Source organism: Podarcis erhardii (assembly GCF_964252035.2).
Source record: "Podarcis erhardii genome assembly, chromosome: 4".
NCBI lineage: Eukaryota > Metazoa > Chordata > Lepidosauria > Squamata > Lacertidae > Podarcis > Podarcis erhardii.
In genome coordinates, this window is record NC_138508.1 from 82,818,280 (window position 1) to 82,962,458 (window position 144,179).

The 144,179-nt window shown below is 42.3% G+C and overlaps 2 protein-coding genes and 1 pseudogene across 4 annotated transcripts in view; 2 read left to right on the forward strand and 1 right to left on the reverse strand.

Moving 5' to 3' along the window:
- The window catches only part of ARGLU1 (arginine and glutamate rich 1), a 9,428-nt gene extending 7,374 nt beyond the window's left edge, over positions 1-2,054 (forward strand). Inside the window, exons 3-4 of the mRNA XM_081859024.1 lie at positions 222-305; positions 1,252-2,054. Coding sequence (XP_081715150.1) covers positions 222-305; positions 1,252-1,416 — 249 coding nt within the window. The 3' untranslated portion in view covers positions 1,417-2,054. The remainder of the gene's footprint in view (positions 1-221; positions 306-1,251) is intronic.
- A 7,841-nt stretch (positions 2,055-9,895) lies between these two features.
- Positions 9,896-68,363, forward strand: EFNB2 (ephrin B2). Of its 2 annotated transcripts, XM_081858289.1 has the most exons (5): positions 9,897-10,665; positions 40,315-40,598; positions 61,402-61,494; positions 62,266-62,379; positions 64,550-68,363. In XM_081858289.1, exons 1-5 carry the CDS (start codon positions 10,538-10,540, stop codon positions 64,930-64,932), a joined length of 1,002 nt encoding a protein of 333 aa, XP_081714415.1. In that variant the 5' UTR covers positions 9,897-10,537; the 3' UTR covers positions 64,933-68,363. The 2 variants fall into 2 exon arrangements, with proteins under 2 accessions (XP_081714416.1, XP_081714415.1); XM_081858290.1 differs by lacking the exon at positions 62,266-62,379 and having other exon boundaries at positions 9,896-10,665.
- Positions 68,364-142,736: 74,373 nt separating this feature from the next.
- Positions 142,737-143,212, reverse strand: LOC309340413 (small ribosomal subunit protein uS19 pseudogene; annotated as a pseudogene). Its single transcript has one exon. The product of its transcript is annotated as a small ribosomal subunit protein uS19 pseudogene (transcript).
- Between the last annotated feature and the right edge of the window lie 967 nt (positions 143,213-144,179).

Sequence of the window (144,179 nt, forward strand, 5' to 3'; positions counted from 1 at the left end):
GGGTTTAGTTGATTGCTGTTTGGACTGGGAGGGATGATTTAAATTTAGAGCTAGAGACCAAGTTTAGTGGCTGCACAGTTTGCTGTTTGAAAGACAAAAGACGGTGGCTATAAAAGCTGCCCCTTTAAGACAGTTCACAGAAGAAATTCCTAGGAAGACTAGTGCAGATGGGTGAGTGAGTATTTTACTTTTCTAACATCTTAACCTGTCCTCCCCTTTAGGAGGAAGAGCGTGCAAAGCGTGAGGAGTTAGAACGAATACTAGAAGAGAATAATCGAAAAATTGCAGAAGCACAAGCTAAATTGGTAAGTAGAAGTAAAGTTTTGGTGTGCAGTAAAATAGCGTACAACCTGGCAATGCTAAGAACACTTCAGCCAATTTAAATAATTGGATTTGAGAACATTTAACTCTGCTGAATTGTAGCTAAAGGCCAATGATCTCTCCTTCCTAGTTCCCTGAAAATTGATTCCAAAAGGTTGGGGGACGTTCCTAAACATCTTTGCGAAGGGTGAAAGAGAGACAGAGATCATCATGACCCCAACAAGAATTAAAATACGCTCTGGTGCTGTTCTGCTAATGCTTGCATAAGTGCTAGTGGATGAGTTTGCACAGGGTTAAAATAGCTGTGTTCTGTAGCAGTTTTCATGCCTGTGCAAAAGTTTTTACCAGTGGAAGAAATAATTCAGTTTCACTTGTTTTTGTATAATAATCTCATGCAATGAGTGGAACAGGTCTTTTCACATGCAGCAACTGCAGCTGCTGCATCAAACCCATATTTCAGATTTCTGAGATCTTGCCTATTCTTGTTGAAGCTAATGGTAAAACCTTGGTCTCCAGCTATATATAACCACAAGAGAATTTAAAGGGGGGTGGACACTTACTGATTTTACTTTGCAGTGCCTTTAGTGCACTTTTGGAGCATGCTGTCTTGTGAAAGTGTTTTCACCTTTTTTTAAAAGAAAGAAAATAGCTTGTGATAGGTAAGGGTCATGGAAATGACTTGCTTTGTTTCCTTAGAATAATGAGAGTATAGAGAGGTATATAAAGGTAGGCTCAATAACTGGAGGGCAATGAAAATGTATGCTCAGCCATTTTGTTTGTAGAATGCTAAATAATTTAATGGTGTAGGATTTGGCTGTTTTTGGCAAATGTTTTCCGCGGTATAGGATTGGTGCAGTATAGGATTGTTGGAGCAGCAAATAGCGTGTGAGGATTGCAGAATATCTAAATTCTACTGTTTTCATGTTATAGGCTGAAGAACAATTGAAAATTGTTGAAGAACAAAGAAAAATTCATGAGGAGAGGATGAAACTAGAACAAGAGAGGCAACGTCAGCAAAAGGAAGAGCAAAAAATGATCCTAGGCAAGGGAAAGTCTAGGCCGAAACTGTCATTCTCACTAAAGAGTCAGGATTAAATTTCAGCTCTGAACTCTAATGGAAAATGAAACAAAACTTTGTATAGTAGCTTCATGTTGAAGTGTTTTTTTATTTTATTTTCTTTCGTGATTTTTTCTTTTCTTTTTGGACATCTGAAAAGTTAGCTTGTTCTAATAGGGGCTGTGCTCTACATCTCTCTTATTTTAATGTCTATTGAGTTAAATCCTTATCAGATCATTGTCTTCTTAAAGAATAAATCTGTTTTGATTCTATGATAAAATGACTTGATGCAGGTCAGGTCATTTTATGAATTATGGTATGGTCTGATAAGGTTTTTACTGACCCACTGATCTCAGAGTTATACTCTGATGTTAATTTTTAATGCTGGTTTGCTGACTTCTTAAAAAAAAGTTTGGCAAAAGTATTGGTAAATTCCCACAGTGTACTGGATCCTCAGTGGTTTGTTATATCGGTGTCTTATGATACTATCCCACTATTGTGCTTGATGTTCCTGATACAGGTAAGGAAAAAGTTGGTCAGTGTTGGCTGGAGATGTGTAAAGGGAGTTCAGTATTGTCTCTGCTAGAATTGTTTTTATTCCAGTGGTAAAATTCAACCAGCATTCCCAATTGTGTAAATAAACCAATTTGCCGAATAAAGTGAAGTCTTAAATTCATACGTTTTAAGTAAATTTTTTTAGTGCATGTATATTTTATGTTAATGAACAGAAACTTGTTTTCCCATAACCAAAAGCACACTAGTATTAAGGTCACTAATATTTTTCATGCTCTCTATGCTAAGCTTGCACATACAATTTGAAACTATCACAGCTGTGCGGTTTAGTGGCTATCGCTGGCTTAGAGGTAGTTTTTGTTTTGACGAGATCCTCATTTCATCTGCTGCATCTTTCTTTGTCCAGCATTCAAAGAGTTAATGAGGCTTCTGTGTGCCTAGTGGAATTGTTTACTTTTGAAACTTCCCTCAGTTTCAAAAGCAGTTTGCCATCCAGCATTACAGGGTTATACTTGGGAACAAGTCAAAATACCCTTGTGTTCATGAAACTAATTTTTCCTAATGTTTGCATTCTTCCCCTTTATCTTCATCCCACCCCAGCATAATGGACAGATAAAAAGTGCCACATGCATATTTTTTAAAAAATTCTTGTGGCTACTGAAAGTATTTGCTGGCATGTCCACCAGCCATTAATAATTATGGTTTGTGATATTAGACTGGTGTAACAGTCTATGTATGCCATTTGAAGCACTTATTTTTTTTGGCATAGGAAGTTTTGCAATTGGATCACTATAATAATTTTGTAAAGGCTTTTTGTGTTATTGTAATGGTAAACACAAATGAAGGTTAACATGCTAGTCCTTTTCTTCAGGCACGGAGTGTTTGGATCCTGCACGTTTTTGTCAGTCCCAAAATATTTTTGGCACCAAGATAGACGGATTAGTTTTCAAACATAACTGTTCTAGTGGAATCCCCCCCACCCCGGTTGTCATGTACAATGTTTCTACTAAAACTGCAGTATCCATAGTTTGTTCATAACGTTCTTACTTGAATAGTTGAATCAAAAAGGAACAAAAGAGTGATGGTGCCTTTTTTAGTTTTGCAAGCAATGTAACATCTTTTGCGTCAGGTATGTGACCCAGATCTGGAAGAGTCTCATGTTCTGTTTGCCCAGATTACAGGATGAAAAGATGATGATGAAATACACAACAGCTGAACAGTCAATATCTTTGAGAATGTTTTTAATAAATTAATACCGCTGTAATCATTGTGCTGTTCTTACTTCTACCTGCGTTTATCTAAAACCTAGCAAAATACCCAAGGAAACCCAAGTTCTTTCAAGTCTCAGTAGTTTGCTTTAAACTATATGGTAACGAAACTGATGCGATTGCTAAAAGCAAATGTATTAGGAAAAACTCAGTGCCATCCAATATAGTTATTTTTTTTATTTTAAAAAATGCATGGACTTAAAACATCCCAAGTCCTCAATGCATTTGATATATTTTACTAGTATTTGTTTTTTATGTACAAGATACCAAAAAGAAGGTGGGAAACCACTTGTTTAAGCTGTGAAATAGAAAGGATATCTGAAGTGTCCTGGCATCGCCTAATAATACTGAATGCATATAACCAGAATACATATTTATGTAATATGAACACCTATGGTTGCAAGTGGTCTTTACGTCTGGGCCTATTATAAAGATATAGCTCTAAATTTACTCTACATTTTTAATGAGACTTGTATTTCAGTTGCCTAATAAAATCATGCTTTCCCCCCATATAATATGGTAAGTTTGATCAAGTGACTGATAGGCATTCCTTCCACAACAAAGTGTCTTGCAGCACCTTTAAAGACTAACCAATTTGTTCCGGCATTTACTGTAATAAATTTCTTCGTCTTTATGATGCTACAATGCTGCTGTTTTCACTTTCCTTATGTTGAGAACTCTAGAGCAAAAGTTGATTTTAAAGACAAAATCCTGCCTTTTTTGTTTTTGTTTTTTTAACAACAACAGTAGTTTGAGGCTGCTGTGGTTTGCAGAGTTGGAGATGGTTAGGGTCTGGTCCTATTCGAACTCCCTGCAGATCCGGTGCAACATGATGTGTGCTCTACAGATAAATTCTAAGGAAGCTTTCTTCTTTTAATATTAAAACATAGTTATTTTGCTCATTGTTATGTTAGGATCCAATAACGCATACCTTTCTAATGCTGCTCAGTGTGTGACAGCATGTTTTTTTTTCTTTTTGGCACACTGTACTGTATCTTGGAAGCCATTCTGACAGCTGACCTGTCCATTTCAGTTTAAACTGGCAAGGTGGATTACCCCTCCCCATATTCATTAGCAAACCCCCTTTCCTGTTCCCTTTTTACTCCACTTCCTGCATGGCCAATTAAAAGAGAAAGGCCGAGAAACTTGCTGACAACTGCCAATTTTTCTTTCTCATAAATGTATCCAAAGAACCAGGCGATCATATATTGTAGAAGTACTGTAACTTCTTAGGGAAGAACACAGTTGCTGCCTTCTGCTTCACTGTGTCTTGCTGGAAGAAAAATGACCAGCCTGTGATGCATTTGGGTTCCACTGGCTTGAGGAAGGCAGAACTGGAAGGAAATCATGGTTTTGGCAAGTTCATGAGAAATGAGGAATCGTCGAGTCAAGTGTGACCTGAAGTGGTGTTTGGAATAAACAGCACGCTTTAAAAAAAGTCCTTTTCTGACTTTCCTAAAGATGCTGGGGTGCAGAGTCTTGCACCCCAGAACTGAAGACAATAGGCTGGATTTTTATTTTTAGTTAGGGCTGTATCAAACCAATGGAAACCCTTTGTACCTATGGAACCTACCTTGTTTGGAAAGAACTGATCTCCCCGCAGTTTCTCCCCTGAGTCTCTTAGTATCAAAAGTAGAGACTTCCTTACACCTGAGTCATTGGAAAAAGCCAGTGGCGGGGAGCAGCAGTGCCTGGAAGCTGGATCCTGAGAGGGAGTTAACTTTGCAAGTACCGTACATCCCTAATGCTTTCAGGGTCCCTCAGTCCCAACAAATGAGCTTAGGTAAGGGCTGCAGGCGAGAGGCTTTAATGGACAGCGAGCAGGCGCAGCTTGCGTAGACTGTTCCCGGATGGCGACCAGCTTTTCCAAAACCTAGTAGAAAAGTGGAGATCACTAAAGAAGAAAGCATTTTCTCTCCCCCTCGAACCACCCCCTTGATCTTACAATTGGGAAGTTTCTGTGTGTTGTTGTGTTTTTACTTTTTTGTTGTCATCGTGAGCCTCCCAGAGTGGCTGGGGCAACCCAGTCAGATGGACACGGCATACAAATAATAAAATTATTTATTTATTTTATTATTTATTTATTTATTTATTTATTTATTTATTTACGATTTAAATGTGGCAGACCCAAATCCTCTTACAATTACCCTGTAAGGCCCAGCTTCCCGGGAATTCATTCGCGGTTTTCAAAGAATAAATCCCCTATTTCTTTATTTTTAACCAAGAATAAATAAAATTTAACTAAAGGCCGCCATGCCATGCCTAAAGAGCGCACATTCGCCCTGCAAGAACTTCCGTCCAGTTTGGCGGGACTCGCGTCCGAGTTGAAGCAGGCAAATGAGAAAATCCATTTAGGGAGCAATTTCGGGAAAGCAAAAGCCACCGCCTGCCTCCGTCGGAGCTGAGCGAGACTTTCCGGCTTGCTCTCCCTCCTGGCTCCGCGCGGTCTGCCGGGCCTTAGGGGGCCCGATCCCCTCGCTGGGCGCAGGAGAAACGATGGTTTGGGGTGGGCAGCCCAACGCGGGACAATCATCCGGGGAGCGAAGCTGCGCTGCCTGCCCAGCCAGAACCAGATTGTTCCCCTGCGTTGCTGTTGAGTTTTAGTCCCGGGAAGAGAGACATAAGTAAACGGGCTGTGCAGATCGCAGCTAAAATCTCCTTTTTCTCGGGAGGGGGCGGGTGGCCTCCAGTAACACTCCTTTGAAACAATAAATCGAGGCAAAACCATATTTAGCCTCCCGTTTTCTTTCCTAAAGGGCTGGCCAATGTTTTTGAGGCTGTTTGTGTCGTTCGATTAAGCAACAGGATTTTTATTTTACTTTTGCGGGGAAGGGGTGGTGGAGAAGCTCTGGAAGAACTGCTGTCCCGCTTGAAGGAGAAAAAAAAAACCTCTTCTGTTTCCTGGGAAAGTGGATTCAGATCTGTCCGGAGATAGTCAATCCACCCTGCTCCCCCCAAAAAATATTATTAAGGGGATATGCGTGCAATCCCGAACGAGCAACCCGAAGTTTGTGGTTCTGAGCTCGCTCGCAACGGTGGCGCAACCCGCTTTCCATGGAAAGGAGGATTTGGGTTCGGGGTGTTGTAAGTCGCTTGATGGAAAGCCTGCCGGTCCCTTGGGCTGGATTTCCCACGGGGCTGCAGTCCGGATCCTCCGCAAACCGTTTCCACGGTCGCGGGTCGGAGGAGGGACTTGTATCCCAAAGCAGAAGTTGACCAGAAGGGCGACTTTTTCGCTCGCCACTTTGCGCACCAGCCTCGGGCGCGCAGAAGCAGCTGCCCAACTTTTCGCCAGGAGCAGCGCTTGCTTGGGAACCGCGCCGGCGAAGTGGCCACTGAACTTTGGTGGAAGCCTCTTCAAGGTTGAAGAGAGCCAGATCAGACCGGTTTCTTGAAAGAAATACTTTTATTTATTTATTTTTTAAAAAGTTTTAAAACAAGCCCGCAGTTCCCCACCTACTTACCTGGACGTAAATCCCAGTAAACACAATGGGGCTTCCTGCTGAGGAGTAGACACACACATATATGATTGAATTGTCGAGAGTATTTACACGTGTAACCTTCAGAGCTTCCCTGAATCACTACAGAGTTTGCTTTTAAAATGGGAATCGGATTGTTCGCCTGTAAGAAAATGTTGCTTGTTTTTCTTAACCTTTTTTTTAAAAAAAGAAAAGAAAAAGAAAAACGGTATTCCGCTCTCAGACATGGCTATTTACAGCTGCCCTTTCTTGCCAAATCTCTTTTGTGACGTCCCGTATTTTTAGCTCCTTGGGGCTATTTTTAGGCTTTCCAGATGTGCTTCTTTCTTCGAAAGGGGACCCCCCTCCTTCTTTGACAAGGTTAACCCTGATTCCGGAGCCTGGAAGAGGAAAAGGGACACGAGGCACCCTCCCTGCCCCCCAAGCCCGAGGCTGGCACTAATTTTGGACAGGCTTTTCCTCGCCGGGCTAGCCTGTTTTTCAGCCTATTTTCGTCCCACCGGACGCTCAGCATCACGGAGGATGCAATCAGAAGCCGTTTCCATATATATTGTATATGGAAACGGCTTCTCTCTCTCGTGTGTGTGTGTGTGTGTGTGTGTGTGTGTGTGTCCCAAAACACACATGCACACCTTCCTTACTTTAACAGCAACTCAACCGGCGCGTTTCTAAACAAACAACCCCCGTATCTCCAAAGTTCACCTAACTTTATCTTGGGTCCTTGCAAAAAGCCGTTGACGGGCTTCCTGGCTCTTGTGAAAGAACAACCTTATCTATGCAAAAGTATCTTTACCTTTGCAAAAGTTTGGACAGAGAATCCCTCCAAGTGAGCAAACGGTGTGCAAATGACGCCTTTTCGGGTCCCCCTCCCCACCTTTCACCTTCGGATATCTGAGTCACCTTTCCAACGATTGTCTCCTGGGTGAGAATCCGGATTTCCTCCTTCTCCTCCCCCCTCCTCCTCCTCTCTGGACGGCGTCGGGGCTCCCCCGACAAAGGACACCGAATTCACAGTTGGCTCAGCCCCGCTTGGCACTTTTGCGAGAGAGAAACCGACTGGGAGGGAGGCGAGAGACCCCGGCGCGCCTCGGACGCGCGTCTGTCGTGCAATTGGCGAAGGCAAGCTCGGGACAGAGTGCTAATTCGGACCAAACGGTGCCAGGAAAGCAGAGTCGCACGTCTTTGGGAAAGGGGAGTTTCACCCACGGCTTTGGGAAAGGGCAGTTTGGCTTCTTCCAAAAGGAACCAAGACCTTCTCCAACTCTTTAACATAAATAATAATCCAAAAAAACTCATATACACCCCCCACCGAGAATTGTCTTAAAAAGAAAAAGGGGTTTCTTCATCCTGAAATATTAAGATATTTGGGTTGTTTTAATCAAATGAGAAGAAACGGATGAGTTTGAAAGCGGGGGGGTGGGCGGGCAGGAGAGAGGAATATGCACGGATTTAAGATAACTTTTCTACTGTCTTGGTTTTTGATGTTCCAAACTTGGGAGAAAGTTTCCAGCTTCTAAATTCTGACAGAGCAGTTTGTGGCCTCGCTCGCTGCATCTCTCCAAATGTTTATAAGAGAGCAATCCAAAAATGATCGGATCGTGCCAGATTAGAGACCGCATCTCCTTCGAAACATTGTAGGGAAATTGCTTGATTGTTCTATCCATTGCAATTCGTATCATTCCATGTAATGTCGGGTTGCTAACTGCCCCGCTACGGAAAGTTCTAATCCGGATCATATGGGAAAGTGGGATTTTTCCCTGGCGCGCTCCTCTGTTTTGGCCAGCATCCCGCGATGCAGAGGTGATCGAAAGCAGGACATTTCACCAACAAATCCCCAAACCTCACCTTTTAATTAAAAAAAAAAAAATCAAGATGAAGCGCGCGCGCGCGTGTGAATGGAAAGGCTCCCCATTCAAGTGGAGCGCAAAACTGCGCTCAGGATCGCGCCGTCTAAGCGCCCGAGCGTGGCTGCGATCGGCTGCGGTTACCGTCGCGGCCGCTAGTGGGCGCTGTGGCTCCACGGAATGGTGCAGGGAGGCCGGTTCCGCTTAGCAGCCGCGCAGACCTGGCGGCGGCCGGGTTGGCGGAGCCGGGGAACCTGCCGCGCTGCCGGGTCGGGCCTCCCTCTCCGCAGGCTGCTGCCCCGCTTTCCCTCTGGTGGGAATGAGGGGCTTCCATTTTTCAGCCGGGCTCCACTCTTTCCAAGCCGCGCCACCCAAAGACGCCCCCCTTCCTGAGCGCCCTCAGACCCCCGGGGGCCGTGTGGGGTTTTGGGGGGGGGAGGTGATATGCGGGTGGATGAGCCAGCACCGAAGGGAGAAGGGGGAAGCCCCGTTTGCAGCCTCCCGAGGTGGCAACAAGGCGCCCCTCAGCAGAAGGAGCCCCCGCATTTCCATTAGGAACCAGCGGCGCTCAGGTGTCTCCGAGTTGCGGCGGGGTCGCCCGCTCGCCTCAGAAGTGTCTGTCACGACCTCCTCTAATGCGTGTGAGGGGTTGTGGCGCGCGCTGCGGCTCCTGAGGGGAGTGAAGTCTTCGAGCTTCTCAAGCCAGTAGTCCTCAAGGGACTTTCGCGAGGGTTATATGGCGCGGTGGAATTGCGCGGCCGCTCAGCCCGGCGAGCGCGGCGCTCCAGCTGCCTGAGGAGCGCCGGTCCGTCGGTCCCTCAAAGTTTGGGAGCCCAAAGAAGCCGCCCTCCGCTCCCCGCTTCCCCAACGCCTTTAAAACAAAGGTTTTTATTTAATTTCAAAAGTAACAAAAATCTAAGTGCGCTTTTATTTTCAACATAAAAATACTCGGCTGGGAAAGAGCGTTTGCGACCTATAACGATCCCCACCCTATGAGGTGACTGACTGGAGCTACTGGATTACCTGTCGCCGCCCTTCCCTCCCTCCCTCCCTCCCGCCACCCTCTCCCCCCCCCCCGCCCGCGCGCAGGTCCCGCCCCTTTCGGAATGCGGGGCCTGAGCCTGGGCGCGAGGTTGGCGTAAGTGACAGCGGCGTCGCCCAACCAGCGCCGCCGTTGCCGGGGAAGGGGGGTGGCTGCGTTTATAGAGAGGAGCGAGGACGCGGCGCTCGGAGCCTCACTCTCGCCTCTGGAGCCAACGAGGAGTCCGCGGCGGGGAAGTCCGGCAGCCCGCGGCGAGGAGCGCTTGTAGCCGCGCGGGGAGAAGGAGGAGGAGGAGGAGGAAGCGGACCACAGCGCGGGGACGAGGGGAAGTTGAGGGGGGAAAGGAAAGAGGAAAAAAAGGGCTGCTGCTGCTGCTGCTGCGGCGAGCGAGAGAGCGAGAGCGCGCCTTCCTCGGTGCGCCTTCGCCAGCATTCAGCGCGTCGCCTCGCCTGGTCGTCGTCGTCTTCGGCGCGGGCGCTGGGAGCCCGCCGGAGCCTTCTGGCTTGCCTCGGAGGCCGGGAGGAAGGCTGCCTATTTTTGCGGGTTGGTTTTGCCCTCGTCCCGGGCCAAGGAGAGGATGAAGCCCCGTGGATGCGCCGGGCGGGACCTGCTGCGTCTCCTTCTCCAGGTGGATTTATAGAGGCGGCCAAGGACGCGCCCACGGGGGACTTGGGCGTTCCGGCGCCTTTCTCCCGCGCTCTTGCCGGCCTTCGCTCCGGTCCTTGGGGCGGCGGCGGCGGCGGCGGGCGTCTCTCCGCTTCCAGTTGAGGATTGCGGCTCCTCCTCCTTCTCCATGCCGGTGCCCGGGCGCCCGACGCACTGAGCCGGCAGGGCGAGCTCCTTCCCTGCCCGGGATCTGGTTGCGGCTCCTTCTTCTTGGCGGAGGAATTGTGGACGCCGCCTTCGCTTGCCTGGTGGTCGTCGCCGTCCTCGTCGCCGTCTTCCTCCGCGGAGTTGGCGAGCCTTTGGGACAGGACCCGGCGGCGGCGGCGGCGGCGGCAGCGCCCCCGACCATGGTAGCGCGCCGGGGGGGATCCCCGTTCGGGAGGTGCTGCTGGGGGATCTGGGTGCTTTTGTGCCGGACGGTGCTGGCCAGCTCGCTGGTGCTCGAGCCCATCTACTGGAACTCCTCCAACTCCAAGTAAGTGCGCGGGGAGCCCGGATCTCTCCCCGGACCGGGGGGCGGCGCGCAAGGACAGGCAGGTGGGTGGGCACGGCTGGCATCCCTCGCGCGCCCAAGGCCCTTTCGCCAGGCCGCGGGATCTGGTCTGGGTGCGCTTGGGGATCGGTTCTGCTCTCGGAGCAAATGGAGGAAAAGTCTTGGCCCTTCTAGGTGGCCCGATCCTGCATCTTCTACAGGGCACACAGTGCGGAGCTCTGGGCTCTGGTACCCGTGCGTGCGTAAAGGAGGAAGGGTCAGCTATTTTTGCTACGTGCGCGCGCGCACATCACCGATCCTAAACGCACCGGATTCATCCGATCCAAAAGCGAAGGTTGGAGCCTGAGCCTGCCCTCTGGGTCCTACGCTCGGGTTTTTCGTGTGAATGAATGGAGCGCAGTGGAAGACACTTGTGTGTTTATTCTGCCGCTGGTTTTGCGGGAAGGAAAGCCAACAAGAAAACAACCCTGTTGGACCCGGTTGTGCGGCGCCCAGGAAGCTGGCAGAAGTTTAGACAGTTTTGACAATGGGTCTACTTGAGGGCAGTGCTGCAGTGGTGTGGAGTGAGGAGCCAGCATGAGAAAGTAGGGAAGGGTGCCAGAATAAACCAGCTGTTCCCTCTCCACTGCTACATAAACTCCCAGTTAGCTTGACCATTAGGTGAAGTGAAGTCTCTTAGATCCTTGGGAACAGGGCTGATGAGTCATGATGAGCCCAGCTTTTTCACTTCTGGCCTTCCATTACTAAACCATGCAGAACAAAGATTATGGAGGTGGCCCCAGCAGGGTCAGAGCATGTCTCTACGCATAACTGTTGGAGTGGATTGAGATAGTTTCTCCAGAAAACCATTGATGCATGAAGGCAAAAGGTGGGAGTTTGAGAGGAGTTTCCACCTTGATTCCAGTGGATTTAAGATTGTATCTCTATGTGCCACCTATCAAAACCTCTGGGTAAAAAGACTAGGAGAAGGCATGGCCTGTTTGTAGTTCAGGAGCATGTGAATCCATGAAATGCGTGCAGCGGTGGACGGCAAATAGTGAACTTTAGGTATACTTGGAATAAAGTGAGGCTTCTGGGAAGAGAGATTTCTCTTGCCTTGGAAGATGTTTTACTATAGATAAAACTGACTATTCAAACTTTGAGAAGCCTATTTAGGGTCAGGTTTCTTCGTTAGTGTGTGTGTGAGAGAGAAAGATGTACAAGTGAAAGTCTGGCCGGTGTCCTCATCGGGAGAATTAATTTTCGAGAAGACGTGATAACGGTGCCTTGTTTAATGATGTCTTAGGAAGTAGTTTATTCAAAATGAGCAGAGCACAACATGCCTATAAAACCTGAGCAAGCTTGCTGGATGTGAACAGAAGACAGGCTCTCCTATAAAACACGGTCAAACGGCTGTTAAAATACCTTTAAATGAGCAACGCATTGAGGAAATGGTCCAGTTCACAAGTGTGAAATAGCTCTTCAGTTGGGCGCCTGTGTGTGTTGCTTGCAGGCTCCGTGTGAAATGACTGCAAGTTTGGATTTAGACCTAGAAAGCCAAAGGAGTTTATTCGGGAAATCACATTCTGACTCCATTTTTCTTCTGCTCTCTTTTAGTTTTCCCTTCCTGTCCTTTTCCAAGGAAAGGAAGATTTACGAGCAGGCTTCTGGACCTTGATAACATGCAGGGTTTTGGTTTTTTTTTTAATGTGGAAAACCAAAGAGGGGCCATTTGTTTTCATTATAATGCAGGAGCCTTGGTCCATCTTTAGCGGGATCTCGTGCGTGTTCAGCCCAGCGGCGCTTTCTTCCCTTCCCTAGGCAGACATACAAAGAAATTGCTTCTCTCTCTCTCTCCCTCTGCCTCTCTCTGTCTGTGTGTGCAGAAAAACTGTCCTTACTTGCAGTTGACACTATGGATTTGAGCTTGTTGTTCCAGTTCTCTCTCAAACCTGGAAAATGTCAGATAGGACATTTGTGTTTAATCAAGGAAGGTGCCTGTTCTTAAGGGGGAAATGCATTTCTTGAAATTATTGTATGTGAGTGTGTGTGTATTTGTTGGGAGTGGGAAAACCCACATAGTTGATAGCATTAAGTTTAGCCTTAGAGGAGAATGGCATATTCTCCCGCATGCTGCTGCAGTCGAGTGATCGCTTTATTCCTACAGAGGTCACTCTTCCAATATATATTGGTATTCTGCTGTGCTGTGGTCATTATTCTTCTGGCTGCTTCCAGGCCTAACCTGCCTTCAGGGCGCACCCCCCCTTTTTACAGAAAGCTTTCCTTTTCAGTCTCAAATGGCCTGAGTCCCTATTTACAGTGCGTGGCCTCGCCCTCAAAGCAGTAACTCTATCTAACATCTTCCCCTTGTTGCGTAAACTCATAAAAGGTCGAACGTTTATCAAGACTACAGTTGAATTACTTGTGCTTTTATTCCCAACTTAAAATACAGCACTTGTTTGTCCGCTGATGTGATTTTAAATTTTGTTTACCCAAATAGATTAGTCTTACTCAGTGCACTGGCAGAAGCATGCTAGAAGCGACCTGAGGTTTGTGCTCTCTTGCTCTCTCTCTCTTTAAAAATGGCTGTGGCCTGTGATTTTTATAGGCCTTGCGGAGGCCTGCACTTAAGGAAAATTTTCAAATGCAGTACTTTATTCGTATTGCTCTAAGTGGTGGCAGGATCTTCACTTTTCGGAGAGCGTATTTCAGTTTAGAATTCATCACTGTTGTCTGCCTGAAGAAGAATAGATAATGTTTCCTTATTAAATCAGAAATAAAATGCAGTTGTCTTCCGGAGAGCTTCCCTCTCACCTCAGTAACTTCTCAGGAGAATATGGGGACCAATTCCAAAGATAACTGCCCCGGAATGAAGTGTTTAATTCATTTAATGAAGTTAAATACGAACCGTTTACGATTCATATATCTGTTATACAGGGAAGCAATAAAAGAAAGAATTTTAGCCAGGCTCATAGTGGATATGTGATAAGACTGTAGAAGAAAGTAATCCAAATTCCTTCATGGCCTCCTAAACTGCGATGGCTCTGCGAGTTGCTTTAGTGACCAGAATTTTTAGCAGGTGGTGTGGAAGGGATGACAAGAAGACACCCAGATTGTATTTTCAATAGTATTCTGCTGTAACCTAATAGCTCCTTCATTTAAATATTCCATGTTTTTGTGAGTGAAGGATACATTGCCTATATTGCTTTGCCTAAAAGGTGTGAGCATATAGGTAGGCGGAAAGGAATATTTTTTCTTGGATGCTACTTTTGTTGTTGTAAGGCTTCAGACAATGAGAAACCCAGGTTCTAGGAAAGCATAGCAAAATAGACTTTTAGGTCACTACAGGGACATTTCTCAACATAGGATATTTCCCTTCTTCCACTCTCATTTCCTCAGTGGAGCTAACATGACCACAACTGCCCAACTTAATAGTACAAACCACAAACTGCAGTTTATTCAGTACCTTTTAGTTTGAAGTGGATGGAGCTTTCCTTATCAATAACATTGGCTAAATTGATGTTGCCTTACCCCTTAAATGGAGTAGTTCTGTCAGCTAATCATTTTTCTTTATCCACCAACCCTGGGACTATTTTCCTTAGCAAGATGTAATTTGACCAAGGGAAGGCAAACAAATAGCTAAATAATATCTCTGATAACCTATTACACGTAAAAATCCGCCACAGTTAGCCTGAGTAAACACTAACCTGTCAAGGGCTGATAAAACGGCCTACAATTGATGGCCCAATTTAAGCCATCTTTTCAGTGGCAAAAACCAGCCTGCTTCTCATTGTTTGTTTGTGAAATTCTTATTTTTTTTTTTTTGTAGGCAAACAAATGCACATTCACTGCCGACTGAATAGCCCCTTGAACTGTGCTCTGCAATTTGTGTTTGGGTTAATCTTGTCGGTTTTAATATAGAGAAGTAGGGGGCGGGGAGGGGACAAAGTGCCAAGGATAGAATGAATTGTTAGTGCTTCCACATCCCCATTCCTTGCATTTTGTCAGGATGATAAACTGTAAGTAATGGACAGTCTTGCTTCACAAGAAAACTCGGCCTACTGGAGCATAAAGAGCTTGCTGAAATGCTATCTTGCAATGCGTTTGGAAGCACTCCTACTTGACAAGGATTTATTTGGGAATCCTGGAGCTTTGCTTCTTAATCCTAACCATTATAGAGTTACATTGGAGAAACGCAATATATTATATATGAAGATGCTTGGAGCTGACTTGCACACTGGATTATGTATCAAATGGTTGGGTACTTCCTTCTGAGCTAGCAAATCTGAAAATGGAACACTTGCAAGCCTTTTCTTTGATAGGGCAGGCAAGTAGCATACCCCAAAACCTTTCAGGTATTTTTGCATTAACTAGGCTGCCAAAGCTCATAAAAATTTGCCTGGCAGTGGCCTAGTACTTCCAGCGCTGAGCGAGCCAAGGCTGTTCCTTTTAACAGCTATTTCTTGTGTGCTTTGTACCAGTCAAGCTGAACTTACCAAACCAAAACATTTTGTTTTTTCAGATTTCATCTAAAACATAGGGTTGGATCCCAGACATGTCATGCGTAGGGTAGACCCACTGAAATCAATGGCCGTGAAGTTAGCCATGCCTTGAAAGGATCTATTCTTAACATGGCTATCTCTGTATCCAAGCCACGATTTAGCCACATACTGCTCAAAGGCAAAGTCCCAGGCAGCACAAAACTTATTTTATTTACTATGCTTGTAATCTCGTGTCTTTCCTCCAAGGAGCTCCTTCCAACTCTATAATTCTCACTCTAAGCTCAAGTCAGTGTGCATGGTTCTCACCCACCATCTTATCTTCACAACAACCCTGTGAGGTTAGGCTGAGAGGTCTGGGACAGGCAAAGATCACCACTGAGCTTTGCAGCTGAGTGGGGATTTTAACATGGGTCTCCCAGGTGCTGTTCTGAGAACACTAACCACTACGCTGCTACGCTACACTGGATTTAGGTATGTTTAATCAATTCAGTGTGGTTTACTCCCAGGTAAAATGTCTATAGGATGGCAGCCTTCAAATGCTGTACGCTCCTTGCAAGGTTTGCAAGACGTTAACATCTTACATTTGGTGACTCTCTTAAACCTCTGCATGAAACTTAGAAAATTTCTTGACTCGTTTTTCTACGGTCAGTTAGAACACAAGATTGGTCGCAATCAAAATTGCTGTAATTACAGCAATCATCTCAAAGCCTCTTATCTGTATGCCTTCTAAAGTAAAGTTCTTACCTGGGAGTAAGTCCAATTAAACTCAGTGCGCCTACTTTTGCTTAGACAGGCCTAGAATCACATTACCAGTTCAGTAAAGGTAAATTGCTATCATATAAACTTGAAAGTGAAGTCCTAATAGGAAAGGGCGCTCCCCACCCTTTGTCCTATTTTAAGGGCCACAGAACAACTTACTGCTCAGGAAACATTTCTTGAATAGGAAATTGGTAGAAAGTTTACCTCAGGATAAGTCTCTGTGAGAAGTTTCACCTTTAGGAAGTCTGTTAAAGATGCTACAATTATGTGGGTTTTTGTGGTAGATGGGTACAGATCTAGTCTTAAACAAGCTTGACTACTTACAACTTTACTGATGCAAGCAAAAGACATGATATTCTGGGGAAAAAGAGTGTTCAGAACTCCATTTCCCCCCCAATTCATTTATGGCCTTTATATAAACTTGCCATTAGCATGATGTTAGGAAGGCTTGAGTGGTTAAACATTTTGATTAAAGCACGGGAACTTAATAACTTTAAATGCCGGGAACTTAATAACTTTAAAATGTTTTCATATTTTCAAGTTATAGATCCCCCCCCCAATTTGTATCTGGCAAATGTAAAGTAGACTGCAGGGGGGGGGGACGGTGTGATGGCCCAAGACAGTGTAAGAACTGCTTGGAAAGAGAATTCCCGTGGCTCCATTGTTTCTCTGCAAAGCTGGTGCACACAAAGACATAACGCTATTCATCCCTTCACCCATGATGGAAAATGTAAACCGTTGACACGGTTCCTCTTGTTTAACTTGTTTAATTCTCATTTTAAATTCAGTAGTATAGCGGCCGTGTGAACTCTGGAGATTTCTTTGGTAATCCATTTTGTAGTTCCGAATCAAAAACAAAGTGAAAAGGTCTGACACAATTTGCTTTTATTTTTAGGCAAATCAACCCTGCTCCTAGTTAATAAGGGGATTACAACCCAGACTAGGCCTTTACAGATGTAATGTAAATCAAGGGCAGGGTATAAAGAAAGTGATCCCCTTTGATTGAAGTATGGTAAAAAGGCATAGAGAAACTAGCAGCGGTAATCTGATTGTATGGCAATAAAACCACCATTTTCTGTCTTTCAGATAAAAATAATGTGGTAAATCCATGCAGCTCATAAGATGTAAAGGCAGATAAAGGGGGATGCCATGGCAACATATAGATTAGCTTGATGTTAGAAATGACACGTCTATGAAAGGAGAAACTAAGGGTCTTGCTTCAGGGCTGCAAGGTATTATGTGAGAATTGCAGAAAAAAACTTGGGGGCTGGGATTAGGAAGTATGAAAGGCCTACTTGTAGCCTGGCTGGTTGAAGCAGTAAAGAAAAGCTGCTCAGTTCTTGCTCATTGGTAGCGTATAATATGGTAAAGGTAGATTTCATTTACTACCTTTTTTTTATTGCTCGAGATTTGGGGTGATTAAAATTTCGGATCACTGCAATTGTTCTGGCGTAGAAGTTTTTCCTTTTTAACTCCTGGCCCAGCGGCGACGGTCATTCTGTGGGATTAGCTGCACTTGGGAGTTTGTTTCCTTAATCTATTTGGGATATTCAGCCAGGGACATGCTGGCAAGGAACAGAGAGCAGAGGGGATAGGTGGCGTTGAGGTTATCTGAAAAGAAAAGAGAGGAGGCTTTTGATTCTAGCCATCTTTCAGACAGGGCCCTTGCAGCTCGCACACCACAGGAGAAGCTAAAATAAACATTCCACATTGTCCTTTCCCCTTGGCCAGATGATCCTTCTGGAGATTTTTTTTTTTAAAAAAATTGTTTCTTATTTCACAACCCCTGAGAATAGAAAAGAAGTGGAGAAATCCTTCTTTACATTTTTCCAGACACCCCAAATAAACTTGAAGCGCTTAATCCAGGTGGCATTTATTTCTGAAGGGCTGAAGCCTGAAGCTCGAATTCCACGGTGGACCTACTTCACTTTAGAAACAGTTGGATCAAACTCTGTTGCATTAATTTCAATGGAATTAGGCCAGCATAAAGGAAGTTTACCCCTGCTGACTGCCATATATCCTTAGGGCTTGTAGTAGCTGTAAAAGTAAGAAAAGAAATGGTTCGCTGCTGCACGCATTCTTCAGTACATCTGCTTTTAACTGCCCTTTATAAAATAACTTAAGACTCCTGTCTTGCTAGAGCCCTCACAGTTAGTAAAAAGAAGCCAAAAGCTAGTCAACTATTATTACATAATGAGCCACCATATTACAGACGAGAAGCTCCTTCTTTTATCACTTGTCTGTGTGATAGAAAAAGCCAAATAAATTGTAAGGCTACACATAGAAAGACAAAGGCAATTGGTGTAAAGTAGATCATGGAGTAAGTCTGGCAAAAACCCACATGTCAGCACTTCCTTGCTAGCTGTAATATGTTGTTTTTGTGGGTTACTGTGCTTTAGAGTTTTGGCATATTGAGAGAAAGCCAACTGATTTCACCCCCCAAAAAACTTGCAGCATTTTCCTTTCCTTTTGCAGAACCTCTTTGAAACATTCTTTTGACCCATAACCTTTTTTCCAAACCCAAAATTGACATGCTGCTCAAAGTTAATATGGTTTAATAAATGCACTGCTGAGGGTTGAGTGTATTCGTGTAATGTCTAAAGTCTCATGCACGGCGATGTTCTCCAGTGTCCCAGCTTAACCTTCAGAAATCTATAGCAAAAGATCCATTTCTGCTGTGGATACTATGCAAAGCTCAGGGGCAATGCCCTCTACTTTACAGGCTGGTCACATCCAAGCACCTTGCATTCTGCATTTGACAATGATTGCTAATGGGCTATTCAACTAAAGTATTTGCTTGTTCACAGGGAACAGGGCATGATAAATGTCCAGCAAGCTTGCGGCCTCCTTCAGCTTTTCAAATGCAGACTGGTGCATATTTATGGAAGGCAAATCACAAAAGAAGCAGCTGAATTACTCTGGCCTTACCCTTTCTGTTGGAACAAGGGTTAAAGTGATTAAAGAAATAATGCAAGAACCAATGTCGTTTGTTTGCTAACCATTATCCAACATTTAGCTTCCGAACCTACCTGTCATGTCACATTTCAGAAACATCACAGATAAAACTGTGCACATTTAATACTGCATAGGAGAAGAGGAAATTGTTTATGAAGTGCTTCCTGTGCAGTAGCCGTCAAGCAGGCTTCTTTATGTCATCCCCTCTTGAAAGCAAGTGTGGATGCAAATCTTAACATTGTACTTACCTGTATACACGTCTTCAAGTGCAGTACATGAAATTTTGCAGCTGGGAGATAGTGCTTTCTGTTGCAAAGCATATTCACAACACACAAAGGAAGCCATTAGCGCTTGATCTGTTGCTGTAACTAATTTTTCTCTTAAAAGCAGCAAATTTTTGTGGCACTAGTTTGTCCATTCCCTTCTTTTAAAACAAACAAACCCATAAATTGAGACTGTTTTACATTAAGGGCCCACGGAATAACTTCTGCACGCTGGACATGCCATCATTTTAATGATACCGAATTATGTTACCATTGCATTCCTCTGAGGTCAGTAGAAATCTGGGTCTAACTCAGTTTTGGAGACAGTATATTGTAGCAGTCAATTTACCTTTTGCTTTGCAATCCAAATGTTTTGTCCGTTTCAGAAGGAATGGTTTGACTCCAAATATAGAAAATATAAGTGTTGACACATGTGTGTTGTGCGAAAGGCCACAATTCAGGCCTTTTGGATTACGGTTTTCCCCCCTGTAGTACATACCCCTCTGAACTATTGAGTCCCCAAGAGTCATACAGCAGTCTAATAAATGCATTTCCATACTTGCGTTGAAATTAATGTGAAGCTTGGATCCAAGTGACTCTGGTTATGATGCTGCTGAAAGATTAAGGGTCTGCAGCATGTGATGGGTGATGCGATGAAGCATTGCTATGCTTAAATGTACCCTCCAGCCCATCCACCTTGGATCTTCACTGCATCAGATGTTTAGACCCAGATTGCACAGGTTGCTTTCGTCCAATCTCTGAGAGCACTTTGGGTTATCCAATCCATTAAAACAAACATTATCATTAACATATTGTTACATCATTTTTCAAAAGACACGCGCAATTAAGTCCTCAAGTCAGCTCCTATTAGAATAATTGGAAATACATTAGGAGTTGGGTTAAAAACAGAAAAGAAAAGAAAAGCTGGATCAGCTCCTAAAAAGTTTACAGTATTTAAGGAGTTGAAATTCAGTTTCCTGCTGATTCGCAGCTGTTGCAATTTAGTTATAACATAGCCAATATGTAGTACAAAGTAGCCAGTTTAACTAAAAAAAGAACTTGAGTGGATTTGATAAATGGTGCAGTATCCGTGTCCTGTATAGCGTGTCTACACTAAGATTACAGCAGAGGAAACATTGTGAACATTGCTGCAGATTCTCCCTTTGCTTGCTTTCCGTAAAAGTGCAACACAACACCTGGACATCTTTGATCTGTATCTAGTGGTAACAGTTAGAAGGTAGCAGGGTGAGTGGAGCAGTGAAAGTTTGTTTTTATTTCTAGTCAATTGTACCTGTGTGGTTGCCTCATTTTGGTGGACCTTTACAGAGTAACGTGTAAACAAAACATACACGTAGCAGACGACTTAATGTTTATATTCTTATTCTTATTCTTATTATTTTATTTATACCCCGCCCATCTGGCTGGGCTTCCCCAGCCACTCTGGGAGGCTTCCAACAAAATATTAAAATACAGTAATGCATCAAACATTAAAAGCTTCCCTAAACAGGGTTGCCTTCAGATGTCTTCTAAAAGTCTGGTAGTTTTTCTCTTTGACATCTGGTGGGAGGGCGTTCTACAGGGTGGGTGCCACTACCGAGAAGGCCCTCTGCCTGGTTCCCTGTAACTTGGCTTTAACCTGGAAGCAGCAAAATGCCATATTTTAAAGGCTGATGGGTTTATTTCTCCTCATTGTGCCCAAAGAATTTAAACAACACTTGCGAAACTGCAGAGCTATTAAAAGGAATAGACAAGAATAAACCCCAGGGTCACATTCTCTAGGATATTCCAGCTATCAGTGTCAGGTTTGTGCTGCATTATTAATCCTTGGTTAATAAATCGCATCGGACTGATGACCCTTCTTCTGAAGCTGTGGGGAAAAGCTACAGATAACAGCCAGCTTGATTTCTATTAAAAACTTGTGTGTGCCCTTTTAGAATTAGAGATGCTTTGGAACACACCATTCTATACTGGATATAGAAACTCCTGCCAGTTGTGTGAGCGAAACATCCAGGGGTGTCCAGAACGTTTTGTATTCAGCAAAATCCAATGCCTTGAAATGAGACTTGAGTCTATCCTGGTAGTTGTCTACAGTACTCCAATAACAAATTGGGATGTACATATTTTTATTTTTATATAGCATTATTGGTGGGGTTAGCCAACGTGGTGCCCATGAGGCCTTCAACTGGCACCTGCATAGTGTCTTAGCACCGCCTCAACTAATGAAAAGTGTACAGTTAAAAGTGGAAATTGGAAGAGTGAAGTTCTCTTCCATGTTTTTCTAGGCACATTTGCATCATACCAGATCAAGCTTTAACCCAGATCTCATGGGAAAGTAAAGCATTTGTACATGCAGTTTCTCTTTTTCTTTCTGTTGTTGTTGGTGGGGTGATCTGGAGGTATAAAGGTAAAGGGTAAAGGGACCCCTGACCATTAGGTCCAGTCGTGGCTGACTCTGGGGTTGCAACGCTCATCTTGCTTTATTGGCCGAGGGCATACAGCTTCCAGGTCATGTGGCCAGCATGACTAAGCCGCTCCTGGCGAACCAGAGGAGCGCACGGAAACGCCGTTTACCTTCCCACCGGAGCAGTACCTATTTATCTACTTGCACTTTGACGTGCTTTCGAACTGCTAGGTTGGCAGGAGCTTGAGACCAAGCAACGGGAGCTCACCCCATCGCGGGGATTAGAACCACCGACCTTCTGATCGGCAAGTCCTAGGCTCTGCGGTTTAAGCCACAGCGCCACCCGCATCCGATCTGGAGGTATACAGTGAGAGAATTTAACAGAGGGGGTGTTGCCCACAGCACTCAAATCAAATTTTGCAAGGAATGCTTATACTGTATATTTAAAAGATTTATATATTTAAAACATCTTTACCCCCCTTTTGCCACTGCTTGAGGCAGCTTGAATGGAGAACTGATGTTACTGGGCAGCCTGTGTATAACTAAAATAAACAGCATTGTGAAATGTTGCAACATAAGCAAGAAAAGTCAGTTCCCTACCTGCGGTGCTTCCCATCTAAATTTGACACAGGGCTGGAGGGGAGGAATATTTTTTAGCCAGGCAGGCCAGACTGTTGTCTTCCCAACCCTTCATGGCCAAGTTTGACAAGTGGGAGGAGCTGTCCACCTGTCAAATCACCCAACATCGCAATAACATCAGGCAGCAGTTTTTGCCCACAGGGGTCCTCATAAGCTTGTTCAAAGCACAGGGCAAGGTTGCACTTTGAGAGAAACTTCTGAAGGCTTCGTCAGAAGCCTCTCTCAAAGCACAACTCAAATTGATTAATTTTTTTATGTATATATTTCAACAACCCCAAAGTTTGAGAGTGAGGAGCATAGATGTAAAGGTGGAGTGTCATGGTTAAGTTGGCTGTTCTGCTGAAGAGCGCTTAAATTCTTTATGCACATTGTCTCTAGAAAATGACATTGCAAGGAAACTCTCAGAGGATGAAACTGTAGGTGAGCAGCTTGCTAGAAAAAACCAGAAAAAAGAGTATTTTTTTCCAAACGTGTTATATGAGATAATTCAGTAGAGCAAGTTTAATCAAAATTGGAGATGTAGTAGTTACATTTTTTTAAAATGTGGTGATCTGTTGTGGAACAATCCCAGTGAACCATGGTTACCCAGACCTTAATGCTGATTGCGAAGGGGCCCCCATAAGAATTCAGGGCCCCCAAAATGTACCGCCGCAGAAGTTAGGTAGGAGTGACTTAGCAAAATGGCATAATGGGCCAAATGGAGAGACTTGGTGGGCTGAAAGTTCCCCTAGCCCTGGTATGGGGGAATGCATTGGGGGCTGGGAGAATACTATTGAGGCAATGGATGTGCACAAGTGCAGTGAATATGTACATGCGCATGGACGTTTCCTTTGGTGCAGAATTCCATGCTGACCGAAATGTTTTGTGCATGCTAGCTTTGATGAGTCTTAACCATGCTGGGGCGAAGGCAGAAACCACGAAGAGCCCCCTCCCCATTTCCTATTGTGCAGAGTGATTCTCTTCACCACAAGCCCACTGCTCTTACCAGAGGTCTCAGAGGCAGGAGAAAGGTCTCCTCTCACTTCTGTAAATTCCAACATGGTGAAATGCCCTTTGGTTTCAAGTTACTTCATTTCACAGACAGCTCTTGGGAGAAGGGTTGTTTTGTGTGTGTGGATCCTTCATGGCACTGGAAGCGACTGAGTTTGTGAACCCTAGGATGAGTTGTCTCCATTTCTCGATTACCCAGCCATGCGCCATTTTGCCAGTGGGAGTTCTTGCTGCTTTAGCAGGACAGTCGTTCTGCAGAGCGCCAGCTCACAATGCCAGCATTATGTCACCAGCTGTGATGTGCTGCTGCAGGAGCTATTGGGCCTCACCCTGAACACACATTTGGCATGGAAAAGGGCAAGCAAACAAATCGACTTCGTTTTGCAACAAGCTAGCACAGTTCACTCCCGAACATCAAAACCTTCATTAAAGCTTACTTGCTTTGGCAAGTGGGGTTCAAGGAGTCTGGGCAGTCCTGTACTTAAATCTGCACATTGCTTTACTGCTGGCTCTCATTGAGTGAGGTATCTTCACTACAGGTCTACTTTGGCTGGTGCTTACCATCTGTTTAACTGGTGCCCAAGCAGGGTTGATTTGTATGCCTCAGTGGGCAAAATTGCCATTTGGCATTAGCATCACCTTGACTCCTGTGAGGGGCTCTGCCGTCCTTTTGCGTCTTCTGTCCACACTCCAGTTGTTTTCTTCACATTTAATTAATTTTCAGTTTTATTTCAGGAGCAGTCTGGTTTAGTCATTCTACAGAGCTTAACCTTTATCTCTCTCTCCCCCTTTTTTCTTTTCTCAAGGTAATTCTAGATTTTATTAGTGAGCTGAGCAGGGAAAATCATGTTGGCAAGGCTTGGCAAGGCAGCCAAGCTGTGTGAGAGAAGGGTTTTTGTTTTTGTTCTAGCAGCACAATCCTATGCACCATCTACCTGGAAGTTAGTTCCATTGAGTTCACACCATGAGCAGTTCATTGCAAGCAGCAACAGTCGCCTGATTGTTGACATTTGTCAAGTGCATGGGCAAAAACATGTCACCTGGTCATAGCTGTCAACTTTTCCCTTTTCTTGCGAGGAATCCTATTCGGAATAAGGGAATTTCCCTTAAAAAGGGGAAACGTCGACAGCTATGCGCCTGGTGCCATTATTATTATTATTATTATTATTATTATTATTATTATTATTATTTAAATCTGTATACAGTTGTATCTCAGCTCCCGAATGATCAAAAACCGGAAGTGAGTGTTCCGGTTTTTGAACATTCTTTCAGAAGCCGAACGTCTGGTGGGGCTTCTGCGGCTTCCAATTTGGAAGTTGAACGGACTTCCGGAACGGATTCTGTTTGACTTCTGAGTTATGACTGTACAGCCCTTCCTCTGAGGATCACTGGGCGGTTCACAATACACAATATAAGCATGTCCCATTCTGCCCCCCAAAGGGCCTGCATATCATTTGGACCCACTTAAAATGGTTGCCATTTTAAAAATATAAAAATATAAAATGAGAACACCCCCTTCCCACAAACACGTTTAAAAGGCCATAGAATGTTAATCAGCCAAAGGCCTGGGTATAGAGAAACATCATTGTGATCTGAGGAGATTGAAATGTGGGTGACCCCCATGGGCGTAGCCAATTAAAGCAATAGAAATACTTAACTAACTGACCAATCAATTGTCCCCCTAGCAAAAGTTCTGCCCCTCCATAAGATTCTGGCTACACCCATGGGTGACCCCACCTGCATTTCAAATTTAGCCCACAGAGACTGGGTGAGTGGGTGGAATAGGTTAGGCCTACTGACCAAATTCTGTTCCTTACACTGGCACACACCATAGGCTTTTATCACCCAGATGCAAAGCACCACACACCTGCGTCCATATGCACAACTCCCGTGCCTGAGTCACTGCCTAATTTGCCTCACGCCCTTGGGAGAGATGGTTCCAGATAAACACTTGGCATGACAGGCGGAGTCAAAAATAGGCTCAGCAGAAGGTTTTTCCGGTGGACCCAATTCTGTTCTCCCTCACTCACACACATGAATTGTGACACAAAGCCATGTTTTCATTAGCCCTGGCCTGTGTGCAATAATGAACTGACTTTGTCCTTTTTGAGCCACCATAATTGAGCATCACAAGGATTCCATATTGGACAAGTCTTCAGCGAGAGTATACATACTCCGATGGCCTCAAATGCTTTTGTCATTCATTTTTGGCTTCTAGCAGTCTATGGTGTTAAATATATTCTGGGTGCATCTGTGGGCATGTTCTTGGTGTTTTTAGATGCACACTTCGGCTGTTTTAAAAAAACAGTGGTACCTTGGTTTAAAAACAGTCCGGTTAAGAACGATTTGGTTTACAAACTCCGCAAAACCCGAAACAGTGTCTTGGTTTGAGAACTTTACCTTGGTCTAAGAACAGAATCTGAATGGTGGAAGGTCACCAGCGGTGGGAGGCCTCATCAGGGAAAGTGCACCTTGGTTTGAGAACAGTTTTGGTTTAAGAATGGACTTCTGGAACGGATTAAGTTCCTAAACCGAGGTACCACTGTACACCTAAAAATGTTTAAAATGGTTTCTTGTCAAAGTACTTGGGAAGCCGCACACGAAAAAGCAAATGGAGGTTTGTGTTTTTCCTGTGTGAAGCACCAATTTTGGGTCCCAGTGAACTATGCAGCCCAAACTGTGATGTGCTTGCTTGTATATTAGGTGTGTGCTGGTGCCTAACACAGCACCACGGGGTACAAGGTGAATTGTGGTGCTGGTGTGTTCCATGGTTGTACAGATGGTGGGCTATAATAAACACCATGTTCTTTATTTATTTTCGCTTTTACAGACCTTTTTGTTCCATCTTGCAATCCTTCTCACATTTTTTTCTGCCAAAGTTGTAGTAAATTCCCTGACTAGGAAACGGGATTAGATCAAGATTGCACATGAAGGGTTTAGATTTGGTTTTCTTTTGGCTCTTTCCTAACAAATCTTCCCTACAGTGTTTTTTGGTGGGTGTGTTTTTTTAAAGTTGACGATGGATAAACAGTTTGAATGGGAATACTTTGACACAAAGGTATTTGGGAACTCTCCATGTAAATTCTAAAATTTACGTGAAATGGATTTGAGGTTGATTCATTCACTTTATATATGCACATTCTCAATTACCTCAGGAGGTCTGCATGATGAGTACCCTTCTTCGGGTAAAAAGAAGCTTGATTTCTGTACTGGCTGAACCCTGCAATTTTAATTTTTTTGAGGCTTGTGACAGTGTGTATCTTTTGGGCCTAGCATTCACAAGTGTGGTATTACGAGGAGACTGCAATAATCAGTTTGCATAGGGGCAGGGGAAAGCACCGTATTTTTCACTCTATAAGATGCACCAGACCACAAGACGCACCTAGTTTTTTGGGGAGGAAAACAATAAAAAAAAAAAATTCTGAATCTCAGAAGCCAGAACAGCAAGAGGGATCACTGCGCAGTGAAAGCAGCAATCCCTCTTGCTGTTGTGGCTTCTGTGATAGCTGCGCAGCCTGCATTCGCTCCATAAGACGCACACACATTTCCCCTTACTTTTTAGGAGGGAAAAGGTGAGTCTTGTAGAGGAAAAAATACAGTAAGTTTTGGTATGAATTGGCCACAACTGCTGACACTGCCATTGTTAGAAATGACTGGTGCTACACATCCCAGCTTGAAAACAAGTGTGCTTAAGGAAGCTTGTGGTTTCTTCAACTAGGCAAAAACCACACGCTCTCTTTCTCTCAAGGAACAGCAAAACCAGTATCTCTTCTGACACATAGTCAGTGCTTGAACATTCCAGCCAAAGGACAAGGGAGTCCCCACCCTCTTTTGTTCTTGCTGTGTGACTCAGAACAAGACTGCACAGGTGCTGACAAATTGTAATTAAGAGGAAGGAGTCTCAAAACTTTTAAGGGTTGCCTCCTTACACTCTTACGTCTTGAAAAGGGGATTTCTGAATAAGGGACGCTGAGCTTCTGCTAGACTGCCACGGTCTTGTTGCATTGTCTCTACCAGCTTGGGCTTGTGATTTATGGCGCCCTTTAAAAAGAGCACTCTGGCAGATACCAGCTGGTCTCTCTGCAAGCTTGGAAAGAGCTGAGATTCAGAACTTTTGAAAAGAGGTGCTTGCTAGGCTCACTCTCCACTCTCTCTTCTTACACACTTAAATCTTTACATCTTCGCAAGGAAAGGGCGTTTCCTGCTTCCCAGATTGCAGAGCTCCCACAAGAATTCTCTTGAGTCAAGATATATATATATATCTTTGCAGCAAGCTATGGTGCAGAGTATTTTTATTTTATTTTAGGTATACTGTTTTGGCAAATTTGCTGCCGTTTTTTAGACAGAATAGCCATAAAATGATCTGTGCAGTATATTTTGAATAGTGTGCATGCGAAAACACATGCTGCGCTTTGAAGCAGCATCAAGCTCTTCCTGTATGTTGTGGCTACAAAACAGATTGTCAGTCTTTATATCGAAAGGGAGTCTGCTTTCATTGCAGTGCAGGTTCGGTTGCACAGTGCTGTAGGCAGTGAAATTTAATATTATTGTGACTTCTTTAGTAATTTTAGGATGACAGAAGGAAATGGATTAAAGTTTAAATATAAAGACACACATGGCTTTTGTCAAATGGAATCTGAGGTTACTTACGGAGGGAGTGCCTTCTTTCCCACTGTCAGTATGAATTAGTAGTTTTCAATAATCAGCCGCTAGGCGGTAGATTCAGTGTCTTGTCGTAGAAAAAAAGGAGGTTTACAGAGGCATGGCCAGACATACAGACCTGACAGTGAAGTTACAGTTCAGAGCTGTTGAACTGGTTTGGTGCTGTGGGCTTCAGAATTTGGGTTTCTCATTCATTGTGCACTTGCATAAAAATATTTTTTTGTTTGTTTGCCACTATATAAAGACCTGGCTGGGGGGGGGGGAGAGAAATAGCTATCTGCATTTAATACTCTACCCTTCAGACTCTGCAAATGCAGCCTTGTGGCCTCCCAGCACATTGCCTCCTTGCTATGCCTTTCTTTCCGTAACTATAACAAACCAGCCTCTACTGTTTTGCCTTGGAAATGTCCGAAAGTCGGTTTGCCTGAAATAACAGGAAAGACCCCCAAGTGTGGATGTGCCTATACAAAGGCAGGTGATTTCTGTTTAACCCCCTAGTCACTGACTTGTTCTGTAGCTGCTTGAAATGAATTGACTCACCATCCCTACGGTTTGCATCTTTGGCAATTACTATAATGCTTCAAAACACAGCGTTTGACAGCCTATTCCTGTGTGAACCTACAGCACTGTTGCCCTCTTGTTATCTTGCTGGTATTTAGAACAGTGCATTCATGCTCAAACCTGTTCTAATGTTACAAGTGCAAAAGGGGGCAGTAAAGTGCTATCCAGAAAATGCTATCTTTTTGAAGAGTGGGGATCTGCTTTTTTTTATTGCAGATACTCATTTTACTCTCAATTTGTTATCTCAGTTATTCATTGGTTAGTTATTTTAGGGGACACTTTTCTGCATTTAGTGGTTTTTAAGTGTAGTGGATGTGTGTTTGCAAAAGACTTACCAATTTTAACAATAAATGCACTGGTGGGGAATGGTACTTCAGCTCCTGTCTGAAGTTGCTTTGCCCTTTTATTTCCCCCGCTCTTATTGCAAACGGCCAGAACTCTTCCGTACATACACATGTCTGACAAAGTGCTTTTGCAAAGAGCTTCAATCAGTTAACAGTTTCACTTATGTGTGCTGTACTTCCAGCACTGTATTCCTATGGAAACTGTGTCCCCCCCTCCACAAAAGAGGGAAAGAACGTTGAGAGTTGGGGCTAATATGAGATGTGGAGAAGTAAAATGTGGAGTGGGGTCAAGGAGTCAAGTGTTGGGCTCTTGGCCAAAGGTGCGTGCATGATTCATCAAGAAGTGGTAGGAATGAGCATCTAATTGCCCTCCATTTACCAATTACTTTTCCCATCTGCTCATTCTGTGGGGCCATTTCATCTCTATAAGGATATGACCATGATTTTACTAAAGGTGTACAGTGGTACCTCGGGTTACATACGCTTCAGGTTACAGACTCTGCTAACCCAGAAATAGTACAGTGGTGCCCCGCAAGACGAACGCCTCGCAAGACGAAAAACCCGCTAGACGAAAGGGTTTTCCGTTTTGGAGGCGCTTCGCAAAACGAATTTCCCTATTGGCTTGCTTCACAAGACGAAATGTCTTGCGAGTTTTTCCGACTTTTTTCCCTCCCCCCCCTTTTCTAAGCTGCTAAGCTGCTTATCTGCTTATCCGCTAAGCTGATAAGCCGCTAAAAGCCGCTAAGCCGCTAATAGCGCTAAGCCGCTAAGCCGTCAATGGGCTTGCTTTGCAAGACGAAAAAACCGCTAGACGAAGAGAATCGCGGAATGGATTCTTTTCATCTTGCGAGGCACCACTGTACCTCGGGTTAAGAACTTTGCTTCAGGATGAGAATAGAAATCGTGCGGTGCGGCAGCAGCGGGAGGCCCCATTAGCTAAAGTGGTGCTTCAGGTTAAGAACAGACCTCCGGAATGAATTAAGTACTTAACCCGAGGTACCACTGTACTATGTATGTATATGTATACATATCTGTGCATGTAAGGGGGGGAAAGTATACTGTATGCATATGTAGGTATGATTCCCTATTCCCACTTGCAGAGCAGGCAAATACAATATTATAGTGTGATGTTCAGCAGTGAATTCTGGGGAATGCAGCTTCCTCCTGGTGGTTTTCTGATGGTGGCATGAGTCCACTGCAGCTGACAAGATTCATGTGGCTAAAAAAAAAGTTACCAGAGTGATAATGCAATTCTAAAATAGAATATTCATCATATCCATAAAGCATTTTTTTTCATTTAGTAGACAAAAAAAAAGGGGGGGGGGGGAAAGACACTGCTGCGCATTAGCTGGTTCTTTGTGGGAGCTGAAATTGATTTAGCAAATGGAACAAAGCTCTCTAGTGCGACAAGTACTTACAGCATTCCAGTAATTGCTCAGCAGAATATTGCAAAAATAATAAATAATAAAATGAAAATAGTTGTGATGTTACTATGTAAGGAGGTCACTTGTAAAAGTACCATTTATAACTCATCATTTTCAGCTAAAACAGGCTGTCCCTGCCCCCCCAAATAAACAATGAATGAACTGCATACCTCCCAATTCACATTCTTTTAAATCTTAGATACCCAACATAAAACAGTCTTGGCTATATGAGAGAAGTGCAGATGGGACAAGATTCTGTATATAGTTAGTCATTTGGGAAAAGCTCTCAGCAAATGATACTGTTGCAGGGGAAGATCATTAAGTGTGCTGCATTGCTGCCAGTCTCTAGGGTCAAATTCATGTGTTAAAAGTATTGCATGAAGATTTGGCCTCTCCTCATGTTTTTACAATAAAGTGGTACCTCAGGTTAAGTACTTAATTCGTTCCGGAGGTCCGTACTTAACCTGAAATTGTTCTTAACCTGAAGCTCCACTTTAGCTAATGGGGCCTCCTGCTGCTGCCGCGCCGCCGGAGCCTGCTTTCTGTTCTTATCCTGAAGCAAAGTTCTTAACCTGAAGCACTATTTCTGTGTTAGCGGAGTCTGTAACCTGAAGCGCATGTAACCCGAGGCACCACTGTAAATACATTGTCCTGCAATGTGCATTTAAAGAAATGTATTTCCTTTCTTACATTTAGCAAGCAAACAAGAGGCAGTTTACTAAACACTCTCTATCAGTTGTAACCTCTTGGATAAACTATTAGGCCCAGTTCATTTCAGTGTCTTGATGGTGGAAGACTCTACATACTGTCAGTTCGGTTGTCAATATCCGCCTAGCAAAATGGGCTTATGAAGACCCTTCAGTGCAAAGTACTGCTGCACAGAACTGTTGTGGGAGGGCTAGGAGAGTGACATGGTAATACTTTTCACATATGATGATCAAAGTATCCTCGAGCTCTGCTGGCCTCGCTTGTATACCCACGCGAATGTGTTAATGTGGGATCAAGAAGGCATCTTGAAATAGGATGTGCATTTGTAGCCAGTGTAAAGACTGCTCTGTATTCTCAAGTGAAAACACACTTCTAGTCCCGTGTGTGAAAATACTCTCAGAGTGAAGTAGGCTGGTGATTGAGGTTTGGCGGTACAGTGGTGCCTCGCAAGACGAAAAGAATCCGTTCCGCGAGTCTCTTCGTCTAGCGGTTTTTTGTCTTGCGAAGCAAGCCCATTGACGGCTTAGTGGATTAGCGCTATTAGCGGCTTAGCGGCTAAGCGGATAAGCCGCTTAGTGGCTTAGAAGGAAAGAAGGAAAGGAAAAAGAAGGGGAAGGAAAAAAAACCCACAGGAACTCGCAAGACATTTTCGTCTTGCGAAGCAAGCCCATAGGAAATTCGTTTTGCGAAGCACCTCCAAAACGGAAAACTCTTTCGTCTAGCAAGTTTTCCGTCTTGTGAGGCATTCGTCTTGCGGGGCACCACTGTAGTTTTGTAGCTGATTCAGGCTGCACCTGGCTTTTTGTGGGGGGTGCCACACACAGTGCGGCAATAATGCAACAAAACAACAACACCACAAACTGGCTTATAAGTATAAAACCAAATTTACTAGAATAATAACTAGAATAGAGATAGACTTGTAACCGTTCAAGCAACAAACATACTAAGGTGCCATGTGCACAACAAAGCCTGGAGATACTGTAAACATGGAGTGGATAAATGTACAAGTTACATGTGCAATAAACGTTTATTCTAGTTATTCTAGTAAATTTGGTTTTATATTTATAAGCCAGTTTGTGGTGGTGGTGTTTTGTTGCATTATTATTACTGTCACCACATTTGATGCTTTGTGTATATACTGTGTGTGGCAAATGGATCCCACATGGACTTCCTATTTCATACATTATGTCATCTGTGTGACCGAGGTGCCCGGTGTTCTTCCACCAGATGAAACTCCCAAGCAATGGATTCCCACATTAAATAATTTCTGGCAAACAGGTTTTTCAGGTTTTCAAACATTTTCTTACACTAAATACCTCTTCCCCTGAAGAACAGCTTTTGCACATTTGAAATGCATTTGGAATCATGGACTGAATATATTTTGTATACACGCATAGGAGCCTGTTCTCCTCTTTTCATATTCTAAGCATCACTGCATTTCATTTATAATGAGCGAGCATCTTATGTTTGAAATGTCACCATTCAGACTCACATTTGGGGAGTAAAAAACAACAACAAGGAGGCTTTTCTTTTTTTTGAAAAAGGAATGAAAACAACTTGACATCTGTTTCTGAAGCTTGGTATTTCATGTTCAAATCGCTCGCCCCAGTGCTTCGGTATAGAAGCTGGCTACGCGTTGGCAAAGGGTGCCATCAGTCTGTACCTCTTGGCTGCTGGAATGGTTCCTAGCAGCCATATGCAGCTCCATATTTTCTGTTGCAGGAGCCACGAGAAGGGCAAATAAGGCAGACAAAGGGAGATTAAAACCAATTTTGTTCATCAGCTCCATCTGGTTCTGTACGCCAGCCCTAAAACTAATATGTTCTCTGTCTCCCCTTATCTTGCATCTATGTACACGTGATTAACAGCGCACCATTTGCTTGTTTGTGCCCTGTTCTTGTTTGAATGTAAATCTGTGGTGAGAATGAAACGGCTGGAGGTTTTGCATTAGAGCTCTATAGGTTTTGCATTTGGATTTGGTGCTTTGCATCACATACCTTTGCTCTGGAAGATAACCCAACAGCTGCAGACATAATGAACCTACCGTTACTGTGCAGCTTTCAGCTGAACTCTTTAGAGGACGTGGCTTTGCCATCATTGGTTTGGGGAGACTTTTGCTCTTGTGTATTAGTTACAGTTCTGTTTGAACCAAAGTTTTTAAAGTTACCGTATTTTTTCCTCTATAAGACTCACTTTTTCCCTCCTAAAAAGTAAGGGGAAATGTGTGTGCGTCTTATGGAGCGAGTGCAGGCTGCGCAGCTATCCCAGAAGCCAGAACAGCAAGAGGGATTGCTGCTTTCACTGCGCAGCGATCCCTCTTGCTGTTTCGCCTTCTGAGATTCAGAATATTTTTTTTCTTGTTTTCCTCCTCCAAAAACTAGGTGGGTCTTGTGGTCTGGTGCGTCTTATAGAGCGAAAAATACGGTAGCTAAAGCACTACTACCTTCACCTTTTTCAAAGTGTCATCAGGGAATCTGACTGGATTGTGGATATATAAAATCTCTAAAGACTGTATGTCCCACACAGATGGTGGCACAAGTACACCAGCAGCCTCTGCTTCATGAATGCAAAACGTCACAGAATACTTAACGTCACAGTCCATAAATCAATTAAGCCTTGCTTTAAGGTGAATCAGAAGTTGTGGTCATTCCAGTTAAGATAGTAAAATCATTTAAAATATTTACTGATGGCTTATTGTAAAACGCTTACACTCTGCCTTTCCAAAACAGCTCAAGGCTACCTGAAAAGCAAGAGAGAGGAAAGGAATACTAAAAATAAGTGAATGAATGGGACAAATCAATTAAAAATACAATACATTTGAGGTCTTGTGGGAGTTAAACTCGGAAAGATACATCCATAAGACCCATTGTAAAAGCCTGTCAACAAAAAAGAATCACTAAAATCACTAACAGCCAAGCCTTTCTACCTTCACAGAGTACCTAAACTTTCTGCCCTGTTAAATTGGAGTTTACATAGCTTTCTTATTTCTAAGCTTCCTCATAAATATCTGGACAGCCTCTTTTTGCCTCTATAATCCTGTGCCTTGTAAATTAATATGTAGTTTTTGAAGTGAAATGGCTGCAGAGCAAGTGACTTAAGGAAACAATAAACACCCACACATTTTTCTTCATGTATCTTTTAAAGAATACATTTACAATATATTTATTGACTATCAGGCTGTGTTCTTTTTGAATGACTTTTTGGATGACTCCGCCATTCCAGCGGCAATTGTAAGCCCTCTTACCTGAGAGCAAGCCCCTTTTAACTTGGTGGGACTTAATTCCAAGGAAGCATACACAGGATTGCACAGACAGATTGTTTTGGGGGCGAAGATGCAAAAATAAAATAAAACGGTGATCTCTGCAACCTTTTAACAGTTTTTAGGCTAGCGGAGATCCATTTCTAGCTCACAAACCCACAATTAAGAGTCTCTGAACCATCGTCACCATCTTCTTGCATGCACCTTTTTATGTGCATGCTAAGGCACAGTCCAAGTTTCCCTGTTTTCCAGGCACAGTCCCGGATTTACAGAAGCCGTCTTGGTTTCTGATTTGATGCAGCAATGTCCCGCTTTTCCTTAGGACATACCGTATTTTTCGCTCTATAGGACACACCCGACCATAGGATGCACCTAGTTTTAGAGGGGGAGAACAAGAAAAAAAAACTCTCCCTCTCTGTGCAGCGCCCCTTCAGCGAAGTGGCAGGAGAAATGGAGCCCTTTCCATTTCTCCTCCTGCTTTGCTGAAGGGGCGCTGCGCAGAGAGGGAAAGCTGCGCAGTGCCTCTCCAGTGAAGTGAAGCCAGGAGAGCAAGAGGGATCGGTGCGCACTGATCCCTCTCGCTCTCCTGGCTTAAGCGAAAGCAACGCGAAGCCTCTGGAGCGTGGCGGGAGCTCCCACTGCACTCTGGAGGCTTCAGGCGGCTATCCCTGAAGCCAGGAGAGTCTTGCTCTCCAGGCTTCAGCAAAAGCAACGCAAAGCCTCAGGAGCGCAGCGGGAACAGTCCCGCTGCGCTTCGGAGGCTTTGCGTTGCTTTCGCTGAAGCCATGGAGCCTGCATTCGCTCCATAAGACACACACACATTTCCCCATAATTTTTGGAGGGGAAAAAGTGTGTCTTATAGAGCAAAAAATACGGTACTTGCTTTCATCAGATAAATGTTGGAGGGTATCCTAAGGCAGTCTTTCCTAACTTGGTGCCATCCATATATTGTAGGCCACAACTCCCATCGGCGAGCATGGGAGGGTCAGGGAAGGCTGGGGCAAGTTGTTGGTAGGCATATTTAATCAAGTGCAAGATAACAGGAACCTCTGGTTTAATTATTAAGGTTTCATAATGGAGCAAGCACAAATGTTTGTTTGTTTGTGTATATGAGGGAGAAAGATTGCTCTGCGTTTTAATGCTAGCTGTTGGATAGGGCCATTCATTAGGAAGCCATTCCTTTCAGTCTTCAGAGACATTTTCTATTAAGGAAGATCTCTGCAGCAATATGGCTGACAGGAAAGATTTAGGAAGAGGGAAAGGAGGCTTTCAGCTGTAGGTATTAGGGGGATATTGTATCCATAGCTCTAAAGAGCAGCTTCCTGGCATTAATTGGAACACATGCATCCAGGCATGGGGGTGGGGGAGAAAGATTGCAGTGGCCTTGGTTGCTTACGAGAGCGTGTCTTCATTTTGAATCAATATTACAAGCAATTATTTTAATTTTGAAACGTTTATTTTGTTTAAGGCACCACATTAAAATGAAGCCGGTTGCTTGACTGATGAGTAGCCAACTCGATAAGGAATCTGAAATATTTCAGATAACCATTTGATACCAGACAGTGCACACTTTAATGGTTTACGTAGACCTGCCCTAGTTTTAAGGGAAGGCAAAGCTTTTCTTTCCTTTTTTTTTTTAACGAGAGGAATGAGGGAAGGAGGGAAGGAGATGAGTTGGAAGCCTTCTAAAAGATCAGCAAGCAGAGGGAGGTATTGTGGACAAAAGGAGGTCAGATGTGTATCCATTGCCTGGAAGCTGAAGCAACTGTTGGTTCACTGCCTTTCCATATGGTAGGCTAGGAAGGGGCCAGCCAATGCCTCTGTTGCAGTTGAAATTGCTCTTTGTAACATTTAATTATCTAGCACATTTATCACATACCTTCCTTAAATCATGCAGCTCATGAATGGCTTCCCAGGCAGTCTCCCATCCAGGCACTCACCAGACCCAGACCTGCTTAGCTTCAGCAGCAGCATCTGCCCTAGACAGTGCCTGTGATATCACTGAAAAGCAACATAAACCCCACCTACACCATTATGAGGGTTACGTCGCATTGGAGAAACGTAACTTTAACAAGCTTTCTAGGGTGATTGCTTCCATGAGCAAGGCTAACATCATGGAATTGTAGAGGTGTAAGGGACTGCGAGGGTCCTCTAGCCCAAACCCCTGCAATGCAAGGAATCTCAACTAAACCACCCAACTTCTGCTTTAAAGCTTCTTTGAAGGAGAGTCCACTGTCTCTCCTGGGAGTCCGTTCCACTGTCCAACAGCTCTTGCTGTCAGGAAGTTCTTTCTGATGTTTAGGTGGAATCTCCTTTCTCATAACTTGAATCCATTGGTTCGGGTCCTAGCCTCCAGTGCAGAAGAAAAGAAGCTTGCTCCATCCTCCATGTGAATATGGTTATCATGTCTCCCCTTTACCAGGTTAAACATACCCAATTCCCTCAACTGTTCCTCATAAGACTTGGTTTCCAGGCCTTTGATCATCTTGGTCACCATGCTCTGCACACGTTCCAGCTTGTCAACATCCTTCTGGTGCCTAGAACTGGACACTAGACTCCAGGTGTGGTTTGATCAAGGCAGAATAGAGTGGGACTATTACTTCCCTTGACCTGGATACTATGCTTCTGTTTTTGTTTTTGTTTTGCTTCTTTTTTTTGCCTCTGCTGCATCGCACTGTTGACTCATTCTAAACTTGTGGTGTACTAAGACCTGAGAGCAAGCCCCTTACCTGAGAGCAAGCCCCTTTTAACTTGGTGGGACTTAATTCCAAGGAAGCATACACAGGATTGCACAGACAGATTGTTTTGGGGGCGAAGATGCAAAAATAAAATAAAACGGTGATCTCTGCAACCTTTTAACAGTTTTTAGGCTAGCGGAGATCCATTTCTAGCTCACAAACCCACAATTAAGAGTCTCTGAACCATCGTCACCATCTTCTTGCATGCACCTTTTTATGTGCATGCTAAGGCACAGTCCAAGTTTCCCTGTTTTCCAGGCACAGTCCCGGATTTACAGAAGCCGTCTTGGTTTCTGATTTGATGCAGCAATGTCCCGCTTTTCCTTAGGACATACCGTATTTTTCGCTCTATAGGACACACCCGACCATAGGATGCACCTAGTTTTAGAGGGGGAGAACAAGAAAAAAAAACTCTCCCTCTCTGTGCAGCGCCCCTTCAGCGAAGTGGCAGGAGAAATGGAGCCCTTTCCATTTCTCCTCCTGCTTTGCTGAAGGGGCGCTGCGCAGAGAGGGAAAGCTGCGCAGTGCCTCTCCAGTGAAGTGAAGCCAGGAGAGCAAGAGGGATCGGTGCGCACTGATCCCTCTCGCTCTCCTGGCTTAAGCGAAAGCAACGCGAAGCCTCTGGAGCGTGGCGGGAGCTCCCACTGCACTCTGGAGGCTTCAGGCGGCTATCCCTGAAGCCAGGAGAGTCTTGCTCTCCAGGCTTCAGCAAAAGCAACGCAAAGCCTCAGGAGCGCAGCGGGAACAGTCCCGCTGCGCTTCGGAGGCTTTGCGTTGCTTTCGCTGAAGCCATGGAGCCTGCATTCGCTCCATAAGACACACACACATTTCCCCATAATTTTTGGAGGGGAAAAAGTGTGTCTTATAGAGCAAAAAATACGGTACTTGCTTTCATCAGATAAATGTTGGAGGGTATCCTAAGGCAGTCTTTCCTAACTTGGTGCCATCCATATATTGTAGGCCACAACTCCCATCGGCGAGCATGGGAGGGTCAGGGAAGGCTGGGGCAAGTTGTTGGTAGGCATATTTAATCAAGTGCAAGATAACAGGAACCTCTGGTTTAATTATTAAGGTTTCATAATGGAGCAAGCACAAATGTTTGTTTGTTTGTGTATATGAGGGAGAAAGATTGCTCTGCGTTTTAATGCTAGCTGTTGGATAGGGCCATTCATTAGGAAGCCATTCCTTTCAGTCTTCAGAGACATTTTCTATTAAGGAAGATCTCTGCAGCAATATGGCTGACAGGAAAGATTTAGGAAGAGGGAAAGGAGGCTTTCAGCTGTAGGTATTAGGGGGATATTGTATCCATAGCTCTAAAGAGCAGCTTCCTGGCATTAATTGGAACACATGCATCCAGGCATGGGGGTGGGGGAGAAAGATTGCAGTGGCCTTGGTTGCTTACGAGAGCGTGTCTTCATTTTGAATCAATATTACAAGCAATTATTTTAATTTTGAAACGTTTATTTTGTTTAAGGCACCACATTAAAATGAAGCCGGTTGCTTGACTGATGAGTAGCCAACTCGATAAGGAATCTGAAATATTTCAGATAACCATTTGATACCAGACAGTGCACACTTTAATGGTTTACGTAGACCTGCCCTAGTTTTAAGGGAAGGCAAAGCTTTTCTTTCCTTTTTTTTTTTAACGAGAGGAATGAGGGAAGGAGGGAAGGAGATGAGTTGGAAGCCTTCTAAAAGATCAGCAAGCAGAGGGAGGTATTGTGGACAAAAGGAGGTCAGATGTGTATCCATTGCCTGGAAGCTGAAGCAACTGTTGGTTCACTGCCTTTCCATATGGTAGGCTAGGAAGGGGCCAGCCAATGCCTCTGTTGCAGTTGAAATTGCTCTTTGTAACATTTAATTATCTAGCACATTTATCACATACCTTCCTTAAATCATGCAGCTCATGAATGGCTTCCCAGGCAGTCTCCCATCCAGGCACTCACCAGACCCAGACCTGCTTAGCTTCAGCAGCAGCATCTGCCCTAGACAGTGCCTGTGATATCACTGAAAAGCAACATAAACCCCACCTACACCATTATGAGGGTTACGTCGCATTGGAGAAACGTAACTTTAACAAGCTTTCTAGGGTGATTGCTTCCATGAGCAAGGCTAACATCATGGAATTGTAGAGGTGTAAGGGACTGCGAGGGTCCTCTAGCCCAAACCCCTGCAATGCAAGGAATCTCAACTAAACCACCCAACTTCTGCTTTAAAGCTTCTTTGAAGGAGAGTCCACTGTCTCTCCTGGGAGTCCGTTCCACTGTCCAACAGCTCTTGCTGTCAGGAAGTTCTTTCTGATGTTTAGGTGGAATCTCCTTTCTCATAACTTGAATCCATTGGTTCGGGTCCTAGCCTCCAGTGCAGAAGAAAAGAAGCTTGCTCCATCCTCCATGTGAATATGGTTATCATGTCTCCCCTTTACCAGGTTAAACATACCCAATTCCCTCAACTGTTCCTCATAAGACTTGGTTTCCAGGCCTTTGATCATCTTGGTCACCATGCTCTGCACACGTTCCAGCTTGTCAACATCCTTCTGGTGCCTAGAACTGGACACTAGACTCCAGGTGTGGTTTGATCAAGGCAGAATAGAGTGGGACTATTACTTCCCTTGACCTGGATACTATGCTTCTGTTTTTGTTTTTGTTTTGCTTCTTTTTTTTGCCTCTGCTGCATCGCACTGTTGACTCATTCTAAACTTGTGGTGTACTAAGACCCCAGATCCTTTTTACTTGTACTACTGGCAATCCAGGTAACAGGATGCTTAATATCCGCCAACTGAAGTTTCCCGCTTCAAAGAACATTTCCTTCTCATTTCAAAGGATGTTTGCTTTTTACCTCTTTTATACCCATCACTGTGTAGTCTGGTTCCAGTGGACTCCCACTGCTGGTCTTGAAGCCATACGCACATAATGTTAGCCACAATCCATATCTACCCTGTGGTTTCTTCAGAAATGCTACTGTTTGATGCGTTTCCCCTCAATGGACTTCCTTCCTAGTTGAAAACATAAGGAGCATTCACTTTGCAGCTAAGCTGAGGTGTGCACATTTGGGACAGCCGTTGTGCGTGCACAGATGACAAGAGCAGATGACAGCGTCATGAGCAGGAGTTCAAGGGGGGGGGTGTTGCAGGGCAGGGCCAACTAATCAGGAAATGTACACTGGGTGAAGACATTCGTAGTGTGCACAGCAATGTGCAAATGCGACTTGAAATGCAGCAGGGGGGAATTTAAGCCGCTAAGGAGTGCGCAGCCTTAAAAAGTGGGGTTTGTGTGCGAAATAGAGGTCTTGTGGCCTGTAGCTCCTGTCCCATTCATTTCCTTTAGCAACTTAGGTGTGGGTTTTTCCCCAAGTTTTCAAGCTGTATTTTGTTCCCTTTGCTGCCTCCTTTTCAAAATATGTTTCCAAGTGTCTTGACATTTTCTCTTTCCCCCCGATTCTTTTTAGATTCCATCCTGGACAAGGACTGGTACTATACCCAAAGATCGGAGACAAACTGGATATTATATGCCCGAAGGTGGACTCTAAAACTAGTGGCCAGTATGAATACTATAAGGTCTATATGGTTGATAAAGACCAAGCAGATAGTTGCACTATTAAAAAGGACAACACACCTCTGCTCAACTGTGCCAAGCCTGATCAAGATGTTAAGTTTACCATCAAGTTTCAAGAATTCAGCCCTAACCTCTGGGGACTGGAATTTCAGAGAAACAAAGATTATTACATCATATGTAAGTGAACAATGACTTTTGTTTCCTTTTCCTTCTGTCTTGCTGCTTCTTAATTTATTCATTGTATTCAATCAAGTAAGAAGCTTAAAGGATTTATATTGTTTTCTTTAAAGTATTTTCATGGCAGCTTATTATTAACCAACTCCCTGCTGCTTTAGAGCTTTTTTTATTTATTAATGAAAAGGTTCCAGGTTTTCATAGATGTGAGCTGTGTAATTGTGGTAGCAACGCTCATAATGCAATTTATGGAAAACATGGGCATCTTAATCTGGTTCCAACCAATGTATAGAGGGGTAAGGCACCGCCAGAAACAGCAGTTCTGCATTTACCCAAAGCCTTGAGTACACATTATGTATGTATGTTATTATTTTTTAATGTTACAGTATCACCCTCTGAAATATGGTATGTCAATCACTGTGCATTGAATGGTGAACAGCAATAATTAAGTATAATATATTACAGTTTTGTAAATCCTAATTTTAAGCAAATAGAAGAAGGGGGAAGTAGGAGAAATAGCTCAAGATGTGAAGTAATCTTTCTGGGTAGGAAAAAAAATAAGAAATTCCTAAAACATCACCTTGGTAGATAATTCACAAATTGATCATTTACATCAAAAAGTGGGTTTGGTTTCTATTTGCATAATCCTAAGTGTTCCGTCTCTAAAGCTTCAGAGAAACTGGAGACTTACAGCCTTCTTTTTCTTTATGCATGCCTTGCCTTTCAGGATAAGTCCTATCAAGCTGGCTTACCTTTTCTTTTTAAAAAAGCAAATATTCATTTAAGATGCAGTTGGAAATAGCTAAAAATTGAAATGTACACTTACTTGAAGGTTAATTCATTGAAATCAGTAGGACATTACCAGACAGGTGGGCACTGAATTACAGCACCAATGTGCTCTCATTTCCCCACTCTATTGTTTTGTTTGCAGGACCCATAGTGAAAGTTAAACAAAGCTCCGAATTATGGCCTTATCTTTGAGTGCAGTCTTAACAGTCCTTCTCTGATGATGTCTGTTAGGGTTAGAATCAGTGCCAGAGTTACATATAAGCTAAACAAGCTATAGCTTAGGGCCCCACTCTCTTGGGGGCCTCCAAAAAAACTAAAGGAAAAAAATAAGATAAAAAACAAATCAAATAAAACCTGCATACAGCAACAGTGTTTTGTAGGCTCCTATGATGTAAGTAATGGATCCCGCCTGCTAGCCTGCTCCCTAAGATATCACTGGTTTGCTCATTTCTTCATATAGGATGCCTACATTCTGCATGGACTGGTTGCATGGAAACATGTAGCATTCAGCTGCACGTTGCAGCGCAGCACAGTTGAATGTAGGTCAAGCTGTTGTACCTGTTATCTAATATTAAATTATTTCACTATTAATATACTTCTGAATTGTATTTCAGTTCAGTATATATTCAATACAAAAAACAGCGACAATTTGTTGTTGACAAAGGACAGCTGGACATCTAAAGGGCCCCATTACCTCCAGCAGCTTAGGGCAGGGGTCAGCAAACTTTTTCAGCAGGGGGCCGGTCCACTGTCCCTCAGACCTTGTGGGGGGCCGGACTATATTTTGAAAAAATATTATAATATGCCCCACAAATAACCCAGAGATGCATTTTAAATAAAAGGACACATTCTACTCATGTAAAAACATGCTGATTCCTGGACCATCTGCGGGCCAGATTTAGAAGGCAATTGGGCCAGATCTGGGCCCCGGGCCTTAGTTTGCCTACCCATGGTTTATAGGGCCTCATCAAACCTAAATTTGGCCCTGATTAGAATGGTGCATAGCTGCCTCTCTGCCAGCCTTTGCCTGGGGAAAGCAGCATGGCAAATAACTGCCATAGTGGAACCCCTGAGGTTGGTCTGGTAGGCAGGTGGCTATTGCCAGCATTTCAGAGCAGAGGCTGAGCTTAGAGGCTGTGGGTCCTAGAAATCTGAACACTTCAAATATTCATAATAACTGAAAAATAGAGAAAATTGGGCATGGGGAATAGCAATGAAAGTAAGTAGCTATTTCAGAGTTACATTCATTCTCCTTGTTTCTAGTAGATTCATTTATAAATAAGAAACAGGAAAATAGTCGCAGCAACTTCAGTGTAATTAAAACCTGCAGCAATCAGAGAGTTGATGAAATAACGAATGTGGAATATTTAAAAATGCAATTTGCTGGGTTGTAAGATTATGTTGTAAAAATGCACTGCGCTGTCTTGGTGGGTAGTGCTCCCTGCTGTTGCCTGTGACATTTTCCAGAAATGTGCAAGGGAATTTCTATTTTGCTTGAGTGAGAAATGCAGCGCCGAAAGCAGAGACAGTTGCCAGTAGGCCTGATGAAAAAGTGCAACATAAAAACGTCTGTCTGTGCTCAAATAGCTGGTTCTGAGGATGAAATATTTCAGTTATCTAATGCTAGGGGGATTAATTCTCCACAGTAGGCCAACTGTGACATAAATGGCACCATTTTAATTATGACTTGAGAGTTATGGACACAAACGGAACTTCATGGTAGACTGTCAGCTTTGTCGTATCTGTGTCAGTAATCCCTCAGAGTAAATCCATAAGTAGGACTCATTTTCTTCATTTTTGTATAATTATTTCATTATGGCAATAAGGTATAATAGACATTACATTTCCGGGAGGATTAGGACATTCTTTAGGGGTTACAGAATTCACTGTCCCTTCAGCCTGGTGCCTTGGATATGGTACGAGATTTATCATAATGCCTCAGGAAGACATATTACTTGAAATAGGAACGTCTTGGCAGGATGCAATGCATGATTGGTTGGTGGTGCCTTAAAGGTCTGGTTTCAGATCACCTGTGACCAAAGCTGAAACTTAGTGAGGCATATATTTTCTTCACAAAAACAGGACACCAACATGCTAGAAATTCCCTCCATTTCTCAACTCCTCCAGATGTCCAGTTATGATCCTGTATTAGCACCAAGAATAGGACTTTTAATATTTGGATTGTCAGCCATAATTGTTCTTTCCATGAAGGGTATGTGACTGGGGAACAGCAGGTACTGCTTCCCCTTAGGAAGAAAGATAGGAGGCTGTCTTGCACAGAGTCAAATCATTGGTTCATCTAAACACTGGGACCTACCTCATGCGGTGCTCATGCTCTGCCACTGAACTTCAGCCCTTTTCCCTTGAGGAAAGAAAAGTCCCAAACCTATTATGAACAAAAGCAACAACTTTTTTTGTATTTGTAATGAATTAATTTTCAACCAGAGAATTAGTGTGCAAAGGCTTTCTTTATCCAACAAATACCTGAAGTAATTATTTGTAGGCGTCAGATACGAACATGTGGCTGAAGTGAAGTAATGCTGGGAGCTTCTGAGGGAAATGTGGCTTCCCTACCACTTGTTCATTCTTTGGAGAAAAAGGATGTGGCCACCAGTTAAGAAGAAAGACAGGAATGAGGATGAGTAATGGAATTGGTGTGTTGTTCCATTCTCTGCACATTTATTGAGTAGGAGTGACTACGTAACTTGCTCAGATGTTCACAGAACCTGTTCAGACTAATTTACCTTAATTCAGTCTGTTTCCAAGCCCATTCTGTGGCTCGACGCCTCTGCTCCGCCTGTGTTGTAATTCAGGTGCGAGAAAACCCCCACAAACATGGGATAAAAGACCATATCCAAACATAAATAGCTGTTGAAAGCATATCTCAGTTGCTTGTGCATGGAATCAACCTTTCATCATCATCATCATTTTCTTAAATTGGTACAGAATTAGTCTTTACTTTAGGGTAGATTATCTCATTAATTATTGTTTTCTTGGAGGCCCTGCCTGTCCCCCCCAATGGAAGAGAAGCTGGGAACAGGAAGCCCAGAATTCCTCTGGGACCTTGAACTAATCAGGGCCCAAGGAAGAAAGATGCAGAGGTCATTTCCTGCTCAACTTTCCACCAGCCTGAAAACTGGGCAGCTCTTCCATCACAATACAAATTGCAGTCGAGGTGGAGGGTTATTTTGAAATTTGCTCTTTTTTTTTAATTGTCCCATTCTTTATCCAAAAAACCCCCCTCTCAGAATAGTAAAGATGAGCATAAGTGACAGTCCTCACCATCACGCTTAAACTCTAAAAGACACAACACTTTAAAAAAATGAGATGGGAGGCGGGGCGGGGCGGGGGGGAAGCTTAAGGATCAGTTCATAAAGTTACAGTTCTTATGTCACCTAGGTGGGATAGAAACTGTTCATTTAGCCTGATGGAACTGCCAACACTAGTTCACAATTGGGGAGAGCCAAAATCTTTCAGCTGAGGTACTAGAGTAGTTCTGATTCCCTATTCTTGTCCCCTTTTATTTAAATCAACGACTCACTACTTACATACCATTTTTCTGGCAGAGATTAAAATAGTCATTTGTCTAGCCCAGCCTTTAGTCCAGGCATCCCCAACCTGTGGCCCTCCAGATGTCCTCCAGATGTTTTGGCCTACAACTCCCATGATCCCTAGCTAACAGGACCAGTGGTCAGGGATGATGGGAACTGTAGTCAAAACATCTGGAGGGCTGAAGGTTGGGGGGTGCCTGCTTTAGTCTCTAGATGTTGCTGGACTACAACTCCCATCGCCCCTCACCAGCATGGCCAGTGGTCAGGGATGATGGGAGCTGTAGTCAAGAACATCTGGGGACCCCAAGGTTGCAAAAGGCTGATGTAGCATATCATAAATGCCTTTACTGAATTAAGCCACATTTGATGCAAACAATTGTGGAAAGAAATAATAGTAGTAGTAGTAGTAGTAGTAGTAGTAATAATAATAATAATAATAATAATAATAATACAGAAACGTGTAGAGAGTTTTCTGTGTGGATAAAACAGTATCAACTATTTGTATAATGTGGCTGGGATTATGAGTGTCCAATTCAATGCTTTAAGAAAAATCTTTCTGGTCTTAGTACCTCAACAGAAGCCTGAAGGAGAATTTACAGGGTTACTTAACACATGTCATACCCTTTAACACAGAGCCTTCCACTTAGTCACACACCCAGGAATGAATATTACTAAATGAATTGCCTTCCAAAAATTAATTGAAGGCCAGGTTGATTATCTTAATTTGAAGGTCCTCCAGATGTTGTTGTACTCCAGCTCCCATTGGCTCCAGCCAACATGGCCCAGTGGTCACGGGTGATGAGAGTTGCAGTCAAGCAACATCTGGGGGGGGGCACAGGTACTCCAACCCCATTGTGAAGTAATAGATACAAATCAATTTGGGCTTGTGAGAAAACACAGTTTGTTTGGGATATTGTCAAGCAGTGGGATTATTGACAGGTTGCTAGAACAGAAGTTGTTCCTTGGATTTTCCTGTTCAGTTTCTCAGATAGTTTGACAAAACCACATCTCTAGACCAGGCTCCAGTTTGCTTAGTTATTAAATTTATGTTCCACCCTTCCACACAAAGGACCCATGGGCAGCTAATTATGGGTCTTAATTAGCTCTCTCATTTGCTCTCTCATTACTAGATGTTGATCTAGTCCAAACCATAATAAATGAACCTTTCTTGGGTTGGAGACATAATTTCATGTGGGTTCCATAGTATGTAAGAGCAGTGATAACAGTCACTCAAGAATATATATTTACTTCTGATACGGCATTTGAAAGAGGGACCTAGTGCTTCATCGCCATGGTTTAACATCTGGAGCTGCCATCTGCATACTCTTAAGATAACCACTGGCTTTGCTAGCCAAATAGAATATATATGGCTTTCCTTCTTCTTTTTTGCCAACTTCTTCAAGTGACCCATTTTTGTAACTGCCTTCTGACTAAGATTAACAGAAAGAAAAACAAAGGTTATGCACAATGCAGAACTTGCAACAACAGCAGAAAATCCTCCTGGATGGAATAAATTCTTATGTCTGCTGGTCCCACTAAACTCTGAGCAACTTCCGATAAAACATGCCTAGGATCAAGTCGAGGGGTGTAATCAACCTGGCCTGTATTAAAAAAGAGTGTTTTGTGTCTCTTGTTAAAGTCAAGTTATTTAATGGATGGAATTTTCAACTGGCCATAAAGTTGTTTTGTTTCCTAGTGGACAGTCTTCGGTTCACTGCTTGATGTCTCCACCCCCATAAGACACATATACATATATAGTTATTTGGTCAGTTCCTAAATTACATTTGTGCAATAGAAAACACGCTTTTGCAAAACAAAGCTAACAAGACAACATTTTATTCATATGCTGCTTGTGTTTGCTAAGCATCTGAACAGCCACACATCAGGAAAGCAGGCCAGTTAAAAAACAAAAAACCAAAAAAACTGGGGAAGGCTTGTGGCAAAAATAGAAGCAGCCAAGCTCAGAACAAAACACAGTGACTTGGCCATTTTGTTTACTGTATCAGGGGATCTACTGTGGTCGAAGGTGGTGTGCACTATGTCAAGTGATAAAGCTTCTGCATGCTCTCAGTTTTCTTTTCTTTTTAAAAATTATCTGAAAAAATGAGTTTTGAGACAAATCTTAGGAATGGCGGTTCATCCTGTCCCTGAGTTTAATTTATAAAAATATGTATATACCCCCCTTTCATGTCTGGGTGGTGTAAAGTAATATAAAAACATAAAGAAGCATTTTTGGATTGAGGCATAACAAAGAAACTACAGTTCCGCTTCTTTTTGCAATATATAAATAACAATATCTCTCTGTATATATATGAATAAAAGTTATTACTGGTTTCTGAACAGTTGCCCAACAACACCCTCTCTCAGTTGATTCCATATGCCTTGTTTTGTTTCAATAGACTGAGCTGATTTGTTTTTTCCACAGCTGCATTATCATCCTTATTTTTAAAAGAATAAAGTTGTGTTTACTTTCAGAAACGGAACATTTGTGGCTATAGCCTGCCCTCCATGCAGTAGGGAAACGCTTATCTTGAAAGCCACCTTCGGTCAGCAAATTGCATTCCTTGCTCTCTTTCTCCTACCTACGTCTTCCAAATGAATAAACAAATTACCTTCAGCCCCTCTTAACTGTAAGATGATATAAGGTGGTCAGTTATTGCGAGCCTTTTAAAGGGACTCTTGTTCAGCTGCGGTGGAATTAAATATAATTTTCACAAATAAAATTACTGGGTCTCCCCCCCCCCTCCCAAGATTTGCAGAGCTTCAGATTCCTGTACAAAGCTGGTGAGGCTAATGGAGGTTCAGTCTGCTGGGTCTCCCTTCCCAACCCACATAGGTCCTATAAACTGAACGGAGCTGCTGTAGATTGCCTTTGTTCATATTAAGGTGCCATTATCTAGGCAGAGTGCTGGCTGCTCATCTCATTTAAAACTAGCTGGAATGGTAGTACAGCAGGAATATGTAAGTACCCCTTGCTTCATTCCCAAGTGTGGCAAATAAGAGGACAGGATGGATTTGCTTCTTAATAGGTGGGAACCACTGAGCGAAAAATGAACCCCCCCTTCTCCAAACTCGCTAACGTGTACTAGATATGAAAGGAGACAGGAAACAAGGAGTGATGGCTTAGAAAGGAAGAATTATTATTTAGGAATTGCTCAGACTTGAAAGGGTTTTTAATATTTTATCATATGTAGTTGAATAATTCCAGCTTCTGTTTATTTATAGCATTCCCCCACCCACACGCTCTGCTTTGTAAATGATTTAACAATGCCAAGGATAAAATGATGCCACAAAGGAGAAAGCCATTTCTCTGCTTAAGGAGCTTTTATATATTCATTATGTAGATTAGCATTAAATGAACTAAAATGCTTTAAACAAAATAAATAACTTAAGCCACTGTGTTACAAAGGCTTACACACACAGAGGTTTAATTTTATGTATATAAAGCATCTCTGTGACTTAAGTAGGACTACTCCCATGTGTAAAGTTAACTACTGGTGTAAAACTCTGCAAAATGAGTGCCCTAAGGCCCTTTCCCTCTTGCTATGGGATTTGAAGAACTCTCATTAAATCAAAGGGAGTCATTTGCATCCTGCTAAAGAGTAGGCCCATTAAAGAAGAGCAAGAATAAATTTAAATGAGCAACATAATACGTTTTGGAAATGTGCTTAATGTTTCTTTACATAGATATGGGCAAGCAGAAGTTTTATATGTGTGTGTGTGTGTACATATGGGATGATATGGTGCTATTATGAATATTGGTATCGGAGCAAACCCCACATATAGCAAAACCCATTTATAGATTTCCACCTGCAAGTTTTATATATAATTTTTGCCTTGATGTATTTCATTTATGTTTAATTTAACAGAGATCGGAATCATGTGCCAAAAATAATGAGTATTATTTTTATTCCAAAATGAGCACTGATTTATTCCCCCCCCTTATTTCTGCACCATGATAGAAATGACTGAAAAAATGAGTAAAGTGCCATTGTTTAAAAATAAAAATGTTATTTTGTAGGAACCTTTTAAAGTCTTAAATAGTTGCCAACTCAAAATATCAAGGGACACAATTTGCAGCAGTATACTGATGTATACTGATATATATCATTTTCTGCATAAAAACAATGCATCAATTATATTTTGTTAAAGTGTAATTAGGCCTGGGCGATATATTGATATATCGCCCAGGACTGATATGAGGGGCAGTCTGTGATGACTGCTTCACTCAGCAGTATATTGCTGGTGAAATTGCCACTGCTGCAGAGTCCCTCTGTTACTTACCAGTGGCAGGATGGAGGCTCTGTTAAAGTGCTCCCCCCACCCTCGTCTGAAGGAGCCCTGATCCTTCTCCTGCTCGTGTGCAAACCAGAGAAACATGGGCGCTCCCCCAGTTGGAGAGCGGCAGGCTTCACGCTCCCCAGCTGAGCAGCGCCGATCTTTTTCCTGCTTGTGTTCAAAGAAGTCCCCGTCTCTTGCACTTCACTGCCCCGTCCCTCCGGCTCGTTGTGTATGTGCTGAAGGGGCTGGTGGGCTTGCTCAGCCAGTGCGGGGGGGCAGGCGAGCTACCTCTTTCTTGGGGAATGGGGGGGGGGAGTGAGCTGTCTCTTTCTCCTGGGAGAAAGAGGTAGCTCTCCCATACTCCCCTCCCCACCGGCGAAGGCAGAGGGAGTCCTGCAAACAGAGCCTGTCACATAGCACCTTTCAGGGTGCTGCTTCCAATGTGTGGAAGATGGTGCCCGCTTGCATGTTGCTTTTGAGGGCTGAAGTTTTATCCCTTTTTCCCTAAGTGTTTTGTGTGCATTTTCAGCATTTGATTATGTAGCAGAAAGCCAAATTTATTACCGGGGCAGTGATTTCTGCCTAAAATATTTAAGGATGCGACAGTACAGAGCATACTGATAAAACTTTGCTTATCTGCTTGATAGGCAATATACATAGGTTGCATTGTTCATAGCCAATTCTACTAAATTTCAGAAGATTATGAACTAGTGGGTTGTCATGAAGGTTTAGATGGTTGGCAGGGTAAGCTTTGCTGCTCTGTGTTGCCTTTTGTACGCAAGAAACTTGATTTTTGTTAATTGTTCATTCTCCTATGAAGACTAATGATAAAGGCAAAAATATTGATGCATATTCAGTAATCCATGTACCAGCTTATAAGCCTGTTTTAATATTATTCTCTGAAGCAAACTGGGGGTGGAGTTTTTGCTCTACTTGAGTGGGGAAGTGAGGTCAAAATTCAAAATACCACTGAATTCTGATTCCTCTGAGATCAGTCTTAATTAAAATATGTTTCTAACTCTGGGCATAAACCTCTTCAGTACATAACCCGTAAAACCACAGCTGTTCTAAACTTCTCTCTTTTACTTGTTTATTGCTTTTCGAAATTTCATTTACAAAGCATGAAAACAATAAGCAACCTCCTTGTAATATTAAATAATATTATGTTTATATTATTTAATGTTACAAGGAGGTTGCTTATTGTTAAGCAAGGAAAAATAACTGTGTTATCTTTCTTGATAGGCTCCGTAACTGACCTGGAGACTTAAAATGCCAAATCATTTTTGTGTGTCTGATAGACAATGGCCAGAGGATCTAAATAGCTTTTTGTGTTCTGCAATAAAGCTTGCTTCTGTTTTTGCTAGAAGTAAAAGCGGGAGATGAAGGTATTCTTTTATTGAAGCAAACATGTGGAAAATTGCACTAGATTGTTATAGTAGAGAATATCTCCCCTGAAAGGAATGAGGTTCATCTGTAGGGCAAACCCTTACTGTGTCACTGCATTGGGGTTACTGTTGGACTCTTGCGGTCACTGCAAATAACGTCATGTCCATCTAAGCCATTAGAGCCGTGCGAGTGGCACATTTTCTCATCTGTAGTGTTATATTCTAAAATGTCACTAGGCATTAACTCTGTCAATGGTGATGTCCTACCACCTAGAGATGAACCCTGCCTCAAGATGATGTTTTCCACTCCAGTGCCACTCTTACAGCAATTACTGGGTCATTAATATCATTGCATGCAATTAGTGACAGTAGACTGCACACAAGGAGTTTGCGATATTTTTTTCCACCCCCCCCCTCCCCGCAGGAACTTTTTATTCTAACCTTTTTATTAAGAGGGGGAAAGGAGGGGAGAGGTTTAGCAAAAAACTGTAGAAGATTTAAGGGGATGCAGATGGAAATCATTGAGGGCAAATCTGTGGACGGATAATATCTTCCCAGGCTCCCTTAAGGCAGCCATTTTCCCATGGACAAACCCATGCATCATTTAGAACAATTGGTGTAACTCAAATACGAATTCGCTTTCTCCATTTTTTTGCTCAGCTGAAGGTTTACGAAAATATCATAGAACGGGTTGGGAAGTATTTCTTGGACTCTTTCCAAGCTTGAGGTATATAAAAATATAAAGAGAGAACTCTCTCTAGTATGAAGAAACAGCATGTAGAAACGGCAGGTTTTTCCATTGGCTTGTTTATAGAAAACATATATAGCGGATTTCAGCACATAAACTGTGGTATTGGTCCTACAGAGAGAGGAAAAAAAATAGAAGCTTGACGATTCCTTTTTATTGTGTCAGTGTGTCTCAAATATATTCAAAGGCAGCGTTTGAGTTGCACAGAAAACTTAAGTCAGGTATAAGATGTTCAGAACAGATATATTGTGGGAGCAGGCTGATAATGCCATTTTGATAAATGCCACTCTTTCCTGTGTGGCTTTGGCTTAACCTTTGCATCGTCAGCCCGAGCTGCAACCAACATCTTTGCCCATCTTATTCTCTATTTCCTGTCCTGTGTTGTTTCCACACTGTCTATTTTAGACACCAGCCCTTGATGGTGATATCAGGGAACAATGGTGCGTAGCATCCTCTATGGGCCACTGGTTTGGGTGGTGCCTCCATCAGGGGACCTTAGCTGTACCTAATAGGGTGGTAAGCTCCCACTGTGGCAGGAGGCAACAAGAGTCCTGGAAAAGAGGTGTTTCAGGTCATAGTGCTTGCAGCGTTGAGTTTTCTGGATCCAAAGCACTGCAGATCCCCTGTGAACCTTGAGGCCCTTCAGCTGTACTCAACCTGGCTAAAGTGAGCAGTAAGCTTCGGATAAGGAGGTGTATCTGCTGGGTTTGGATGGCTCTACCCAAAAGTAAATGCTTCATTGTGCCAATAAAGGCCTTTCCAGGTGAGAAACATACAAGTTTAGGGGAAATCCAGATTCCTTTCCCCTTAAGCCTAGTGCCTTCCCTCCATTCCTTTTTCATTGTTTTTTTCCTGGATAATGTATCTTTTCCAGCATTTAAAAGAAAGGAAATTCCTTTAGGGAAATGCGATTCTCCTTTCCCCTCTTCTTAGTCGTGCTTGCATTTGTGAAAGCAGTATGAGCAGAGTCTGCATGAGTATTTGCAGATTGCTAGTGCCTGTGATACTTATTGGTGAGCAATGACATACTTGCTGTCCTATATCTGAAAAAAGGGGAGGGTATGAACAGCAATACAAGGTGTGCCCAGTGGTGAGACAGTACAGGAGAAAAGGTAGATCGACAGAGCTTTGGTCAGGTTTTAAAAGTAAATTAATTATTTTTTAAAAATGTCTTGAATTTACAAAGACAAAAGAGTACATTTCCATTGGAATCAGTGGAACACTCTGCTTCTAATTATATTCTGCTGCTCCACTTCTAAAAAGGGGATTGACCTTCTTTTCAGCAAAGCTACTTACTGCCACATGCATTGTGGGATCAGAGAACTTTGGTGTTGACTCTCGTGGGAGTTTTGCAGCACTATCTCTTGTTACGAACACAATTCTGGTTTTTCTTCCCATCTCAAAAGGCTGTGAAAACATTCCCAGGAGCAATTCCTGATAGCGAGAACACACTAACTGAAACAACAATGCAGAAAACTCTTAGCTGTAATGGAACATTTGGATTGTGTAAATTAACACTCTTCATAAAGTAGACTTCCAATTATTATTATTATTTTAAAAAACTTTAAATTGTGTGTGTATGTGTGGCATTTAGGGGACCATATGGAGGGCAAGAAAAAGGCTGCACAATAGATTAAGCTAACAGGTGTCATTGCTGTGCAGTCTTTGTTAACATTTGGGGAAGCTGGTTATTGTGTAGAGCAGAAAACAAATACAGTAGCACTTCAGCTTACGTTACGCTACATTACCCTTGGGTAACGTAAACTTTGGGTTGTGAAAGTGGCAAGCCTGGAAGTGTTTTGCCGCATGTGCAGAAGTGGTCTACCGCCGTGCGCATGCGCAGAAGCAGTCTACCGCCATGCGTGCATGTGCAGAAGCAGTCTACCGCTTCTCCTCCGGTTGCAAAAACCTCAGGATCCGGCTGGATTTCCGGAACGGATCCCGTTCACAACCAGAGGTACCACTGTACAGCCCTTTTCCTGGGGTGCGTCTCCATAAAAAATAAAAAACAAGGTTTGGCTGTAAAAAAACACACAAAAAAACTAGTGAGACCATTGTGGACCTGGGGGTATGAGCTGTGGAGCTCTAACTTGAATTAGTGACACCCTATACAAATAGTTGCACCCAAGACACCCAGAAGAAATAAGCTACCATGTTCTGGTCTCCCTGTCTGGCCTCGTGCCACTGAATAAGCATCTTGAAATTCAGGAGGAGAAAACTGTTAGCTGAGAGATGACCTGTGCTTGCAACCGTAACCCTTTTCCAATGAACACTGCATGCATTTCTTCATGTAATGGAGGGCCAGGATGGTTCTGCTTGACTAAAATGGGCTCCCCCTGTCATGTGGAGGATCCTGGCATGGACTGCAATGTACACATGGAAACCCAGTTCTCAGAGTGAAGGTGGATGGAAGGGGGCTATTCAGGAGAAGAGGGCTCATGATCACTTGTCTTGTCGCATTTACAGTCTTAAGAAAACACGTGACACACATGACAAAGGGCACTGAGAAGTAGGTGATTGTTGGGTGGGCTTGTAGGTGGTGGTAGGTCATCAGCTGGAGGGGGTCCTGGCATTGGCATCCCCTGTACTGAATGGTCTCAGAAGTATGGAAACATGTGAATTGTCTGGACCTTCTGCATGGAAGGAATGAGTCCTCTGGTCCTCAGCTCCCTGGTTGCATGTGCATAATGTTAAATCAGCAGTAGAAATGTCTTCTTTATGAGCAGCAAGACCTATGTGTTGATTCACCTCTTGATACCATTAGAAAGCACTTTGAATTCAGGATTCAGTATAATTTAAAATGGCGTGTTGCTTATTTTTGTTAGTTAAACAAACAAGGAAACGCGCTCCTTCCCCAACGTAAATTTGACATGGATCAACAAGCACAGCAATGGAGCAACTCAATGTGCTTAAAATGAGTTTCTTCTACATCTTCCAGGCTCTCGAAGCTCTGGGATCAGAGGATTGGTGTAAGAAAAAAAGCAACTTTAATACCATTTAATTAAAAAAAAACACTGTGCTCAGATCACCACAGCTGGTTTATGTGCAGTTTCTAGTTGTTCCAGAAACAAGCACCTTGATTTGTAGTTTTTCAGTCTGTGTGGTTCTGGGTATTTTTAAATCTGTCTTGTAAAATTAGATAACACATGTGTAAGAAGAAGTAATTACTTGATGCTTTACCAAGGAAAGCATTTAATGAAGGCAAAAGCAACTGGCAGCAGCTATGTTATAGATATGCAATCCCATGGCAAACACACACACACACACTTCTATTTTTTGTTAAGACCGTGTACTCAATAATCCTGTGAATTCACATTAGATCAAGCACAGCTTTGCATCAAGAATAGTTCTTTTTGCTATAACTGTATCTAAAGCTTTGGTGATTTCCCCCCCTCTTAGGATTCCCCCCCCTTTTTTTTACTGATCTGTCTTTTAAGGATAGCATTTGCTGAAATTTGGATAATAGCCCACATTTGCAGGTTGCCTTAGCTTTTAAGAACCTTAATTTTTAAGAACCTAAATTCTTGAAAATAGGGCTTTAACTATCTAGAGGAGCCTTGGCAGTTCTTTGGATGACATGCCGCTTGGTTGTAATGCTGATGAAGACGTAATATGAGGTGGGTTGAGGATAACAGCCAGAGTTGGCTCTCCCAGGAGAAGACTTTGTTGACCTTGCAGCAGGTTCCTTGGCATGGTAACTTTTGTCCTAGCTGCTTTTGCTCACATATGTACTAAGCTCAGAGAAGCCTTAAAGGGACCCCTGACCATTAGGTCCAGTCGTGGCCGACTCTGGGGTTGCGGCGCTCATCTCGCTTTATTGGCCGAGGGAGCCGGCGTACAGCTTCCAGGCCATGTGGCCAGCATGACTAAGCCGCTTCTGGCGAACCAGAGCAGCGAACGGAAACACCATTTACCTTCCCGCCAGTGCGGTACCTATTTATCTACTTGCACTTTGATGTGCTTTTGAACTGCTAGGTTGGCAGGAGCAGGGATTGAGCAACGGGAGCTCAACCCGTTGCAGGGATTCGAACCACCAACCTTCTGATCAGCAAGTCCTAGGCTCTGTGGTTTAACCCACAGCACCACCCACATCCCCAGAGAAGCTATACCTCTGTGTAAACTCTTTCCAAAAACTTGTTTGATCTGATACAAGAGGACTATAGGAGGAGACAGCACCATTCAAAACACTGTCATCTCTTTTAAAAACCTTAGTTCTTAGGCCAAGACACATTACCACCATCACCCGTGTGTGTGTGTGTGTGTGTGTGTGTGTGTTTAGGGTAGGAGATGGTTAACGTTTTAAGCTTTGTTATCCCACTGCCAAGAATAGGTTTATATCGTCACAACAAATACCAAGAAGCAGCTTGTGAAACTGAACCAACCAAATATATAGGTAAAGTACCATGAATGCTTTTGGATGGTATTCGAAATCCAACAGCTCTGATAAAAGTGGGACATTCCATTGTTTGTTTCGCACAGTGAGCATTTTTGGGTGCCACAATCTCTTCCTGGGAAAAAAAGCACCTTTCAAGGCTATGATCTTGTGCGTGTCATGTGACTTGCATGGGAGTGTGGACCTGGAAAACTACATCCCATTTACTCATCTGGGAGTGTGTGATATCTAGAGTGCAGTAGTTATAGCATTGGACAAGGACTTGGGTTCATATCCTCACTCAGCCATGGAACTCAGTGGGTGATGGGTCAACCTAAGCTCTCTCACAAGGCTATTGTGAAAATAAAATGGAGGGGAAGAGGGGCATGAACACAGAGACCAGTACAAAATTTAAAGCAATTAAATTGCATTTCAAAGCACCAGTATTTTTTCTTACCCAGCTGTACATGGTGGTTTTACAGGGCTGCTTGTATAGGGTACTGCAATAAATAGATCCTCCATATTTTTTTTTACATCGAATCTTAACTGATTGCTTGAGTTATGCTAGCTTAGCCCAAAATATTTAATATTAAATTTTAAAAGGGGGAGGGATTGTGGTTGAAGTGGACACCATCACCCAGCGCTTAAAAATACAATTGGTAGCTGATGCCTAGGACCTGTGGTTTCACTGCAGTACATTCCGCTTGCTTTTAAAAAGCAATTTTGCATTCTGTTTGGAAGAGGGGCATGTGTCTTGATTTTGTGTGTGTCTTTGCTTCATTTCTAATCTCTTAGTGAATGAAAGGCTGTATCCAGGCACAAATCCAGCAGCTTAATTCTCCATCTGATTAGAGCAATGTTACTAACTTGATGGGTTGAAAACAGCCAAGATCCAGGCAGTGGCTTAGCCTCCCGGGAGGCAGAGTAATAACAATCAAATGAAGATGTATTAAAATGTAATATTACTTGTGCTCCATGGGGACTGTATGGAAATCATAACCCAGAAACTTTCTTGTCTGTCTGTCTCACTGATTTCTTTTCCTCTGCATTTAGAGTGAGCCCACTTCATTCTATAAGCAGGGGTGGCATAGTTTTTGAAGCATATAAATATGACGAATCAAAACTTGGTTTATAGGATTTTCAGTGCTTTTAATGTAAGATTACCCTTTGAAGGCCAGACTTTTTCAGCCAAGTAAAATGTTCCTTGAGCTTGAAACCATGTTTAGAATTGTATTTTAGAATTGCTCTGCATTGCCCTCAGATTTTTAATTGCGTTTTTTAATTGTATATTTTTAAAAAAACGAAAACAAGGAATAATCATGCACGCCCTGCTTTCTTTATAGAAATATAATTCCTGTAAGTTCAGTGTATAATATACAAGTTGGGATATTGAGATAAAATAACATAACAGTGACAAAAACATGTTACACTAGTTTATTCATTACATTGATATTTTGTCTCTGTCTCTGGGCGATTTACAGAAATAAAAAAGCAAGCACAAAATTTAAATGATAAAAATACTAAAACCAATTATAAATCAAGGCAGCCAAGGTCACAACACAAGCACTGCAATGAAAACCAACATAAAAGCAGCCGGGGGAATATCTCAGCCTGCAGAAATCTGAACTCACCAAGCAAAACGCAGCCTAGTGAGTACGTTATGTGGCCAGTTTTGCTAACTTACATGGCCAGCAAAAGCAGCAGGTTCATAAAGTCCGCAGTGGACTGGTGTTTATTTATTTAAAATTTATATCCCAGCTATCTGCCTGAAAGTGAAGCACTCCAGGCAGGCGCAACTCTATCCAACTATTTAGAATACAAACAGTATAAAAAAGAAACTTCAGATCATGTTCCGAGAGCAGAAACAGTATCAGTCACAGTGATATGAGACTGGCCTTGGCAGGGTCAGTCACAAACAAATTGTGTAGGAGACTAGGTAAAAAATATTGGGCAAACAACCTTTTTTGTCTTCAGCTTTATTATTGTTCTGAATTATTTATTTTCTTTAATGTTAGTTATTAACTGATTCAAATGGGCTTCCAGTTGTGGTTTTCTGCGTAACAAGTTTGTTGAGTAATAAACAATATTGAGATTGAGGTTAAGAGCAATGAATGAGACAGGGCTGTATAGGTCAGTTGGTTGGAGCATGGTGCTGATAATGCCAAGGTTGCAGGTTCGATCCCCATAAGGGACAGTTGCACATTATTGCATTTCAGGGGGTTGGACTAGATCCTCAGGGTCCCTTCCTACTTTATGATTTATATATATATATATAGAGAGAGAGAGAGAGATTTAAACATGGAGAGATGTATTTGTTTTTATGTCAGTGAAAACCTTACTGTTTCCTTACATGGAGTAGAAATGGATCCGATTTCATAGAAAGGCAAGCTAGACCTTTTCATCCATGTTGGGAGCCTGAGTTCAGCTTCTTTAGTTTGCTGGGTGATACCAGCAAAAGGAGGACAAACCACTGGTCTGTTCCTAAGTAACTGCAATTTGAGAGGGGGAGGGGAATTCATTTGACAAGTTACTATGATAGTTCGGTTTTTATTATGGTGTCGACATTAGACCGTGTGAGGACTGTCATCTGCCCTGTGGTGAAGTAATGCTTTCATTTACAGTATATGGATGTGGATAGTGTCATTGCATAGCTTGGCCATTGGGTGGCACTGGACTTAGTTTTAGCTCAGTGGTGTCAAGAGCTCCTTGTTGTTCTGTTCTTCTTTAAGAGACATTTAATGCCCTTGTTGATATGTCCTTTAAGCCTTCATTGGAGAATGGCCACTCAGCTGGGTTAGGGCTATGATGGAGTCACTTTAAAAAAAAAATCTATATATTTAGCTGAAAGGAATAAATGTTTCAGAATATGACAGTTATATTTTAATAAGGTCAAACTATCTTGGCGTTTTCTCTTGTTGTTTATACACTCCTTTTCCACCAGCTATCAGGAGCTTTAAACAACACGCAGAGTTTCATCCCAGGCAAATGCTGTCCAAGACATGTTGATGACTGGAAAAAAAAAATCCAAATGCCTCCCTTGCAGCGCACGCCAAAAGGGCACCACCATAAAAAGCAGGCAAATGAGGAATGCAGGAGGTATAGGTGCCTGGTTTTTATTTCAAGCCAAATTATCAATATCTCGATTACCTAGCAAAAGGAGAGTTTCTGTTGCTTAATAGTCAGCACAAAGCCTTTTCACTGCATCCTCATTTGCCAACAAATGTTCAACAGTCCTCATGAACCTAATGTTCCTCACAGTAACTTAGAATTCATCAGGGACTTAGGCGAAATCAGCATTGCAACTTTGATTCTAAAGAAGTAAGGCATGTAGAGATCCTTTAGGAGCGCAGTGGTATAACAACTCCTATATTCCTTTTGTGCCACTAGTTTTGAGATTTTGTCTTCTGCAGCGTTCTTTGCTGTGTCATACAGAGGTTAAGCTGTGAATTGTTTAGGTTGCATTGCCATTGCCTAGATCATGGGTTAAACAAATGGTCTCTCTCTTTTTTTTACAGTGTAGAAAGACACCAACTGCAGTCTGACTCTATTATGCTTTAATCTGCAAAAGGCAGCTAAAGGCAGTTGAATTCCTAAAGCTTAGTATTAAGAGGAGGATGGTTACTGTTTATTTGCTATTTTCTCTACCGAAGCTCTATTTCAGTATTTCTGTACGCTGTTGGCCAGTGTACAGATTACAAGGACAGAAACAAAGAGGTCATAAAAAAAACACACAGCAAAAGATGCATTTGATTTATGTCCCAAACTGGTTCTTAGTATTGATTTTTCTTTTCTCTGAGGGGGAGAAAAAAGATCTCAACAAAACAAAGCTATACATCTCCATTATTTTCTGAGCTTGGCCCCACAGATGTGCACAATTTTCCCAAGCCAAATTTCTCACTTTAAAAATGCACATGCAAGGAGTCAGAAAACGGAGAGGTGAAATTTGGCCAGCTAACATTTGTGTGAGATGGAAAGCCAGAATTAGCCCGGGATGCCTGGGCAAGCTCAGCTACAAGGATAATATGAGAGGGAGCTGCGAGAAGGAAGTTCATGTAGTGAGGAATTATGTTACACCCACAAGGAGGGCGAAGTAGAACAAAAGCAGGAACTAGATCAAAGGGAAGGAAAAGGTTCATAGTTTTTGCAGCTAGTGAGAAGATTAGAGAAAGAAAAATATCAACATGGGGCTGGGAAGACACTTAGTGAAAGGGGGTCTAGGAGTATGAAGGAACTCAGGAATGTATATAAGGTACATCTTTCTAAGAAAAAGAAAGAGTTATGGGGCCATATCTAAATTAGATGAAAAGGAGATTCTTCTTAGTACCAGAAGTGCCGCTTAATTGCTTTTTCTTCATGGAAACCCCCTGCAAGGACTTTCATGGCTTTTCCCTTTCCTTTAATATTTTAGTAAGTTACCAGATGTTGTTGCAAATGTGCCTTGCAAAGGCTATAGAGTACTAGGGTAGGAGAAAGTACTGGGGGGAAACCCCCCAATAATGTTGATACCAGATTTATTAGGGCTATAATCAGTTAGTAATATTAAAAGTTGTCATGGCGTTATTCATCAAGATAGATAGTCTGTGCAGCTATTTCTGCTCAGTGCATGAAATATTGTTTGCCACTTCAAAATCCTTGCGATAGATAAATAATGTCCGTTCTCGAAGTCCCATGAATTAAAATGGGGAACTGCAGGTTCCATTCAGCCCATTCCTGCCTTCAGAGTATCCCTACCTTGCAACTTGATAATTAAAATACCAAGGGCTAACCCAGCCCCCCCCCCAGTCCAATCCCACTCTTCTTGCAGCTTTCTTGAGCAATTTGCCAGTGACATCTTCCCCTCCCTTTTGGCTCTCAACTGATCAGCAACTTCCCCTAGAATTTGGGAGTGTGCATTGGTCTCTGGGAAGAGAATTTGCTTCAGTGGGATTTTTGCCAAATTCTATTTGCCCTTAAGGGGAGATGAATAGGTAGAATATCTCCCTGATGAGTTAGGCAAGCTAAGGAAGCAGAAATGAAAAGCTGCTTTTGAGGCTTCAGGATGAGAATAGAAATCGGGCTCCCGGCGGCAGCAGGAGGCCCCATTAGCTAAAGTGGTGCTTCAGGTTAAGAACAGTTTCAGGTTAAGAACAGACCTCCAGAACGAATTAAGTAGTTAACCCGAGGTACCACTGCAGATGCAGATGGGTTTAGTCCAAGTGATATACGCACAGGTACTGGAGTACACAAATGAGCAACTGCAAATTCTGAGTTATGGTTTTTTTCAATCGGTAGGACTCTCTGGCTTGAGAGGACTGCATGTTCCTTGCTCTGCTGAGGCTGGCAGGACTCCCTTTTCTTTCCAGCCAACTCCCAGTTTTTCAGGGCAGTGTGGGTGTAGGTGTGGAGAACTGTCTACTCTTTCAACCAGTGGCATAATAACAAGACAGCCAATTGTTCATGAAAGAAAAGTGCCTGGATAAGTTAGAAACCCGATAATGCATTCCAGCTTTAGGTATACAACACAGCCTGCTCTGTTTGCCTGGCTGTCAAGCGTTTCACAACTTTTTCTGGGTAAACCTGAACAGCAGGAGTGAATTTGAACAGATAACATCTATTTTCAGGTACTCTTGCTTTGTGTAACTTCACCTGGTGGCATCCTGAAATCTTTCACTCTGTTTTTGTTTTTGTTTTTTTCAATCAGCAACATCTAATGGATCACTGGAAGGCCTGGATAACCAGGAGGGAGGGGTGTGTCAGACAAAAGCCATGAAGATCCTAATGAAAGTTGGACAAGGTAAAGACCATCTGTGTTTTTCATCAAACAACTTTGATCAGCCCCTGGGCCCCATTGAGTGTCTCAGCTTCTGCTAATAAGGTGAAACAGCATGAAACAGCAGAGTCTATATTAGTCTGCCTTTCTTTGGATTCTGAAGGCAAAGCCTATTTTCTGCACCTAAGTTACTGACAGATTTTACAGGAAGAGAGTTAATGCAATAAGATCTCTTCATTGGAGAGCTCTCCTTGGAAAGAAAGGTCACCCATGAACAACATGTGCTGCAGTTATTCTTGCTTGCGTTCTAAACATTAAAGCACAGTTTCAGAGCTCAGCATTATTTAAAACAAATGAAAAGGAAAGGGGGCTAATGCTCCCTTCATTTGCTTGTGGCAAATCCTCCCTAAAGAAGAGAGGGTTTTGTTCATTGTCCTTTTCTCATATACAGATAACCTATTGTGCAGAAAAAAACCTATTCTTTCTAATTAGAGGTTGGTTTAGTAGTCAATCAACTTGCCTGCTATGCTGAAATGTCATCTGCAAAGGTTTTCGTGCCAATTTCAGGAATCCCCTTCATTTTCTGCCACTAGCTTCACAATCTAAATCTCTGAAATAACTCTATAGCTTTTTCTCTCTTGCTTGCTTTAAAGGAGAAAATTACATTCTCATATCTTCTTGTATTCCTGCATAAAGGATCTTCTGTTCAAAGCCATTCATGCCTCGTGAAAATTGATAACCAGCTTATAAAGCACATTATTGTTAGTTTGTAGTGAATCATTTGTGTTGTTTCAGTTCCCAATTCTGGTGGGTCCCCAAATAATGCTGATCCAACTAAACGCCCGGAACAGGAAGCTGGTACCAACGGGAAAAGCTCTACAACAAGTCCCTTTGTAAAGGATCATGCAGGTAAACAGGAGAGCTTTTAGATTTTGAAGGAGGTGATTTTAAAGGCTATTTCTCATACATTTTATCTCCCATCATTAAGGGTTTATTAAATAATAAGAAATAATAAAAGCAAGCATTTGCATAGGGAGAGGAAGCTTGCGTACCAGTGTGTGAGAGGTCAAAGATCATGACTTCTGCAAAAGTAAGCCTCTCTTCATTTGCATTTCATAGAAATGGAATGGTTCCATCTGGAAATACTGCTGACTTCAAAAAGAAGGGGAGAGAGAGAGGCAGGAATTGAAGTAGTTATAACAAGCTTACCAGAAGAGATGAGTTGGTGGTCATTGGTTGCAATCCAGTTCATGGTTAAGCACATTTGACTCAAGCCTAATTGAAGTCAACTAAAGGATCCTTAACTGAGCACTAGATTGTAGCCATTGTCTTCTGGCAGTATTTATGAAGAGTTTATCATTAGCACTTATCAGGCTTGCTTTAAAACATGTATAATTACTGCTGTCATCCTCTGGCTGATCACATTGGCACTCTGAATAACTCATCTAAGCAATATATAATGACTGAGCTGATTCTTGGATGAGTATAAGACGAGTATTTATCTTAAATGTCAGAATGACAAAAATAGCAGTAGCAGCCATTGAGGTGGTTCACGGGGTGAAATGTATCCCGCAGCACATATATGGAGGGGGAGCAACCTTTCTGCTCTTACTTCTCTGAAGGTGGCAGTAGAGGTATGGGATATTGCATAAACGTTGTGCAAGGGGTATGGTCATCGCGATGACAGCCACCCTCACCTATGGCTGGGCAAACATCTCAGACAGCCATGGGATTGCACAATTCTGGCTGTGTCATCCCATGTCTGCCTTGCCATTGGCAGATATGGGTAGGAAGTCCCCTTGTCCGCTATTGCCATCTCTTTCGCCTCGCAAACCACCACATGGGCCACCACTGTAAGACCAGTTTCTTATCTTTATTTCACTTGAATGAGGAAGAATAGTGAGGGGAAGTCAGTGAGGAGAAGAATCTCAGACTAAGACCACTGCTCACTCAGTTGACTTCAGTACCATCGTTGGGGTTTTTTTTAATAACTCCTTAACCTGCTCACCATTATTTGCCATCATGCCATTAAATCTTTTGCTTGTCAGTTACTTGAGCAGGCATCAGCAATTTTGTGCTAAGGGAGGATTTTTCGACCCAAATTTAGCCTCCACAGCAATATTTTCTCTTGGAAATAGGCATCAAGTTGCAGCAAAACCTATTAAAGGTTTTCTCAGCGACAAAGCACCAAATTTGATTTAATTTAAAACATGTTTGCTGTGTGAGCTCCAGATCAGTTTGCATCCTTGTTACTGCTATTCTAGCTGCAGGTACATGGGAATCTTGTTCCCAGCAAAGCCCCCTTGCTACCAGCTATGACCAGCACTCATCCCTGCTGGCCTCTGTAGATCTAGTGGGCTTAATTGCTCCACTGGATGCTACACAGAAGGGCAGGGCAGGTGCCCATCTCTGCCCTAGCAGATCTGTGTGAGCTGATTGACCCAGGATGAGGCTAGACCCTCTGAGGCATCCGTCTGAGGCTGTTCCCACCTGCCCTGTTTTAACTAAACCGTAGTTAAAAAAACCAAAACGTAACAAAATGAAGCAATATCTATTGGGGTCTCTTAGCATTTCAACCTGCTTTCCACCTGGCAACACAGATGCCTCTCCAGACAGAGGTTAAGCGCACAATGGCAAAGTTTAGTCCAAATTAGTGTTTGAAAAAGAAAGTGGCAGGGGAATAGTGAGTCTTGAGAATTTCCTCCCCCACCCCCGTTTTTATCCCTATTAGCTGCTTTGAGCTGACCAACATCTGTTAAGACATGGTGTGCATCAAAGGCTGCCTTGTCAGTGCCAGTCCTTGCTGCTGATGGGTGATGATAGATGAAAAGAACACAGTGTGGTTTGGGAGCAACATAAAAGTGAGAGAAACAGACACAAGCGTCTTGCTGAATGTGAATGGCTGACTTGTGGCTGGTTGTTCCTAGATGTCTTGCGGGGTAATTGGTTTGTCAAAAGTTCAGTCAACAGTCAAGTCTTTCAGTGCTGCAAACTGGTGATGGGACAATGATCGTTTTGAACTTAGATCTCTCTCGCTCTGTCTCTCCCCTCTGCCCCTTCATTCCAACTTTATCCCTAGGTCCCAACTCAGATGGAAGCAAGGCTGGACATTCCAGTATCCTTGGTTCAGAGGTGGCCTTATTCGCAGGGATAGCTTCAGGGTCCATCATATTCCTCATCATCATCATAACTCTGGTGGTTCTATTGTTGAAGTATCGGCGGAGACACAGGAAGCATTCTCCCCAGCACACGACGACACTGTCACTTAGTACATTAGCCACCCCAAAACGCAGTGGGAACAACAATGGGTCTGAACCCAGTGACATTATCATTCCTCTGAGGACTGCAGATAGTGTCTTTTGCCCACACTATGAAAAAGTCAGCGGCGACTATGGACACCCAGTGTACATCGTTCAAGAAATGCCCCCTCAGAGCCCAGCAAACATTTATTACAAGGTCTGATGAACACTCAGCGCGGTACCTTTTTTGAAGCTCTCTCTCTCTGGTCAAAATGCTATCCGTGACGCGGGGGGTGGGGTGGGGTGGGGGGTTGTGATGAGCCCCTGCGCTGGTTACTGGACCAGGCGCAGCGGAGGGAACGGCAAGCCCCACCCTGTGACAAGAGAGCCACGTTGAGATGCACAGCTTCCCTAGTCTGTAGAATTCCTGCCTTGGTGAACAAGCATTTACTTGGAAGCTGGAAGGATTTGCGTAGAAGATACCTGCCCCCATTGCTGTACGTTCATCACCTCCGAAGCCATGTGCTGCTGGCATCCAGACATGTACGAAAAGCCCAGGGAAGATGGAGCAACTCACGGATGCTAATGGTTTTTAGGCGTTTGGGGAGGGAGTCGGAAGTCATCAAGCTTGAAACGCAGCCCTGTGACTTTGTGTGTACTCTTAAGAGCTTGCGGATTTGTCATACAGACCTGCTTTTAAGTAAGACTTTTTAATCATCCTTCTTGCTTTTAGTCAATCCCTGATGCATTTAACTTCAGTCGGGTAGCATTCTCCACACAAGCATTCATTCACGCTCCTCAACCTACATCACTACCGGAAAGCATACAATTATTATTCTTTTATTTTTGCCATTCCATACACCATCCGTTTGTGGTAGCAGCCTCACTTGAATGATTAGTGCTTTTGGGATGGGTGGGGAGGGGAGGGTAGAACCAGGCTTGCTTAATAAAGGAATCTTCCGTCCCGAAGCTAGCTTGTCAGCAGAGCCAAGAATATGAGGAGGAAGGGCTGATCGACTGTTGTTGCCTCTGGAATATCAACTGGGCCAAGCCAGACAATTTAGGCAGCGCAGCACTTTTGATATCGGGAGTTCTAGGAAGCAAGTTGGAACACACAGCAACACAAGCAGCTGAATGGGGTCTGCATTTGAAGGATGCCAAGGTTGTTCTCCAATAGCAATGTGCGGGAGAGAATAGTCCTCTCCCTTTAAAGTAGGACAAAGAGTGTAAGTAAATGGACGTGCCTGGGAGACAAGACAATAGTGATATATGAGGGCAGGACTGCTGGGGTACTTATTGTGCCAGCAATAAGATGTACAGCTTTGAACTAGCTGTAGCAAAATCTCGGTCTGCTTCAAATGACATTTCTTTTTCTTTCTTTCTTTCCTTCCTTTCTTTTTGTTGAAAAAATAAAAAAGCAGACTCCGCTGCTATGCTTATCACATTTTAATTAATCGCAGGACAGGGGAAATTTTGTTTAAGAAAACAGCAACATCTGACATAGAAAAATCACATGCTTAACAGTCAAGAGGGCTATAATTCCATCACTTAAAAAAAATAATGTATTCACATCTCTGAATATTAATCAGGATTTTATTTTTCCTCCAACCAAGCCTTGTTTCTGGCAGTGCATTTGCAAGGGAGTCCTGTACTCCCGACACTGCTGCTATCTGGGGTATTCTCCTTCAGAGTTAAAGCACATATGGTAAACTGCTTACAGTCCGTAAAGATGCAATACATTTAGACACACGAGAGGGAGATGTAAGGTATGACTTATTTATAGTAGGTGTATAGAACCCAAGGAATATAAAGTAGCAGATTTTGTTATGATTACTAATATATATATCTATCTATATATATATCTAGAGAGAGATTGCACAGACTCTACACCAGAAGATGTGAAGTTCATCTGTGGCAATGCATCCAATCTTAAATTGTCAGCGTTAAAGCAAAATGACTGGGCAAGCCTTCTTGGGGGAGGGGGGGGGGCGGAAATAGCTTCACTCCAAAAAAGAACAATACTGAGAAAATAACAAAGCCCTCTAAGCTGTCTTGCATAACTCGTAGACTAGGAGAGACAAGCCCCAAAATACCACAGAATTGGCGTAACTGCATCATGTATTTAACAACTGGATGTTCTGATGTGGGTTTTCTTTTTCTTTCTTTTTTCTGTGTTATGTCCCTGTTTTGTTCCCGCCCCTTTGCCTTACAAGATGGAGTCCATTCAGCTGGTCACAAAATACGGAGAGTTTCAGTTTAGAGTTTCTGCTTGAAGCATGGTTGCTTGTCCTCCTTCCCACCTCTTATACCCTGGGGGAGGGTGGAGGAGATCTACTTTTTTATGTGCTATGCAAAATAGATGTCTTTTCACATAGTCCTGTTACCATAGCAACGATTCACTTTCTGGACTGGAAAGAACATGTAACTACAGCATTTTAAGGTTCTCAAACCTCCACTGAGCACGTGCAAAAAAAAAAAAAAAAAGTACTGTCATAGAAATGATTACTCTCTGTATTTCCTGAACCTGAAAATGATGTTGGTCCAAGGAGAAGCAAAGAGGAAGGGAGGGTGGAAGAGAATCATGGTTCTGTGGGAGGTTACCATGGTAACCAGCTACAATACAGATGTAGTTCTTTCCTAAAGCCTTCCTTTCTGTGAATCCATCCATGAAAGATTTTTTCTTGTAAGTCATTAAGATTTGATTTTGGGGGGGAGGAGGAGAGTTAATAGATGGGCCTGTTTTTTTGGTTTTTTTTTAATCGAGAGTATGTTTAGTTGGTTACATTCTGATCATGTACTAAACTTTGTGAGGGGGAAATATTGGATGAATCGGTGGAGAAGGAGAAGAAGAAGCAACAACCTGCAACCAGTTTTAGGGGGGGTGAGGAACAAAGAAAAGAAGAGCCCTGTGTATCTGTGTTGTGTCTTGTGCAGAATAATGACAATCTTACCAACTGTTCCTTTTAGTTGGTGTTTGGTTCAGCTTTGAAAAGTTACTGTAAATGCCTTGCTTGTGTTACCCCTTGAATCACCTAACTTTTTGAAATTTACACCATCATGTCTAAAGAGTGAAGATGCTGTAAATAAGTTCAAGATTTACTGTATATGGATTTGGGGTGTTACAGTAGCCTTATTCACCTTTTTAAATAAATATAAAATAAAAATACACATGGAAACGAGAATAAACATCTTTTCTTAACCAGATTGTGTATATAGAGCAACATTGGTTTTTTAATAAAGTCTAAGCGAGATGTTTTGTATAAAATCTGACTTTTGCTATGTATTTAGCTACAGCTTGTTTAAAGGCCGTATCATTCCCCCTTTGCACAGTATCCAGGAAAAAAAAAAGATAAGGTATAAAAAAGGTTGCCAAATTGCTGCATATTTGTGCTGTAATTGTGTACCATGAATATTTATTTAAGAATTCCTTTGTCCAGTTTGTAAGTAACACAGTATTATGCTTGAGTTATAAATAATTTTTCTCTCTCTTTTTTTAAAAAAACCTAGAGTGTCATAGATTTGAAATCTGCTTTTGTTCTACATTGCAGTTAGCCCCTTTCCAGAAAATGAAATCTATGAAAATTCACATTCCACATCTGTTTCAAACTGAATTTGTTCTTTAAAAAATAAAATATTTTTTTCCTATGGAAACAATGCCTTCTACGGATCTTATTTGGTTCCCCCCCTTCACCCACTTCAGTTTGGGCCATAACCACTGGGGAGTTTGGAGACACCCAGTTCCACACCCCAGCCAGGAGGAAGGAACCTTTGCCAGCAAGAGTGTTACATTCCATTGTGATCAAATTTACGAGTTCTGCATGCAAGCACGGCCTGGCCTGTGGGTGTCCTGAGCAGGGCAGCGGATTTTATATTCCTTTTTGTACAGTACACTGCATTTTAGCCGTGCAAAAGTCAGATGCTACACCCAACCAATCCACAAGCTTTATCATAGTTCAGGGACACATTCCAGCCAGGCAAGAGCAGTCAAGGTTGATACAGAGCAGGGCCAATGAGAACTCTGGTATAGAGAGATGTAGGATGTGCATGGGCTGGAAAATGAGGCTCAAAAGAGCTATATTTGGCTCCATGGCCTGAGATTCCCTGCTGATGTACTTGGCTGATGGTTACTTATGGCATGAACCACACATCCTATTGATTCCAGCGTTGCAATCAAGTTTGCAACATCTCTCATGGTGGCAACCACCTTACGATGGCATGCCTTTTAAGCCACATTTATAAAGCAAGCAGTCTTGCACCATGTAGGTGCTTTGGTTATTCCTTTAGAGGTATATCACCAAGAACACATTTTTAAAATCTGAAACCATAGGAGTGAACTCCTTGTTTTCCTTTTTTTATTTATTCTCACTGATCTGGATCTAGTTTGTGCACAAAGCAACCCAGAGGGCACAGTCTTACACTTTGGAGATATGCTGCTCTTTCTGTTGGTAGACGTTTTCATAGCTGTGGTTTACCAGTGCTCCCAGCTGCCAGTCCACTTGTGTGCGATAGTAATACAAGTAGATCTCAAGGAATCCTTGACTTCTCTGTTGTGCAGCTTGACAAAGAATCTTGACTCCAAGTTCAACCACTTCATCCTGTATTGATTCACCAATGCTTATCTTCTCATTTTTGGGAATAATGAGAATATTATTAGAATTTTGCAGCAACCATTCTAGAAATCTTTAGAATTGTTATTGCAGCCTATTCAGAAGTTGGTCCCATCGACCCTTGCCTCTAGGCTGGCTGGTTTCTAGCCACAAAGGAGCAGACAATGGCACTTGAAGAAAATGTGGTGGACAGTATCTTCTGCTTGATTGATTTTTAATGCCTTCCCCTGTTAATGAATGGTATCCAGATTTGTCCCACTAACACCTATGGAGTTTAATGTATCTAATGCAGACTTAGTCCTAATTTCAGCCACTGCTGAAGGCTCAGTCCTTGTTAGGGAATCTTCGAACCAAACAGAACTTAAGTAAGTTCATACTTGAGGAAATTGGTGATGTCTCATTTTCTTTGAATCCCAAGCACAGAATGGAAGCACCCACATGAATTCAGCTGATTGCCTTTTGGAGATAAATGAACATTTTCATATCATTATGATGGCTCAGACACACCGAAGCTATCCAGCATCATATAAATCTCTGGCAATCATCACACAGAGAGTGATTTTGGTGGAATCAGGCTGTGCTAATTCCATGCTAATACCTATAATTCCATTTATATGTATTTTCACCGTCCACTTAGGCACTTGTTTGCCTCTATAGCATTTGCATATCCTGCATATTTTAGCTTCTGCTACACACTGCACTGTTTAAAACTCATTAAGTCTATGATTGAACTGGAATTTGAATCCTGATCTCCCAATGCCTCAGTGTATGGCTGTTCACTAGACTACATGGGCCTTGCAGTACGTTCAAGTCCCTTGTATCTCCATGTACATCCTGTGTGATTTCAAAGATCACACAATACTTTCATTCAGCAAAACATGCTTAGAGATGTGAAAGTTTTCAGCATGGAGCTGGTTGAACTGTATCAGGGAATGTGGTTTATGCATTTGCAGACATGACATGATTATCGGCTAGAATAATGAGAATCTGAGCCCACTGATAAGATGGCTACAATATTGTTTGGATTCTGGATTGTGAAACTCAACAGGACTGTAATTCAGCGGTAAACCACATACTTTGCATGTAAAGGTCATTGGTTCAATGGCATCTCCGGGTAGGGTTGAGAAAGAAAGACCTGGATAACCACGGCCAGTCTTTGGGGGCAACCCTCAGCTACACTGACTTTGTAGAATCATAGTTTGAAGAGACAGCGAGGGTCATCTCGTCCAACCAATGCAGGAATCATTTTGCCCAATGTGGGGCTTGAACTCTCAACTTGAAGATTAAGAGTTTTATGCTCTGCCAACTGGACTACCCCACAGTCTCCCCATATTCCCAAGCCAAGTACAGTATTCCCAAGTAACTGCAACCAGCACTCTGCAGAAGCTATTCACCTTTCAGAAAACCTACCCAGCATAAAGCTGGCTGACTTACAACCCATGTTTTATAACTTGAAGGGAAAGATGTACTTGCATTTTAAACTGCTGCTGACATGGCACTATTAATTATCAAATGAGAACAAAAGCAGAATTTACTACCTCATTATGAAGCTTGTTTCTCTAGCATGAGCCTGGGCTGAATCAATAGGCTCTAAGTGGAAAATAAAATGATAATGCACAGTTGTGATCTACCCTGAAAGGAGCAAGAATCTATTAAAGGAAGGAACAAGCAGCTCACAGATTGTGCAGAAGATGTGCAACCTGGTATGTTAAAAAGAAAATTAAGGAAAACATGGTGTTGCCTCAATATAAATGATTTCCCCCCTCCCCCAGTGAGCACCTGAATGCCTGGTTGCTATAGCTCTTGAACCTTTCTTTCTATTCTGTCGTGTTTTTTGGTGGAAAGGCTTATCGATTTGGGGCCTAGCCATGGAACGTGTACTAAAGAAGACTGAGAACTATAACTTAAATAGAGACATATCTCCTTAGCCAAATGACATATGACTGGCGAACAATGAATCGAGAGGTCTGCACTAGTAAAGTCAAACAGTGCATCCATCAGGGATTCTCTTTGTTTTACAACATACACCAACGATATTTTTATTGCTTCAGTCCAAGGCACAAGCTAGCATAAGCAACGCACACCGTGTGAGATGGACTAGCAAACCAAACCTGCAGGAGCTGGTGTGATTGGGGTTTTTGGTTATCCCTGACCCAAACCATGGCATATGAAACTGAGTACGCTCCTGTAAACACAGAGGGGAAGACTTAAAACTATTTCCCACGAACTGGATATTGCTAGTTTTACTTTGGACCTAGGAAAGACATTCGTAACTCTAGTGGTTCCTGACCTAGGGATCTAGCCTCTTGTCATTCAAGCCCTAAGCACCTCTGAGCTTGATTACAACAATGTGCCTTGTGTTGGGCCAGTGCCGGATTTATGTATAAGCTAAACAAGCTATAGCTTAGGACCCTGCTCTCTTGGGCCTCCCCCAAAAATTTAAAGAGGAAAAAAAACCTGGACGTACGTTTCCAAAAAATAAGATAAAAAAACAAATAAAATGGCTTTAGATACCTATTAAGTCCATATAGCATATATTTAACACAAAAAACAGTGACAATTTGTTGTTGACAAAGGACAGCTGGACATATAACGGGCCCCATTGCCTTCAGTTGCTTAGGGCCTCATCAAACCTAAATCCGACCCTGTGTGGGGCTACCCTTGAGAGCTATTCAAACACTTTGGCTGGCAATGTGGTGTTTTACTGTAGGAAGCTGCAGGGAGCACCCAGTTTCACTTTGTTGTTGTTGTTGTTTAGTCGTTTAGTTGTGTCCGACTCTTCATGGCCCATGGACCAGAGCACGCCCGGCACTCTTGTCTTCCACTGCCTCCCGCAGTTTGGTCAAACTCATGCTGGTAGCTTTAAGAACACCGTCCAACCATCTCGTCTTCTGTCATCCCCTTCTTCTTGTGCCCTTCTCTAGTTTCACTAGTGCTGACTTAAAGTCTTAAGTAGTGTCTGAACCCCAGTTATATTCTCTTCCTCCCTGCTCAAATTTCTCTTTGTGGTGGTGCCTTTCTAATATACTTCCTGGGAAGGTTCAAGTTCTTGGAGGACTTGGAGGACTTTTAGAAGATTGGTGAAAAACCTTCTGTTCCATGAGGTCTTTGGGCTTGCAGACTGAGCTAAATATACAATGTCCTGCTGCTGACTTTCTGTGTTGTTTTTATCGCATTTCACACCATCATTTTTTTTTTTAAAAAAATCAAAATTAAAGGTGATTATGACAGTCACCTTCATCATTTGCCAACTTGTTTCTGGGCTCAGTTCAAGGTTCTGGCTTTGACTTTTAAAATGCTAAATCAGGAGCTACTTCTGAGGCCCTTCTCTCTGTGTATCTGGTGACAGGTGTATGGTAGCTGAATATGAGAAACAAAGGCTTTTCAGTAGTTGCAACCTCCTCTCAGACTCCATCAGTTTCCTTCTTTTCTTGAAACACTCTCCTGCCTTTTCAGCACCCAAACCCTCAGCTTTCTTCTTTTGGGATAGAAGACTCCGACGATCACGTGGGACATGACTTGTGAAACATACTCTATTGTGAGGGGTTATTATAAACTTGCGTTCGAACCTTTCTTAATTTGTGGAGTTCTCTGTGAACAGATTTTGTAAGTGCCAATATCTCCTGCTGTTGATAATGCTTGTTAGATGGTTTCCTAAATATTTGGTCGTATAGGCTGAAATTTGGCTATCTTTCCAGCAGTGATTTTTTAGGCTGCATATTTTCTACTTAAGCAGATTGTGAATAAAGATGGCATTTTATTTTTAGTATTTCCCTGAGGAAGAACAAGTAGCTCAAAACTTCTATATATTGGACATCTTATAATAAATATCTCTGCATGTTGTACAACCGTGGGTATTTATATTCTTCTTTCTCCCCTTGTGCATCAAAAGAAATCTTCACATTAAAAAGATTGATTGGGATATGTTTCCCAAACAGCTTTCAAGTCTTAACATTTGCAGAGATCTAGATAGAGATTGAGATACAGAGCAGATTGGATCATCCTGCAAAGTGGTACGGACAATTTTTACTGTACTACAGCTACCTGATAAGAAATCTGAAGAAGCAACAGTAAGAATCTCTTATCTCCTAACAGAAGGCTACAGACCGCTTGCCAAATGATTACACACACACACTGCTTTGTTTCCACGTAGGGTTCATCCAGACTTTCACTTGTCCCACTGCTTTCCCTAGGGAAAATCTGATCTTTACCTCAACATGGGCGTAGCCAGGATTTATGGGGGGGGGGGCGGCGGCAACAGGAGGCCCACCTGTCATCATCCTCTGTCTGGCTCTGTCCATCGCTCAGTCAGGTTGCCAGTCGCTTCGCTAGAATGCGCCACATCACTCAAGTGACCTCAGTGAGCATTTTCAAATATTCTGATGATTTCTACTTTTATTTATTTCCTTGATTTAGGGGGTGGCAGCTGCTCCCCCCCCGCCTACCATACCCTCAAATATTTAGCACACCCATCCACACATCATGATTCAGGATATATTGCCAGGTTGAAAATTATGAGACTGATACCACAATATGGACTTCAAAATAGTTTGGAAGGCAATACTGTATATCGTCCAGCCTTACTTTTTCCTACCCCCATTTTTTGTCCTGGGCAGTGTGAGCTTTAGCAATACTGCTTCATCCTGCCTGGCTGGGCTTAGGATTGCTCTGCAAATGTGTACCCCAAAAGTCTGAGCCATTTCTTATGAGGGAACAGTCTCTAGGCAGGACAGGGAATAATAATTAATTTGTTTCAAATAAATAATAATAATAATGTTTATTTATTTATATCCCATCCTCCCCAGCCGAAGCCACCTCAGAGCAGCTAACAACAGTAAAATATGTTTTGTTATTTATTATGACTTTGAAATACAGACTGAATTGAAAAGAGGCACACGCCAAAGCCTGTTTTCCCCAGGCGAGTCAGCTCACTTTCATGCTTTGCATGACAGTCATAGAATCAGCTGCTGCAAATCTCACCTCTAGTCTGTTGCTTCAGACCTGGAACCCTGTAGCCCTTCAACTAACATGAGCCCCAACCAGCAGGGGAAATTATCAGGGATGATGAGAGTTTCCCATCCCTGTCTGAAAGCATCTCATCTACCTTTATATATTTATTTGTTTGGAGTCTGCCTTCTTAACAACATCTTTTATTTATTTATTTATTTATTTATTTTTAAATAATATTTATTAAGTTTTTAACAAGAAAAAAATGATTACAAAGCATAATTTATTTATTTGAACTTTAAGCCTAGTTTTAAAGCACCTTTTTTTTGTATTCCCTTTAAAAATTTGTTCAGCAAATTCATACCTTCTTAATTTACCCTTAATTGTTTGTCCTCACATATTCTAACTTCAAATTTTCATCTGATATCAATCCCTTCTTGCATATTCTTATTTTGCCTTATTGCTAGAACCACTTCATTTCATTCCAACGTCATTAACATTCAATAATTTTACAGTGTTTCTGTAGATAGATTTTAAATTTCTTCCAATCTTCTTCCACCGACTCTTCTCCCTGGTCTCGGATTCTGCCGGTCATTTCCGCTTAACAACATCTTTTAAAGTACAGTGGTACTCTGGTTCCTGAACGGCTTAGTTGTCAAACAAATTGGCTCCCGAATGCCCCAAGTCTTCCAGTTTGTGAACTTTTTTTGGAAGCCGAAGTCCAGCATGACTTCCATGGCTTCCGATTGAGTGCAGGAAGCTCCTGCAACCAATCGTAAGTCATGCCTTGGTTTTCAAATGGTTTTGGGAGTTGAACCAACTCCTGGAATGGATTCAGTTCAAGAACCAAGGCACCACTGTATAAAACTGTGCTGAGGAGCAATGAGGAGTTTTCTTTGTGACATCACGAAATGGCAGCCGAATCAGCCCTGTGCACAGCCAAGATTTCTTCTGGAAATGTGTAGAGACTTTTTGTTTTAGCTCTAGAGCTTTAACCTGGAAAAGAAAGATTCCTTTGGGCTGAATGCACTGAAGGTGCTTTAAAACTAGGCTTAAAGTTCAAATAAATAAATAACAGTAGAGACAGAAGAAAAAGGACCGACAGATATTGCAAATTTATCATTTGGACTTATCCCACCATCGGAGGAGGAACAAAAATTGGGAGCAGTTGGAGGAACAGGTACTTAGTAACAAAATGGCTCTGCAACTTCTTAGTTGGAACTGTAACGGTTTGAACCTTCCCCGAAAAAGATGCCAAGTTTTTCATATCTTGAAGAGAGAAGGATTAGACATAATATGTTTACAAGAAACACATGTGGCCAGGATACATAGAAAACTGTTGATAAACAAAAGACTTGGACAGGAATTTATCTCATCAGATAAAGTGAAGAAAAGAGGTGTGGTGATCTACGCAAAAGAAAAATTGGCTCCAAAAATGATATTTAAAGATGAACAAGGAAGATATCTGGCAATTGAAATACAAACTCAAGGAGAAAAATTTTTGATAGTTGGAATATATGCACCAAATGATGGGAAGGCTGAATTCTTTAAGAAGTTGCATGAGACTTTAATGGACTATTTAGATCATAAAATAATAATGATGGGAGATATGAATGGAGTCGTCTCCACAAACATGGACAAAGCACAAAGACAAGTGATCTCCAAAGAAGGGAGATTACCTAAGACTTTCTTTGAGATGACTGAAACTATGGATTTGATTGATATTTGGAGAACAAAGAACCCTCTTGAGAGAGAGGGAACGTTTTTCTCGGAAGCAAAAATGACATGGACAAGAATTGACCAAATTTGGGTAACCAGTAGTCTGGCGCCAAGGACAAAAAAAGTAGAAATCTGCCCAAAAACCTGCTCCGACCATAACGCGGTAAAGATGGAGATGAAACTAACAACAACGGGATCCTTTAGATGGAGAATGAATGACACCCTATTCAGAGATGAAGAGATTTATAAGAAGGCCCAAAAAACACTGAAAGATTACTTTGAGATAAATTTGAGAACAGAAGTGGAGAAAAGAATAATTTGGGACGCAAGTAAGGCCGTGATGCGAGGTTTCCTAATTCAACAGAACTCTATAAAGAGGAAAAAACAAAATGAGAGGAAAGAAAATTTTTTGGAAAAAATGAAAGAAGGGGAAAAGAAATTGAGATTTAAACCAAAGTCTCACGAGATTCTGAGAGAAATAAAGTACTACCAGATGCAATATATGGAATTGATGAATCAAGAGATAGAATGGAAAATAAAACAAATGAGACAAAAGACATTTGAATCAGCAGACAAATGTGGGAAACTTCTGTCATGGCAACTGAAAAAGAGACAAAAATTGAACACTGTGACGAGTTTAGAAATGGATGGAAAGATTATCCACAAACCTAATGAGATAAGTAATTGTTTTCAAAGTTTTTTCAGGAAACTATATGCACAAGGGCCAGTTAACGAACAAGAAATAGAAGAATTTATTAAAAAATATGGACTACCAAAAATTTCAGAACAAAGTAAAATGATTTTGAACGAGAAAATAACAGAACAAGAAATAGAGGGTGCAATTCAGAATATGCAATTAGGAAAATCACCAGGACCAGATGGTTTGACTGCCAGATATTACAAAGTGTTAAAGGAATGGTTAATACAACCATTGAAGGAAGTTTGCAATGAAATTTTGGAGGGGAAAAAGGCACCTGAATCGTGGAAAGAGGCATTCATCTCACTTATACCGAAAACAGAGACTGAAAAGAACCAGGTTAAAAACTACCGCCCTATATCATTACTCAATGTGGATTACAAAATCTTTGCAGACATTCTGGCAAAAAGATTAAAGAGAGTGTTGGTAGGGGAGATTCACAAGGACCAAACCGGCTTTCTCCCAGGGAGACATATGTCAGACAATGTGAGGAACATTATAGACATTTTGGAGTTGCTAGAAACGGACATCAATAGGAAGGCTGTTTTAATTTTTGTGGATGCGGAGAAAGCCTTTGACAATATTTGCTGGAGCTTTATGAAGAAGAATCTCCAAGGGATGGGGGTAGGCCAAGGTTTTGAAAACGGTATAGGTGCAATATACTCTAAACAAAAAGCAAAGTTAATTGTAAACAATGTGGTAACAGAAGAAATACCTATAGAAAAAGGTACACGACAGGGATGCCCAATATCCCCTTTACTTTTTATATCAGTCCTGGAGGTTTTGTTAAATATGATTAGAGGGGACCAGTTGGTTAAAGGAGTTCAGGTCAGAGCCAGACATTACAAATTAAGGGCATTTGCAGATGACCTAGTATTGACCTTGCAACAGCCAGACACTAGTACTAAAAGAGTATTAGAACTAATTGAGATATTTGGTCAAGTAGCAGGATTTAAATTGAACAAACAGAAAACGAAAGTGTTGGAAAAAAACTTAACAATGGATGAAAGGGAGAGATTCCAGAGTGAAACAGGTTTGGCAATAACGAAAAAAGTGAAGTACCTGGGGGTAAACTTAACATCTAAGAATGTGAACTTATTTAAGGATAATTATGAAAAATGTTGGACGGAAGTAAAGAAAGATCTAGAAATATGGTCAAGGTTGAGGCTTTCCTTGTTAGGCCGAATTGCTGTTATCAAGATGAATGTATTGCCTAGAATGTTATTCTTATTTCAGACATTGCAGATTTTGGACAAGATGGACTGTTTCAAGAAGTGGCAGAAAGATATATCTAAATTTGTCTGGCAGGGCAAAAAGCCCAGAATAAAATTTAAGATTTTAACTGACGCAAAAGATAGAGGGGGGTTTGCCCTGCCGGACTTAAGACTCTACTATGAATCGGCAGCTTTTTGCTGGTTGAAACATTGGCTGCTTCTTGAAAACACAGACATTTTGGACTTGGAAGGGTATGATAATAACTTCGGTTGGCATGCACACAAGGGCTTTAAAAATCTTATTGTTAGGAAAGCATTGTACAATGTTTGGATACGGTATAAAGATCTACTGGAAAGTAAAACTCCCAGGTGGTTGTCACCAATGGAAGCTAAGGAGGTGAAAAAACTTAATATCGAGTCTAAATGGCCAAAATATTATGAAATTTTAGAATATGATGGTGAAAAGGTCAAATTACAGAGTTATGAGAAATTAAAATCCAAAGTACGAGATTGGTTGCATTATCATCAGATAAATGAGAAATTTAAACAGGACAGGAAAATAGGATTTCAGAAGGAGAGGTCAAAGTTGGAAACAGAATTGTTAGAGCCCAATACTAAGAATTTGTCAAGAATGTATAATTTGCTGTTGAAATGGAATACACAGGATGAAACGGTGAAATCAGCTATGATTAAATGGGCACAAGATATTGGTCATGATATTATGTTTGCTGACTGGGAACAGTTATGGACCACTGGCGTTAAATTTACGGCATGTAATGCCCTAAAAGAGAACATTATGAAAATGATCTACAGGTGGTACATGACCCCAGTCAAACTTGCAAAAATTTACCATTTGCCCAATAACAAATGTTGGAAATGTAATGAGACTGAAGGTACTTTCTACCACCTTTGGTGGACCTGCCCGAGGATTAAAGCTTTTTGGGAAATGATCTATAATGAAATTAAGAAAGTCCTCAAGTGGACTTTTCCTAAGAAACCTGAAGCTTTTCTCCTGGGCATGGTTGGCCAGCTGGTAGTGAAGAAGGATAGGACGTTTTTTATGTATGCTACTACAGCAGCAAGAATTCTTTTGGCAAAGTATTGGAAGACGCAAGAACTACCTACTCTGGAAGAATGGCAGACAAAGGTGATTGACTTTATGGGATTGGCAGAGATGACCGGCAGAATCCGTGACCAGGGGAAGGAGACGGTGGAAGAAGATTGGAAGAAATTTAAAATATACCTTAAAAATTGTTGTAAAGTTGAGGAGTGTTAAGATGTCAAGGACTAAGAAACAGAGAATTACAGCTGTAACTAATAAGTTAAAAAGAACTTAATGAAGGGAACTAAAAATTTAACTGACCGGAGGGTTGCTAAATAAATGTGAAATAAGGATGCAGCAAAAGGGAGGTATGGGGAAGTCCGGGGAAAGAAGGTATAGAAAATAAGAGTATGAATTTATACTTGTTTAAATGTTTGTATGTTTTTTTTTCTTTGTCTTGTGTGTTGTTTGTGTTTAATTATGTGTTTGGAAAATGAAAATGAATAAAAATTTATTATATATAAAAAAAAGTTCAAATAAAGTTTAATCTCAATTCACCCTGGACAGATCCACGCCATGAAAACACATTTATTCCTGCATTGCAGGGTTTGGGACTAGATGACCCTTCCAACTTTACAATTCTATGAAAGCTTGACTTCCCACAAAGAATCCTGGGAACTGGAATTTGTTGAAGATGCTGGGAACGGTTGCTCTATGAGATCCCAGGGTTCTTTGGGGGAAGTCATGTGCTTTAAACGATTGGTGTGGATCTGCACGCCAACTTTGGTAGAAATCAAAAAGTGAGCGCAGATGAGACTAGAACCTGTGGTGCTCGTAGTGTGTTGGGCATTTGTCAAGTAGGCACCAGTTATGGGATTACTTTGGAACAGTGCGCCACGCTAACAATAAAATCCAAGCGTGCTTCTACAGAACACCAGCCAGTTCAGTTTGTGTTATTACGTGACTACATTTATACCAACGCACTGTCTGTTCTTTCAACTTAAATGCCTCTCCCCTTTCTCCCCATGTTGTCATCCTGCTTTACAGCAGTAGGTTATTTTATTTAGTCAATCCCCCCTTAGTGTAAATATTTTTAGGATAAAGCAGCAAGGGGCCTGTATGCCAAAAATGTACTAACATAAGCATTTTTATCCATTTCTCCATTGCATCTGGTAGAAACATGGTGTTTATGCCATGTTCCTTCAACACAGAGACAAAACATAAAATTTAAAAGGTGGCTTAAATTCAGCCTTGGAAGGTCTTATATGCCTGTGGTGTTCTCACGATATGCTTGCAATTTTCAGCGACAAAAATTTGAAATCGGGCATGTTTTGAATATTTATACCTCTTAATGTTTTGCTAAATTCCATCCTCCATTATCTTAAAAAGTGTTCTTCCCCTGCGAAAGGAGTTTTTATTTTTTTCTGCCTTATTCTTGTCATGACAAGGTGGCTGTTATACTTTCCTGCAAAAAGTTATCTAGCACTCTGAAAACAGCGCTAGTGCTGAACTGTGGACCGAGCAGTCTTTCAAATGACCACACAGAGAGCAGGAAACAGCTGAGGCTTAGAGTCAAACAGGCGCAAGTGAGCACCAGGATTGGCATATCCTTCATTCTTCTTATATATTTTTTAAAAATCATAGTCGGGGGCACCTGGGCATATACGGCTGTCAAAGTGGCAGCGGCATGGGCATTACATTCCTCACTCTCAGTATGGGGTCCTTTCTCAGAGTGAGAGATTGTGAGCAAGCATGGGACGTGGGTGGCGCTGTGGGTTAAACCACAGAGCCTAGGACTTGCCAATCAGAAAATCGGCGGTTCAAATCCCCGCGACGGGGTGAGCTTCCGTTGCTCGTTCCCTGCTCCTGCCAACCTAGCACATCAGAGTGCAAGTAGATAAATAGGTACCACTCCAGCGGGAAGGTAAACAGTGTTTCTGTGCACTGCTCTGGTTCACCAGAAGTGGCTTAGTCATGCTGACCCGGAAGCTGTATGCCGGCTCCCTCAGCCAATAAAGCGAGATGAGCGCCGCAACCCCAGAGTCGGCCACGACTGGACCTAATGGTCAGGGGTCCCTTTACGTTTACCTTTATTGTTTTACTTTACTATCTGCTGAAATACAGTATTCATAGGCCACACTTTCAAAAGAACACTGCAAGATGAAATAACAGCCTACCAAATTACAATAAGGTCAATAAAACTATCAGGGCAAATGCCAGTAAATACTGGTTGGTAAAAATAAATTTGTGCAACGTTGTCAAATTACAATACACTTTAAACATCAAAAGATATGCACATGGGGCCATTTCCCTGTTTCAGAATGAATCATTTTCAGATAGGTTAGATGCTATAAGCAAAGTTGTTGGAAATGGAGATTCCTTGTTTTCAACAAGGAAAAAAACAACCCCACAGAGGTACAATGCTCAAAGCAAAACTAATGTGACATTATCTGGACACTTTTAATTACTGTTTTGCTTTTGCATTTTTCTACTGGAAAGAACCAGTTTGGCTAGATTAGCAAGTAGGGTAGCTCTCTAGCAATTAGCACAAGTTTCAGAAAAGCCTCCATGTTATACAGCACTCAGTGGAGGGGGAAATAGTACTGTAGGAATTGAGAAGTGGTTTTGCTCTGGGAAAAGCATTCTTTGGAAAAGATACCCTAGCAACTATAAGAAACGAGAAGCAGTTTTGCTCTGTGGTAATCAAATGTGTTTTGTGGGAAAAGTACCTTAGTACTGTAGGAATTGAGAAGTGGTTTTGCTCCGGGAAATTATTCTGCGGGAAAAGTACCCTAGCAATATAAGAAATGAGAAGTAGTTTTGCTGTGAGGAAATTCAATGTGTTTTGTGGGGAAAGTATCTTAGTACTGTAGGAACTGAGAAGTGGTTGTGCTCTGTGAAAATGAAATGTATTCTGCTGAAGTCTCAGCAGATTTAAAGAAACTTCCCTTCAGTTCTAATGATTGTCAGCTAGATAAGGAGGCAGAGGTGGAATGTTCTCTCATCATCTGTGGACTTAAGAAGATCAGGGGACAAAGTTTTTCATGCTAGCTTTGCACCTCCATTCAATCCTACTAGTAATAATGGAGCAGTAGTTTGTACCTTCTTGCTTGTGGGTAAGCACTCTCCTCCTCTGGAATAACCATTTCTGTTCTTTTAAAAAGCCATTTCTTTTATTTCAATTCAAAACAAAACACCCTGTGCTTTAAACTCAAAGTGTTAGAAAACTTAACGCAAACTGTCAGAAACTTTGAAAAACCTCATGGCAAAAATCAATAAATGCCTTTGAATGTTTTATGCCCTGTGCGCTTCTTGTTTTTGTTTTTTGTTTACAGGAAGAAAAGTGTAAATTGCAAGTGGCTGAAACTTGAGGATGCTGTTTGTTACTGTGCAGGCGACAACATCCTCCAGCTGCCTGGATCCTTATCTCTCCTATTTCATGGGCCAAGATTGATAGGTGGGCAGGGCTGCCAATCAGGTCACCCACTTTTGGCTGCGTGGTTTGAAATCAATCTCCTCAGGCAAAGGAAGGAGTCTTGCAAATGAATGAATGAATGAATGAAACTTTATTTGCGGTAGCCATCGGCCATAGCAACAAAAGAACATTGCGATGTACACAGAACAAAATAAAAAGTCGATTATATAAAACACAGTTTAGGGTCCTGAATCAGCAATCAAATAGTGGACCTTATTCTAATTGCCCCAGCTCTAATTGCCTCACCTTGCAACCTTTGCAGTCATCTGCTCCTCTTGATCTGCCAGGAAAAAAGACACTGTGGCAGTGGTTGGGCTACCCGGAATAGACAATAAAAGAGGGGTGATAATCTCATTCCTCAGGTCTTTGTAAAAAGTGCAAGCCAGGAGGACATGCACCACTGATTCGGTGCTGCCATCTCTGCAGGGACATAAGCATTTTTGTGTGTGGAATCTGTTGGAATTGTCCCTCAAGTATAGCCGAGGGCAGTACATTCCGTCTTGTGAGGGTAAAGGCACATCTATACAGTGGTACCTTGAGTTACAAATGCCTCAGGTTACAAACGCTTCAGGTTACAAACTCTGCTAACCTGGAAGAGTTACCTTGAGTTGAGAACTTTGCCCCAGGATGAGAACGGAAATCATGTGCCAGAGGAGCAGCGGTAGCAAGAGGCCCCATTAGCGAAAGCACGCCTCTAGTTGAGAACAGTTTCAGGTTAAGAATGGACCTCCGGAACGAATTAAGTACTTAACCTGAGGTACCACTATATTTTGGAATTGCTAGATTATACAGATAGGGTGCCAGAGAATCAAAGTGGGAGGATGGAAAATGGCCATGTTGTTCTGATGCTTGATATCATATAGGCGTTGGCAAATTAGACTGTTTGCTTTCTATAACCCATGGTGAGCAGCTGTTGTGGGGATAAACCACAAGAGTGGTTTTTGATTGGCAATTTTAAGGGGTCTTGCAAACCTGACAGTGATTGCCAGAGCTTGCAAAGCCCTGTTCATCAGGCCTGGTCGGGGGTCTGCAATCCTCTTTTTGGCCCAGTCGTGCCTTAACATGTCCCACACCTGGGCATGGCTTGCCTGATAGGCTTAAACAGGCCTCCAAGAGAGGGGTTTGCCAAGGAAGCTGAGGGAAAGGGTTGCCTTGGAATGAGAGTAGGAAGAAAAAGGTAGCTTCTGGGCAGGCAGAATGAACAGAGACTAGAACTGCAATGATGAAGGCTGTTGGTTTGAAATGAACCCATCAAACTGTACACCTCTCGTTATAATGCAGGACTCTCCTTTCCTCACAGTTGTGTCACAGATGTGTGTATATTGCTGTGCGTGTTTTATTTCCACAAAGTGAACTGAACACCATAAAGGAACTTGGAAAATGAAGGATTTATTCCGGAGCTCTCTGAAGGCAAGAGATGGCAGCTATGGCCCATTAGGAAGCTGAAGGATCTGGCTGGAACCAATTAATAAGTTATAACAGGACAAAGGCATTGCAGGACCAAGCGGGGCATTGGTCATGGGTTAGGTATCCAGCACTGAGGTGCTTTGCCTGGATGTCAGTCGACTTAGATGATTTAAGGCTTCCTGCATGAAGGACAATTGTGGTTTATAAAGGCCACCCGGCTGCAAGGAGGGAAGCGGCACGTGATTAATGGCTCTGCCACCAGGGAGACAGAGGGTGGCACAATAAAAAGTATCGCCTTACCCACTTGCATCTCTCACACAAGGGGGACAGGAATTGTTCTCAGTGAGGACTTTGAGGAATACTCCTCAGATGCCAGAAATGATAGCAGCAGTCTTGCACAAACAGCTTCTGCCGTCTCAAGGCTGTTGTTTTCCTTTCGCCTTGTCTGACACCTATGCGAAGGAGTGAAGCAATGACCCACAGTAATACAGCTGGGGCTTTCCTTGCAAGGCATTTCCCACACCCTGTTTTCAGGGGTGCTTCCTTGTTTATCGGCCCTGCTAATCTGCCTCCAGCTGCAGCCTGAACACACACACACGCAAACAGTGGCTGAAGTTTTCCTGGCTTGCAGATAAAGTGATGCAAGGAGCTTCATCAGGCTACTGTTAAAAGTGTCAGGCCAACTTAAAAAAAATATTGTCAGCCATGCCTTGCATGTGGGTGTCTCATGGTCCCTACACATACTCTGAGACGAGGAAAATCAGGGCGGAGAGGGAGGGCTCTCTCTCCTCCTCTGAATAATATCCATATTAAGTAATCAGGTAGATAAGTCCACTTCCAAGTCTGTCTGCGCTACAATACTTGTGTAGGTATATATTTTGCTGTCCTAGACAGGCCTAGACACCTATTTTCCCCACCCAATCTGTGCACAGCTTGCATTCTAATTCAAGCTGACATTTTCTAACACATTCCAGTATTTCACTTAGAAGAATCATAAAGTGTCAAGCATACCATCTTCTGCGTATTTTTCCCTCTTATCCCCACAGGCATTCATTCATGCTTCTAAACAGTCCCTCTCCATGCACTTAGAGGAGTGGGGGGCGGGGGGGCGGGGGGATAGCACAAATCAAAAGCTGCCTTGGTTTTCTTTTCCTTCATATTTTAATCTCCAGCAAATGAATTCTTGGACACTTTCCCTCCTCTCTTCCATTAACCGAGGTGACAATTTTCGGTTGTTCAAATCAATGTTAACAATTTTATTAAAGACGAGGACATGACAGATTCTTGACAAATGATAGACTTCTCTAGGTTTAAAGCAAACCTGAATGCAAAAATGTGGCGCGTGTGTGTATGCGTGATATAGATGCTAAGACAATACACGGGTACGTGTTTTTAATAAAAAAACGCAATCGTTGGGGTACTGAATGAATTAACTGATTGATATTTATACACCGGTCTTTTTCCAGCTGCTGATGTATGTATGGGCTTCTAGGTGATCTCACATCTAAACGCAGCTCAGAGCCTATGGTTTTAAAATCAGAAGCTGAACTCTGTCACCTGCCTTTGACCCATTCACAGCACCATGGAGCAAACCAAAGAACATAAGATGTGTCTGCTGGATGAGGCCAATGGCCCACCTCGTCCAACATCCTGTCTTCACAGTGGTCAATCAGATGTCCATGGAAAGCCTGCAAGCCAGACATGAGCACAAGACACATCCCCTCCAAGTGTCCCTATTTTCCAGGGACAGTCTTGGAATGACAAAAGCCATCCCAGCTTCAGATTTGATCCCAGAATGTCCCTGTTTCCTCTGCCGGCCCCACCACCACTGAGCTTGGGGAGGAGGAAGTGCTGGCACTTGTTCTGAGTGATGGTGGCAGCAGTGGTGGCTGTGAGGAGCATCCTGTTTCCTCTCTTTTTTTTTTTTTTTTTTATAATAATTTTTATTGATTTTACAACATAAACAAAAAACAAACAAACATAATGCGACTTCCCCAAACCTCCCCTTCACTGCATCCAAATTTCAAAATTTTTAGCAATTCTTCATCCCATTTTTATATTTAATTCTCTTTAAAAAGAGTTTCTGCTTTATAAATTTCGATTTATAGCTGTAATTCTTTGTGTCCAATCCCCTGACATCTTAACATTCCGAAATTTTACAACAATTTTTAAGATAGATTTTAAATTTTTTCCAGTCCTCCTCCACTGTCTCTTTCCTCTGGTCACGGATTCTGCCGGTCATCTCTGCCAGTCCCATAAATTCAGTCACCTTGGTCTGCCATTCTTCCAGAGTAGGTAATTCTTTAGTCTTCCAATACTTCGCCAAAAGGATTCTTGCTGCTGTTGTTGCGTACATAAAAAAGGTCCTATCTTTCTTTGGTACCAATTGGCCGACCATGCCCAGGAGAAAAGCCTCCGGTTTCTTTACAAATGTCCACTTAAGGATTTTCTTAATTTCATTATAGATCATTTCCCAGTAGGCCTTAATCTTTGGGCAGGTCCACCAAAGGTGATAAAAGGTTCCTTCACATTCATTACACTTCCAGCAATTGTTATTGGGCAAATGATATATCTTTGCAAGCTTGACTGGGGTCATGTACCACCTATAGATCATTTTCATTAAGTTCTCTTTCAGGGCACTACATGCCGTAAATTTAATACCTGTGGTCCATAACTGCTCCCAGTCAGCAAACATAATATCATGGCCGATATCTTGTGCCCACTTAATCATGGCTGATTTAACCGTTTCATCTTGTGTGTTCCATTTTAGCAGCAGATTATACATTCTAGACAAATTCTTAGTATTGGGTTCTAGCAATTCTGTTTCTAACTTTGACCTCTCCTTCTGAAATCCTAGTTTTCTGTCCTGCTTAAAAGTTTCATTAATCTGGTAGTAATGTAACCAATCTCGGACTTTAGGTTTCAATTTCTCAAAACTCTGTAGTTTCAACTTTTCACCATCATATTCTATAATTTCACAATATTTTGGCCAGTCTGTATCCATGTTCAATCTTTTTACCGCCTTAGCTTCCATTGGTGACAGCCACCTGGGGGTTTTACTTTCAAACAAATCTTTATATCGATTCCATACATTATACAATGCTTTCCTAATAATATGATTTTTAAAATTTCTATGTACCTTTACCTTGTCATACCATAAATATGCATGCCAACCAAAACTATTATCATAACCTTCCAAGTCCAGAATGTCTGTATTCTCAAGAAGTAGCCATGGTTTCAGCCAGCAAAAAGCTGCTGCTTCATAATAAAGTTTTAAGTCCGGCAGGGCAAAGCCCCCTCTATCCTTTACGTCAGTCAAAATCTTAAATTTAATTCTGGGTTTTTTGCCCTGCCAGACAAATTTAGATATATCTTTCTGCCACTTCTTGAAACAGTCCATCTTATCTAAAATTTGCAATGTCTGGAACAAAAACAACAATCTCGGCAATACATTCATCTTAATTACAGCAATTCGGCCTAACAAGGAAAGTCTCAATCTTGACCATATATCGAAATCTTTCTTCACTTCAGCCCAGCATTTCTCATAGTTATCTTTAAATAGGTTCACATTCTTAGATGTTAAATTCACCCCCAGATATTTTACCTTTTTAGTAATTTCCAAACCAGTTTCTCTTTGAAAACTATCTTTTTCCCCCACCGTAAGATTTTTTTCCAACACCTTTGTCTTGTGTTTATTCAATTTAAAACCTGCTACCTGACCAAATATTTCAATAAGTTCCAGAACTCTTTTTGTGCTAGTTTCTGGCTGTTGTAATGTCAAAACTAAGTCATCTGCAAATGCTCTTAGCTTATAATGTTTAGTTCCGACCTGTATACCTTTAACCAGCTGGTCTCTTCTAATCATATTAAGGAAAACCTCCAGTACCGATATAAACAATAGAGGGGAAATTGGGCATCCCTGTCGTGTCCCTTTCTCTATTGGAATTTCATCCATAACCATACCATTTACAATAAGTTTAGCCTTTTGCTCAGAATAAATTGCACTTATACCATTTTCAAAGTTCTTGCCTACCCCCATTCCTTGGAGATTCCTCTTCATAAAGCTCCAACAAATATTGTCAAAGGCTTTCTCTGCATCCACAAAGATCAAAACAGCTTTTCTATTTATATCAGTTTCCAAAAGTTCTAGAATATCTATAATATTCCTCACATTGTCTGACAATTGCCTGCCTGGTAGAAAGCCTGTTTGGTCCCTGTGAATCTCCTCTAACAAAACTTTTTTGAATCTTTTTGCTAGAATGTCTGCAAAAATTTTATAATCCACATTCAAAAGTGATATAGGGCGGTAATTCTTAACTTGATGTTTCTCAGTTTCTGTCTTTGGTATAAGTGAGATGAATGCTTCCTTCCACGATTCGGGAGCCTTTTTCCCCTCCAAAATTTGATTGCAGACTTCTTTCAGTGGTTGTATTAACCAATCCTTCAATACTTTATAATATCTCGCAGTTAGTCCATCTGGTCCTGGTGATTTTCCCAGCTTCATATCCTGGATGGCACTCTCTATTTCTTGATCTGTAATTTTCTCATTTAAACTCCTTCTGTTGTTTTCAGAGATTTTTGATAGTCCGTATTTTCCAATAAATTCTTCTATCTCCTGTTCATTTTTTGGCCCTTGTTTGTATAATTTCTTAAAGAAACTTTGAAAACAATTACTTATCTCATTTGGTTTATTAATAGACTTCCCATCTACTTCGAGTGATGTCACTGTATTCAGTTTTTGTCTCTTTTTCAGTTGCCAAGACAGTAGCTTCCCACATTTATCTGCAGACTCAAAAGTCTTTTGTCTCATTTGTTTAATTTTCCATTCTATTTCCTGGTTCATCAATTCCATATATTGTGTTTGATAAAATTTTATTTCTCTTAATATCTCCTGGGATTTAGGCTTAGATCTCAGTTTCTTCTCCCCTTCTTTTATTAGATTCCAAATTTTCTCTTTCTTCTCATTCTGTTTTTTCCTCTTTATTGAATTCTGTTGTATTAGGAAGCCACGCATCACGGCTTTACTTGCGTCCCAAATGATTCTTTTTTCTGTGTCTGATCTCAAATTGATCTCGAAGTAGTCTTTAAGTGTTTTTTGGGCCTTTTTGCAAATTTCCTCATCTCCAAAGAGGGTGTCATTCATTCTCCATCTAAAGGTTCCAGCTGTTGTCAGTTTCATTTCCATCTTGACAGCATTGTGGTCAGAGCAGGTCTTTGGGCAGATTTCTGTTTTTTTAACCTTTGATGCCAGATTACTAGAAATCCATATTTGATCAATTCTAGTCCATGTCATTTTTGCTTCAGAGAAGAAGGTCCCCTCCCTTTCCAGAGGGTTCCTAGTTCTCCAAATATCAATCAGATCCATAGTGTCAGTCAGGTCAAAAAAAGTCTTTGGTAGTCTTCCATCATTAGATATTGTTTGTCTTTGGGCCTTATCCATATTTGTAGAGACGACTCCATTCATGTCACCCATCATTATAATTTTAAAGTCCAAAAAGTCCATTAAAGTCTCATGCAACTTCTTGAAGAATTCAGCCTTCCCCTCATTTGGTGCATAAACTCCAACAATCAATATTTTTTCTCCATGAATTTGGATTTCCACTGCCAGGTATCTTCCTTGATCATCCTTAAAGATCAATTTTGGTTCAAATTTTTCCTTGACATAAATCACAACTCCTCTTTTCTTGACTCTATCTGATGATATAAATTCTTGTCCTAATCTCTTATTTGTTAAAAGTTTTCTATGTATCCTGGCAATGTGGGTTTCTTGTAAACAGATTACATCTAGATGTTCCTTCTTTAATAAATGAAATACTTGGCCCCTTTTTCGAGGGTGGTTCAAACCATTGCAGTTCCAACTGAAGAGTTGCAGAGACATTTTGGTTACTGGGTAGATCTTCCACCGACTGCACCAAGTTGTTGTTCCTCCTCGGTCGGTGCTCGGTTCAGTCCAAAAGATAGATTTGAGATGTCCGGTACTTCCTCCTCACTGACAGTTCCTTTCTGAAGATCCTCTTGATTTCTTTCCAAAAAGAACTCTTTATCCTGGTTTGTTTTTATTTTAATTTTCTTCCCTTTGTAGCTAAAGGACAGCCCTTGTGGAAATTCCCACCTGAATGGGATATTATTCTTCTTAAGTAGATCAACTAGTTCTTTAAATTGAGATCTAACCTCCAAAAAATATTTAGGAATATCCTTGAAGATTTGAATCTGAGAATTTTTAATGACCAAGGCCTTCTGGAAGTGTAGGTTCAATATTTTGTCTCTTTGTTCCTTTGATCCTAAGGTAATTAAACAATCTCTTGGCTTCTTCCCTTGCTTCCTGCCAATCCGAAAGGCTGAAGTTATCATAAATTCATCTTCCTCTCCATCTAGCTCATCATTCCAGAAGTCTTGAAATTTATCTGTGAGGAATTCCCCAAGCTTGTCCTCTTCCTCTTCTGGAACCAGTCTTAATTTCAGATTCTTACTTTTCCTTTCCAGTTCTAGTAGGGCTAATGCTGAATCATGTTCATGTACTTTTTTTACAATAGGCGCAAACTTTCCTTTGGTTTCTTCAGCAGTGGACCTAGCACTCTCAGCTATTCTCCTTGTTTCCGTAGATTCTTGAACCAAACGGTTTATAGAATCTGTATTAGATGAAATTGTTGTTGTATTCAGGTCTAATACGTAGACCTGCATCCTGAATACGTAGACCTGCATCCTGTTTCCTCTCCATGGCTGCCGCAGCCGGCTTCCTTCCTTTGGCAGCTTGTAGTGTCTGCTGGAGAAGTGGGGACACCCCATTCCATAATGACAATTTTATTATTTATACCCCACACATCTTAATGGGCTGCCCCAGCACTCAGGGCAGCTTCCAACATATCTTAAAAAGATAGTAAAACATTGAATATTTTTTTTTAAAAAAACCTTCCCTATACAGTGGTACCTCTGGTTAAGAACTTAATTTGTTCCGGAGGTCTGTTCTTAACCTGAAACTGTTCTTAACCTGAGGTACCACTTTAGCTAATGGGGCCTCCTGCTGCTGCTGTGCCACCGCCGTGCGATTTCTGTTCTCATCCTGAAGCAAAGTTCTTAACCCGAGGTACTATTTCTGGGTTAGCGGAGTCTAACCTGACGTGTCTGTAACCTAAAGCGTCTGTAACCCAAGGTACCACTGTAAATATATAAACCACACAACCCCTGGAGACACCAGCCTTGTCTGAACCGTAGTTCTAAGACACACAATTCCATAACGTGAACACCACCTAAATTCATTTGCTTCACTTTTGTTTGCTTGTTTTAAAAAAAAGATTGCCACACAACTTTATTGCAGCGTCTGTAACCTGAGGTACCACTGTATAGGATTGCCTTCAGATGGCTCAGGGGTTGGATAACTCCATACCCACCAACATTTCTTCTATGAAAATAGAGACATCCTAATGAAAAGCGGGACAGTCTGGGATCAAATCAGAAACTGGGATGGCATCTCTCAATCAGGGATGTCCCTGGAAAATAGGGACACTTGGAGGGTCTGAGAAAATGACCTGGGTTGTGGTGAGGATGAAATGGGGAGGAGAAGAACCATGTTCACCACCTTGAGATCCTTGGAATATAAAAGTGATATATAAATATCATAAATAAAAATAATAAATGGAAGAATATTCTTTTGCCGACATGGTGCCCTCCAGGTGTATTGAAACACAACTTCCAGCGAGCCCAATTGTGTTGGATGGATCTGATGGGGATTGTAGTCCAAAAAATCAGGAGGGCACCAGGTTGGCAAAGTCCACTCTGTTGACATACAGGTAAAAAATGGAGATAGCTCATTCGGTAGAACATGAGACTCTTAATCTCCAGTTCATGGGTTCGAGTCCCATGTTGGGCAAAAGATTCCTGCATTTCAGGGGGTTGGACTAGATGACCCTCGTGGTCCCTTCCAGCGCCACAATTCTGTGATTCTGTTCTATGATATGTGGTAAAAAGAAGCAATGAAGGGGGAGGGTGGATGATGCCTGCAGCCACCATCCCAACAAGAGATAAGTCTGATAACTGTTGCACTAATTTAGCTTGCATTATATTTCCTGCCATACAATAGCATAATGAGCTCAATTTACCGCTGAGTACAGATGCTATTAACAGGGTGCTTCAGTTTATTCTGTCTTAGGGCAAGGAAAGTGGACTAGAACGATGAAGCACTAATGATGATATCCAGTTCACCCATTCCATAACTGAAGCAGCCAGCTTCTTTCTTTCATCTTTCCAGCTCTCAGAAGATAACGTCTGATTTCTCCAGGCTCCCCCAGTGGCACCTTTCAGCGCAGAAATTCTTCGGCCTGACAACCCAGAGACGTGAGATATAGGGTTATCCTCTGCGATGGCCTTAACATGGGACAGTTTCATCAACTGATAAAGGAATTTGATCTGTCAAGAGCCGTGGAGTGACTTTGCTACTGTGAGGAGTTAAGAAGCAGCAACCAGGAGATGAACAAGACAACATGCTCTCGAAAGCTGATGTGCCTCTCTAAGGTTCAAGAACGGTTGCCGATGCTTCCTTTTGTTTTTCTGGAATGACTGCAGTACCTTAAACAGCTCTTGGAGAACAAGCATTTGACAAGAGAACCATTGCCTGGCATTGAGATGAGATGATTGGGGTGGGGGGGGGACTTTGCTTGTTAATGCAGACACTATGCCAGGAAAAAGTTGGCTGAAGAGAAATATTTTTTTTAGAAACAAACAGTGGGTTGGTTGGATGCAAATTTATAGAGCAATCCTAAGTAAAGGAAATCAGCAAGATTTACGTCAACGGCTTAGGACTGCAATACCTCAAGGCCTGCCTCGCCCTTTATAGACTGACCCAGACTCTGTGTTCATCGTCTGAGGCCCTTCTTTTCATGCCTCTTCCACAAGAGGTCCAGAGGGTGGCAACACAAAAACAGGGCCTTGCCTGCAGTGGCCCTTGTTTGTGGAATACTCTCCCCAGGGAGGTTTGCCTGGTGCCTTCATTATCTATTTTTAGGCGCCAGACAAAAATGTTCCTCTTCAACCAGGCCTTGGGATGATTAATATTCTACAGCCTTTTAAATGTGCCTGTGGAAAGAGGGGTGTGTGTGTGATTCTTTTGCTGTGTTGTTGTTTTTAATTCTTTGCTTCTTTTTATCCTGTATTTTATTTTGTGAACCACCCTGAGATCTTCTGAAGAAGAGTGGTATAGAAATCAAACACATACAGACAGACATACAACCTTAACGTAAGCTTAGCCTTGTTGCAAACTTTGTTCAGGAGTGGGGCTACTGCCAGCTGAGGTGAGCTGAAAACAAGCCTGCACAATACAGTGGTACTTCGGGTTAAGAACTTAATTCGTTCTGGAGGTCTGTTCTTAATCTGAAACTGTTCTTAACCTGAAGCACCACTTTAGCAAATGGGGCCTCCTGCTGCCGCCATGCCGCCAGAGCACGATTTCTGTTCTCATCCTGAAGCAAAGTCTTAACCCGAGGTACTATTTCTGGGTTAGCGGAGTCTGTAACCTGAAGCGTATGTAACCCAAGGTACCACTGTAGAGTTTGACTGATAACAACCTTCCCGCCAGCTGAAGTTCTGCTGGGTTGCCAGGCCACGTGGCTGAGCTGAGAGAGTTTTAGTAAAGGCACGGGTCTCTCCTTGCCCTATCCTGGTGGACTTTGGTCTTGCTCATTTCAGTGGCACCCTGCCCAAGGCCAACATTTGGTGCCCCCCATCTCTCACTTTCCGTTCTGTGCATGCACTAGTCATCGGTTGTGGCGCCCTACAGCGCCCCCTAGGCTCAGTGCCCAGGCGGAACCAGTCGTGCTGCCCTAAATCCACCTCTGCCTGTCACAACTCTGCCACAGCCCTGAAATGCCCTTTCTTTTGGGACTTATGCTGGTGTGCGTTTCATTGGTTTAACTTCCACCAGCTGAGCTTCACCTGGTCTGGCATAGCCTCAACTCAGCTGGATTGAGGGAGAGACACTGGGCTATCCCCAGCTGAGCTGGGATCAGGGAGGTATGCTGGTGTAGCTAGGAAATCCCAAGATCTTGAGACTAAGCAAGGGGAAGCTGACAGGCAGTGCCGCCCGCCCCTGACTGGTTGTAAGAAATAAAGCAGGCAGATGGGGGCTGGCTGAGGGGGCCCCATCTCAGTGTGCTTGGTTGTGTGGGGTGTCTCATCAACTCTGGTGGACCAGACTCCACTTAGCTGTATGCACCCCTCGAGCCACCACTTGCAATAAATGACTAGTGTCTCTCCCCTCCCGGAAGAAGACAATACAATGGGATCTCAGAAGTCAAACGGAATCCGTTCCAGAAGTCCGTTCGACTTCCAAAATGTTCAGAAACCAAGGCATGGCTTCTGATTGGCTGTAGGAAGCCAATTGGAAGCTGTAAAAGTCACGTCGGACATTCGGGTACCAAAGAACGTTCGCAAACTGGAACACTCACGGGTTTGCGGCGTTCGGGAGCCAAAACGTTCAAGTCACAAGGTGTTCGCGATCCAAGGTACAACTGTATATTAATTGTGGTCTTGTCATTCTCAGGATCTAACTACACATTTTATGCTAATGTCTGTTACTGAGTTCCAGTGCCATTTAAAATGGGGAAGCACCAGGGGAAGGAGGAAGCACTTAAGCTTGCCTCTTCCCATTTTCCTGCTATCTTTTTTTATTCACAAGATGAATTCAAAATAAGATACACATCTATTTTATTTCAAACAGTACTCACGATCTCCCATGCGCTTTCAAATCTCTCTCTCTCTCTCTCTCTCTCTCTACTGAATCAAAATACAGAATGCCTTCGTTTAAAAGAATAAGCTTGTACAATTTGGCATTAATTGTTAAAAACTAAGTCAAAACCTATACCTATCCAGTCCATTCCTTTTCAACACTCCTTGTCCCTTGAGGCAAAATTATTAGATGGTCTGTTGTACTGAACTGTTTCTTTCTCCTTTTTTTAAAAAAAAGAAAGTCTGCTGTTCTTGTTTGTTTTAACAAGATGCCTAGGATAAATGCAATCTCTCTCCCCACCCCCCACATATTTGGCTGTTCATCTGCCTCTGACTTAACTCCCCGAGTGCTCATGCCAGTTTATACATAGGCCAGTTGTTCAAGGTAAAGCACTAATTGAGTGAGGTCATTGCTGCCTAAGGTTATCAGTTGATTTGAAAGAATGGCTGGCTTTTTTTTTTAACAGACAAAATTATCAGTTAAAGCTTCCATCTCCTCAGAGGATAAGAATATGAGCATTTTGGCTCATCCGATCGAGGGCAAGGGCAAGAAATATCAGCTGGCTGAATTGCTGGGGCTTAACAGCCTGCCAAGGGCCAATGCAATGTTTAGACTCCAGTATATCCATGTCAGATTCAATTCAGATAATCACAGGTCACTTTAACCCCTATAATTTATCTCCTGCAAAGCTGCACATGCACGAGACCTTACTCAAGAAGTTAAAATGGAGGAAGAAAGGAGGAGGGGGACAGAGGTTCCTGGATTGCTTCATAATTGCAACGCCTTGTTTGACTTCTGAAAGGAGCGTTTACAAAAGAGCGCTCAAAGGGGAAGCCCCAAGGTAGCCTAACCCCATGCGGTGGAGGTGTCAGGCAGTCAGAAGGCCAGGGCAGAGAGGTTAGAAGAGATAATGGAATCGAACACACACACAAAAGAGGGAGGGGGGAAACACCACATAGATGCCGCATGACTCACTTAAAGGGAGAGGAAAAGAGCCCGGTCTTTTTCTTTTTCATTTTAGGGTGGGGGGAGCATTGTGCCACACCACTGAAATTCTAGATTTCCTCCTTCCCCTCCGAATGGGACTCTAATTTATTAATGATCTCTTCTTATAATATGGAAAGATATTAAGCAGGTGATCAATGATTCATATAAATAAAATAAAAAAGCAGAAACAAAGAGATGAGCCCTGCGCAACCGAAATACACAGAATATTGAAAGTTGTCATTGTGAAAGTTACTTGGCTTGCCAGTGGGCTGAAGTGACAAGTGAATTATTGATGCGATATATATGAATGTAGCTCCGAAACACTCTCCTTCTGTCCCCCTAGAATCATTCTGGGTACATCCCTCCTTTCCTATCCGACTCTCCCAGGCAACCATATTCTGGGTTCTGTTCTGGTTAGATGTTATTGTTCTGTTGGATCATCAGCCTGACTCCTAACTCTGAGGACTGGCTTGCTGAGGCCGAAGTTCCCTTGCAGCTACTGTTTGTCCTTGGAAAGAACCTATAAATCAGAGCATTATAACTGTTGAAGAGCTTGACAGAAGTAAATCTTGCAGCCCATCCATGAGCGTAGCCAGAATTTTTTTGGGGGGTGGGTGGGCATTTTGTTGTTGTTTTTTTGGGGGGGAGAACCTCAGTTAGCTATGTATTTTTATTGATTTAGGGAGGTCAGCTGCCCCTCCCTGCCCCCCCTTGACTGCGCCCATGAGCCTATCTTGTTGACTCGGATGCATTATCCTCTACTCAAGTTTCTTCAGGGCGGTTTTGAATACCTGCGACCAAAAGGCCTTACAGGGGATGTGCGTCGCTGGTAATGCTTTGTTTTGATGTCATTGCAGACAACAATCTCCCATCATCCAAATCAGAAACCAGGATGACTTCTGTAAATCCGGACTGGCCCTGGAAAACAGGGACACTTATTTGAATGTGTTCCAATTCTTCCTCCATTTGTGTTCAGATGAATGTCTGAACAGGATGTACAACAGGGACTTTTTGGTTTAGAGAAAAGATGAGTAGGGAGGCAACATGATAGAAGTCTATAAAATCATCCATGGCATGGAGAAAATGGATAAAGAAAAGTTTTTCCCCTCCCTCTCTCACAACATTAGAACTACAGTGGTACTTCCTGTTGTGGACAGGATCCGTTCTGGAGGTCCAGTCGGATCCCAAGATTTCCACAACCTAAGATTTCCACTTCTGCACATGCGCACACAGCGAAACCCGGTCAAATACATCCGGGTTTGCCACTTTCGCATCCTGAAGAGGGTTACATAACTGGAGAAGAAGAAGTGTATCTGAAGAAGTGTGCATGCACATGAAAGCTCATACCAATACCTCTGGTTACGTACTTAATTCGTTCCGAAGGTCCGTTCTTAACCTGAAACTGTTCTTAACCTGAGGTACCACTTTAGCTAATGGGGCCTCCCGCTGCTGCTGCGCCACCGCCGTGCGATTTCTGTTCTCATCCTGAAGCAAAGTTCTTAACCTGAGGTACTATTTCTGGGTTAGCGGAGTCTGTAACCTGAAGCATATGTAACCTGAAGTGTATTTAACCCGAGGTACCACTGTAACTAACTTAGTTGGTCTCTAAGGTGCTACTGGAAGGAATTTTTTTATTTTGTTTTGACTATGGCAGATCAACACAGCTACCTACCTGTAACAGAGGTACTACTGTAGTGGACATTCAATGAAGCAAAATGTTGGAAGTTTTAGGACATTACAGATCCATATTAAGGTCTGATGTTTGTAATAAGCACCTATATTTTGAGGCCACTGGCTTACCTTATAGGATCTTTGTAAAGACAACTAACATTTTGCAACGTATGCAAAATATTGTTCACAATAATAATGCCAGGCCGGCACAATTTATGGAGGAACCTACATATGTTAAAAGAACATAGTTCTGCCACCATAAATTGTGCATGGAGTTTCCCTATATTAACATTTCCTTAATCTTAACCTGTAGCTTTGCACCATTATGATACATGTCTTTTCCTTCTGCTGGAATTGGCCTATGGTGAAGTAGAAAATGGCACTTCTTTGTGACATGTGAAAGGTGGAGACTCATTGTGTTCTTCTTCTCTGCAGACCAAAGGCAAACTCTTAAACTAAAGAAAAGCTCAAATCAACAGTCTCTTTTCTATGATATTGTATCCTCCCCGATCACAAGCGCACATTATTTCCCTCAGTAACACAGTTTTCTTCTCAGCTTAGTTCCAGTTGTCGGAAAATTCAAATCCGTTAGAGTGTCACAAAAGGAACAATCATATCTTCACCTCCACATCCTGCCTGACTAATACTTGATTGACAGGAAAAGAAGAATGTGGCATTTCTTTCGATTTCCAGGTACGGGTATTGAATGCTTTTTCTCAAAGATCCTCTCCCCTCCACCCACCACATGGCTATGCAAGTTTACGCGCCATGGATAATCCTTTTGCCTGATATATCTGTCTTCTTGGCAATAGGTTTGCCTTTGCCACCTCTCCCAAACCATAAAAACTGCAACCATCTATTTGCATTGGCTTAATTCATTTCGGTGTTCACAAGTTTTCCATTTATTTCAAAATGGATACTTCAAGTTTGGGTGGTGAAACTGACAGAACAGCCAAAAACAAAATCACAAATCCTGTACAGCTTTATTTAAAACTGTCCGGTTTGCAATACAGAATGATCTAGAATTTAACACACATTCACATCATGGGTGGTATTCATCTATGTTTTACTTAGAGTAGAACCCCTGGAATGGAAAAAATATATATGATGAAGTTAGGTCTACTAAAGTCTGGGAGTAAAACTTAGTTGAATAGCACCCCATGCTTTTAAATCACTCTTATACCACTTTTGCAGTCATGGCTTCCTGCAAAGAATCCTGGGAACTGTAGTTTGTTGAGGTTCCCCAAACAACTCTCAGCACCCATAACAAAGTACAGATCCCAGGATGCTTTGGGAGAAGCACTGACGGTTAAAGTGGTATAAGACTGTTTTAAGTATGTTGTTGTCCTTGCTCATCCACAAACTCTCTGAAAAGCTATTGGTGAAGTCACTCCATCTCATCCTCTCATTCCCTGTCTGTACAGTGGTACCTCGGGTTACATACGCTTCAGGTTACATACGCTTCAGGTTACAGACTCCGCTAACCCAGAAATAGTGCTTCAGGTTAAGAACTTTGCTTCAGAATGAGAACAGAAATCGTGCTCTGGCGGTGCAGCAGCAGCAGGAGGAGGCCCTATTAGCTAAAGAGGAGCTTCAGGTTAAGAACAGTTTCAGGTTAAGAATGGACCTCCAGAACAAATTAAGTACTTAACCCGAGGTACCACTGTACAGTGCTGATTAAAAGTCAGCATTTTGGGGAGAGTGAGGGGTGGGCATGATCTGAAAACTATGTGTCAGAAAATCTAAGTCTATAAAAAGAAAAGAAGAAAATATCAGGAACCACCCCAGACAGAATGGAAAAAGCAATTTCAGAGAGGAAAAAGGTCACTAATATGAGAGAGCAAAGCAAATATGGCATGAGAAGCTGTAAAGAACATTTGTTTGTTACCCTTTGCAATTTTTTTTGTCTTTACAAAAGACCAAAAATATCAGCTAATAAGTTACTCAAAAGAGTACATTTAATATTTGGCAACTCTACCTTTTTCTTTCAGTCTTTGACAAGAAATATCCTGTTTCATGTGTGTCTTGACATTTTTGTCCAATTTTCTTTATTCCATTGGCCCGTTTTTGGAATTGCCAAACGTGCTGCTTAATATCTGGCACATAGCTGACTTTGAAACATAATTTGTTCTTTTGTAACACTTCCTTCCTGTCTAGCCCTATGCACACGATTACCTGGTGATTGTCTCTCATATTGTCTTGTTTCTCTTGTGCTTTATCTCCTCTGCGGTCCTTTTTTTGCGTGTACTCATGGAAGGCCTCTTCTATCATCTCCTTCTCCCTGAACAGCAACCAGCCATGTGTGTCATTTATCTGTATTTTAATATGTGGTGGTAAGATTGAGCTGATTCCTCAGTACTTTTGCAGAAAGAATCAGCTCTGTGTCAAACAGCAATCTGCATTAATGGGTGCCAATTAAATCACACACACAACCCTTTAGAGGTTCAAATATTCCAAATCTAGTGATTCATGGAGGTGACACATGGAATATGTGTGACTTTTATAACGCCATCATTACTTGCCCCCTAAATATTGAAAAAAATATAAATCAGAATTTATGCCAATAACTTGAGACATAGACAGAGCAACCCTGTCAGTTGATTGCAGCAAAGTAGGGAACACGCAACACAGGAACTACAGTCATACCTTGGTTTTCAAACAGCTTAGTTCTCGAACGTTTGGGCTCCCGAACGCCTCTAGCCCGGAAATGAGTGTTCCGGTTTGTGAGCTATTTTTGAAAGCTGAACGTCCAACGGGGCTTCCACAGCTTCTGATTGGCTGCAGCAGCTTTTGTGGTGTAGTTTTCCCAGCCCACATTATTTACAGTCTCTCTCAAAATTGTGATGATGTGTGGTCATCGCTGGGGAAAGTTAAGGCTGGGAATCTGACTTGTCCAAGGTTATCTGCTGCATAACTCAGCACTGCATGCATCAGACTTATGAATTTTCTCTCTGTGAAGATAGGAAAGTTGGTTTGGCTCTCCTGCAGTGCCCCGCGGGTAGCAGGGCCTGCAAAATCAAATTTCTGTATGGTCGTTTCTTTCTTGCTGTCAGTTCTAACTAAGAGTGGGAAAGCACTTTATTTTCCTTCTCTCCCTTGTACAAAGCCCAAGAGGTAGCAGGGTAACCCCAGAGCTATAAATTTATCTGTTCAGCACCTATAAAAATCCTATTAAAATACAGAGTGGAAAAGTAACAGATACCCAGAGGAAAGCAAGGGTTATTGTAACAGCCTGTATTGTATTTAAAAAAGCAGACATTTCTTTAAACTCTGTTCCACTCACGTTAAACAATGAGATGCTGCTGAGTGTGATAGGATTTTTGTGAAACAGGACTCGGGATCAGCTGTGGACAGGATTTGTCTTTACATTTTTGCTAAGAGTAATTAATTTCACTTTGTCTGTATTAGCCAGGGAAAGTTCTTTCCATGAGGCATTTGAAGAATGAATATGTTCTGTGATGCTTCTTCTAATTAATTAAAGCAGTTTCCCATTGGGGTTCATTCATTTCTTTTCATATCCTACATTTTATTCCATTAGCATTTATTTGGAGTGTTGCAGATGGATTAATTGTCATGGGGGAAATAACCATGCGCAGATTCACATAAGCATATAGGAGCATGGTAGCTGTTAGCTGAGAAACACGGTGATGGTTCCTTCCAAACAACTTGTTTTATTGAGCATTCATCCTGATTTGTTTGCACAAAAATTGCGGGGTGGTTAGATTATGTTGGCAATTTACTGAGCATTTATTCTGATTAGTTTGTAGGGTGTTCATACAAGCAAGCAATGCATCAAGTAAGCATTATCCTACACTTCCCAGTGCTTTTCTTGCAAAAAGTCCAATATTGGGGGGTGGGGGGGTTGTTGAGCAAGAGCACCCAATCAACTTTTGCACAACCTGAATTTGCCAGAATGTGATGGAATCCAACCTGAAATTTTTCACGTTTAATGTATAATGTGGAACTGTGCACATACCCAAAGCCATGCCTTGCAGTTGCAGGCACTGTTCTCTGGAGGTTGTTTTGTGTTTTTTTTTTTTTAAAAAAATATTAAGATTTTGTTGGGTTGCAAAAGTACATACGTTGTTTCTTTTTTCAGATCATAAAGTCCCTTCTACAGATCAGTCATATTCAGTGTGAGACTTTGATGTTGTATACAGTACAGTGGTACCTCGCTTTACAAACTTAATCCGTTCCGGAAGTCCATTCTTAAACCAAAGCGTTCTTAAACCAAGGTGTGCTTTCCCATAGAAAGTAATGGAAAATGAATTAATCCGTTCCAGACGATGAAAAACAACCCCTAAAACAGCAATTTAACATGAATGTTACTATGTAACAAGACCATTGATTCATAAGATGAAGGCAATAATCAATGTACTGTACTATAAAATAAATAAGACAGTATTGTAGATGATAAAAATAAAAATAATATTTTTTTCTTATGTGCACTGATGATAGTCATTGTTTGGATGGGGGGCTTTTATCCATTTCTGCAGTCACACAATCAACCAGTAGCTGAACTGGGTTCCCACCATATGTTAAAGAGAACAACAACTACCAGACTTTTAGAAGACATCTGAAGGCAGCCCTGTTTAGGGAAGCTTTTAATGTTTGATGTATTACAGTATTTTAATATTTTGTTGGAAGCCGCCCAGAGTGGCTGGGGAAGCCCAGCCAGATGGGTGGGGTATAAATAAATTATTGTTGTTGTTGTTGTTGTTATTATTATTATTATTGTTCCACACAGTCACAAAAACAAGTCACAAAAATGAAGTAACAAGTCAAAAAAATGAAAAAGCCACACAAACAAAAATGCAAAATAATAGCAAAAACAAACGCTCCAAATATCACCTCTGTGTTGTATGGGTGCTCAGGACTGAACAGTCAACAGACTCAACAGGAAGCCTCTGATTATCAGCGGGGGACTCAATTTACAAATGGAATGCATTCACAAACCAAAACACCTCCTTCCGGGTTTGCAGTGTTCTGTTTCCAAGTTGTTCATAAACTAAGCTGTTCTTAAACCAAGGTAGCACTGTATAAAGTTTGGGGAGGAAAAGAGCTGGGGGGGGGAGAGAAGGAGGGTAGTAAACTTTCATTCTTTTACATAGTGTATGTGTGGTTTTTGTGTCAGCATCATGTGGGTAGGTTCTCTTCTTATTCATTTATTAGTTTCCACTGGCATTGAGGCATGGTTGGTTGCTTTGAGTTGACTGCAGTGAAGTTTGTTTGCTTGTGTGAGTTGCAGCGGTTAGCCATATCGATTCATGTGCTGCCCGTGAGTTCTTGTTGTTGTCTTGTGGGGCCGTGTGTGTAATAAAGGGGAGCCACACTGGAGATAAAGGTGTCCTCTTATTTGTCCCTGTGTTAGTTTCAGTTTGTTTCTCTATCAGCACAGTTTCTTTTCCCCCTCATGGGCTGAGCGATATATGGTAACCTTTCCATGGTGTAGCATCAGGGATTTTTTCCAGCCAGAACTCACCGGAACTCAATTCTGGCCCCTCTCAGGTGGGCGTCATTGCCATTACAGTGGTACCTTGGTTCTCAAACTTAATCCATTCCGGCAGTCTGTTTGACTCCCGAAACCATTCGAAAACCAATGTGTGGCTTCTGATTGGCTGCAGGAGCTTCAGAAAAATGTTCGCAAACCGGAACACTTACTTCTGGGTTTGCGGTGTTCGGGAGCCAATATGTTCAGGAACCAAATCGTTTGAGTACCAAGGTACCACTGTGTAAGAGAACAAGGGAGGCGTTCATGGTGAGTTCTGGCACCTCTTTTTCTAGAAAAATACCACTGTGTAGCAGGAGTATCTCTCTCCTGCACAACCACCCCCCACACCAGTGTAAATAAGGTTTGGCATTGATTTGCCCATACTTTTAAAATACGGTGTCATTTTTGGGTTGTTTCTCCCCCCCCAACTGTATTTGTATTTTTCATCTTTATTAGCTAACTTTTAGCCACACTGTCTGCTGCTTCACATTCAGGTCCTTTGAAAAGTCAATGGTGTTTTCACCATTGTTGCTTTTGTAATTTTGTATTGGTTTGTTTCTTTCAAAGTTGCTCTGTCATAGGCAACATCTTCCACTTTCCTCCAGGCAAAATTAGGTAGAATTGGAGTGGGCTGTGGTAGAATTAAGGTACTGAAGGAACCTCATGTGAAAATACACCCTTGTGGTGAATTACCTGTCTAGGAAAGCTTCTCTTCATGTGAGGCGAATGATTCCCTCACATGTTTTCTCGCTTTTTTGTTGTTGAAACTGCAGGATTTCCTGAGGAAAAGCAGTTGACTAAGATTTTAACCTCTCATCCCCATTTCTTGTTTTCTTTGGCTACTTGTACAGCAGAATTCTTTTTTTAAAATAAAATAAAATAATTAGAGCCAATTATGTGACTGACTGTGTGCATCTGACAGGCCATCAAATTGTAATTGCTACACAAATCTTTTGATAAAAAAAAATGTAACTTAGAGCTACTCATCAGGCCTTCTATTTGTGAACAATACATGATAAAATATAATTGGAGGGCAAAGTACAAATAAGCACGAAGCAGAATATGAATGTATGCAACAGGATTTAAAATGTATGAACAAATCTCCACTCTGCAGATTTCCCTGCTGGAATACGTACGTTGGAGTTTTTAGGCTGCATATTCATGATCACTACTAACAATCCTTTTAAACAGAACAAAGGGCTCGCTCACTTAATACTCTGATTTATTATAGCATTCCATCATTATCCTATGAGCAGAAATAGGGGTTTCCATTTTGTATCTCATAAGTATTCCATGGGCACTCAGATCCAATTTGCAGAACTCCGCAGCACATTGGAATACACTTTAAATCAGACTATCTAACTCCTTCCAGCCCATGACAAGTCAGTTGTTGTTGTTGTTACAGTATTTATATTCCCACCATCCTCTCACAAAGCACAGGGCAGCATACAGCATAATAAAATGCAATGCAGCAATAATAATGGAATGCTATAAATCATAACAACCAAACTCAGAGCAACACAGCAGAATATAAATAATAACGAAGTCTCAACAGTAAGGTCCTGGTCTTCCATTGTCTACCCCAAGCCTTGTTGGATAGGCACGTCTATAATTGTCACCTAAAACTTAACAGTGTGAGAGTTAGCCATGTTTTCCCAGGGAGGGAATTCTACAGATGAGGTGCCACCACTGAGAAGGCTCTGTCTCCTGTTACCTCCTCCTGGGCCATATGTTTATGACAAAGGCAGCCAATCATAATACTGTGCTATATAGTTTTATGAAGGAAAAGACAGCAGACAGCTTCCTGTTCCTGGCAGTGAGGTGTCCCAGCCAATAACCTCTTGAAATTGAGTTGTGATCAAAGATATAGCCAAGGGTCAGGTCAAGCAGCTGCTGTCCACCGTAGAATGGCCATGAGAATCATTCCATGATAGAAAAATGCAGCTTTAGGGCACAGAAGCTGACTGGTTATACTGCCCAGAAGGTTCTTGAGTTCATTTCTCAACGAAGCTGGAACTATGATGATGATGATGATGATTTATTGAACTTATATACCACCCTATACCCACAGGCCTCAAATAAAATCAAATTATAAAACCACAAAATGCATAATCAAAATAAAAACAGCAACAATCCAATACTCCCCTCCCCCCCAAAAAAAACCACTCCACATTTTTAAAGGTTGTAAATTTTTTTAAAGATGTCAATCAAATCAACCAAAGACTTGCTAAAAAAGGAAGGTTTTTGCTTGGCGCCTAAAGGTGTATAATGAAGACACCAGGCAAATGTCCCTGGGGAAAGCATTCCACAGATGAGGAGCCACTACAGAAAAGGCCCATTCTCATGCTGCCAGGGCGCACACCAAGAAGGGCCTCAGAAGAAGGCAGGTTCATATGGAAAGAGGCGGTCCTTGTGTGGTCCTGAGCCATTTAAGGGTCAAAACCAGCATTTTGAATTGGGCACGGAAACTAATTGGTAGCCAGTGCAGTCAGACCAGGATCAGTGTAATATGCTCAAACTGTCTTGCTCTGGTGAGCAACTTGGCTGCTAAATTCTGCACTAGCTGAAGTTTCTGAACCATCTTCAGAGGTAGCCCTACGTATAATGCATTGCAAGGTTAGTAATCTAACCTTGAGGTTACCAGAGCATAGACAACAGTGGTTAGGCTTTCCTGGTCCAGATCGGGTGCAGCTGGGCCACCAGCCAAAGCTGATGGAAGGCACTCCGGGCCACTGAGGCCACCTCGGCCTTGAGTAAAGAGCAAAGGATTCAGGAACTAGATGTTACAAGAGTCAAGTAGCTTGCTGCTGAAAACCACAGCTCCATGTCTCATTGTCTGGTAATGTCTAGTCAGTCAAGACACGTGACAAGATACCCATGCTTCAGGTTTTCCCCAGGGGCCAAAGAAACTCAGAGAATGGTGGTGTCACATCGTGTTTCGAGATTACTAAAAGGCGTGGAGAAAAGCAGATGGAGAAATCAGCTACTACATGACTTTTGCGACGTGTAGTGTCAGGCTTCGAGGCTGTCTCAACCTATGTTTAGTAGGTTTTGAGTATAATCTGAGACTGGAGAGGCAAAAGGGTTGGCTTTAATAATTCAGGGGGTGTTGGTGGGTGCCCATGTGCTCAGAGGAGATTCCTCAAGTGTCTGTAGGATCCCTGCTGAAATCAAGCTTGAAAGAACTACTCTCTTGTAGCCGACAGAATAGCTAGCAGTGTGTGCTTCACTGCAGTGTGTTATACCCTCCAACACGAGGCTGGGGAAAACTGGGGTGCCATTTTCTGGGGCCACACTCCTGTGTGAGTCATGTGACCCATGCAAGATTGTGGCCAAGATCAGGCACAGCACATTTTGGGGCGCCACTCATAATCACAGCCTCGAAAAGGGGTGGGCAAAATTGTGTCCCAAAATTGCATGAGAGCACGGCGGCCATTTCTCGTGAGGAAAAACAGGATGTCCTGGTTTCTCTGGACAGTTGTAGGTTATGGTGTGTGTGTGTGTGTGTGTGTGTGTGTGTGTGTGTCTGTCTGTGTGTGGTATCCACTGCAGTTTTTCTGGTTTTCACATGTCCCTGTGGGTCCCAAAGGTTGGAGACTTTTGTAATAATGGTTACATCACATACTTGTATATTAAGAGCACACGGCTTATTCATGTTTCATAAGTTCAATGGAAAAGGGTTCCTCGATAACTTACAGTGCAATCCTATACATGTTTCCTCAGATGTAAACCCAGTTGAGTTCAACTGAATTTATTCCCAGTTAAACATGTATAGAACAGCAGCCTTAGAAATTTGAAGTTTTGCCTGTCGTCCTCTATCAATGTTTTTCTCAGCACAATCGAATTAGAAGAGTACTGTGGGGATCAGCCAAGAGAAACAAACTGAAATGTAAACATGAAAGCGTTTAGACATAAGGATACTTTCCGGCTTTGCAGCTGATAAAATAATTAATCCTGGAAAGCAGATTGAAACGGGTCTAAGAACATAAACAAAGCCCCTCCACCCAAGTTCGAATGGAAACCCGGAGCTTTAACAGGACTTGTCTAATTTTTATTTATTTATTTTAAAAAGGGCATTCACCATCACAGCATTTTGACTGCTAAGCATTGCCTACAGAGGAATTGTGACATCTCTTCATCTTTATTACTAAACACAACTAAGCATCTCCATTAGGTTTTTTTTTATGCTTGATGCATTTACCAGGATCCAAGAACATTACAGCCAGGTCTGTCTGCTCAAGGGAGAACCAATAGATCTCAGAACCAGAAGTTATCCCAGAACCAAAAATAGTAGATTTGACGCATTCATGGAGGGCTATCAAAAACTACTAACCATGATGGCTACGCTCTACCTCCACAGCTGAAGGCAGTAAAGCTCCCAAATACCAGTTGCTGGAAACCATGGGAGGGGAGAGTGCTCATGTTTGAGGGGCTACTGTGAGAACTAGATGGGCCATTGGGTTGATCCAGTAAGCTATTCTTATATCTCACACCAGAAGTGGTGTTCCTACCTCTCAAGCCTCAAACACAGGCAGATGGAGACGTAGCTCTTCAATCATGTTGCAATCCATAGTGTCATTCTTGGGCAGGTGGAGGACACATGGTGCTTACACATGAGAGCCAGTGTGGTGTAGTGGTTAAGAGCAGTAGACTTGTAATCTGGTGAACCGGGTTCGAGTCTCCACTCCTCCACATGCAGCTGCTGGGTGACTTTGGGCTAGTCACACTTCTTTGAAGTCTCTCAGCCCCACTCACCTCACAGAGGGTTTGTTGTGGGGGAGGAAGGGAAGGGAGAATGTTAGCCGCTTTGAGACTCCTTCAGTTAGTGATAAAGCGGGATATCAAGTCCAAACTCTTCTTCTCTTCTACATATTGGGGGGCTGACCTGTAATAGCTATACATCTGTTCAGAATAATCTTCTGGACAGATTAGTTGTTTGCAATTTGACTTATGCTTTCTTTTGAATCAGCCTTTGTCCTTGCCTACTGATTCACCCTCAGCATTGTGACGTGACATACATCTTCATCCATAGATTTGTCGCTGAGAGTATCATCCAGGAGCATATTGAGGTGTGGTTTTTGTTTGTTTGTTTGTTTACCAGCTTGATAATGCTCCAAAATGTCTTTTAATTCACACACATAGTACATGCAACTACAACACACCTGTGCTTCAAACTCCACACTTGTTCTTGCATCAGCGCTAAAGCTGGGGCCACACTCTAGTTATAGATCCAGAATGATCCCACACTTCTGTGTACAGTATGTAGATGAAAGTCCTTCTTCACACTGTGCATAGTTAAACTATGGAACTCGCTGCCACAGGATACAGGGATGGCCACTAACCTAGACGGCTTTAAAAGAGGATTAGGGAAATTCATGGAGGAGAGGGCTATTGGTAGCTACTAGCTATGATGGATTTCTCTGCCTCCACAGTTTGAGACAGAAATTCTTCCAAATGCCAGGTTATGGAAAGCACAGGAAGAATTGTGCTCAAATCCTACTTGCAGATTTCCCATAGGCATCAGTTCAGCCACTGTGAGAACAGGATTTTGGACTAGATAGGCCACTGACATGAGTCAGCAGGCGCATCTTATGTCCTTATATAGCCCACGCAAGAGGGGGAATCCTAGCATTAGATGGGAGCCTCTCCTGTCTGGAGAATGAATTGCAGGATTTACTGGATAATACTAGGGACGTGGGTGGCGCTGTGGTTTAAACCACTGAACCTCTTGGGCTTGCTGATCAGAAGGTCAGCAGTTCAAATCCCTGTGATGGAATGAGCTCCTGTTGCTCTGTCCCAGCTCCTGCCAACCTAGCAGTTCGAAAGCGCACCAGTGCCAGTAGATAAATAGGTACCACTGTGGTGGGAAGGTAAACAGTGTTTCCATGCACTTGGGTTTCCATCACGGTGTCCCATTGCTCCAGAAGTGGTTTGGTCATGCTGGCCACATGACCCAGAAAGCTGTCTATGGACAAACGCCGGCTCCCTTGGCCTGAAAGTGAGATGAGCGCCGCAACCCCATAGTTGCCTTTGATTGCACTTAACTGTCCAGTAGTCCTTTACCTTTACCTTTACTAGATAATGTGAAGTGTTAACACATCCAAGAGACTTTGGTGATCTAGAGAAAAGGTCTAGGTGATAATCAGTGCAGTGATTTTCCACATCTTCCAGTCAGGCACATTGCTGGTTAACAGGATTTCCCCAATCCTTATCTAGCCTGGTGGCTGCAAAATTATGAGCGACCCGTGCTGTATCATTTAGCAGTTATTAGCCTATATAAAAAAAGTTGTGTGAGATATGCATTTACACAGCAGCAACCTATTCCCTGCCCTGTTGGCTGTACCTTTGCATACTTGAATAACCTAATTTGTGGCATAGTTGGTGCAATGAATTTATGGTAACTATTTAATTCTTTACAGTTCAGAGAATAACTCATGAGGAGACACAGGACTAAAATTAAACACTTTCCAAGTGTTACTAGAGGAGAGGATGTATTCGCCGATGCAAACAAGAGAGAAAATAATTGCAGGGATACATCCTCCTCACCCCCTTTGAAATAGCACAGAGCAAAATTTTTTTTTTAAAAAAAATGGCTGAAGCCTGGAAAGAATCCAGACTCAGATTCACAGCTAAACTTAGGAAGGAATTGAAAAACCCACCCAACCGGCTGATGCCTGTTAAAAACCTAGCTTAATTTTAAACGGCAGAGGGGAGCTTGTGACACACCCAAGATGGCACTGAAGTTGACGAAGATTTCAAAGCTGGCGTTGCGGGTGGGGAGGAAACAGAGGGATTTATTTATTTATTAAATTTCTATACCGCCTTTCATCAGAGGATCACAGGATGGTATACAATACAAAAACACAAAAATATATAACTTAAGGTAAAGGTAAAGGGACCCCTGATCATTAGGTCCAGTCGTGGCCGACTCTGCGGTTGCGGCGCTCATCTCGCTTTATTGGCCGAGGGAGCCGGCGTACAGCTTCCGAGTCATGTGGCCAGCATGACTAAGCCGCTTCTGGCGAACCAGAGCAGCGCATGGAAACGCCATTTACCTTCCCGCCAGAGCGGTACCTATTTATCTACTTGCACTTTGACATGCTTTTGAACTGCTAGGTTGGCAGAAGCAGGACCGAGCAATGGAAGCTCACCCCGTCGCAGGGATTCAAACCGCCGACCTTCTGATCGGCAAGTCCTCGGCTCTGTGGTTTAACCCACAGCGCCACCCGCATCCCGAATATATAACGTAGTAACAAAAACAATAGCTCACCCCCCCACCCAGTTTAAAAGGCCAGTTTAAAAGGCCATAGATTCTCCCTGGCCAAAGGCCAGGGAGAAGATGAACTTTTTTGGCTGGTGCCTAAAGATATTTAATGAAGTCACCAGACCAGCCTCCCTGGGGAGAGCATTCCAGAAGTGACGAGTCACCACAGAATAGGCCCCTTCTTGTGTTGCCACCCTCTGGACCTCTCATTGAGGAGGCACACCAAGGAGCACCTCAAAAAATGATCTCATGGTCTGGGTCGGTTCATATGGGGAGTTCACTTCTATATCACGTTTCTATAGAAATGGTGTGTTTGGTGTTGTTAATTTCTAGTTGCATTTAGGCCAAACCATTGATTTAGTATAATCAAGTCCAATGGAGTTTGGTGGAGAAAAACACAAATAAGAGTACATATATTTAGGTTGGGGTGTAGAATACATTTGAGGAGGGGGTGAAGGAATCTTGTAAATCAGAAAACATATCCTACTTGTGGAGTTCAGATTTCCTTCCTACTATTTCACAATTGATTATGTAGGAAAGTTGATCCTTATTGAACTATACATATTCAGAATCCCAAGAAATAAAGGGCCAGAGGTATATTTGACACATCTTTGTTGACCCCACTGCCACACAGGCAGCTTAATTCACAAGCAGTTATAATGTAGAGTTAAAACTCATTCACTTCAATACCAATATTTATTTACTATGGTTTTAATTGCCGGCCAGAATTATTATTATTTTTCAAGCCATATGGAGCGAGTGTCTCATTAGACACGCATCATCTCGTCTTTTTTTACACAATAGGTCAAAAACATTTAATAACTCTGCTTTAAAAGATTACTTTCCATTTTGTATCCTGAAGAAAGTATGACATCAGATTTCATGGTTTTATCCTATTCTACTACGTGTTCTCTGGTTGCCTTAGAAACATAGTTGCTATGGATTACACAGTGGGAGTTGTAAGGGTCAGCAAAGATCAGAGACCTGTCATTCTTCATTCAAAGGCAATTGTCCCTGAAAAATGTAACTTACTTCAATATTTAAGAGCCAGGCACTGATATTAAGCCAAAATGAAACTTCTGTTAAAAACCCATAATTAACCTTGTCTTCAACTCTAGGTCACACATTAATAGCAATTTCATAAAGTGGACATTCCTCTGTCTTTCATTCTGGAAGCCCCAGATAGGCTTTAAATAACATGTCTCTTGGAAAAATACATGGGTAATCGTTGCAATTTATTTTATGTCATTATCTAAGCCCTTGAGACCTCACATTCCCAGCTCCTCTCCCTGAGGTAATTGCATACATCTTGGGAATGTGTGAAATGGTGTTAATATGCAGTGCACCGGGCCTTTTCAAAGGACCCGGCAGCCCACAATGGTGCTCTGTGCTGATGGATATTCGCAAGACTTTTGTTTTTGCTTGAGCACCAACTGCTGAAGACGCAACTTTTTCACAGGGGCTGCAACAGATGACAGGTTCTAGGATGTTTAATGCTCTCTTGGTTTCATTTCGGCCACAAGTGAAACGACCTTATTTTAAAAACATGTAGTTTGTAGAATGCAAATATAATCAATGTGCAAATGGGATGTTGCTTTCCACTATCATATCCAGGGTCTTTGCTATACAATTTTTATCGTAAGTTTGAGGCACAAGAAGGAGGCAGAAACAAGTTTCATTGGTGTGTTCTTTTATCCGAGTCTTCTTCTGTGCTGTTTTTGCACTTTGTGTTGGGCTATGCGGAGTGAATGTACATAATGCTCTAGCACACAAGGAAATTAAATAACAAAGAACTTTCCTGAGTTTAATTACATTGTACTACATACATTGCCAGTAAAAATTAATCTAGCTAAGCTAAACCAAGTCTTTGTCTTTATTGCTACAGTATTTCATTTTTAAACCAAATGTTACCAAAAGGTTCAGATCAAGTCAACTAAAACTGCTGAACGCAATTCTTTTTCCTCTGAAATAACATTTATCTTTGTTCTTTGCTAGGAAGCCTAAAAAAACAATACACTACTGTATCTTTGTCTTAAATCGTAGCGACACACAATAACTGACAGAAAGATTGCCAAATCTGGGAAAGTAAAAATACTTTTTAGAGCTCTATAAAGAATGAGCATCTATTCACAAAGTTAAGTGGTGCTAATGTAAATCTTTTATGCTCAATGGAGCTACAACTGTGCTCTGGAATAAGAAATGTCCATTGTATCTTAAGGAGATTTGAGCATCTGGAATAAGGGATGGGTTTTTTTTTTGTTTAAAGAGTCTGCTTTTTACTATACATTTGCATAAACTTTGCCTCTTGCCATAAACTGAGGAAAGGAACAAAATTAAAAAAAAAAATCCCTTCCTGTAGCACCTTAGAGACCAACTAAGTTTGTTATTGGTATGAGCTTTCGTGTGCATGCACACTTCTTCAGATACACTTAAACAGAAGTCATCAAACCCTTATATATAGTGAGAGGGTGGGGAGGGGTATTACTCAGAGGGTGGTGGGAATGGGTGATTGGCTGATAGGTGAGGTAAACCTGTTGACGACTGTTAATGACCACAAACCTATAACTTGCAAGCATTTTAAAGAGAAAGGCCATACCTTTTGCAAAGTATGCCCCTATGCCCTTCATATTAAACATGTTGAGGCCAGGCAAATAAGCCTTCTGGGTCTCACATCTCAGAGTCGCCACCTTCAATTCCATCCAATGACTATCACTGCTGCTACATTCTTCTTGCTTCATAGCCAATGTGGAGCATCCTCTGAGGAGACCAGCAAGTAAAATATATGGATTATCTAGAAGTCCACCTCTCTCCTTCACTGTGAATATCTGCATAAGTCAATACCTTTCAACAGAGCAATGCATGGTGTGTTGTCATCTGATTCTACCAGTGGAAAGGAGTACCGCATTTTCTACAGTAGTCCTAATGGTTTAGAATGACCTTCATGAGACGATAAGGCCCCATGAAGCCATTCCATCACACCAATTTATCCAATTTATTTATATAGTATATTTAAAAGCAGGTATAGGCAAACTCGGCCCTCCAGGTGTTTTTGGCTTACAACTCCCATGATCCCTAGCTAGAAGGACCAGTGGTCAGGGATGATGGGAATTGTAGTCCCAAAACATCTGGAGGGCTGAGTTTGCCTATGCCTGTTTAAAAGCATTTATACATTTTACAAAAACTCCAAGTGGTAAACAAAAACACAACACCAAAGCAATAAAAACAGATGCAACCTAAGAACTAGCAAAACAGTCTTATGAAAACAGATAAAAGACAGAAATTCAGTAATTCTGGGAAAGCCTGGGCAAAATGATCTGTCTTTCTAAGACGTTTGGGTGATGTTTCACAAGTGACAGAGGGATGGACATTACAAAGTGCAAGGCAATGGCAGAAAAAACCCAATTTTTAGTGTCACCACTCCATATTATTCTGCAGGGTGTGGTACCGTGGACAATATTTTCCCAGGTGAACTAAGTGATCTTATAGGTCTATGCCAGGTCAGGTGGTCTTTCTGGTAACCTGGTTCGGAAACCTCAGCTAGTGCAGAATTCAGTGGCCAAGTTGCTCACCAGAGCAAGACAGTTTGAGCATATTACACCAATCCTGGTCCAACTGTATTGGCTGCCAATTACTTTCCTGATCCAATTCAAAGTGCTGGTTTTGACCTATAAAACCTTAAATGGCTCAGGACTGCAATACCTCAAGAACCACCTCTTTCCATATGAACCTGCCTGGACCCTGAGATCATCTTCTGAGGCCCTTCTTTGTGTGCCTCCTCCACAAGAGGTCCATAGGGTGGCAACACAAGAACGGGGCCTTCTCTGCAGTGGTTCCCCATCTGTGGAATGCACTCCCTAGGGAAATTTGCCTGTCACCTTCATTATACGCCTTCAGGCACCAGGCAAAAACGTTCCTTTTTAACTAGGCCTTTGGTTGATTTGCTTGAAATCCTTTGCCCTTTTAAAATGTGCTGTGTTTTTTGAGGGGGAGGAAAATTGTATTGTTGCGGTTTTTATTTTGATTATGCATTTTGTGGTTTTATATTTTGATTTTATTCTGTGAACTTCCCTGAAACCTGTGGGTATAGGGCGGTATATTAACAACAACAACAACAACAACAACAACAACAACAACAACCTGACCCTGAGTTGTCCAGTGCTTTGTGTGTTCATAACAAGATCTTGAATATGATAATGTGGAGGTAGAAAAATCCACACTGACTCCTCTTTCTTTTTCAGAAAAAGATAACCCTCCCTTGTTACAACAAAAGGGGATATGGTGTAGGGATGGCAGCCCAAGAAGAAAATAGCTGGGTTCTTTAAGGTGAGGACACCCTTGAGGAGGGGTGAGCAGAATAATGGAGTTTCCCTCCCTCCCTCCCTCCCTCCCTCCCTCCCTCCCTCCCTCCCTCTTCTGAGTAGATGGGAGAAGAGCAGAAAGGCCAGCAGACATCATGGACCACAGAAGTTGGTGTGCATGTGTTATTCAATACATCACATTCCTAGAGAAACAATGACTGAAGAGGGCTGTCCAGTCAGCAGTGAAACAGAAACACAGAACTGGAGATTGTGGCTGGCTTCAACTAGAGACATAATGTAGACATATGTGCTAATACGCCCTATCAAGGATATTGCCACACGACAAGCACATAGGCTTCAGGAATCTTCTGTGGCTGCTCAGCAGCTGCCAGCAGCCCAGTTTGGGGTTTCCACTGAACAGCAGTATTATATCAGAGAAACAGAGCAACTATTAAGAAGCATTACTTTTCAATTAATCTCCTGATGAGTTCCTCTTCATTATTTCATAGAAGGATAAAGAAGTCTATCTCGGAACAGTGAAGACTGCCTTCGGATAATTTTGCTTTGCCGATGGTCTAAAATAATGAGGGGTAATATTTACTTCATAAAAATCTGAAAGATTCTTAAAAACACAGTCGTAATAGATTGGTGTCTCCAATAATGAAATATACTTAATCATATTTATATTGAAGCATTTACTTAGGTGAAGATGGTTTTTAAAGAAAGCTTTGTGCAATTTCCTCTCCCTCTTATATTGGTGTTTACCCACCAAAATGATTAAAATGTTTAAACTCAGAGAATTACCAGCGATCTATATTACTTCAACAGCAGTAAGCCGCGTATTGCTTCATATTAAGGTTACGCACTATGTGGTCCTCAGTCCTAACATTTATGCAGTCCTCAGCCCAAGTTCAAAAGCCCTTTGCAAGTGACCTGTTTAGACTTCTGGGCCAACCAATGGCGTCTCCAGATTGGGTTGGGGAAATTTCTCCACTGAAAACCCTTGGAAGTCATTGGTCGTCAATGCCAAACCCTCCAACATCCCATAACGTCCCATCCCATAATGATAATTCCATAATGATACTATTTATAACCCCACACATCTTACTGGGTTGCCCAACATATATAAAAACATAAGAAAACATTAAACATTTAAATAACCCTTCCCTATACAGGATTGGGGGACCCGGGTGGTGCTGTGGGTTAAACCACAGAGCCTAGGACTTGCTGAACAAAAGGTCGATGTTTCGAATCCCCGCGACGGGGTGAGCTCCCTTTGCTCGGTCCCTGCTCCTGCCAACCTAGCAGTTCAAAAGCACGTCAAAGTGCAAGTAGATAAATAGGTACCACTCTGGTGGGAAGGTAAACGGCATTTCCGTGTGCTGCTCTGGTTCAGCAGAAGCGGCTTAGTCATGCTGGCCACATGACCCGGAAGCTGTACGCCGGCTCCCTTGGCCAATAAAGCAAGATGAGCGCCGCAACCCCAGGGGTTGGTCAGGGGTTCCTTTACCTTTATACAGGGGTATAATGGTCAGGGGTTCCTTTACCTTTATACAGGATTGCCTTCAGATGGCTCGGGGGTCAGATAACCATAATGTATCTAATGAAAATATAGATGTCCTAATGAGACATTCTGGGATCAAACTAGAAACTGGGATGGCTTCTCTAAATTGGGGACATCCCTGGAAAATAGGGACACTTGGAGGGTCTGCAATGCAGGCAGCAGTGAGCTAGATGGAGCAATGATCTGAGAGGAAAGCTAAGGCGGTTTGCCATGTTCCAAATTTATTCAGCTGTGTATCCCTCTTAATGAACATTGATTGGAGGTGGGTATCTCTCAACAGCAGTCCCCTTTTAAGAGTCTGCAATTGTGCCACTTTCATGTTAACCTGGAGGCCAAAAATTGAGCAGGGGAACAAACTATCACACACACACAGATAAAGATTTTTGTGTATGAAATGAGGTAAGCAGAAGTACAGTCTCTCTACTGTAGTGAATTATTTTGCTAACCAAGCAAAGAGCTGCCCTCTCACAAAACTGCCTGAATCTGCTATTTATTTATTTTTTTAAAAAAATCACCGTCCTTGAGGGGAGCTATCAGCGGAATGCCCTGCGCTGTATATACCTCCTTAAACCAGCAGGAATCCTCATGACGGAAGCTGCTCTTTAAGACGAACAAGCACCAGGAAAACCAATATAGGACTTTGTGTACCAAGTGTCAAAAAGTAGTGCTTTGAAGCACCCTCAAGTGTGCCCGTGTTTCAAGCAAGCTGTGCTCTTTTCCAATTGAAACCAAAGTTCCCGAATGCCATCTCCCTCCTCTTTTTCAGAGGGTGATGGGATGGCATTTCCTGAATGACAATAGGCCCCTAAAAAGCACATCTTAACAAAGAGATCAAGAGGCTGTAACTACAAGAAAAGGTTGTGCGGTGGGATTTATTTATTTATTTATTTATTTATTTAAAAAAGAGGGGGGTAGGCTCCCTACTTGTGCATTCTCATTCACACACACACACACACACACACACACACACACACACACACACACACACTTCCCCCCAACATCTCCCAACCAATAGGCTTTAAAACCAGTTAGGCCACAAAACAGGCATGCTATTTATTGCTTTCATAAACAAAGCCTGGGCTCTTGTCCTCTGCCAGCTCGCTGCTGAGCGAGATAAGCAGACCTCCTGCTGCTGAATTATGATCTTGCTTTCAGGCATATGCCCCCAGGATCTATGGCAATCCCTCCAACAGCTTGAAAAATTGAAGTGCTTTAAAAGAAGAAGAGCTTGCCGGAGCTGTGACTGACAGGCAATGAACCTTTCCTGTTGCTTAGATTTGGGGGGGGGGGGGAAGGACTTTCCATTTGGATTTCAGCAGGTCCCTTTTACTAAATGGTTTCGCAAGCAGCTACTGCGAGACCAGGGATAGCGGTTTATTCATTGCCCAGTTTAATTACAGGGAAAGTCCTCCCCATCCCTCTCCTTTGCACAGGAGGAACTATTTTTTATTAAAAAAGAACCTGAGACCAAGTTAAATTTTAAACCATAGTAGCAAAGTTACAAAGATGTTGGGATTCCTAAAGTGGCCTCCTTTAAACAGTCTTTTTCTGTTGAAATGTTCATAGGATACAAAATATGGCAGAGAAATATGTAAATGCCCTTGCCTACCAACAACAGACCTTATGAAGACATAAAAGATAAACTAACAACTTGGCTACAATACTACCAAATTAATGCTCTATGGAATGAACATAAAAAAATAGGGATGAGTGAGAAAAAGTCCAGATACCAGGTGGAAATAATAGAAGGAAATTCCAAACTTTTATCCAAAATGTATAATCAACTATTAGACAGGGATACCAAGGATGAAGAGATAAAGGAAGTCATGATCAAATGGGCCATGGACCTTGGATACAATTTAGAATATGACAAGTGGGTGAAACTTTGGAACAAGGACATGAAATTTACAGCATGTGTTGGACTCCGAGAAAATTTGCAAAAAATGATGTACAGGTGGTACATAACCCCTGTGAAATTGGAAAAAATGTATAAGACCGGGGACAAAACCTGCTGGAAATGTAAATCAAAAGAGGGTGACTTCCTTCATATGTGGTGGACCTGTGGGGAAGTGAAAAGGTTTTGGGGACTTATCTATGATGAACTAAAATTTTTTTTGAAATATACTTTCCCTAAAAAACCTGAAACCTTTCTTTTAGGAATGGTCGGGGAGGAGATCAGGCGAGAAGACCAAGTTATGTTCCAATATGCAACGGTAGCTGCCAGGATACTGCTAGCGCAGAATTGGAAAACCTCTAACATTCCAACCATCAGAGAATGGCAATCCAAATTATTTGAGTATATAGAGCTAGCAAGGATGACACAGAAGATCAGGCATCAGAAAAACGTAAAATTTATTAATGATTGGAGCAAATTTATTACATACATAGAAACAAACTTAGGAAATATTAAAATTACAGTAGGTGTAACATAAAGCCTGAGAGGTATAGATAAAGGTGGTAAAAAGATACCGCAGGAAGATAACGTGGGTATAGAGCTCAAACCGTGATGGAGGGAAGTCAATTAATGTTATGTTGTAAATTGTTATGTATGTAAGTGTGTGTGTTTTTTTATATGCTTTGTTGATGTTGCTGTCTTTGTTTTCTTCTTTTTGTATGTTATTTTTTGCGTATTTGTTTTTTTTTTTAAAAAAGAGCTTAATAAAAAGAAATTTAAAAAAAGAAGAAAAAGAAGAAGAGCTTGCTGGAGCTGTGACTGACAGGCAATGAACCTTTCCTGTTGCTTAGATTTGGGGGGGGGGAAGGACTTTCCATTTGGATTTCAGCAGGTCCCTTTTACTAAATGGTTTCACAAGCAGCTACTGCGAGACCAGGGATAGTGGTTTATTCATTGCCCAGTTTAATTACAGGGAAAGTCCTCCCCATCCCTCTCCTTTGCACAGGAGGAACTATTTTTTATTAAAAAAGAACCTGGGACCAAGTTAGATTTTAAACCATAGTAGCAAAGTTACAAAGATGTTGGGATTCCTAAAGTGGCCTCTTTTAAACAGTCTTTTTCTGTTGAAATGTTCATAGGATACAAAATATGGCAGAGAAATATGTAAATGCCCTTGCCTACCAACAATTCAGGCTGAGACTTCCACTATACTTACTTGGAAATAAGGTTCATTGACACTGACGTTCTCATAAACTTACATGTTTGAAATTAGGAGACTCTCTGAAATTCTTAATCTAATTATTCCCGAGTAATCTTACCGAAAACAATCTTTTTATTATCATTCTTACTAATATCAGATTGCCTGGTTTGAGGATTCCAGCCACAGAAGTACTTAACCTCAGTTAAGAGGAAATGCAGCTGTTAAACTATATTTGAGACAATATAGATCATCTCACCAATAATGACAAACACTCTTGCACCTTCCACCATCTCTTGATCAATATGATTAAGACGTACATTTGCTGAATACATGAATGAATATTCAGAGAATTTTGTAGCCTTTCATTTGGGTCAACCACTGCCAATTTCTTCTTTGATCCAGAAAAAGGCAATCAAATGCCGATGAAAAACTTTGGTCAATAGGGCCCTGAGTACAAATATCCCACGGATAGTCTACTAAAAAAGTACTCAGCCAGATAATCTGACTGAAGCTCCCAAGGGAGGGCAGAGGTAGAAAAGTATCCCAGTAATTTTGTTCCTTATTATTCTTTTAACTTGCTACTACAATAGCTTATCTGTTTTGCAGCCCAGTAAATATTTATAAGGAGCACCGTCTATCCAAAAGGATTTAACAGCTGTCTGTTTCAGCAATATCCCTGGCGAGTTGTTCTCCTACTGTACTCCTGCTCCAGTCAATCACGCCAACCCGTTGAGTCAGCAAAAGTCCTCACAAGCCTTCATTCATGCAGAAGAGGATATGGAACAACCTGTTGCGTATTTTATTCACAGCACCAAAATGTCATGGAAGGGCAGAGGGGGAAATTCTATGAAGATATTGGGGGGGGGGGAATGTAACAACAGACCATTGATGGGAATGAAAACAGGTGTAGGGACTGCATATTCAAATGAGGTGCTATAACTATAAGAGGGACCATTCAGACAGATGAATCTGGGTGGATAGAGAGCAACCATGGGTGGTTAGATTAAATTGTGGTCCAAATAGGACCACTTGCTAGCCAAATAGAACCACTTGTAGTTCCATACAAGACTCAAGCAAAATTTAATTCTCTGGGTGGTTTGGCATACATCCAGTTTGATTATACCCAGTGGATCTATATTTATTCTAATTAATATTTATTTCATGGAAGTTATGCCACAGCTTTTATTCATTGAACTGGTACGTTTCAAGCATTGTAGTCCCGTATGACTGCTTATGTATTTGCCATGGTTTTCTGCACATCTTATTTAAACTAAGTTTGTTGACGATCACTTCCTACTCCCAAGATACATTTGCGACAAGCTCAAGAGTTTAAGTTTACATAGTGTGAAGTTTAGGTTACAACTATGCCTTTTCGTGGACTGGAAACAGCAGGAATGGGGGGGAGAAAACATCCACCGGGTGTTGGAATCCTAGAAGCCAAGCAGTGGCGTAGCGTGGGTTGTCAGCACCCGGGGCAAGGCAAGTAATTTGTGCCCCCTAACCCATGGATTTGTGCCCCTTACCCGTGGATTTGCGCCCCCTAACCCTAACCCCCAGATGTTGCGCCCGGTGCGGCCGGCCCCCCCTGCACCCCCTACGCCACTGAAGCCAAGACTCAAGTTTAGGGCATGTATTCTTTCATGGGAGAATCCCAGCACAGATTTAACATCACAAAGCATGTAGAAAAACAGGCTGTAAAACCTTTAAAATGTGCCCTTCCAGTAAGTCCACCCAAGGCTCTCCCTTTAAAGGCTATTTCCAAGCTACCTCACTTCTGTAGAATAGAGATAGGCCACATTTTGGTAAGTCATAAGCAAAACTCTTCAAAGGTCAGGTTCATGTGCTTTTGCACACAGCAGTCAGAAAAAGTACACAGGGAGTCAAAATGTTTGGTTACAAAAGGGAAGGTTTTAATGTTTTGCTGGAAGCTGCCCAGAGTGGTGGCATATAAATATTACTATTACTATTATTACTATTACTATTACTACTACTACTACTACGACTACTACATAAAAGTTTATAAAATATTGGTCAAGAGAAAATGCTAGATTCAAACTCCATTCTGGTCTGAAACAAAAGATGCTGGTTAAAACTGTGTCTACACCAAGCACCAATGTTGAAGGCATAATGGCCACAACTTTTTATTTAGTACAACTTCACAGAGGCAAATGGCTTGCCATAACAGCAGAGGAGCCTGCCAGATAGCCTGTGCTTGTGCCTCAATGCCTCTCAAGGTAGGGTCTCCTGTGTGAGAGAGTGGGAAGCCTATCCCCAACACCCTTACATGTCAAAGTTGTCACCCCACCCCCGCTGGGGTATCAAGAGCACACACCACATACAATTTACTAAGATGAAGGCAAAAAACCCTGAGACCAATTTAGCAAAATCTGGGCCCTAGGGAAAATTCTTTCTTAGCTCCATCAATTGGCCACTTATACTAGATCCAGAGCAGTGGATTACTTCCATTTCTGGTAAACAGAAGTAAACAAAACGTATGCCAAACCAAGAAGAAAATAGCAGGTGCTATTGAGGAGCAGTGACCAGAAGACTGTAGTTCCTTCCCAGGTCTGCCCAGGTGTCTTCTACCCTCTCCTGACTGGCTTGGGTGTGGGTGGAGGTGGGGCAGAAAGCTCAGTTGACACCATAGGCTGTACATGCAACATACTCTCCACGAGGAGCACAAACAGGCTTCACACAAACACATGGAATTTTTCAAGAGCACCAGAGATACAGATCTTCCTTAGAAAATATCATGTGAAAGGTGAGCTTCAGTTATGGTTTCCGTTTCTAAATCTCCTCCAAAACATTTTGGACCGTTCAGTTCTTTGTTAATCTTACAATTACATATTTCACCAAGTGCTTATAAATAAATATATGGAGCCATAGGATGGAAACAGTTGCCTGGGGCAATGCCGAGAAAACACCTCAAACTAATACAGATGTAGACAATGCTATTTTTCTTTGGCCTTAAGAAATCAAGTGTAGAGAGTTTTGTGTGTGTGTGCCTTTTTTTTTTTAAGTATGTCTTTCAGTAGCATCCCCTGATCCAATAAACTTAAAATAGATTAATCTCTAGGGAGAGTCAGCTTCCCAGACATGGCAATTACCGTGAAGGATAGCCAGGCAAAGACATCCATTTAACGGAAACCTGCAGACCAGTACAGCTAACTGCATAATTCTAGCTTTTGTCCTGTCTACACTGCAACCCTCATTAGATGCTGCCAGAGCTTTCAATACCAATACCTCTGCTCCATGTTTAAAAAGGACAAAAAGAGAACATTCGGTTTTTACAGGCTCGATCCTTAAAAACCAAACATCCCCGGTGATTTAAATGGAAAGCAGTGAAGGAGTGTCAGCTGCTGTGGGTCTGGAATTAGAAATCCTGCGAATCAGAAACAGGCCCCTTACTCCCTGTGCTGGGGCTTTAGGTTAGAATAGAGAAGAGCAGACAGATCTAGTTGGGTATGTTGCACAGCAGCTCAGCATCCTTCTGGTCTAAGTAATTGGATGGTACCTTGTGCCAGGATCTGCTATAAGGCTCCCAATTCTACTATTCTCCTTCAGTTTAGGCAATGTGTCAAAGAGAGGTTTATTCCTCTGCTCTCCCACCAGTGGAGGCAGATCCACCAGGGCAAGTGAGACACTGCTCTACCAACCTCAGCCAATCCTCTCACCCGCCTTCTTACTTACCACCAGCCCACAGGTTAATCCTTTCTAGTCTCTGTATTGCCCCTTGCAGAACTCAGCAGACAGAAGAGATGGGGAACAAAAGTGGAATTAGTTGGCTCCACCTGTCTGGCTTCACCTACTGTTGCAAACCCTCCAGCATTCCACTGATGAAAATTGGGACACATATCAGTACATAACAGTTTGACTCCCCTCACCTTGGTCCTCACCTTGGCCCTGGCCAGCTCTGCTCCAAGTGGTGGCCATGGCTTCTGATGCTTCCACTGAGGTGTGGTGTCGGCTCCCAGCCTTGGCCGGTCTCTGGCTCAGAGGTGGCGAAGGGTACGACCAAGAGCAGCAGAGCCATGTGGGGACCACTATTCCCAGCATCGGACCTGACATAGCCTTTCCTGCAAGCAGGAAGGAGCGTGGCAGTGGCCGTGTCAAGAGCAAAAGGTGTGATGGAAGCTTTAGAGGCACCCCAACCCGTTGCTCCTGATCCACTTCTATGACTTGAAAACAGGGAGGTGTGACTTGCGAGAGAGTGCTAGACTAAAAAAAGGAACATTCTGGGATTCAATCAGAAGCCAGGATGGCTTCTATAATTCCAGGATGTCCCGGTCAAATCGGGACAGTTGGGCTGTATGTTGTTGGCCTCTTTGCCTTCTGCCTCACCAGTCCTAATGGACATCATCCACCACTGCTATAATCCAACCTACAACTTTGGACTCTCTTTGAAATATCCGTTTATATTTATTTTTGCTATATACATATACGTACCATCTCCCTTCTCATTTTCTCTCTGTGCTGTGTTTTGTCTCTTCTCCCTTCCTCTCCCATGTTCTTTAATAAGAATGAACTTTAAAGAGAAGCTGGTGGCGACTCTCCTTGAGGCTCTTCCTAAGTCAGGACATGAAGGAGCTTGCAGGCCACGACCCATCAGCTGAAGGCCAACACTGCAGAATGAAGCATTTCCAAAATGGGAGTTTAGTGTGGAGGCGTGTATTGATATGCAAAGTGTGTCCTCATCTTCGCAGCCTTTAAGCGGTGGGGCTAATTGGAAACAACACAAGAAAGCTCCAAATATAAGCAATTTCAGGGGAATGGATATAATGCTATAAAAACAATGTTTAGCCCATGGAAACTAAGCAGGGCTTGACGACACTATTTCCTAGAAACTTCTCGAGAAGATGAGCATTGATGTCATATCCTGCAGTAAATGCTACCCTTGTTTTCATGACTGCTAACCCAACAAGATTGCCAAACCTTGTGAAGTTATAGATCCTGGATCAACCCAACACGAAGTCATTAATATCATTTAACATTTGTATCAGTTATGGCTTATCAATTTGCTTTTTAAGCCTGAGTCTGCTTCTTGTTTAACTAGAGTCTTGCTGGTATCTAGAGCTAAATGTGCAGGAAGGCAAGGGTGCCTAAAGGGTCCTAGGGTATGGTCTGCACATGGGGCCAGAGAGCTAAGCAGGGCTGGATCTGGCAGGTGCCTGGATGGGAGATTTCATCTTCCATCATGAAACCCAAGGTGTGGGACACATGATTCTCAGGGAGATGATAGGATAGATGATAGATAGATAGATAGATAGATAGATAGATGACAGCTGATAGATAAATTCCCTTTCTCTCTCAGGGTTTGAAGGAGAAGGAGGAGGAGTTTGGATTTGATATCCCGCTTTATCACTACCCTAAGGAGTCTCAAAGCGGCTAACAATCTCCTTTCCTCTCCTCCAACAAACACTCTGTTAGGTGAGTGGGGCTGAAAGACTTCAGAGAAGTGTGACTAGCCCAAGGTCACCCAGCAGCTGCATGTGGAGGAGCGGGGAAGCAAACCCGGTTCACCAGATTACGAGTCCACCACTCTTAACCACTACAGCACACTGAAGGGATGAAGAAAGTGAGAAAGCTGGGCCTTAGCTGCACCTATCTTTATTACTACATTTCCATATACAGTTGAACCATTTCTGGACATCTCAGTAGTATACCTTAAGTATCTAAACAGAATTGCATACATAGAAGTCAACTCCTTGGGGCAGAGGTCCCTTCAGCCCCCCCATACAATATTTGAACCGCCTCCCCCAAGTTAATGGGCATTGCCATTCAAATGGTGTGCATGCACCACCTCTTGTGATTGATTATGCGAGATGGGGCTTACCTGCCAACCCCCCCCCCCAAATATATGGTTGCATATCAATATATGGACCCATGGATGGAAGAAGAAAATATATAGATAGATCATTTGAAAAATCCTTCCTTCCTGTCACAGTCTTCAAAGCCTGAGATCCAACAAACAAATGACAGATGATCAAATGTACAATCCAGGCTGGAATATTTTCATCTCTGGCTGGCTCTTCCTCTTCTTCAAGCCATTTGTTTAATGGCATATTTATAATGCTGCATCACACACTCCATTGTGCATTTTATATTTAAACATATTTCTTTCCTTCAGAGCCACTTAATATCATTTTCTAAATCCGTCCAACCTATTTTCTTCCCCTGCTTGTATCTTATCAATCTTTGATCCGTAATAGTTTTCTCACACCTCTGTTGTTTAATCAGAACCTGTCTGGCTGAGGCAGTAGTATTGCTTCAGAGCTCTTTAATCATTGTATTGAATTAATGCAATTACACAGCTGATGCATTAGAATCCTCACCTCTGGTCTCTATATTTACAGCTCCTTTTGAGTCTTTTGTAGCCTTTTTATTCCACCATCCCAGAGGCTGGATTTCCAAACTCCAAATGCTTATCTGTTTGTAAGGTATTGCTGAACAGGACAGCAACCACAAATATGTTTGCAAAAGAATGATAAATAGCCAAAAAGCAAATGAAGTAACTGGTGCCTTATTTTCTTAACTCAGCAGAACAGGTTTCATTAAAATTAAATCAGGTTATATATTTAGGGCGAAACATTTACTCTGTTACATATTTAGGATAAAACATGTACTCTGTTTATTCTGCTAGCTCTGACTCTCTCTTTTATTATTATTATCATCAAACCCAGCTATATTGTTATGGTTAGAACAGGCGCAGGGAACATTTGACCCTCCAGATAATAATAATAATAATAATAATAATAATAATAATAATAATAATAATTTATTATTTGTACCCCGCCCATCTGGCTGGGTTTCCCCAGCCACTCTGGGCGGCTTCCATAAAAACCAGAAATACACTAAAATATCACAGATTAAAAACTTCCCTGAACAGGGAACAGATGTTGCGAACCTCATCTCCCATCAGCCCCAGCAAGGAAAGCCAATGGCCAGGAATGATGGCAGGTGTAGTTTAGCAACATCTGGAAGGCCAGATGTTCCTCACACCTGAAGTAGTGAAATGGACTGGAGGTCAGATTAATGCATTTACCAAGAAGTGTCTGAAGGCTGAACAATGTGAACATGGGCTGGTTCAGCTTCTGATGGTTCCCATTCCATTATTTGGGATAAGAAAAGTGAGCAGAACCACACACATTGTGCTTTGTCTTAGTATCCTCTGGTGCATCACTTATTTTTTTTTCTTATGTAACTGAATGGCTGCCATTCACTCCCATGGGAAAATAAAGAAATCACTCCCCATGCGGACATTGCACCTCTCTTAATATACAGTGGTACCTCGGGTTACATACGCTTCAGGTTACATACGCTTCAGGTTACAGACTCTGCTAACCCATAAATAGTACCTCGGGTTAAGAACTTTGCTTCAGGATGAGAACAGAAATCGTGCTCCAGCGGCGTGGCGGCAGCGGCAGCGGCAGCTGGAGGCCCCATTAGCTAAAGTGGTGCTTCAGGTTAAGAACAGTTTCAGGTTAAGAATGGACCCCGGAACAAATTAGGTACTTAACCCGAGGTACCACTGTAATCATTTTAATCCCCGTCAATAGTTGCTTCTTTAGCTTCTTTAACTATCAATATCGCAGAAAATGAAAGGAAGTGAGTTAATGTAATGGAACTTTTTTTTTTTTAAGTCATTCAACATGCGACTGATAAGAAATGCTACAATGAACTGAAATGTTTTCCTCTGCAAGCACCATTAAAAAAGGAATGGGACCAGAGCTGGAACATGGTTATACTCTCATGCTGTTCCCATACATTTCAGTGAGATGTGTACTGGAGAACTGTTAAATTGTGTCTCCCAGATAATGGGATCTCATGTGGGGAGAGGGTCTCAGCTCAGCAGCAGAACATCTGCTTTGTTCCATGTTCTGTTCCTTACATCTGAAATTCTGGAGAGTCGCTACTGGTCAGTGTGGACAAATACTGAGCTCAATGGATCAAGGGTCTAAATGGATCAGGGGTATAAGGCAGCTTCCTATGTTAGTAGCAAAGCTAAAGGGTTGTATTCAAAGGCTCCCTTACTCTGGCAGGAGGCATGACCTCCAATGAAAAAAGTTCTTCCATCAGCAGCAGGTGTCCACCCATCAGAAGAAGACTTCATCCATCAGAGGAAGCCTTTGCTATCAGTAGTGTCACTGGCAACTTGTACCATTTCCGTTGCTATTGGGATTTGAATCAGATTTCATACTTTTTGTAAAAAATGTAAAGCTCTAACAGCTTCAGTATTTGGGTGATGTTATTTTTGGTAACTAATTTGGTAATTTGGAATTAAAAAGGGATGCAGCCATCCTTGCCCGTGGTGGTGTGTACCCTTATTTTATACATTTCCTCTGCCACTGATAAGTCAAGCAGGTTTGGTATGTTTTTGTTGTTCTTCTAAAATCTGCAGAACCTCTTTGACCAGAGACTATGGGGGTACACAAGAAATGAGCGTATGTACACAAACAACAATGCCCCTATGATTCCATTTGTCACCTACCTTTTTTGAGCAGAGTTGTAAAGTCTAGCAGGGGTGTGAAGTTGAATAAAATACAGTGGTACCTCGGGTTAAGTACTTAATTCATTCCGGAGGTCCGTTGTTAACCTGAAACTGTTCTTAACCTGAAGCACCACTTTAGCTAATGGGGCCTCCCGCTGCTGCCGCGCCGCCGGAGCATGATTTCTGTTCTCATCCTGAAGCAAAGTTCTTAACCTGAAGCACTATTTCTGGGTTAGGGTTAGGGTTAGGGTTAGCGGAGTCTGTAACCTAAAGTGTATGTAACCTGAAGCGTATGTAACCTGAGGTACCACTGTATTGGCGGGGGCAGGTATGCGCCTCCCCAGATAATCAATCACATGACACAGTGCACACACACCATTTGAATGGCAAAGCCCATCAACTTGGGGGAGGGGTCAGCCCCCTCAAATATTTTATTGGGGTACCAAAACCCCTCGGCCCCTAGGTGTTGGCTCCTGTGCAGTCTAGTTTTATAAATGGGTTCTATGATTGTACAATTCTACGAGTAGGGTGCTTACGTCTGGTTTTGCAAATGGGTTGTTAAGAATAAACGATGACTCCTTTCTGGTTCCCGGAAAGGTTTTTCAAACACAATTTGTGGCATTCCTTTCTGATGGTTTACATATGGTAGCGTGCCAGATCTGCAACACCAATTACGGTATTGAGTCCCGTAGACTTTGGTGCAATTGGATTGCCTTATGCTCAGCAGGACGTCATATGGTGTTGCTTGTTCCCCACTGCCCTGTAATCCTTCACTGTGTTATGGTATGTTGTCCCATGGATGCCACCCACCCACCCCTCCCTCCCTCCCTCCTTGAACTGGCAAGATGCAGGCAAAGGTCAAAACTGCAACTTACTATTAAAAATTCACTGTGGGAACCAAGAGTGGCAGGTGAACTGTGTCAGCTAACAAAGGATGTGCTGTGTTGGGTTTCCCTTTCGACTCTCCCAAAGGGCCCTGCATATTCCCATTTATTTTTTAAAAAGAGAGGACTTCTCGCCCTTATATTAATAAAGGATTCCTCCTTTTTACAGACACTTCTGTGAAATAGATTGTGAGTGTTTGCCTTGGGGGAAAAAGTTTTTATTGATCTTTATTTTGTTCCAGGTTTTTAAAAAATCAACAACTGGAGCAGTTGATAACAATGCAATATTTAAGCCTCTTTAAAGATACTATTCTCCTGCCAGAGTGTCAAAATCTTTTACAGATGTGTGTGTATGTGTATATATAGACCCTCTTTCCTGAAGCGGTTCTCCTTTGGACAACAACCAGAAAATCCAGATAACGGTGTTTTTCAAGTGGGGCATGGAAAAAGAACACTTGGTCCTGTCAGCCGGGGCTGCCTGCATTCACAGCTTTGAGCCTGGCTGGTGGGTCCAGCATCCATCTGCTGTGCCTTCCCGCCTTCTGCAGAAATGGAAATTGTGTCCCTCTCCCTTCGTTGCTAACATGTAGGAGAAAGGGCTCCCAAAAAGAATTGGTGCTCAGCAATGAGATTTGGTTTGGAGGAAGGACAATAGCTGAGTGGTTGAGCATCTGCTTTACATGCAGAATGTCCCAGATTCAACCCCCAGTACAGTGGTACCTCGGGTTAAGTACTTAATTAATTCCGTAGGTCCGTACTTAACCTGAAACTGTTCTTAACCTGAAGCACCACTTTGGCTAATGGGGCCTCCTGCTGCTGCTGCGCCGCCGGAGCACAATTTCTGTTCTCATCCTGAAGCAAAGTTCTTAACCTGAAGCACTATTTCTGGGTTAGCAGAGTCTGTAACCTGGAGCGTATGTAACCCGAGGTACCACTGTATCTCCAGGAAGGGCTTGGAGAGAACCCATTCTGAAATCTGGTCTAGGTGGACCAGCCATCTAACTCAGTATAAGACATGTTCCTTTCAAACAGAGGACTATCCTCTGAAAAATAAGGCACTTGGTCACCCTATGCCATACACAAAGAGCCAGTTTCTGTTTTCTGTCTGTCACCTTGGCAACCAAAAAAACCTGCTTTTCTGGAATTCCCACTTTAAATGTTAATCAGCCTTGTTGCCAGGTGAAAGAGTGTCAAGTAGGAGTGCTGTCTTCCTTGGTAATTCACATCAACCCTTGATTAGCAGGAGGAATGAAACCTCTATAATATGAGGCTTCCTGATTAGTTTTTCACAAATCCTTCATTTTGCCATCTTGTAAATGATTGATTAGTCCAGGTCATAAGAGATGGCTGGACACCTTTTTGCCCAATCCTGGTGTTTTGATTTTAAGAGAGAGGAAGGAATGGGAATGTCTCTTGCCTTCTTCATTCTTCTGGAAACCTACACACACACAAAAACCCCTACATGGTGGATTTGAAGTTGTTTCAGTGTTTTGGGAATATGTGTTCATTGTCATCATGGGCATTTTGAAATAACCTGAACATACAATTGCACACAAGCAACTTGTCATGGTATAAAATTTGCATTTTAACCAAATCCCCCTCTCTCTTTTAGTTCTATGTAATTCCCATGCTGTTTAACATCTACATGAAACTGCTGAGTTTTGGAGTACATTGTCAGCAATATGCTGATACACAACTCTGCATCTGCATCTGCAGGTCTAGCGGTGGGCGTGCTGGGCCATTGTCTTGCCCCAGTAAAGGGCTGGATGAGAGCAAATCCAGATAAGACCGAGTTAGTGGGTGGTTCCCAAAAGGAACTAATTCCAGTTCACGTTCACTCCTTTTCAAATTGAGCTAGTCTGGTTCACGTCCAGTTCACAGCTGTTCAAATTCATGCAATTGATCCTTTAAAATCTACACACACACACACACACACACACACACACACTCACTACTTACAATCTCACTGTTGGTGAGATAACAAATAACTGGCTGGTGAACCATATTAGAATAGATTTTGAACTTTATGGGAGCCTTATTTAGAGGTTAGTGTGTATTACTTCACAACAGCGCATTTTAAACAGTGCAGCCCTACTGAAATATATGCTTAATCTAGTTTTACAACTTTTTAAAATGACAGTTTAACCACACTAAACCCTGTCTGTCCTTGGTTGTCCATCTCCCTGCCCCTTCCACCACAAAGTGGGCTCTTGGAATATTATACTGCCATTAATGAAGGCATTTTAAATGTGTGGGTTTTTTGTGTGTTTTTTTTATCTACAGGCCTCTCTCTGTATGCCATTCTATTCCTTTGAATTGCATCGCACTAAAGCAAAAGATAGCAGAGACTTGGCTTCTGAATACAAATACAAAGCTGCTTTTCAACAAACATTAAAAAGCCAGCCTAGCTGGGAAAACCCTGAGGATTTCAAGCTTCTGGAAACTTTCGGTGTTTTAAGCAGATAAACACATTTGCTAAACAATAGCCATGTAATGACTCTCAATAACACATGATTGTCTTTTATGTAGGGAACGATTTACAGTCATTAAATATAGGGGATTGAGAGAGAGAGGAAATGAAGAACCTCTGCTGGTTTGAATTAAATGACTTTGGAACAGAGCACCTCTGCTGTTCTGGTTGGGTATGTGGGACTTGCCATCTTCAATGAGACAGGGGTGCTGTTTTTCACGTTATAGGATTGACATTTAATGACTTAGCAGGTTGCCTTTTTTTGGAATTCATCATGTGGGCATTTGTCAACTGCTTGATATAAATGACAGATGTTTCAATGAAATGGAGCAGTGGAACAAATCTTGTTGAGCAATGGTATGAGCCAGATGTTTGCAAGACTGGATTGGTGTTGTGTGGAGAGAAACACACACACACATTCACACACACTATTAACTTTGCTTATGTTTCGTAAGCAAAAGGGAAATATGTTTATCGCAGGAACTTACAATTTCAGGACTTATCTTTTCAGCAGTGACATAAAAATGATGAACCAGCAAGTATTTAAACAGCACTCACACTTTTGCAAACACGTGTGGGTCTACACTGCGACAATCCTGGCAGCCCTTTACTGTCATCATTTCTGATTAAATCTATAGGTTAAGTTTTATTTTAATTTTTTTTGGGGGGGGAGCTGTAATTGCATGTAGCATCCACGGCTATTTTTCACCAGTCACAAATTAAATTGGAAGTCTTTTTGGGGAAAGGGAGTATGAAGACTTTAATAGTTTGGGTTAAAAAACTATTCAGATCTACTTCAACCTTAATGAATTTCCTGTGCTGCTGAAACATCAAATGTTTGCATACCTCTTTTATTTGTGGGAGTACTTTTTTATTGAAAGTTTGAAATAAACATTTGGAAACTCCAGCTTTACCAAGTGGGGATTTGCCTCCAGAATTTACAAAAAAGAATAATAAATTAAACTGCTTTTTCAAATGATGCATTGCTGCACACACTAACCATTGGTGAGACAAGTTAGAAAAGTCCCATTGAGTTTAACAAGGGCAGCTAAGGTAGGCTGTATACTTGGAAATCAGTCTCTTTGAACTCAGTGCAGCTTACTTCTGAGTAGTTATGCATAGGATTTTATGTCAAACTTGCATTTGTTTAATTGGTATTCATGGGGTAAGAAGTGGTTTCTCCCTGCATATTTATCAAAACACATCAACAGGACACATGAAAATATTTGCCCTTTCCAATTTATAGATCTTTATTAACAGTTCCCCACACTCAAGATATCCATTTGGCTCCATTCCAGGGTCATTGACTTGTGACACTGAAAATCTGCGTTCCACCCCCCAAACTAATGCACAGAACTAGCACAAAACTTTGGCATCAGTTTTTTGGGGGGATCCTGAATTTTGGGGTCACAGGTTAATGAAGCCCTATATTCCTGGGCAAGCAGACCTCCCCCAGTATCTGACCCAACCAATTGTTAGGTTTTTTCCTTCATGAATTTTACACTGATGCTTTCTTTACATATCTATATTTCTTTTTGTTAACAGTTTGATATTTTCTGTATGCTTAAGCAGTATATAAATTTGTACGAGTAAATAAATAAAATATGAATATCCTTTGAAGTTTTCAGGGCTTCAACGTAACTGAAAAACATAGCGCTGCACATCCTCTCTCTTTTTATATAAGTTAAACACACCCTACTAAAGACAATGAACAGTAGCCCGATGCTCTTCTACAATGATGAGAGAATATCAGTAATGCAGTACTTACAGAGTACACAATGCCATTTCCTTTGCAGAGTGGAGGAAATCTAAAAAAAGAAGCAGAAATGCAGTACGGCCCAAAAATCAATCGAAAGACTTTTTTCTTTTTTTAAAGAGGTCACAGACTTGAAGACTTCCTGTGGAAGAAACAATAAGCAGGATATATAAGGGGCCCAATTCAGCTTCAGTCTTGTTATACTAGATTTGACTATCAACCCTAGAGGCAACTGCATATTTCCATCCACCTCAGACACCATCATTAAGATCAGTGTGACCTGGGTGTGCACCACAATGCATGTTTACATCAGTTGCACATGCAGAGCAACCTTGTTGCATTACAGCAGGAATTTGGGAGCATGTACTCCTGATGTTGCTGGACTCTGCCAGCATGGTCAATGGTCAAGGATGATTGGAGGAATGGAGTTCAGCAACATCTGGAAGCCCACAGCTTCTTCACCTCTGGATCAGAGTGCTTGTGTCTTCATTTGTAAATAGCACTTTTGCCATCACCGGCCCGCAGAGATTCCAAGCAGAGTTGTAAGTTAGGTATTTGTAGCTTATTTTATTAGCTTTATGCCAAACCACAAAACAGATAAAGCCATTTTATGGTTTACATCTGGAGGAAATAGTAAAACATATGGCTACAGAGCAAAAGCATGTGCAGCTGTGATATTCTGTAAATACACCAACCCTAGATAGCTGCAGAGATAAAGAACTTGTGGCATGTGCTCTGGGTTTATCCTGCTATCCGTCACTACTCAGAATATTTATGATATCCTGACATTTGTGGCATATGTGTTAATTAACCACTTTTTAAGGAGCAATCATCAGGGCTTTTTTTTCCTATGTAGAAGGATAATTCCATGACATATCTGCACAATGGTTCACAAGCTGGGGATCTCTTAACGTAATGGCATTTTCCTTCTCTCCCCCTTCCTTACAGATGCATTTAGTGATGTCGGCTATGGGGTGTTTTATCCCACTGATGTCCTCTGAACTCCCTCCTTCTGCGGATTCTGCAGTATCCCCCAAGCTGCACCCACACCAATCTTTTGAAGTTGAAGAAGCCCACTCTTCTCTCTCTCTCTGCTGTTCCTTCACCCACACCAATCCTCCAGTGCATTGCGACCTTGCCTGAAGAAAGTTTGAGTGATATAATAACGCTGGAGGAGAGGATGATGTAGCTGCATGGAAAGCAGGAGAGCCTGATATCTGTGTCTCTTCTTCTTCCTCCACATCTGTTGACAAAGACAAGGAGACCAGTGTGGTGGGGAGAAGGAAGAGGGACAGCCAAACCGCATACTGTGGTACCTCGGGTTAAAAACTTAATTCGTTCCAGAGGTCCATTCTTAACCTGAAACTATTCTTAACCTGAAGTACCACTTTAGCTAATGGGGTCTCCCGCTGCCGCCGCGCCGCCGCGCCATTTCTGTTCTCATCCTGAAGCAAAGTTCTTAACCCGAGGTACTATTTCTGGGTTAGCGGAGTCTGTAACCTGAAGCGGCTGTAACCTGAAGTGTCTGTAACCTGAGGTACCACTGTACTTGTTGGCTTTGCAAAGTATGAAGACGCAACTAAGGCCGCACCCACACCAAACATTTAAAGCACTATGATTCCATTTTAACCAGGCGCAGCTTCCCCAGTGAATCCTGGGAGCTGCAGTTTGTGAAGGGTGCTGAGAACTGTTAGGAGACCACGACTCTCCTCCCAGAGCTTCAATTCTTGGAGTAGCTTAACCACCAATTCCTCTTCATGGGTAAACAAAGATATTGCTACCTTTGTGTCTCTTGTGCTTTCACTGTATCCTTGTCTCTGTCCCAAATTCCTCCCTTGCTCCAGTACAATTTGCAGTTCCATCGGTTGTATTGCTCTCTTTGATGTTTGCATTCTCTGTTGTCTGCCCTTGGCAGGATTTTTTTTTTTTTGGGGGGGGTGTTGTGGTCTCTGGTGTAATTGCCTTTAGTGGTTGATTGTGTGACTGGAGTTTTTCTGCCACGGGTTCACTAGCTCATTTGAGCAAACCATTTATCAATCTTAGTATATCAAATTTGTAAAACAGGTAAATGCTGTCTAGAATATTTCCTGCAGGCTGAATGCCCAGACTGCAACCTGTTCATATGCCACATGACCTGCGGTTTGTCTCCCTTCTTTTTTGCACTGCATGGAGGTTGCGTCCTGGTTTCTGGTTTGGCACCCCATTGCAGTCTGGATTGTTCTGTGATCTTCTGATATTCAACAAAAGGATCTTACATAGTCTGGTATATGACAGCCCTCAGGGATGGAAGAGCGACAGAATGTTTTCATCTTGCCTTGGGTGACGAAATACCTTGAACCACCTCTGTAGGTGAAAGATGTAATTTTAGAGTTGTGCTCTCGATAGGTACATGTGGGTTATGCAATGTACCCCAAGGCTCCTCCTTGTTGGGAATGTGTTCATGCATATGCTGGTGGGTTGTGTTGTTGCACAGAGCCATCTCTGTAAATCAGGCTTCTCAGAAGATGGGAAACAGTGTTGGTTTCCCAAAGGCATAATGAAAGAGCAGAAGTTACTCAAAGGATCAGCTGTCTACTACTAAGGGCACTACCAATTCTCACAAAAGGTCCCGTTCGGGGCTTATGCTTCATATCCCTTTGCTGAGGTTGTTACTGCTACTTTAAGTTAGGTTTGCACCACTGCGACATTGCAGTTTCTTGCAAACTGCCCCTATCCTTCACACTTTCCACTTGGAATCATCCAAATCAGAAAAATTAGGACTTCACTTTAGGAATAGTCAATTTAAAATGCTGGACTCCTAGTTACTCAAAAGTAAAATGTACAGAGGACTGAGCCTTCTGACATGCTTAGAAATCCAACTGTGCAATATTTTGCATGTCTACTCAAAAATACTTTCAGAGACATGTCTACAGAATTGCAGCTTGTGTCTGGAGGGGTTGCCTATCTAGTTCCTTCCCAGTAACTGCTACAGAGGCAGATTTCCTTCTGTGGATCTAAATATTCTGCTACTTGCTCCATTCAGAACCTAACTAGGACCCATACAGCATAAGAGAGTACAAGTCTAGGGGGTGTTAGTTGTGCTCTGTGGATCTGTGCCTTTGAATTAGCTCAGTGTTTGACTTGTGTCTGGTAGCACAGATCAATTAGTCTTTGTTCACCAAGACAACGTAACAGGTTTGCTTCTGACACATTTCATAGTCACTGGGTCAAAAGAGCCATTTTGTGCAATGGTTTCACCATGAAAACTACCTTTTGCAAATGTACGTGCGAGTCAGACCTGCAACTCTTGCTGTTTTGTGGCTGAGAACAACCATGAGGCTTAACGGGGAAGTATGCTTTCAAAAGTTCTCAGAGTAGTTAGTCTTATTTATATGCAATAGCTGAGATCCAAAGAGCTACTTTTGGAGCACCCAAGGGTTTGTGTTAGCCCAGTGGGGTTTAATCTTCTTGCTGCATCACAAACTTCTTTTGAAACACCTATCAGCTTCAAAAGTGACTTGCATGAGTATTTGATGTTCAAGAAATACAAGACCAAAATCTCCCTGGAACACATGGGACCAATTCTGCACTGTTTTTTAATCCTGATTAGGGAAGAGTCTGTGGCAGAGCACCTGCTTTGAATGCAGAAGGTCTTGACAAATACTCAGCATCTCCAGGTAGCATCTGAAGCCCTGGAGAACCATTATCAGTCAGTGGAGAATATTGAGTTAGACACGCCAATGGTCTGACTCAGTGTAAAGATGGCTGCCTATTTCCCCATGTTTCCTTTTGATAAAGGCTTCACCAGCTCTGTTTTTGAAGCCAAGGTTCTGTGCATGCTACTTGCTAGAAGACACAAAGGGAAATTCTGCACTGAGGATTTCCATATTCAGCAATCTATATAAATGATGCAAATGAAACAAAATTGCATATTCCCCAATTTTTCTGAATGCCTTTAAAAACTTACACTTCTGACTCCTGAGGTTTCACCAACCTCCAAATGCTTTTGTACCTATGTATGCACCTACCTGAATGTGATATTAATTATTATTATTATTATTATTATTATTATTATTATTATTATTAAACAAATAAACATTCAGATTCTGCATTGCAGGGGGGTTGGACTAGAACTAGATCACTCTCAGGGCCCCTTCCAACTCTACAATTCTGTTTCTGAATGAGCAAAATGTTGGGTCCAGGTCTTTTTATTTCCTGTATTTACAGTGACTCCTGGATTAATTTTTTATTTTACACTGTAAACCACCTTGTGATATTCAGATGAAAGGTGGCACAAGGGCCAAAGTCCCTTTGGCCCTCTGAATAAATTGAGGGGGCTTCCCCCCTAAAGTTGATGAGTAGTGCCATTCAAATGGTGCACTGCATCATGCAATTGATTATGTGGGATGGGGCTTACCTGCCCCCCCCCAATATTTTAGTCATGTTGGCACCCCTGAAGGGTGGGATATGAATGTAATTAACAATAATAACAATTCAGGGCCTTTTTTCAATCGGAACTCAGTTCTGGCACCTCTCAGGTGGGCACCATTGCCATTATAAGAGAACAAGGGAAGCATTCATGGTGAGTTCCAGCACCTCTTTTCTAATAATAATAATAATACATCCTATGTACCCTTTTAAAGGGACGCGGGTGGCGCTGTGGGTTAAACCAAAGAGCCTAGGACTTGCCAATCAGAAGATCAGCAGTTCGAATCCCCGCAACGGGGTGAGCTTCCATTATTCGGTCCCAGCTCCTGCCAACCTAGCAGTTCAAAAGCACGTCAAAGTGCAAGTAGATAGATAGGTACCGCTCCGGCGTTTCTGTGCACTGCTCTGGTTCGCCAGAAGCGGCTTAGTGACCATGACCTGGAAGCTGGACGCCGGCTCCCTCGGCCAATAAAGCGAGATGAGCGCCGCAACCCCAGAGTCGGTCACGACTGGACCTAATGGTCAGGGGTCCCTTTACCTTTACCCTTTTAAAACATGGCTCTTTTGGGGTGTGGGTGTGTGTTATAGAGTTGTTGTTTTTATTCTGATTATATATGTTGTGATCTTTTCTGTGAACCGCCCCGAGACCTCTGGGTATAGGGTGGTATATAAACTCAATTATTAATAGTCAAGTCAAGTACTTTATTATGGTCATAGACCAGCATAAACAAAACATATACATAGATAGTATGACAGTATGAATCCAGGCGAATAATTATTAAATAAATAGGAGCTAGAACCAAACGTAGATTTAAACATATACGTAGAGTACTTAATTAAGGATAGATAATGGGTCTAAAAATTTATAAGAAAGATTAAAAGATTAAAAGATCAGTTAACACAGCTATATGGGGTGGGCTTCAGAAGTGCGGATCTAATAATATGGGTCTTCAGTTTAGGATTGAATTATTAATAATATTAATAATAATAATTAATAATAATAATAATAATAATAATGGTTTTAAATCCAAAGAAACGAATGCATTTAAAACGAGCAACATGCTCTTGAGCAGATGCAAACCGTGACTTTTTCTTTTTGCTCAATACACCTCCACCCCCACCTTCCTCCAAGTTGCTCAGAATGACTTGCAGATGCATCTTGAGAAAGGAAAGGTGGAGGCCAGCAAATGGTATTCCCTTCTAGGGAAGTCCGGGCTCCTCCAAGCCCGGTGGGCGGACTGTGCGCGCGCGCACGCGAAAGAAAGAAAGAAAGAAAGGGAAACCCCAAGGCTGCAAGTTACGAAAGGGAAGCCAGTCTCTCCGCCCTGCAACGAGCTTCGGGGGAAGAAAGCCCCTTTGACTCAGCCGGGAGTGGCGAAGCATCTTCCTCAGCCACTCCCGATAAAGAAGCGGCGTTCTCTGGCACGATTTGCGGGAGATGCAGGCGGTTTGCTCCGTGGGGAGGAGAGGCGGGCCGGGCTGGGGTGGATGCGGGAGAAGACACGTCCGCCTTCGGGGCTCGCCCATTCTGAGGCAGCCCCTTCTGTTCAGGAGGAGCCGCGAGGCAAGAGCCGGAATGCAGGGCTCCTTGATCCATATCTGAGAGGCGCTTGCACGGCTTTATTACATATCCTCCAATATTTCTCCAATGAAAATATGGGCGACCTATTCCATAACAGCAGCAATTTTATTACTTATAGCCCACCTATCTGACGGTTACCCCAGCTTCCAACACATATAAAACATAATAAAACATTAAAAACATTTTTTAAAAAACCTCCCCTATACATTGCTGCCTTCAGGATCTTAGGGTTGCTATATTAGACAGCGCTTTCCCCCCCCTAAAAAAACGTTTTAGGGGTACTCTCATTTTACTACTCCTATTGCAATACTGCCCCTCAATGAAGCCAAACTTAGATTCACAAAATGTTTAGGGGTATGTGTATTCCTGTGTCCCCTCAGAAAAAAAGCACTGTCTAGAATTTCCTGGACACAGCTGGTATTCGGGCCTCGTAAGCAGTATTGGGAGGAAATTGCTTAAATTTCCAGGAAAATCCGTCCATTTGGCAGCCCATGTCGGTAGTGTAGATTCTGGTGAATGTTATTTGAAATTGCTCAAAACCTTTTTTGAGATTTTGTAAAAAACCACCTTTGGCTAAAACATCAAAAAACTGAAAAAACTTTGGCAAGAATACAACAAAACAGCTCAACAACTTTGCCAAAGAAGCTCAACAACTTTTTGAAATATGGCAACTCTAGGATAACTCCATACCCTCAATCATTTCTCTGATGAAAATAGGGACATCCTGCCCTATCCTTCAATATTTCCCCTAAGGAAAAGTGGGACATTCCAGGATAAAACCAGAAACTGGGACGGCTCCTGTAAATCTGTCACTGTCAGTGGAAACTTGGGAAACTTGGAGGGTCTGTTATTTATTTATATGCTGCTGACGAACTAAAAAAAGAAAACACCCCCTGAACAGTTGCATAAATCAATATGATATGAAATGATCTGCAAGGAGTTGCCGATGAAACCAGCGAACGGCAGACATAAGGACAATATTAAAAGAGAGATAAAAATCAGCCCTTTGGAAAATGGAACGTGCACGATAAATGTACATGTCTGGGTTGGCGTGCCTAAACAAAGAAAGCAGTGAGCAGGTGTCAAAAACAAGAGAGCTGCCCAAATATTACTGAAAAGCATTGAAAGTACTCAAAGTACATTTTTTCCTTAAAAAAAAAGTCAACAATTTTGGCTGCCCCCTGCCCCTAACAAAAATTTTGGCTATGCCTATGCTACCTGCAAGGGAAACTTTTTTATTTTTAATACTATTCTTTTGTGTGACTGCACAGAAATGCAAGGGCGGCCCCAGCATGATGGGGAACTGCCAGTTCCACAGATGGAAGCGGTTGAATTCCTTGAGGGAATGGCAGGAGATATATATATATATATATATATATATATATATATATATATATAGTAACACTGTATGATTCATGTGTTTGCGAACACACCTATATCTTTCAGTGTGCATTGTTAAGGGGACACTTAAAATTTAAGGTAGGTTCACACACACACACAAAAACACACACTATGCCTGGAACACCCCAAAGTTTCATGCAGAAAGCAAAATTTTGGTGTGAAATCTGCAGGAATAGATTTCATGTTTAACTCTGGAGACTGGGGAGAAAAAGAAACAGGGGCCTTGGGATTCTGATCGCGCAGTGAGAGAAACAAATACAATCGCATCAAATTGGCCAAGGGATATCCTTTTCTAAAGAAGGCAAGCCAAAAGCAGAACCTGAGAAGTTTTCAAAGAGGCATGTCATTAAAGTGATGTCAAGCAGAGCACAAGCCCATGATCAGTTCCAGGAAAGCGTTGCCCACTTTCCCCTGTTTTATGGTCTCTAGCAAGGTGCTTTAATCTGTGCCTTCATGTTTGAAGCACAGATTTACTTTTAAACAGCAGAGCAAAGAGCCTGGCTTTAGATTCTAGAGTGAGGGGGGAGGGAATTATCTTTTATGAGTCCTAGCAGTAATTCTCAGTAGGATTACATCTTGGCAAGCAGCAAAGCTAAGTGCCCAAAGTGATCCTACTGTGTGTTAATCACATGGCTAATTTGTTAAATTTGCATTTCATTTGTTTCTCAGGCTTTGAAGAGAAAGATTATTGATAAAGACACCCCCCTTCCCCTTTTCTGTTCCTTATGAACTTTCCAAGAGATCTGCCTTCGATCAATCGGGCTTCTGTCCGTGACTCTCTCATGATTAGTGCTGCTGAACAGGAAGAGTTAATGATGGGGCAAAGCCTTTTGTGTCTCCCTGTGCTGCTGTGTAACAGTAATCATCCTTGGTAAATCGCTTGATGTGATTTTCTTTGGCTTTAGACTTGTTTTCTTGAGAATTTGCTTTGAGATAAAACTTCATCCCCCCTCCCAACAACACCATCGTTGAGTTGCTTATTTAATTGTTCTGCTCTATTAAATCCCATCTGTTTGATTTGTTAACCCTCTTTTCCAGCATAAGAACGGCATGAAGTGGATACGGACCTGCAATAATTTTTTATGTGTTTGTGAGGAAGAAGGACTGTCCTGTCCCCAACATCCCCATGTTTCCTCAACCCTACACCGCTAAGGAGATCTGCATACTAAAATGGGAATCATGGAAATAAGTTTGATGCATCTCCCAATGCCCATCTGAACATTGTATTCCACTGAAAACATCCCCCAGAATGTGGGTGATATCTGTGCTCAGATTTCTATTCAATTTGTACTCTGGTTCCTGATGTAAGTTGAGTTTGAAACATAGGAAGCTGCCTTCAATCAAGTCAAACCCACTGGTCCATCTAGTATTCACTACCCTTTCCCAATCTGGTTCTATCCAGATTTCTTGGACAACAACTTCTATCAGCCCTGGCTGGCATGACCAATGGTTATGCACCATGGGAGTTGTACTTCCAAGTATCTGGATAGTTCCAACTTGGAAAAGACTGCTGTAGACAGAGAGACAAGTTTCACTTCTGTCTCCCTGAAATTTAAAGTTATAGAAAAGCGTGGGGTTTTTTTGTAGAAGATTCATGTAATACACAAAATGACCCTTTACATGTCCACTGTCTTGGACTTCAGATACCTGAATGTTCACAATGGCAGAAAGAAGGTCCCCATGTTAATATGAAGACAGTCTTGCTTTTGCCATCTTTCAACAAGGTTGAACGTTTTGATCTCTGACTTATGAGTCCAGCATGAACATACTGATGAGGCTGGAGCCCTACCAGAGGTATAGGGCTATATCAGTAATTATCAAGCTATTAATCCATATTGTGAATTGGAAAATGGAAATGAAAAGAAACAGCTTGCCTGGTTAGAGAGGAGAGTTTCTCTGTGCATTTACAGAGCACTTCTTTCATTTATCTTTGGTCTGTTTGAGCCAGCTCTCCCCCTTTTGTGGGTTGAGGTCAGGGGTATCTAAGAGTTTCTCTTCCTACACAACATTTCCCCACACAGATAGGAAATCTGCCTACAGTCTGGGGAAGAGTTGGAATTCACCATGCAGCATGTCTGTTTTACAGTCTTATACGTGATGGAAAGCCACACTGAATCATCATAATGTAGATTTTGGGCTGGGGTGTTGTCTAGGGAAAGGCATGTTGTGGGTGAGTGCTGCTGTTGGTTTTTTTGTATCTTTATTTCAGATCGTGTGATTTATGTGAAAATTGTTCAGTTTGGTTGTGTATTTTTAAATGTTTTATTTATTGCTTATGACTACTTTTGCCATGTTGTCATTGTATATTTTGTTCATGTTGTAAGCCACCTTGAACATGGTTTGAACTGTGGAAAAGCGACATGCAAATAAAATTATGTATGTATATATGTAGATGCAATTTATCCCTCAGGATAAAACTAATGACATGTGAAGAGTCATTGTTTTCCCGGTCCATTTCCAGGTTTTATTTATTCACAGCATTTATTTCACTACATTTTTCTCCAAGGAGCATGAGGTGGTGTACATGGTCTTCTCCTTCCTCAATTAATCCTCACAACAACTCAGCAAAGAAGGTTAGATTAGATGCACTAACTGGCCCAAGGTCACACAGTGACCTTCATAGCTGAGTGTGGAATTCAACCCTGGTCTTCCAGGCCCTAGTCGGACATTCTAACCACTAAACCAGAGTTTTTCAACCTTTTTGAGTCCACAGCTCTCTTGACCAACTACATTCTTTTTGCAGGACCCCTGTGGGGTTCAGGAGCCCAGTTATGTCACCCCTTGCCTGCAGAATAGCAGCCTATCCTCCTTTTTCAAACACTCTTTTGTTTGTTTGTTTGTTGGGAAACCCTTTTATTTACATGAGACACAACTCTTCCCAAATCCTCTTACTTCAAAGGAATGAACCGAGAGGAGTGGGTGGCCCCAATTTCAGGTCAGCCGTGCTTAACGGGCTTGTAAGTGATGGAGAACTCTCCCAAATAGTGGCCAATCATTTCAGGCTTGATTTCCACCTGGTTGAAGGTCTTCCCATTGTACACACCAACCAAATGCCCACCATTTCTGGAAGGATAATCATGTTTCACAAGTGGGTCTTGACCACCTCAGGCTTCTCCATGGGCAGGGACTCTTTCTTGGCCTTGGAAAGCCGCTTGAGGAGGGAGTGCTGTTTGCGGCGCAGGCCACAGTTGAGCTGCCGGCACTGTACAGCTGCATCAGCTGCTCGTAGGACATGTCAAGGAGCTGGTCCAGGCAACACCCTGATAGGTGAACTTCCGGAAAGTACTCTTCTTCTTCTGCTCCACTTCCACCATCTTGGCAGCAGTATCCTCCGGGAAAAGGCCGAGATCCTATGCGGCTTGCCTTTTTCAAACACTCTTGTGGAGTGTTCCCTCAACCTCCTCTCTCCTCTCTCCTTGGCAGTCCTCTGGGCAGCTGCCACCCCTGGTCTCTGAGCTCCTCCTGCTGCTGCTAAGAGAGGTGCCTCCTCACATTGCCTCACAGGGGTCTGGGAAGCACCCCCTGGCCAGCCCCAGAGGCACCATTTACCTGGGGAGCTTGCAGCCAGGGCTGCTGCAACAAACAGCTGTGGAAGCCCTGGGGAGGCAGAGATGCAAGAAGGCGTCAGAAGAGGGAGGGAAGGACAGAGGGACAGAAGCCAGTGTTGCCCGTAGCACCCCTGAACATTAGTTAAGACACCCCAGGGTGCCATGGCACACTGGTTGAAAACCATTGTACAGCCTCTGGTGAGCATGCTTAGGATTGCAGAATCGGGCATTACATTTGAAGGATGAGTATAAACTGGGAGTCACACTATTCTCCAGTGCTATGGGAAGAGTGACAACTTATTTTCAGAAAAACCTACCTAGTGGCAGACTCTGGGCTCTCAGATTTCAGTGGCGCCCCTTGCGATGCTAAAATTTGGTGATCCACCTCTTGTGCTCCATTCTACAGCATTGTTGTGATGCTGCCTGCAAAATGGCACCCAATGTGGCTGAACCAGTTGCACCACCCTGAAACCACCTCTGGCCAACCACAACAGGAAGAACTTAACAACAGGGCAGCCATCTTGTGAAAGCCAGCAACCATTCACCACCGTGAGCACAGGAAACAGGAGACAGAGGCAGTAAATTCTTCAGGAATTGGAAAGGAAAGAAACTGTCTAGGTAGGCGAAACTTTTTGGCATGTTTAGCTGCTATCAGTAGGATGCTGTAAGCATTTTTATTACAATATCAAAGGACAGAAATTAGATGAATACATGTAGCAGTTGGAATCTAATTTCAGAT

What these genes read in the sequence shown, in the direction of transcription:
- EFNB2 (XM_081858289.1), top strand. Translation starts at nt 10,538, where the DNA reads ATGGTAGCGCGCCGGGGGGGATCCCCGTTCGGGAGGTGCTGCTGGGGG. An exon ending in TGGAACTCCTCCAACTCCAA is followed by an intron (nt 10,666 to 40,314) that starts GTAAGTGCGCGG and finishes GATTCTTTTTAG; the next exon opens with ATTCCATCCTGGACAAGGAC. An exon ending in CTTTGTAAAGGATCATGCAG is followed by an intron (nt 62,380 to 64,549) that starts GTAAACAGGAGA and finishes CTTTATCCCTAG; the next exon opens with GTCCCAACTCAGATGGAAGC.